Source organism: Trematomus bernacchii, unplaced genomic scaffold (assembly GCF_902827165.1).
Source record: "Trematomus bernacchii unplaced genomic scaffold, fTreBer1.1, whole genome shotgun sequence".
NCBI classification, from domain to species: Eukaryota; Metazoa; Chordata; class Actinopteri; order Perciformes; family Nototheniidae; genus Trematomus; species Trematomus bernacchii.
The window spans coordinates 21,033,349-21,177,527 of NW_022988043.1; the positions used below are offsets into that span (position 1 = coordinate 21,033,349).

The window sequence follows — 144,179 nt, forward strand, 5'->3', positions numbered from 1 at the left end:
CCAGGCGAACGAAGATGCAGTACAATATAAGCAGAAGCTGTTAGCTGAAGAACTGTTCTCACAAAGCCTCAAAATAGAGTCTCTGCAGTCTGAAAACAAGATTCTAAAGGCAACTATTGAAGAAGACAAGGATGTATTAAAAGAGAACCTAGGGTATATTAAGGAACTTCTTTATGAGAAAAAATCTTGGAACAAAAAAGATGGAGATGCAGAGGCAGAGGCAAAAATCAAAAAGCTGCAGCAATCAATTTTCACCAAAGACACCCAATTTGAGGAACATAAAAAAGAACTCATTGCAAAGTATGAGTCTCTCATACGGAGAAACTCAGCAGAGTTTGAAGAAAATGACAGGAGTTTGCTGGCAACGCATGAAAGGCAAATAAGCAGTATTTTGGGAGAGAAGAATGAAAAACAAGATAAAATATTGCAAGAGAAGCTGCAAGAATGTAAAGCCGATGTGTTAAAGGAGACGAACAAAGTAATTCAGAAGGAAAAAGAGCTGGTGAACTTAAAAGATAGAATGGCAGCTGAAATCAAGAACGGTATTTTTCATAAAAGATTAGATGCAAATGTGGAAAATCTTTTGGTCAAGAAACGCCAGGAGGACCTAGTTGAAAGACTGAGGAGCGATGTACTGAGACTACGTGGGCTGCCGGATTTAACTAATGATTTGGCTGAGTCACATAAACAATGCGAGGATCACAAGATGATTATTAAAAGAAAAAATACGGAAATATTAAATTTAAAGAAGGATGAAAAAGCATTGGTAGACGATTTGGCAAAAGAAAAGGACCGCAACCTTATTACAAATCTTAAATTAGAAAAAGAGAAGGAGAAATCCAAGAGTTTGGACCAACAGTTCAGAATCTCTGAGACTGAACACATGAAGAACAAGGCAAGGCTGAGCCAGAACTTGAATGAAAACAAGGTCCTGAAAGGAAGGGTCACAGATCTACACTCTCAACTCAGCTGCTGTAAGCCACTCTTGAGCAAAGGGCGCGTACAAATCCAAGACATGGAGACCTACATCATGCGCTGTAAGGAAGATATACAAGCAGTGGCTGATATCACTGACCCCAAGAAGCTTATTATCGGTGTTGCTCATCTCAAAGCACAGCACGTATGGCGATGACAGAGTGCCAATGGAGGAAAACACGAGGACAGGGTATCGTCATATGGTTGACGGCTTGATGCATCAGGTTAAAGGTTTGGCAAGGGTTCACACAGCCGATGCCAAGCTAGTGGAACGCACCAGGGACGAAGTTAACTGTTTTAATCAAAGAAAGATCAACTTGGATGTAGAAAAAACCAACATCATCAATGAGACAACACACGAGGTCTTGGCACTAAAAGCAAAACTCAGACTCACAGAAAGAAATCTTGAAAAGGCAACAGACACAACACCAAAGAGGGTGGACTCGTGGTTAGATGAAAAGTACCTGAGAAAAACCAGAACTGTTTCAGAGCAAACAATGGTTTCAGAGGAAACATTGGGACACTTCCCCCGAGGGAAAAGGATCAATGTGGGTCTTGAAGACATTCCACAAGCCCACCAGCCACATGAGGATGAAAATGACCTTCCAACTATGTTGTAAGTTGTAACTTGCGTACGGGTTTTCTCCGGGTTTGCTCCGGGTTTCGTCCTGCATCACTATATAGTGCAAAAAAACCTAACAACAGACTGAGTAGATCTGAACTTCAACCCACTCCTCAAAACAGTAATAATAATAACTTTGATTCATATAGCGCCCAAGGACACTTTCCAATTGGAAGGGGGGCCGAGACAAATTTCTCAAAAATGTGTGATTTTGGGCTATATAAATAAACTTTGATGATTGATTGATTGATTGATTGATTGAGTGACTTTGTTCCAGCGATTGATTTGTGTAAGGGACAAAGGTGAAACAGTAAAGTGTACAGTATGTGTTTCTGCAAACATGTCAAGATGAATTTGTTTTATGATTTAGTTGAATAAATACTTAAAAATTGCCTGAAAACTTTGAGCCTTTTCTCATCATTCTGTATTGGTAACAATCATTATCTAAAGGGACGTATTTTGCTTTGAAATACAACGAATAAAATACATACACTACCTGTCAAAAGTTTGGACACACCTTCAAATTTGAAGTTTTTTATTTATTTAAATGTTTTCTACTTTGTAGATTAATACTGAAGACATCAAAGAAGAAGAGAATTGTTTGGGCCAAGAAACACAAGGATTGGACATTAGACTTGGAAATCTGTACTTTGGTCTGATGAGTCCAAATTTGAGATTTTTGGTTCCAACCGCCGTGTCTTTGTGAGACGCAGAGAAGGTGAGCGGATGGTTTCTGCATGTGCATGTTCCCCCCGTGAAGCATGGAGAAGGAAGTGTGATGGTGTGGGGGGGCTTTGCTGGTGACACTGTTGGTGATTTATTCAAAATTCAAAGCACACTTAACCAGCATGGCTAACACAACATTCTGCAGTAGCCAGCATAATATAAATCATATTCTGGATTTTTTAACACTTTTTTGTTTACTAGATAATTCCACATGTGTTCTTTTATAGTTTTGATGTCTTCATTATTAATCTACAAAGTAGAACAAATTAAAATAAATTAAAAACTTCGTATTTGAAGGTGTGTCCAAACTTTTGACTGGAACTGTATATCATTGGACAGCTAATGCTCTCCTCTTTCAAATGGTGTGTATAACTCAAAAAGTGTTTCAGCATTGAAGTGACTGATTTTGATAGAGCAGGTCACATATAATATGCTAGTTTCAGATAAAAGTCATGCATGGCTTACAAAGCAGTAGAAATGCAAATGGGAAAAAGCTAAAATAAAATCTTAGAAACAAAAAATGCTTAATGTAACTTTAATACATAGGCTACAGTTTAGCTCACTCCCACCGATGTATGAATATTTGGCTGAATAAAAGAAAGAATAAATCAACAAAAGAAAGAGAAAAATAAATTCAATTCAGAAAGGCGTATAGATTCAAACCTAATGTATGAACCTAAAGAACAGTATGGCAAACAAAGCAGAAATAAAATCAATGTTTTATTTTTAAATGTATTGTAACATTGTGATCAGCTAGTAAACCGCATTAAAAAATGTACCAGTAATCTTATTACACCTTCTTTATGTAAAGGTAGGGGAATATAGTTACTTTTTTGTAATCTAACCAGGCAATTACGTTACATGTAGGGAGTGGTGCCGGAATTAGTCCAATGAGTCAGCATTTTTCTACTTTCGGTATAGATGAGAGCAAGGCCGTTTCTAGCTTTTTGGGGGCCCTATGCAAAATGCTTTTTGGGGCCCTATTTTGTCAAACTACAATGGGAGGATTACAAAGCCTTTAAGATGATATGTGGAGATGCATTAATCTGTTACACTTTAAGAGGAAAACAGGTTAAATTAACGAAAACCTCTCTCAAATTCAAATTGAACATCTCAAGTTGACCCAAGCAATTGAAACTTACAGAAAATTATATTAAAAGGTAAACAATGAGGCTCCTCTATGTCAATAAATGAAAGAGATGCAGCATTTTCTCAAAAATGTTTATTTTACATTTTTCCTCTTCCTCAAAACTTCTGCTTCCTTGCTTTTTTAGAAGCAAAGTCATCAATAATGTCATCATATGACAGCTGCTTGCCAATCTCATGGTTGATGCTGATTATGGCAAGACCAGTGAGGCGATCCTGTCCCATGCATGACCTCAGGTAGGTTTTGATGAGCTTCAGCTTTGAGAAGCTCCTCTCTGCTGAGGCCACAGTCACAGGAAGAGTGCATGCGATTCGCAGGGCAACCCACAGATTGGGATACAGTTCCTTCAGGTTTTTTTGTGGATGAAAGAGAGGAGCTCCAGTGCAGTCATTTCACATGTAGGCAGGCTCGGCAGATTGGTAATTTCCAGAGCCAGCTCCTTTCCTTCAATGTCACCTCCATCTCCAGTGTTTAATGTGCTGCAGAGCTTGTCACACTGGTTGCACAATTCCACACCATCCAGTTTTTTTAAGTTGAGCAGCACTCCAAATCTGGCTCTCACTTCACCCAGAGTTTTAAATCTATCCTTTAAGGATTCAATAGTTGTGTAAAAACTACATTGAAGAATGTCGTTTCTAGCCTCTTCCTGGCATCTGTAATAGGCTCGTCTGGGGCTTCATAGGCAAAGTGTTTTTTTGTGCTTCTCAGTCTCTTCTCTTTCAGCACAGTCTCCACATTCATTTCCTCACACATGTCTTTAGCAGTAGCCTGAGCTGCAGCAAAGCCAGTGTCTCTATAACTAGTCAGAGACATTTTTGCCTTTGTCAGGAGGGCAACTGCCACATCAAGCTGCATTGTGGCAGACTACAGGAGCTTGCTAACATGGTTCACATGGTGAAGAATGTCATACCATACCACTGTGCAAATGAGGAAGCGGCATGACCCAACCTCTTCTGCCAAACTCTGTGCTTCAACCTTGGTCAGAGGATCTATCTGTCACTTTGTCTCTGACATCCAACATTGCCTCCCTTAAAGGGGACCTATCATGCAAAATGCACTTTTGTACGTCTTTTATAGATGAATATGTAGGGATGGGTACCGAGCCCCGGTATTAAACGGGCCCCGGGGCTGAATTATTAAAGACCGTGGTACCGTTAAGCTCCGACGTTATCGGTCTTTTTATCGGTACTGGGGACATCTAAAAAATATGTCATGTGTATTATTGCTACACAAACATTATATTGCAGTTTTAGTGTCGCCAACTCCGTTTCTAATACGCAAAAAGACTGCAAAATGCGTCATTTTTAGTATTTTCGATCTCTCCAATCCAGACGAGAGATCTCTCTCCCCCGCCTGCTTGCGAGGGGGCGGGGCAGTTTACACACACGCAGCTGCTACATGCAGCAACACACACACACACGGAGGAGATGGCGGAGAGAACGCGCTCCGAAGTGTGGTTAAACTTTACCCGTCTCGCTCGTTGCCTAACATCTTGCAAAAGTGCACCACGTTCAGACGGAGAAATGCACCGGGTTCGACTGTCTCTCTAGTAGCTCTGTAGCTCCATCCACGAGTAACGTTTCCACGTCAGGTGTTATGTATGCTAGCAGCAACACACGGAGCTAACTCAATGATTCAAACATGGGTTAATGATTAGAGGGAACTGAGTTATTTAGTTTGTTAAAGTTTCAGCCATTCTGTTCACAGTTCTGTCATCAGATTATTTAATATGATTTGTTAAAACGTTGTTGTTTCTGTTGATGTGAAATATTATGCATTTCATTTAAATAAAAAGCAATGTTAGTTTTGTTCACAATTTGTTAATTTTCATTTAATCGTTTATTTGAATAGGGACAATGCACATTAATGAACACTTTAGACAAATAATGCTTCAAGTAGGGTGACCAGGTGACAGAAAGCCACAAGTGGGACAGAGAGTATATTTGTGTGGGACAATGTGGGACATGTAAATGTAATGTTGACGCATGAACTGTCAACGGGGGGGGGGGGGGTACACTGTGGACCTCTGTCGCCTGTCAGCGCAACTTACATAATGCCGTTTAAAACATAATCATAATGGCAGAAAAGCGTTTTGGCCAATCAAAATGAAATATGCGGGACATCGTCTCAATTTGCGGGACGCACCAAAAGTCGTGAAAATGCTGTGCAGTCCCGCGCAAAGCGGGACATCTGGTCACCCTAGCTTCAAGTGTAAATATGCCGGATTTTAGCTTTGAGCTAATTTCCATCCGTCGTCCCTGACATACAACATATAGTTAGTTTACCTCATTTTTCTCTCCAAAAGAACCGATAAGAGTACCGTTAAAAGACCGGACCGATAAGCGGTATCGATAAAAGTAGTAGTACCGTTAAAACCTTAACGATACCCATCCCTATGAATATGTGTCCCCGGTGTTCCAGGGAACTCACCAAGTGTCAGAAAACACAACCCTCTCTATATTCCTCCATACCCAAATCTCTAAAAACGGGGCTGCAACGGATCTGATAAAAACTGATCCAGATTTAAACACGTTACTGACGTCAGGACGGTGGCGCTACGGCTATTGGGCCAACTCTGCACCTATCAGGGGAATGTGGGGTTGGGCCACGGCCGGCCATTGCCGCTCGAAAGCGCTGGAGACGCTGTAGTACATATGTCAGGCCTGTAAGTAGCGCTGTAGTCTGCCACAAAAGCAGCGAAGAAGACTTCCCGCGCATGGTTGCCATGGTTTCCCTTCTGTTTATTCTCCGCTGTGGCTTTTTTTCTTCCTCCCCGAGGCAAGCGTTTGCTCCTGCTGCTGTAATTCAATGCAATCCCTCCCCGTCGAGGCAAGCACTGTAATTCTCTCCGGTTAGTCCACCAGCAGATGACAAACACCCACCTCTCCGCCTCTTCCAAGGAACGAGGGGACCGTGCGGCAGAGTTTCAATTAGGTTTTCTTTCACCGGTCAAGATGTCCGTTAAAGTTTAAATCTTCCGGACAAAATTAGAAAAGTGCCGGTCAAAGGTCTTCTTTGTTATTTATTGAGCTTTAAAACAAATGAATAACAACTCTATATAATAATATAATACAACAGGGAGGACGGAGATCTATTTTTCTCCCCCTCTTCTGACTTGATCAGAGCACGCTCCCCTCTCCTGCAGGGGGGCGTGGTCAGCTGCAGCTCACAGAATCAGCCCCCTGCAAAAACAGGGCTGGAGAACAGCAAATAGAGCGAAATGAGGCATGGCTAAAATGCATGATCTGTTTGGTATTTTGAAAACAGAAACGTATAAATATACCTTATATAGGTATGGCCCTACAATATATCATTTAAATATAGCATGATAGGTGTCCTTTAAGTTAGGGGCCTGGTACCGCACTGCCTATATGCTGTTGACACGGCTCTCCCACCGTGTGTCACTCCAAGACTTAAGTGCAATAGTCAGATGTTCCTTTAGGATTGCCCATCTTTGTGGCGCTGCTGAGAAAACGGTGTACAGTTTCTGTACATTACCAAAGTAGCTGATGGCATCTGTCGACGCTTTTGCTGCATCAGCCACCACCAAGTTCAATGAATGTGACCCACATGGAACATAAAGTGCACATGGATTTTTCTGGAGCAGCCTTGCTTGAACCCCTCTGTTCCTCCCCTTCATGTTGGCACCATTATCGTATGATTGACCTCTGCAATCATCAAATGGAATATTAAGCTCCTTAAGCCTGTTCAAAATCAAAGATGACAAACCAAGACCTGTTGTTTCGGAAGCCACAAGAAATCCTAGAAAGTGTTCCTTGATTGTGGGCGCTTCGTCCATTATGACAGTCCTTATGATGACTGACATCTGCTCTTGGTGGCTTACGTCAGGGGTACAATCCAAAATGATTGATTAATATTTGGACTGTTTAATCTCAGTCACCATTGTGTCCAACATTTTCCCACTGATTGAAGCAATCAGTTCATTTTGGATCAGATTTCCAAGATAGCTGGAATGACTGAACTGGCCACTCTCCACACGCTCAATGTGCTGCTTCATGACAGGATCAAATGTTGCTCGAAGCTCCACCTCTTTTAAGAAGTTTCCATTATGTTGCTGGTGTAATGTGTTTGCTGAACCTCTCAATGAAAGATTTCTCTCAGCCAAAGATTGCATTATAGAGATGAGGCGGGTTAGGACATCTCTCCAGCGCCTCTTCTCAGCCTCTAAAAGTGTCCTTTCAGCTTGGTCTATGGTATTTCCGGTTTGTAGACGCAGTTCAAAATCTTGAAGGTTGCCATGAGGGTTGTGTGCTCTGGACTACTTTCGTGACTTTTCAGAAGCATGCCTATGTTTCTCCAGTTTGATAGTCCCTCTGTCATTAATTTGTAGTCCTTCCTTGAAAATAACTTGCAGCAAAAGCAGTAAAGGGCATCGTTTTTTCTTGAGTATAAGCCAGGTCCGCTTTATCTTTTCCCCATTCACTAATGTTCTGTGGAAATAATGATGGTGAAAGCAGAGCCGGCCTGACCCATTAAGCGACATAAGCGGCCGCTTAGGGCCCCGCAGCCACTAAGGGCAAAAAATTAAAAAAATAATAACAATCTCAGTACACCGTCGCCGTGATAAGTATGTTTGGTAAAACTTTATATTAAGGTACACAAATTAACCATCAACTAGTAGTTAATTAACATGCATATTAGCGGTATATTGGCTCTTTATTAGTCATTATAAAACACTTATTAATGCCTTATTCTACATGACCATATTCTACAAGTAATAAGCCATTAGTTGAGAGTTTTTCCTCAATAGCACTCTAATTAGTGCTTATTTGTTACAAGTAAGGAAGTTGTTGTACATGAGTTTTGGTCTTAATATGCTCTGCTCAATATGGGCCTAATAAGGCAGTAGTACCACAAGAATAGTTATTCTCCCATAATAACACTTAAAGGTAGGGTAGGTAAGTTTGAGAAACCGGCTCGAGATACACTTTTTGTTAAATTCCATGGAATGCTCTTAACATCCCGATAGCAATGAATATCTTAAGTGCTTTGACAAAAAATCCATTAAAAAATGTCATCTGTGGAAGCCGTAATAATGTAAAAAGCACGACCAATCATTTTAGCCGGCCCGGCTAAAATAACTGGATGGCCTACCTGCCTGTCAGCCTTCCATCTGTGCACAAACCTATCTCGTGCCCTCATTGGTCATGTGTGCGTTCGTGTGTGTTGGAGGAGGGGCTCTATAAGGAAGTGGCAGATTTTCTCCGGTTGTGTATTTTCAAATTCTAGCGATCTCGAGCCGGTTTCTCAAACTTACCTACCCTACCTTTAACAAATATGATCTCTTCTTATGTAACAAGACATGAAAGTGTTAATTGTGTCTAAATAACTCAAAATGAGGTATTTATATCTCAGAACATGTTCCCTATTTTAAAGTGAAGTCTTGTTCATAACCAATAAGCTATTAGTTTGACTCTAATTGACCTGAACATGTTCCCTATTCTAAAGTTGCCTCCTCTTCACACTTTGTAAATACAATAGCACACAACTACTGAAATTAACCTCAACAGTACATGATCAAAGTAGGCACACGTTGAAATGTCTGTTTTATTAATGAAACACTAAAGAGAGGTTCAGACACATACCAAAACATGTCAAGTTTCTCCAAGGCTGAGAACACATGTAGCCTGTACTTTTTTAATAAAAACAGATTTTATGTATTTGTGATCATACTGTGTGACCTGCTTACATGTACTTACACAATAGGTGTACTGTTCTCTCTATGTGTTGTCCTGTCTCAGTGTGAACATAGATTAAACAGCCAGCCAAACTCTTTTGAGAGCCAGGGAATGAGCAGCCATGCTCCTTTATTGACTTATTTGCAGTCCACTGTAGAGATGGCAAATCCGGATCCTTTTACGGACTCAGGGTCTTCTGAGTCAGTCATTGAAGAGATCCGGATCATACGAGTCATTTGAGTCATATGAGTCAGCATCACCAAGACCGTAGAAATTCTATCGGTGAAACCGAAAAGTTGATGCATTTCACGAGCATATTATTATTCCATATATTTTGAATATATATATATATTTGTATATATATATAATATCTGCATGTATATTTTCTATTTCGACATGTATATTTTATATTTTATATTTTATATTTTATTTTATTTTTCTTTCTATTCTTGTATATTTTGTAGTTTTGTTTTATTGTAACATGCCTTTTATGCTCCTGTAACAACAATTTCCCAATTTGGGATCAATAAAGTACTATCTATCTATCTATCTATTAAACTGACGTTATATTAACCTCCGCTACACAGTGTATTTTGCTTTAATAAAAAATGTTGATCACAAAAAAAAGGGTTATTTTGCGATTTGGCGAATCTGAGTCTGCTGTTGACTCGTGCATGAGGACGAGTCTGCTGGATCTCTGGATCTGCTGCTATATGGTTACGGCTCCGAGTCCGCACGAGTCTGATCCGCTGTGTGTTGCAGCGAGTCAGGATTTGCGAATCTGCGAGTCTGCGAGTCTGCGAGTCTGCTGTTGACTGCGAGTCTGCTGTTGATAACGCGGGAGCCGGGTGCTGGAGGAGGGGCTATGCTCGTGCACATGACGAGTATGGAACTCTGGATCTGCTATGCTATTACGGTTAGGAGCCGTCGGCTCCTCTGAGTCCCCACGAGTCTGCAGGAAGTTTCACTGATCCACGTCCCCTCCCCTGAGCCAAACGAACACTTCTGGCAGGCAGCTATCCTGTATACTTGCTAAAGGGTAGGTAGATGGACTTGGGGTACGTTGTAATGTGTTTTTACATGTTATAAAGAGAGTAGCGAGTGACGCAATTTATAGTTTTAATTTGTACGTCACACCAAGTGTGGGACTCAAGGACTCGGGTTAATGGAGAGGGGAGACTCGTCACGACCAGCTCATTTCTAGGATCCGGGTTAATGATCCGGATGAATCAGGACTCGCCCATCTCTAGTCCACTGACATTCAAACGGAGTGAAACTATACAAAAAGAAGTTACAAGGCACTTAATGATCTCATACATACAAGTGTAACATACACATATTAACACATAGGACCGCTAAGTGTAAACAAGGTAAATATAGCTAATGCTAGCTGTGCAATAAGCATGTGTACAGGCTAGTATGGCTAACGCTAGCATGTATGCTAACGCTAGCGCGAATGCTAGGGCGAATGCTAGCGCGAATGCTAACGCATTTTCTCATTGTGTTTAAACCGTTTAAACATCTCCAAATGTCATCACATAAACACAATACATGTTACTAATCCTTACAGTGTAAGTGTAAGGCTTACACTTACACTTACAGTCATTGCTTTCGGACGGACTTGACCCTTTTACTCTTCAGGTTGCAAAGGGAAAATTAGTAGCAGTCTACTCATGGATGTCTACTGCCATGCTAGTATTCAGTTCACTTTCTCTTACTTCCTGTACCCGGTTTCCTGTCTAACCTTCAGTACACATTTTACAAATATATAAATGTGCAAATATGAAACATACAGCTCAATATCACCTTGCTATTGGTAGCTGAACTGTCAATACCCCCAAACATATTATTAGATATAAATACCTAATTTTGAATTATTTAGACACAATTAACACTTATAGTTTCATGTCTTGTTACATAAGAATAGATCATATTTCTTAAGTGTTATTATGGTAGAATTACTATTCTTGTGGTACTACTGCCTTATTAGGCCCATATTGAGCAGAGCATATTAAGACCAAAACTCATGTACAACAACTTCCTTAAATAGCACTAATTAGAGGGTTATTGAGGAAAACTCTCAACTAATGGCTTATTACTTGTAGAATATGGTCATGCAGAATAAGGCATTAATAAGTGTTTTATAATGACTAATAAAGAGCCAATATACTGCTAATATGTATGTTAATTAACAACTAGTTGATGGTTAATTTGTGTACCTTAATATAAAGTGTTACCGTATGTTTAATTAATTTTGTTAATATGCCTAGATTGCCTACTCTCAAAGTCATGTATTATATTATTGAGTCAATCACATTAACCGTGCTTTACCTGAACCTCATCATGACACTAGAGAGGACGGCAGGATTGTAATTTCCGGTGTTCAGTGAACGCAACAGAGGCAAGACACCAGACCAACCAGAGAGTTGAATGGAAATAAACATCTGTCTTATTGGCTGACAGGTACCTATCCTGTGAGCTGTGACAATGTTTAAAATAAACTGTCAGTCGGACTCAGAGTTTTTGAAGATGGACATAAGCACATTTTTTCTTAAAAAAGACGACAATTCTCAAGTGGTGGCTCACACAACAACCCCAGAGCCACCACTTGAGCCAGGTAAACAAGGTATGTAAATGTCAGTAAACTTCCAAGTTATGCGAACATGTAAGCAAAGCATAAATTACAGCTACGTTGACGTTACTTTGAATCGCGTGGGGTAAGCTACACCGTTAGCAAGTAGCTATAGCTAGCCAGATATATTAAATAAACACTTTGTCATACAATCTAAATGTAATGTTTTTTAGCGTTACCTGGTGATTTCAAAGAAAGCCCTCTGGAAAATGTTGACTTACTGTTCGACATGAAGCTAGAAGCTACCTTACAGTACACAGTTGATCCTGAGTCCTGTCGGATAAAGTGTTTCATAGTTAGCTTAGCTAAGCATCAACCTAGCACTGAAATATATGGATGTTATGTGACAGTATTTCTGAGAAAAAGTCCGCTGAAATGGTGGCATAGTTGCCAATGCTTTACGTGTCGACAGCATGTTTGAACGTATTTGCAGCAGTAAATGTGGCTGTTTGACCACTGACGTTGCCATAACAACACCTGAATTTAAATGTGCAACCTCTTTTTTTGACAGATTTTTGCATGAAATTATAATTCTTCTGAATGATATTCCTATTGACAGCTAGTTTCTATGTGAACATTATGAGATGGACAGCCAGAGAGAATAAATGAAAAACAGTTATGAAATACTATATGACAAAACAAGAATACAGTTTAAAAGGGGAGTGATTTGTAAAATATCCATAAAGAAAAATCTGTTAACAGTTCTCTTTCATATGGGTGTCGAGAGATGTATCCATAGATCTCTTAATTTTGCTCTCAAAGTGCACCAGATTGATGCTTTTAACTTCAATATTTAAAAGAAAATCTTCCCAGGGGAGCATGCCCCCGGACCCCCCTAGAGGAGGTGAGGACCTAAGGATGTTAGGTCCACGGTGTTTACATGCTTATTTATACAATATGTGTGCTTATGCTAACATCATAAGACAAAAGTTGGTTCCGTGTTGTGTGTAGTGAGAATGCGCTAGAGTGAGGGGGGCCCCCTAGCCAAAGCTCGCTTAGGGCCCCCAAAAGTCTAGGGCCGGCCCTGGGTGAAAGCTCCTACCATCTTCTTCTCTTGAAAAAGTGAATTTTTTATCTACCTACTAAATCGGTCCTAAAGGAATCGGGTAGAACTGATGGCCAATCAGCTGGATCTATTGGTGGACCAAAAGCTGGCCGCTCTGCTTGTAAGTCTGCAGGAGGAGCAGATTTACCTGCGGCATGTGTGTGAGGAGGTGATGAGGAGGATGGACCTGCATGTGGCTCAGGACGTGATGAGGAGGATGGACCTGCATGTGGCTCAGGACGTGATGAGGAGGATGGACCTGCAGCATTTGGCTCTGCTTGCACAAAGTACTTGAGAATTGTACCTGCAAAGACAAAACTCCTTAAATTAGCAAGCAAACTTTGTTGTTGTTTATTTTTAAACAGTCATCATACAAACATTAATAATAAACATATCACAATGTAAACTTATACAACAGTGATTAGTGACTGAAAAGGCTTTGGCACAATCTTATATATGAATATCCTATATTCTTATAATTAAATCGAAAACAAAACAAATAAATTATTCACATTTGTATCCCCCAAAAAAGCATTACAAACGATTTTCTTGAAAACCAAAAAAAAGGTACATTTTTAAATGTACATTGGCTTTGTTCCATAATTTAACCCCAACAATAGAGATAAATATTATATTGATTTCTTTATTAGCTTTTTGAAAAATAAACGTACAGTACAGATACCTCTTAAATCCTATTAACTTTCCTCCCTTGAAAAACAGACTGGAAGTGATTTTGAATTAGCCTGCTAGAGAACCACAGTGACGCGTCCTAAAACCCGGATGTAAACTCCTTCCGGTTCCTTCGTCAAAAACCAATGCAATTTCTCCATAGGATTTTGGAAAATAGCTCGAAATAAGGTCTGTGGTTGACACACATTTAAGAAAGGGATCACGTTTTGTTCAGCCGGATAATATCCACATGTCTACACTACTTTTATAATTTTCGAATCATAAATCTAGTCGCCAGAAGCAAAATGCTAACGTTATGGTATAAACGAACTACAACAGGGTCGCTGCTTCAACGTCACGCCAACTTAAGATCCATATTAAAAACTACAGATTCAAAATTGTACAAGTTTAAGCGTTTGTTTTAACAGTTTGCAAGAGCGCAGGTACTTGCTTTCAAGCAGAACAGGGCAAACAAACTTAGCGGGAGTGTTTACGTTTTCGGTGTAATGATGTACAACGGCCTCGACAACTTTAGCCACATGTTAACAACCATCGTTTTTCAGACACGTAAACTCTTCAAAAATCACCAGTGGGGTCACTGCTGATGTATTTAATGTCGTAGAACAAAACGTGATCTGTCTCTTCAATTTGTGTCAAACACAGACCTTATTTCGAGCTATTTTCCAAAATCCTATGGAGAAATTGCATTGCTTTTTGTCAAAGGAACCGGAAGTGGTAAAAATGCTAACTTACTTCCGGGTTTTAGGACACGTCACTGCGGTTCTCTATACTCCAACACAGCAGGTGTCACTTTAGTCATTCACTCATCATGAGAGTAACATCTACGTCACTTTACGGCCCGCCCACTTTTGGGGTAAACCAACGCTGTCATTTGAATGGCGATCAAGCCTGAAGCCACAGAGCTCTTCTTTTACTGTCAGAGGAAGTACAGAAAAACGTCACTTTGGATTTTTTTTTATGTTTGAGGTGTAATAAACGACACAGCAGCTTTTTGGCATGATAAAACAATTATTTTCCACCTCACTCATGACAGTAACAGCTGGCGAAATTACGGCCTCGCCTACTGATTTTAATTTAACCATATATCGCGCCCGATCGTCGATTTCAAATGATTTCATGTAATTGTTTGCCTGACTGGCCATCGTAATCGGGCTCTTTGAAGATCCAAAAATCCACGGTTTTCTTACATTTCTGATCGGATAGGCAAAAACTTCAGAATTTGTATTAACCGCCATTCAAATGACAGCGTTGTTTTCCCCCAAAAGTGGGCGGGGCCGTCATTTTCGCCCGGAAGTGACGTAGGGGTTACTCTCATCTATATTAATATTTTAAATTCATTTTAATAATTCTTACTTAGTTGGTTGTATTTTCCATCTTATGTTAATCATTTATCTAGTTTTTTTATCTTATTTTACCATAATATTCAAGTGTGTTTGAACTCTTATTTTCCATTCATTGTGGCATTCTTTATCCCTTTATAGTCTCATTCTGTCTATTACTACGTAAAGCACAGGGCACTTGGTGCATTTCTTGTATGGATGTTGCTTCACAAAGGTTTTTTAAAGTTATTGTATTCCTTATAATGGCAGATTCTTGCTCCATAGCGTATATTGTTGTCTAAAAGCATTGACTGTATGATTGAATAAGCCCGGCTCTGCGTCTTCATACTTTTCTTGACAGTTCAAATTCAGAGTTTGAGCACAACAGTGTATTACCTTTCAAAATAAAAGTCGTATCAGTTAAATGTAACACCGACGTGACCATTTTGATAATTATTTTGCTCTCACAGTGATACATTAATACCAAACTAAATACATAAGATCATACAATTCATGAACACATGTCACAGACTATTTTCCTCAGCTCTTTATTTAAAAAGTGGACGAAGTTCCCTTCCCAGGGAAACTATTGTGACAGCCGTTTCTCCCTGCTGAACGCTTTTTCCTGTCCGCGGTCAAAAATACCGGAAACACTTCTTGCGGAACCACTTGGTGTCACCTCGCCTGTTGTCCGGACTGAGCCGCCTGTCTTGTCGCTGCTCAGACTCGGAGACTCCGGGGAATGCTGCCGCAGAGATGGAGTTGAATCACAAAAACAACAAAGTGTCGGACAGAGTTTGAGACAAAGGGAGCAAAGCGTCAGTTTTCCGGCTGATGGATATTTGTTGAATACAACCCAGGCGTACCATTTAAACAATTGGTTTGAAAATGAAGCTGCTGAAGCCGAGCTGGGTGAGCCACAACGGTAAGCTTGTGCAGGAATCTGTTGGACCAAGTTGGGCTTTTGTTGTCGGCAGGGGGGTGATAAGGAGGCATGATGGTGGTGGTCGAGACTAGTTGGAATTGTTTGTCACTTAATATTTGCACCCATACTAAACTTAATCCCACAGCTGCAAACACACATTTGGTGTTTTTGACACTATTCGTATCCCTCCTAGCTGTTTTAAATGTATACATGTTTTCTTACATTAGCCATCTAGCTAGCTAGCTAGTTAGCCCCCTGGCTAACTCGGATGCCCAGACGCTAGCTAATTTAACGTTACCTGCCAAATGACCCATGTCAAAGTCTTAAAGTGACTTCTTGTTTAAAAGCTTTGAGGAGATTTTTTTAAACAACCACCAATTATTTTAGTGACAGTGAACAAACTCGACCTGCAGCTTAAAAAGTGATTACCCAAGCTGTCAGTGTTTGAAAGTTAAGCTTTGGGGAATTGGCCTGAATTTAGGGTGCAGCTAACGATTAATGTCATTAGAGTCAAGCTATTAACTTTTAAGATCATTATTTTGTTCTGTAAAACATCCTAAACATTTTGTAAGTGTGTATTACAATATGCCAGAAAACTAATGGGCTAGCGACCTTTATATATATATATATATATATATATATATATATATATATATATATATATATATATATATATATATATATATATATATATATATATATGGTCCTTAGTGCCATGTACATTTTCGAATTCATTTATTTTAAGCTCTAACCACCGGAATTTGTTATGATAGTCAAGAAAACTCTCCTGGTGAATTTTATTCAAATTCTAACAACATTTATCCCTCCCTCATCAAAGCCACGGTGCTGCAACTGAGGCTAAACTTCAAGGTTGATGAGGGAGGGGTACATGTTGTCAGATTGAGGAAAAAATTCACCAGGAGAGTTTTCTTGACTAATAGAATGAATTCTGGGGGTTGGAGCTTAGACTTTACGACTTTCAATTTTCAGGACCACCCTAATATGTGTGTGTGTGTATCTTATCTAACGGCCTACAGCTGACATGGGTTAAAAGATGCAAACGGCAGGACTCTGGATTTTGTTTAGTTGATAATGCATTTCAGTACTGATGTACGTTGACACTCATCAAACTTATTTTAAGGGGGTCCTAAGACACATACAAATACACTTTGATAGATGATAAAGGGAAAAAACACATTTGATATGTGTAGAAAAATTATTTTCTGAATATGACTTAATCTGCTGATGGAACAATAAGGTTTCCACTCAAACTGAAACAATTACTTGACTCATCGATTAATCGTTACACAGATTTTTTTATTATTTTATAATCATGTTCAACAGATACTGAACAATTATGCATTTTAATGTATTGTTTATATCTTTTGGACTAACAAACAATACATTAAAATGCGTAACCTTGGACTTGAGAACACATTGGAGTGACATCTTATAGAATCAATATAAAACTGTCCGTCACTAGTTGCAGCACTACTTGCCACTATTTATTAGACCTTCTTAATGCTCATCTGGTAATTATAGTTCATATAACTTGTAACATGTTTATTTTTAAGGAACATTTAATATATTATCCGAGTAATTTCAGAGGATTACAAAAATCTCAAAGATTCGAAGGTTGTATATAAAATAAATACTGTACAGGAATAAAATACTGCTTAATGTCATAATACATAATTATGTGGAATGCAAACCGATGATGAATGCTTTAAAGTCATAAAAGCACTTCACAGAGTTCAGTCTTGTGGCCTGTGGGATAAAACTGTCCCTCAGCCTGGTGGTTTTCAGAATCAGAAATCCTTTATTTGTCCCAAAGCGGTGAAATGTTCAGTCTTACAGCAAAAGTGGCATAGCAGGTAACAGGGTGCGTACGGGTGCTGGAAATGCTTGAAAATGCTTGAAATTGTACGAGGTGTTTTCAAGGTTTGAAAAGTGCTTGAATTTTGGGAATGGTGCTTGAATTTGGGATAAAGTGCTTGAAATTGTAAATGCTTTACCTCGCTTTTTAGATTAAAAGAAAATAAAGAAGTCGGAGCGCGCTTAATTGCTTCGCTTTTACATAAAACAGCTCCGCTCCGGCCTTCCCGCGCAATGTGCGTGACCGGCAAGTGTTTTTGTTACGTGTGTGACCTGGGCATTCTGATGAGAGTGATAGATGACAGTATGCCAGGAGGTTGCCGTTTCAACGAGCGTTGGCTAGCAGAAGACAAATACAAGCCATGGCTGAGACGAGGGTCAAGGAAGCCCAAGAGTAGCCTCCTGCAAAGTGTGCAACAATAACGATGCGAGAGTCTGCGCTGACGAGCGACACACCACACGAAAGGTACGCCGTAGAGCATTTTAGATTAGGCTAACGTTGCATGTAAAATACATGACACTTTTCTCTGTGCGCGGCAAAACAAGCTCGCCAAAATGGCTTCACTAGTCTGGCAGTATTTTAAGTGTCCGAAAATGACAATAAAATAGCGGTATGCAACGTGTGTGTGAAGCAGAAATCCTGCAGCTCCACCCGCTGTGACGGACCGGTGAGCGGAGCAGAACACACATTAAGAGTTAGACCTAACACACTTAGCTATTTTATCTACCTCTGGAACAAGCTAAACTAGTTATAAATATATTTATTCTTCACTGTCGGGTCGCTTATTACTGGATCAGTGAGCTGCAGGAGATACTGACGGGCTGTCAGGAGAGAGAGAGAGGGGGAGAGAGGAAAAGAGAGCGGTATCGGCCGATACTGATTCCGGCGATCGGCTCCAAAATTGGCGATCGGAGCATCCCTAATAATTGTATATGATATGTTTTATAATGATTGATCATGAAAGTGTTATCAAAGCTGGTAAAGTTGCAGCTAGTTTGAATGACTTTGTATACTACAGAGTAGCTTGTGAATTTACTCCAGGTGGAACTAAAGTCTGATTTAACACTTGATTATATTTCACATCATTCATCCACATCCGTAAAGTAACTAAAGGTATTGAATACATGTAGTGGAGTCAAAGTACACCATTTACCTCTGACTTGTGTTTACTGCCAACCTAAAAGTACCTCAAAAATAGTAATCAATAATATATTGAAAAGTTATTTGGCTGATTGTTTTATATTGGCTCAGCCAGGTTATATGGGATGCCCAGTCTACGTACAGATAGGTGACACATTTTGAAATATTAAACTTAGTTTTCTTTTCTAACATTTTTAATTTTTCATCCTCATGTAGAATGCTATTATGAAACACACATTTGGTTGTTTATAGCATAAAGAACATCTGATTTAATGTGAGGTAGGGAAATAATCATTTGAGTATAAGTATGTGTATATAAATATGTTATTTACAACAGCTGTAAGATGCTTGAAAAGCTTGAAAATGCACCTTGAAAATGCTTGAAAAGTGCTTGAATTTGACTTTGGAAAAGGTGTAAGAACCCTGAGGTAAAAATATGCATGCAATAATAAGGAATAAACTAACTTATTAAATATAGAGAAGAACATAAAGATAAATAAGTACACACTCATGGCCAAAAATGATGAGCAGTAACTTAACCCTTAGATGCACGAGTGACTGGACCCTACAGTCTTCCATAAGTGGGTCTAAAAGGACCCGTATAAGAATAATATGTGTTTTTATGCAATTTGTCATTTTGGTTAAGAAAAATCACTTGTATTATATTTTGGTTCACATTACAAATATTTTATATTTAAAGGGGACATATCATGCTATATTTGAACAATATATTGTAGGGCCATACCTATATAAAGTATATAAATATAGTTTTTTTTTCAAAATACCAAACAGATCCTGCATTTAAGCCATGCCTCATTTCGCTCTATTTGCTCTTTCCAGCCCTGTTTTTGCAGGGGGCTGATTCTGTGAGCTGCAGCTGACCACGCCCCCCTGCAGGAGAGGGGAGCGTGCTTTGAGATCAGCTGCTGGGTTGTCAGAAGAGGGGGAGAAAAAGAGATCTCCGTCCTCCGTGTTTTATTCTTATAGAAGTAAGAAGAGAAGTAACGGGGCAGAAACCCTCCTTTTTACGCAGCGGTCCAGACATAGACATCAAACGGCGACACATATTCAGTTGCCAGTTACTTTGGCATTAGGGCAGGGATATCTAGATACTTTCCAATGTTTGACATAATGAATTGTGCTACTTTTAAAGCAAGCAACGATGTTTTCAAATCTGTAATAAAAAATCTCCTCAAAAACGCTATCGAAGCAGTTCCTGCCGTTGCTACATTAGTTCAAACAGTAACAACGGACTATTTCTTAGCGGATGCATGTCAATTTAAATCAATACATAACTATTTTTTAAATCAATAAAATCATTTTCTAAATCCATAAAAGCATTTCAATTAATATTGGGAGCAGTGGTTGCGTTAGACTTTTTCATTGTCCGTCATTTTTGACGGACAGGATCGTAACATTTCCGTCATAATCCATTATTACCCGTCATTTTATTTTTTTATTTATTCATTTAATAATATTAGCTGCTAATTGTAGCCACCAGAGTATCGCAGCTTCAGGTTTTGGCTATGCGTCACTCTCACTCCTTATTTGGTAACGTGTGTATTTGTGTATGTGTGAAAAAAAAGATGAACAGACACCGACCGTGCGGTCACTTTTCATGTCAACACGAATATGAATGATTTATTTTTTCCTGCACTGACAGCACAGCAGAGGCCACTAAAACACCGCGACCATTGTGCCTAAACAGGCAAATATGAACAATGCCATTGTTTGAAATGAGACAATTACAATTAAAATATGAACAAAACATTTACAAGAACAACTCAATTGACCTGCTGTAGCCTAGCCTGAACTCAGACCTTCCTCCTGGGCCGCATGGATTTAAACTGGGTGCTCGCTTGTGCGTAGTCAAATGCATCAAGGGAGATTGCTGCAGAGGCGATTGTCATTAAGCGTTGGGTCTTTGCCTCGGACAGACGACTTCTCATGGCCGTTTTGATGTTGTTCTGAAGGCTGAACCCGCGCTCTGCTGCTACGCTGGAGACTGGAATTACCAGCGCCACTTCAGCCAACGTTTTGTAGTCGGGGAAACATTTCTCCCAGGGAAGTGATCAGAAGTCGGCAAGACTCTCTGAACGAGGGATTTCCCGATCCTGCAAGCACTCGCTTCACTGGGAGGAAATCCCGCAGCATGCGCTCCTTCTGCACCAGTGGCGCAGCTGCATCCCTTTGTGACCCGTAGTGGTCACAGACGCGCTCCAAGGCCTCCAGTCCGTAGCTCTTTAACGCGCGTCAGCGCCCGGATAGCGAGATGCATTGATCACGGTGTCGAGATCAGCGATGATGCCTACATGCTCCGAAGGAAATCTTTTTTTGATGGATTTAGTAACCTCCGCGATGTAGTCTGTGCGCACACGTGAAAAGGTCTGAGCGTCTGCCTGGGTGAGCGTGATGCCACAGAACTTGCCGTCTTGTAAAGCCTCGTTAAATGTGGTCTCCGCCTCACCTGGCCCATTCATCAAGTCCTCGAGGCTGGCAAGGGTCATGTTCACGACGGGCTGGATGGAGGAGATGTTGACATCTTCTTTTTGGAATGTGAGGTTCATGCGGTTCACCACGGCCAAGATGTCAGTCAGCAGGTGAGTCAAGGCAGGGAACATGAGCGTTTGGAGGCGCTTTCTAATCCCCTTAGCGACCGGACAGTCTTTTGGCGCGTTTCCACTACAGCGCGGAGCACGGTTGAAGAGGGCTGTGACGTCAGCGGCCCGTCTTTGGTTGCGTTTCCACTTGGCCTAGTACCGGCCGGCGGGTCCTAATTCACAGTTTTTCTGGCCTCATAAAATCGTGGGTCCAGGGCCAGAGACAACGAGGCTGAGTCGGGCTGAGTATGCTAAACTAGAGAGAGGATCGCTGGCAAGGGGGCTACAACTACAACAAGATGGACATATTTGACCGTGATTTAATTGTAATACACGTTTCAAAATGATGCCGAAGTAACAACATACTGATACCGGTTAGTAAAAACCATGAATTAATGCTTTGACAAGTCTGCAGACAGACGGCAGGCGAAAAACCTTTTAAAATGCGTGTTTTCTAAATGGAGATTGGCTAAGCTAACGCAGTATATGCTCCGACCGTCCACACTCACAACAACGGCCTATACAGACATAAATAAAGCAGCGACTGTATTCGTCATGACACAGGCAGTCTGTGGTTTGTACTTGTTTAACTTTTGTCTAGTTTCTGAACATATATGAGGAGCTGTGAGCTCTGAGTGCTAACAGCTAACGGCTGTGTTGTTTTTCTGGGGTTGTCATTGAAGATGACGTCACGGCTCCGCCTACACTGTGTTACTATAGATACTACCCCAGTTCCTAAACTGTAATGGAAATGCGCCATAAAGTGAGCCAGTCCTAACGAGGCCTCGCCATACCGAGCGGGGCCGAGCGAGGCCGTGTAGTGGAAACGCGCCATTTGTCAGCTTCCTCCTCCTGCAACTCCAACACCAGAGCAACCCAGTTGGCACGTATGCCCTTAACTGCCCTCTCCAGCGACAGCCAGCGTGTAGCTGATGTTTGTTTTAGGCTCAGCAGGCCGTGTTCCTGCATTTCGTTTTGGAGTTCATTTAGTCGGTGTGTTCGAATGGGGGAATTCTTGTAGTAAGTGTATATGTTATTTATAGTCGTAACATGCACTTATTTCACGCACAGCCTTGGAGGCATCGCGCGCAGCCAGTGCCGTTCTGTGCGCACCACAGTGAATGTTTAGGAGGTAGGGACAGTCATTCAGCCGCATCTTTTGTGCAACTCCGGCCTTTCGACCCACCATCACATTCGCTCCATCACTTCTCAGACCGACGACCCGAGCCACAGCTACACCACGGCCCGATAGCACATCTTTTATTTTTGTTGTGATGCATTCTGCAGTGCCAGAGGGTATTACATAATTGCCAATAAACACGGTTTCAGGCTCCCCTTTATGCTGAAGTGTCAGGTATGTGATCAGCATTTTTTCAACCGTGATATTAGTCGTCTCATCGACTATTACCCCGACGTATTTACTGTTGGCGATGCGGTCATCGATAGTGCTGGATATGGTCATTGCTATCGCCTCCTCCATCTGATTGACTGTCTCATGGTGGGTGTACGTGTGCGCACTGTTGAGGTCTGGACATCCAGCAGATTGTAATAGCTGTATTAGGTTGGGATATAGGTGGCTCGGGGTGTTTGTGTTTGCCATATGCAACACAACCTTCAATTGTGTTTTTAATGCCTCGTTACAGGCAACCTGCGATTTCTCCACATGCTTTACCATTGCCACGCTCTGGTTGACCACCCTTGAAGCTTCGATGTGGCTATGGCTACTTTTGTGATCATTCAGCGCTGATTTCTGCATCGTCGTGCACCCTCGGACAAATCCGTTACTCATCTTAGCTTTTCTACAGATGTCGCAGAACATTTTGCCATCTTCCCTCCTCAGCCACGTAAACTCTTGCTCCCACTGAACCCGGTACTCCCGCTTCAACTCCTTGCCACTTGCTTGTCCCTCTGCTGCTGGCTGAACGTTGTCAGTTTTGGTCTTACTGGCTTGTCCTTCATCCTCCACTGCATCAATCCCTCTTTTTTCACCTCGTTTATCCACACCATCACTGGGCTTATTAAAAAAGCTTCGGACACTCAGCTGCCGTGACATTTTTCGATTGCTAAAGCCGGTTAAACAACGAGGCAGGGGCGGGCGGCCCCTAGCAACGGCGCCTAGCAACCCCATTGTTTTGTTATGAAAATGTATCTATATATATTTATACACATTCTCCCTCAGTCGACCTGGCCACTAAGGATGTAATATAATGTGGGCCGCTGGTGGACATTTTGGCGCTGTTCCGAGTTGTGTTCTAATCTGTCAAAATGACGGACTGCTTTCAGATTTTTCCGTCATTCTTGGAAAAATTCCGTCATAGGCGGAAAATATTCGGTTAACGCGACCTCTGATTGGGAGTCATATCGTTACTTTGTTGAGAATGTGGCCATGTAGTAAGCGGGATAATGTGCAGCGACTTGGTCATTATGGGGAAAATAACATTTTTTTCCCCATAATGACCGCGTCGCTGCACATTATCCCTTACATATGATTATATAGAGTCATTATTCATTTGTTTTAAAGCTCAATAAATAACAAAGAAGACCTTTGACCGGCACTTTTCAATTTTTTTTCGGAAGATTTTTTGCCTCGACAGGGAGGGATTGCATTGAATTACAGCAACAGGAGGCGCAAACGCTTGCCTCGGGGAGGGAGAAAAAGAGCCACAGCGGAGAATAAACAGAAGGGCAACCATGGCAACCATGCAATGGAAGTCTTCTTCACTGCTTTTGTGGCAGACTACAGCGCCACTTACAGGCCTGGCATATGTACTACAGCGTCTCCAGCACTTTCGAGCGGCAATGGCCGGCCGTGGCCCAACCCCACATTCCCCTGATAGGTGGAGAATTGACCACTAAGCGGAGCACCACTTTTGTGACGTAGAAAATAATTCAAATCTGGATCAGTCTATCAGATCCGTTGCAGCCCCGCTTTTAGAGATTTGGGTATAGAGGAAAAGAGAGGGTTGTATTTTCTGACACTTGGTGAATTCCCTGACACACCGGGGACACATATTCATGTATAAAATACGTACAAAAGTGCATTTTGCATGATAGGTCCGCTTTAATTTTTCACAATTTAGAATTTTAGAATTTTTTTTTTACATTTTGAAAAAAAACGTTTTGAACATATTAATGCAAAGATCTCCACTATTCTGAGACCCTCACAGTATTCCAGTCCCTTTTCAAAACTCATCTCTTCTCCTCTTGTCTACTCATAGCATCAATCCATGCCGGTTGATCAAGTTTGATAGTCCTATACCCCCCCCACCCTAACTTTCCCTTATATTGTAAAGCGATTTTGAGTCCTTGAAAAGCCCTATACAAATATAATGTATTATACTGACAGGTATCAGATCTTGCTGTGTAAAATAATCTTCCTGAGAGGTTTCACTTGTGATGTAGTCTGTGTGGTCTACAGTGAATGTATTCCTGACGGCAACAGGTGATAAGAATAAAAGGTTCCCATAGGATTCATGCGGGTCATTTTTGACCCACTTATGGAAGCTTGGGGTAGTAATACCAAAATACAATTTCTTAAAATGTAAATTTAAAATGTGAATGGCATGATATCCAAAACATGTTTTTTGAGGAATAGCTGGAATTTGAAATGATAAAAAAATGTAATTACAAAGATACTTCAAGAAAACCACCTCACCGGGTCCAAAAAGACCCACTTATGCATCTAAGGGTTAAAGAAAGTAGTGACACATATTACAGTTACATCTCAATACATTTGAATATCGTGGGAACATTTATTAATTTCAGTAATTGAAATTATTTCAAATGTTTATTTGTTTTAATCTTGATGATTACGGCTTACAGCTAATGAAAAGCTAATTCAGTATCTCAGATAATTTTAATATTGAAAAAAATACAATATTGTGGGCGCACAGTGTCATTCTAATCAGCTAATGAACACAAAACACCTGCAAAGGTTTCCGGAGCCTTTAAATGGTCTCTCAATCTGGTTCAGTAGGCTACACAATCATGGGGAAGACTGCTGACCTGACAGTTGTCCAGAAGAGAGTCATTGACAGGGTAAGCCTCAAAAGGTCATTGCTAAAGAAGCTGGCTGTTCACAGAGTGCCGCATGGAATACTTTCATTTCTAAGAAATAGGAAATCAATCATGTCATTTAACATCAACAGCAGTAAAACAAATATTGTGTTTATGTGTGCAACAAGTAAAGAGAAGCCGCTGTTAGTTAATAAATATTTGGAATTCAGACAGACTCAAGCAATGCTCATTAAATATATTTGAAAATAAAGGACACAAATAAAATTAAATTCTGAAACTAAGACGTAAAATAGTGGGTCAAATATATACAAACACAATTTAAATTAAATAATATAAATGTGTCAACACTGTATTGCAAATACATAAACTGTTTACAGCAATGCAATAAGTATATATATGCATAATGAGAAGTACTGTATTGCACACAGTTGTGATCGGTTTTTTAAAATTGAAGATAAAAAAATCTTCAATTTTAAGGCTAAAGTGACAGAAGTGATGAGCTCTAGAGTTCTCTGCTGCTGAGACCGGACCGCCATTTATTTTTTAAAAAAGACTCCCTTGTCACGCGCGCTGTGCATCCTGGGATAGGCTTTTGAGAGGGCTTTTAGGGAGGGGCGAAAGCGCACGCGCGGGTAGGATGTATAACGCAAGACAAATTGAGAGGATCATTGCGAAAGGGAATGCAGCAAAATAATCTTTATTTCGATTACGTTGTTTTCGTAATCGTTGCAAGCCAAAATCGTAATCAAGATTCAAATACGATTAATTGCAAAGCCCTACTGTACATTGAAAACCGAGTTTCATCCCTGAAGAGAACACCTCTCCAAAGTGCCAGACACCATCAAAGGTGAGCGTTTGGCCACCCAAGTTGGGTACGACGACCAACTGCAGTCAGGTCAAGACCCGGTGAGGAGCATGCAGATGAGCTTCCCTTGGACGGTTTCTGACAGTTTGTGCAGAAATTCTTTGGTTATGCAAACCGATGGTGGCATCAGCTGTTCGGGTGGCTGGTCTCAGACGATCTTGCAGGTGAAGATGCCGATGTGGAGGTCCCGGGCTGATACACGTCGTCTGCGGTTGTGAGGCCTTGTGGATGTACTGTCAAATTCTCGGAAATGCCTTTTGAGACGGCTTATGGTAGAGAAATGAACAAGAAATGAACGGGCAACAGCTCTGGTGGACATAACTGCAGTCGGCATGCCAATTGCATGCTCCTCAAAACTTGCGACATCATAGAGTGCCACAGTGACGCGTCCTAAAACCCGGAAGTAAGTTAGCATTTTACCACTTCCGGTTCCTTCGACAAAAACCACTGCAATTTCTCCATAGGATTTTGGAAAATAGCTCGAAATAAGGTCTGTGGTTGACACAAATTGAAGAGACAGATCAGATAAATCTAATCGATAGATTTATGATCGATAGATTTATGATTTGAAAATTATAAAAGTAGGGTAGACATGTGGATATTATCCGGCTGAACAAAACGTGATCTGTCTCTTCAATTTGTGTCAACCACAGACCTTATTTCGAGCTATTTTCCAAAATCCTATGGAGAAATTGCAGTGGTTTTTGTCGAAGGAACCGGAAGGAGTTTACTTCCGGGTTTTAGGACGCGTCACTGTGGCACTCTATTGTGCTGTGTCATAAAACTGCTGTATTGTGACCAGCCTAAGGCAAGGCACACCTGTGCAATACAGTGCAGTGGATGGATTATCTCGGCAAAGGAGAAGTGCTCACTCACACAGATTTAAACAAATTTGTGAACAATATTTGAGAGCAATAGACATTTTGTGTACATAGAAAAAGTCTTAGATCTTTGATTTCAGCTCATGAAAAATGGGAGCAAAAAAAAGTGTTGCGTTTTTTTATATTTTTGTTCAATTTATATTGAACTAAGTTCAGTGGTGTAAAGTAACTAAGAACATTTACTCAGGTACTGTACAATTACTTGTACTTTACTTGGGTTTACCATTTTATGCTACTTTGTACTTCTACTTAAGAGGTAAATACTGTACATTTATGTAATACCTTTAGTTACTTTGCCGATTTGGATTAATGATGGGAAATATAATCAACACTTAAAGGGGACCTATCATGCAAAATGCACTTTTGTACATCTTTTCTACATGAATATGTGTCCCCGGTGTTCCAGGGAACTCACCAAGTGTCAGAAAACACAACCCTCTCTATTTTCCTCCATACCCAAATCTCTAAAAAAGGGGCTGCAACGGATCTGATAAAAACTGATCCAGATTTGAACACTGTCCTGACGTCAGTATAGTGGCGCTACGGCTATTGGGCCAACTCCACCAATCAGGAGGAGACAGCCACGGCCATTGCCGTTCGAAAGCGATGGAGACGCTGTAGTACATATGCCAGGCCTGTAGATGGTGCTGTTCTCACAGAATCTGCCCTTGCAAAAACAGAGCTAAAAAATGTCAAATTGAGCAAAATGAGGCATGGCTAAAATGCATGATCTGTTTGGTATTTTGAAGAAAAAAAAAGTATAAATATGCCTTATATAGGTATGGTCCTACACTATATTATTCAAATATAGCATGATAGGTCCACTTTAAATCAGACTTTACTTACACCTGGATTCAATTCACATGTTACCCAGCAGTAAATGAAGCAATTCAAAGTTCCAACATTAACAGCTTCGATAAACACATCCAAACATCAATAATTATCATCAAAACATATAATATAAATGATTGTGAAATGGGCAAATGTGCATAACGAGTTTACTTTATGTACTATAAGTATATTTTGATGCCAATACTTTTGTACTTTTACTTGAGAAATATTCCTACACTTTGGTATGTATGATTATACTTAAGTGCCAGATGTGAGTATTTCATCCACCACTGGTTCCACATCATGGACCCAGTCTGACTTCATTGCTTATCTATCTACAGTTTCAGTCTAAAGTATCTGTTAAACTGTGTCTATGAATCTATACAAAATGTGATAAATATCATTAAATGTAGACATTTGTTGTGTTTTACAGGCAAGCCCATATTTTCTGTTGACATCCACCCTGATGGGACAAAATTTGCAACCGGGGGCCAAGGTAAGACCAGTACCTGTGCACATCCTCTGGCGCTGAAGTTGACTTTTGTCTTTAGATGGTGTCCAATACTTGTTGTAGCACTAAGGCGAAGGAAGTGTACTGTGTTTTTGAATCTATGACTACATACTAAAAGTTCGCCTGCAGACTACAGTCTATAGGATTAAAAAAAATTAAACACAAAGATACATAAAGTCAACAATGTATGGGTTTTCATATTGGATTTGTTTTCAGGAGAGGATTCGGGCAAGGTGATGATCTGGAACATGGCGCCAGTCCTCAGAGAGGAGGATGAGAAGAATGAGAATATTCCCAAAATGCTTTGCCAGATGGACAATCACCTAGGTAACCTAACCAGCCTTACCACTATTCGCTTTCCAGTTGATTCTAATAGAGTGGTGCAGAGTCCTAAAACCCGGAAATAACTTTGTTCTCCGACATAGACGGCATTAATTATTACGCCTCTCGCGAATATCCAAAGCTTTTATGTGTCATTTAAACGGCGGTTGCTAACAAGTGACTAAAGTACAAAACGTCATCATGCAACACAACATCGCCTTTAGCTTAGCGGTGGTGATGCACACCATGCGACCGTGATGTAGTTGGTTTATACCCTAGCTTTATCTTTTTACTTCTGGCAATTGCAATTACGCTTTAAAAATCACATGGTGGCATTAAAATGTAGAATTTATCCCACTGAAGAAAACATTTTAGGCATCATAAACATGTGCTTGCCAAAGAGCTTTTATTCTGCATTATGCTGCAATCCAATCCGGTAATCCCACTGCTTTTTGTCCATAAACTTAAACATACTCATTATTATACTTTGAATGACACTTGTAACCACAAATTTGAAAAACACAGTTACAGCTTCTATAGTGAAAAATATGAACAGCCAAGACCGAGGTATGGTTTTTTAAGATTGCTTTAAGCGCTACCCACCGGTCCGAAAAAGCCAAGCTATACTCCCCCTTTAGATCTGCACTGACGACAGGACAATTTTAAAATACAAATAAATGTTGTTAGAGATGACAACATAACAGGATTCACCGTATGAGTACTACAAGTCACTGTGTTTCTAAGACTCTTTGGATAAAAGCGTCAGTTAAATTACATTTAATGTAATGTAGTGTAGCTTCTGGGTCACACTATAAGGGTTTGAATCTTTTTCTGTTTTTATTCACCACTGACTACTATTGCTGCTCTGAGTGCAGCAGCAGCAGACTGTGTTCATACTTGTGGGGTTGTGTTCCATATAAATGTGCAAGCAGTTAGATTTAATAATAGGAAATTCTTGCAGGCCCTATTAATGCCCACCATAAAGGACTGCCTCGTCAGCACAAATCCCCACAAGTTACATTTACAACCCGAGTGTTTGTGTGTCTCTGCAGCTTGTGTGAACTGTGTGCGCTGGTCCAACAACGGGCTGTACCTGGCATCAGGAGGAGACGACAAGCTGGTCATGGTGTGGAAGAGAGCTGCGTATGTACACACACACACACACACACACACATAGGGATGGGTACCGAGCCCCGGTATTAAACGGGCCCCGGGGCTGAATTATTAAAGACCGTGGTACCGTTAATCTCCGACGTTATCGGTCTTTTTATCGGTACTGGAGACATCTAAAAAATATGTCATGTGTATTATTGCTACACAAACATTATATTGCAGTTTTAGTGTCGCCAACTCCGTTTCTAATATGCAAAAAGACAGCAAAATGCGTCATTTTTAGTATTTTCGATCTCTCCAATCCAGACGAGAGATCTCTCTCCCCCGCCTGCTTGCGAGGGGGCGGGGCAGTTTACACACACGCAGCTGCTACATGCAGCAACACACACACACACGGAGGAGATGGCGGAGAGAACGCGCTCCGAGGTGTGGTTAAACTTTACCCGTCTCGCTCGTTGCCTAAAGTGCAATAAGAGTTTAGCATGTCAGGGCGGTAACACGAGAAATTGGTCTAAACATTTAGCAAAAGTGCTCCACATTCAGACGGAGGAATGCACCGGGTTTGACTGTCTTAGTAGCTCTGTTGCCCCATCCACGAGTAACGTTTCCACGTCAGGTGTTATGTATGCTAGCAGCAACACACGGAGCTAACTCAATGATACAAAAACATGGGTTGATGATTAGAGGTAACTGAGTTATTTAGTTTGTTAAAGTTTCAGCCATTCTGTTCACAGTTCTGTCATCACATTATTTAATACCATTTGTTAAAACGTTGTTTCTTTTGATGTGAAATATTATGTATTTAATTTAAATAAAAAGCAATGTTAGTTTTGTTCACAATTTGTTTATTTTCATTTGTCATTTAATCGTTTATTTGAATAGTGACAATGCACATTAATGAACACTTTAGACAAATAATGCTTCAAGTGTAAATATGCCGGATTTTAGCTTTGAGCTAATTTCCATTCGTAGTCCCTGACATACAACATATAGTTCGTTTACCTCATTTTTCTCTCCAAAAGAACCGATAAGAGTACCGTTAAAAGACCGGACCGATAAGCGGTATCGATAAAAGTAGTAGTACCGTTAAAACCTTAACGATACCCATCCCTACACACACACACACACACACACACACACACACACACACACACACACATACACACACACACACACGTAAATACAGATGTTGTTCTTGCTGTTACAGGTTCAATCTTAGATACGTTTAAAGTATTTTTTAACCACATACCCTTTTTTTTGGGGTAATTAAATGTAAAGAACTGTGCCGTCAGTGTTTTTCAAATCAATAATATTAATAATCTATAAAGAATTGTCAATTGTTTGTTGTATTTATCTAGATAAATACTAGCTTATCCTATAAATTGGAGGGATATATAAAAGGATCTTTAAATTAGATGTAACGAAACGTGTATTATATGTAATGTATTTATCACCTTAAGCGGGTTAGAAAGTGCTTCAGTAATAATACAAAATAACCACAACCCCCACCCCCATTATACAACACAGTTAACACAAGAAAGTGATTTCATAAAAATGTGATTTTAGTAGTGATTTAAAAGAAATCAATGAGGCCATATTGACACTGTGTGTTTTACTATGTAGATTCATTGGTCCGAGCACAGTGTTCGGGTCGAGCAGTAAGCTGGCCAACGTGGAGCAGTGGAGGTGTGTCACCATCCTGAGGAACCACACTGGAGGTAATACACAAAACACAATTAAATATATGTACTCAAACACAATACCTCCAAAAATGCATTAAATAATTGAAGCAAGCAGCGAAAACCCACAGTAACACAAAAGAAACCACATTAAGACACATCACAGACCTTCTGTATTACTCACTGATATCTTAACTGTTGTGCTTCAGCTAGATATCCCCGTCCTCTGTTAGAAGGTGTAGGTGACCGACGGATGATGAAGAATGGCTGTCCATAGTCTGTTACCAACTGTATTAATTCTTCAGTATGAAGAGTAGGAAATGAACATGTAGAATATGTGTGGTAACTGTAATGCAAAGATAAAGCAGGGGGAAAAAAAAATACCTTTTTATAGTAAGGTGATGGCAAGTAGCAATGTTTTGGGTTTTCCACCTCAACACACAGTAAATCAGATGAGTGAAAAGCACAATCAGCTGGCCTATGCTGCCCTCTATTGGCCACAGGCCGATATAGAATAGCGGTGTAAATGTAGGATTACTACCCATTACCAATGGTCATTAACTCACAAGTAATCACACATAATCAAATAAGAACAATGTAGTCTATGGAATGACCAAAATGTGTGAACAAAAATTGGCCCTTAACTTAACTTAGCTGTACATTATGCAAGCAAAATAATATCACTGAACATGTTGAGTCCACTCCCCATGTTGCCTCGTGGTCTGCATGGCTAGCTTAGTGGCTGTTGCTAACTGCCATATGTTGCACAGTAAGTGCTGTATATAGAACATAAATTCACCAACAACTCAACTGAAGTGTCAATATAAAAACATATTTTGCCATGAACGCAAACGCATGTCCACAAGAAAAAAAACAAAGCTAGTGACTCAGTCAACAGTCCGACTGTGCATGTATATGCAATCCAGTACTAAACAGGTGCGGTATGGATGAGTCCATTAATGCTTCTGCAATGGAGATAATGTGGAAAAGTCCAAGTTTCTGGAACAGCGGGGGGTTTATACAGTGTGTGTGTTTTTGTTTATAGATGTGATGGACGTGGCGTGGTCTCCTCATGACGTGTGGCTGGCCTCCTGCAGCGTGGACAACACCATCGTCATCTGGAACGCTCGCAAATTTCCAAGTAGGAGAATTCCCAGAGCTAACCCTGTCTGCAGCCTCAAAGCTGGAAACAATTTCTTTATTTTTAGGATAATAAAAAGAAAACATGTTCCACAGAGCAGGAAGACTTTTCCCTTATTCTTGTCTGTCTTCTGTGTAGCTCCAGAGATGGTGACATGTCTGCGAGGACACACTGGGCTGGTTAAAGGTCTGACGTGGGACCCGGTGGGGAAATACATCGCCTCCCAGGCCGACGACCACAGCCTCAGAGTGTGGAGGACAATGGACTGGCAGATGGAGGCCAACATCACCAAACCCTTCAGCGAGGTACAGAAACTCGTGAGCTGTGTGTGATGGTGTTGTTGGAGCAGGTGGTTGACTATGAAAGGTGTACCTTACAACTTATTAACTTGGTTTTTATTCCTGTTTAATTATACAAATAACTATACCCACTTTTCGCAACAGTTTTTTAAATTTTCATTCGGCTGTATCTACGAACTAATTCATTGGAAGAAAACCTCAAACTTTATTTCCCAAATATAATATTTGATAATATAGATTTATATTTTTTTAACACAAATTAGGACAGAAAGAGAAAGCGAGCGTGAGTGTGTCACTGCCAGTTTGGGAAACCAAAATCCACCCACAGCACAGTCATAATCCCTAGATTGACACCACTTTTATGATAATTGAAGCATAAATGCAATCACACATTCACCGATGGGGTATTTACTGACATATTTAATGTCGTAGGACAAAACGTGAACATTTCTACAGCTTGTGTTAAACACAGATCAGGTATCCCAAAACACACCTAAAAAAAAGAAATACTAACTAATTTCCAGGTTTAAGGACTCATTCCTGCACCACTCTATCACATAGAAACACACTCTATTTTTGTATGTAAGTGTTTACCCAATTTGCCTCGTCTGCATTCATCCACACCCACAGTTCACCAATGAGGGTTTGAATAATTTTATCTGGTCTTTCTCTGTGTGTCAGTGTGGTGGGACGACCCACGTCCTGCGTCTGTCCTGGTCTCCAGACGGTCAGTATCTGGTGTCAGCTCACGCCATGAACAACTCCGGTCCCACCGCTCAGATCGTGGAGAGAGATGGCTGGAAAACGAATATGGACTTCGTCGGCCACCGTAAAGCTGTCACAGTGGTGGTAAGGACGTTTTAGCCATATCAGACTTTTAATTGTAAACAAATCGTATCTGCAACTTGAAAATATTTGGTTTCTTTCTCTGCAGAAATTTAACCCAAAGATCTTTAAGAAGAAGCAGAAGAACGGCAGCGCTCAAAAACCCGGGTGTCCGTACTGCTGCTGCGCCGTCGGCAGCAAAGACCGGTCGCTCTCCGTCTGGGTATGTTCACACTTTGGTTAATGTTATAAAATGGCAATATGTTTAAATCAGTTCCAGGGATGCAGGTTCCTCAGTCAAGCTACAGATATTTCGGCTTGCTTTTGTCTAGAGCTGCACAATCAATAGATGATTTTTTTACCCAATTTGCAGTATGAGCAATATTTGGCAAAGGGAAAATATGATTTTTAAATTACAACTGTGGTGTTGCAGGGAAGTCCCGGTCTAAACACAGCACTCCACAGATCCTCTTAAAAATCACACCATGTCTTTATTAGAATCCATTAGGAGCATTGTCTACTTTTCCTTGGGTCCACACACGTAAAAAAAAAATTAACATTTACACCCTGTTGCCAGATAAACACAACAAACAATAACAAACAAAACAGCTAATGTCATGTTATTAACAGTCAAGTATGGAAGTACGTTGCAAACACGCTAAAACGGCCCAAAAACACTTCCATTAAGAGATACGCACTGCAGTTTCAAAAAATGATGCAGATGGGAAAACACAAATGTGCCGAAACACATGCAAAGCCATCCGTCAACTTGAGGAAAGGTTTGCTAAAAGCGCTGCATAAACAAAACGCTGCAAGAAGCTTAAAACACAAAGAAAAGGGGGGACGCTAAAAAGTGACGCACACAGCTGCGACTGGAGCGCTTGTTGATGATCTGGGATTATATGGTGGGCCCTCTGTCATTGTTGGCAGAGTTAGCTGTTTCGTAATTGTAAGTTTTGTCAGTATATTTAAAATGACTATGTTAGCTACGTTAGCTAGCTAGCTTACAGCAGATCTGCAATAAAATCTAAAGGAATCATGCGATCACATCAAATAAGGCATAAGACAATTAAACTTACGTTTTAGGTACCCTTCAAATGACGGGGTTTAAACAAAATGTATGGACATGCAAGAAAAAAAATCATTAATAATTTCAATATCAATTTAATGAATAAAGCTTCAAACTATTTGGTTCAGCCCTAGTATTTTATTTAAATGATTTTGCAGTATATAGATCCTAAATATGTAAAAGTAACAAGTTAGATTCTAAAGCTTTCTGTCTGTTGCTCTTCCTCAGCTGACCTCTCTGAAGCGCCCTCTGGTGGTCATCCATGATCTGTTTGATAAATCGATTATGGACATATCCTGGTGAGTTTAAGACATAATTCGTGTGGCTTATCACACATTGACAAACATCCCCCCCCGTGTGTGTGTGTGTGTGTTGTGTGTGTGTGGTGTGTGTGTGTGTGTTGTGTGTGTGTGTGTTGTGTGTGTGTGTGTGTTGTGTGTGTGTGTGTGTGTGTGTGTGTGTGTGTGTGTGTGTGTGTGTGTGTGTGTGTGTGTGTGTGTGTGTGTGTGTGTGTGTGTTGTGTGTGTGTGTGTGTGTGTGTGTGTGTGTGTGTGTGTGTGTGTGTGTGTGTGTGTGTGTGTGTGTGTGTGTGTGTGTGTGTGTGTGTGTGTGTGTGTGTGTGTGTGTGTGTGTGTGTCAGAGGATAGCAAGTTTGAGTCCCACTGCAGTCAGCATGTCGTTGTGTTCCTGAGACACTTCACCCCAAATTGCTCCTGTGGGGATTGCCCACAGTATTGAGTATGTAAGTCGCTTTGGATAAAAGTGTCTAACATGTAGTGTGTGTGTCAGGACTCTGACAGGTCTGGGGATGTTGGTGTGTTCGATGGACGGCACTGTGGCCTACCTGGACTTCTCACTGGATGAACTGGGAGACCCGCTAAACGAGGAGGAGAAGGTTAGACACTCATCATGGAATCACATCTGGCTGCAAACACGAACTTAGTTATTTACCTTAACAGAGTGGTGCAGTCATGACGTATTTTTGTAGGCTGGCTCGCAAACTCATTCCCAGGTTTTAGGACTTTTATAAACAAATAACTTCAATTAATCTAGATTTTGTTTGCCCTCAGCATCATCGACCTCAAGCCTTTGTGGAACTTTGCTGTTTTTTTTCTTTTTCCGTTGACTGTTATAAAAATAAAGTTAAACAAGAAAACATCTTGGTTTTGCCTTAAAATGTAAGTTTTTTTCTATCAAGAGAAGCAAGCTACTATAATACAAATGTCAGTTCTAGCAGCAGGTTGTAAAAATGATTTTAAGGGCACCCATAATGCTTTTTGGGGTTTTCCCTTTAACGTATTGTACTGTATAGGTCAGTAAAGGCTCAAATCCCAAAGTTCCCTCCAGAGGGAGTTTCTCTCCCACACACACTAGTTGGCTTTTATTAGGACACCTAAAATCAATCAATATAATTTATCAATATGTTTTCTATGCACCAAACCAAAGACAAATTAACCTGCCCAACCTTGTTACGTCGGCTTTTATTTCCCTTCCTTTCTTTTGTCTCTACTTTGTTCTCTTGTTGGATGCTGTCCTTTCCTCCATCATTCTATCAAGCCCAAATAAGAACAATTTCCTGTCATTTCTCTGACATACAGAACAGCATCCATCAGAACATCTACGGTAAGAGTCTGGCTATAACCAGCACAGAGGCTCAGCTCTCCACCACCATCATCGAGAACCCTGAGATGCTCAAATACCAGCAGGAGCGCCAGAACTCAATCCAGGCCAACTCGGGACCGGGCAGCGCCGGGCCAGAATCCTCGGCCCCTAAACTCAACAGCATGATGAACGGAGAGTCTCTCGAGGACATCAGGAAGGTGGGACACTAGATTGAAACATCCAACAAGCTGCACAAAGTGTTGAGTTGGTTCAGGATAAAAACTAAGATTTTCATTGAATTCATCTTATTTTTTCTTCATTTGTGTCTGATTTTCATACAAATATTTTCGAAAAATATATATTCACAAAATCAAGTTTCAGAATCGGCAAAGATGAATAAAATAAAAAAACACTCAATTTCATCTAAATCATATTTGTATCCAAATCTATTTACAACTTTGGGTTAAAGGGGCCCTATTACATCTTTTGGGGTTTTCTCTTTGTATGTTAATGGTCTGCAAAGACTACAATCCCAACGTTCCCTCCAGACGGAGTTTCTCTCCCAAATGTTTATGTTTATATTTAGATGGACAATACAGAGGGATTAGATAAAGATTATAAAAACGTTTTAGAAATAAAAGATAAATATCAATGACTACTATTTCAGGGCTGTATTTTCAATGGTTGGCAAAATACATATTTTTGGACTTATGTTGTCGTCTTGCAGAACCTCCTGAAGAAACAGGTTGAGACGAGAACTGCAGACGGACGAAGACGAATCACACCGCTCTGCATTGCTCAGCTGGACACCGGGTAGGGAAACATAGATCATGTCAACTTAAAGATATACATATATGTATATTGTTAAGTAAATGTAGAAACCTTAAGTGCAAAATAAACAATTTAACATAATTTCCCATTTATGCAAAAATGCCAAACATTTAATAATTAAAATATATATTATTTGTTTTGAAAACCTTATGATTGAGTACATTTGTTAAAAATACTAATACTATTGTGGAAATACATTGTCCATTTTGTCAAGTTATTATTATTTTTTTAAATCCCATATGGGCTTCCTTACTGAGAGCTCTACACACTGCACATTTAGAAAACATGCAGAGGAGAAAGCCCACCAAACAGTTTCTCTTTCTGTGCAGGGATTTCTCTCCCGCTCTGTTCAACAGCGCTCCCATCCTGCCGTCGGGCTCCTCCATGTCCAACCAGCTCACCTCCCAGCTCAGCTCAGACTCCAGCCCAGGACAGGCCTCTTCTCTGGGGCTTCGGCCCATCCACGACCCCATGCTCACCTCGCCTCCACCCAACAGCGCCACAAAGGGCCTGGAGGACGGGTACAAGCTTTTTTTTCTTTTCTTGTTTCTTTTGATAGGCTTGTACAATTCCTAACTGGAAAGCTCGCTCTTTTGAACACATAAATGCAACAAAACAAAACAAATTATCAGTTTATAATTTGATGCTATTGCACTATTTCTTAATGCTCTTTATGTTTTTCATGTTTGTAAAGAACTTTGAATTTACATATATATATATATATATATATATATATATATATCATTTAACTTGCCTGCATTATATGCTGCTTTGGTTATCTCACACACTTTTTCCTCAAGAACCAAAAGCAGAACACTCTATTCATACTTTTAGAACTGTCAACTTGTAACGCCTATGATGTTTATTATTTCTGGTCAAAAACGACTGCCATAGGAAATGAATTGGTAACCCTAGATGATATTCCTCCATCAGCTATTACACACCCACATTTGACACATTTTCTGTGTATATTCTTTGTAGGTATTCGTGTAAACCTGTACTCTGAGACATTGTTTGCAGCTTATAAGTGTGTTAAATACAATTAGGTGAAGATTAATGTTTTTTGTGTTAATGTAAGAGCAGTTAAAACAGACAAAACCCCAAAGTAAGGAAGGAGAAACAAACATGACAGGAGGGTTAATGTCTGTGTTTCCTTGCATTCCAGTCTGAAGTCCAGTCTGCTGCTCACTTCTGCCTCCAAGATCGAGCCGATGAAAGCTTTGGACTCAAGGTTCACAGAGAGGTCAAAGGCCACAACGGGGGTCACAGCCGTCATCTCCTCCATCTCTGGACTCATGCCGCTGGACAGGTGATTGACTCAGTTTTAACAAGTGGAACAGTGTGAGGTTAAAAGAAAAGCTCAAAGATGACATACAAAACAAAATCTTGACTTATTTTTATCGTCAACCAGCAGGCCCAAAGACGGCCTCTCCGCTCTGAAAGACTTGAAAAACAAAGACGACACCAGCAGCGACAGCGAAGACAAAATGGCCTCGATCAACAAAAACCTGATGTTGGGCAAGAGGAAACCCGAGCTGCTGATAGATGTAGGAGAGGTGGTGGAGAAGAGGAAGAAGGGACGGCCCAGGAAAGACAAGATGGCTGCACCCACCGCCCAACCATTCACTCAGGTAACGAGATGGAGGGAAAGAGTGAAAAGATTGAGATTACAAATGAACTTGTTAATCAATGAGAACTAAGAGAACCATTCATTTTTTTATAAAAAAAACATGATTAAACCTTGGAAAAGAGAGAGAATAAACTGAGAGTTCACTTTTCCTGTCAGATGACTCACACAGCAGAGCGGGAGCCAAGCAGGGTGGCAGCTCCTCCACCTCCTGTAGCTGCTCTCAAACTGCCAACACCCAGTATAAAGAAGACCTTCAGTCTGCAGGTAACATGCTGTTCGCTCTCCATCTCTATCTGTGTGTGTGTGTGTGTGTGTGTGTGTGTGAGACAGACCTGGCTAGATTACCACTATGTTCAGAGTTTAGGTTTGCAATCAGCTGTGAAAGTGCTATTTAATATCTAGTTCCTTTGAAAACAGCGTCACTTTAAACTCAATCGTAAGTCTTTGATCTGTACAAATTCTCCGCTCAGGCAATGCTTTATATATAAACTTCAGTGTTTCCATAAAGCCGGTATATATCGGAATAATCAGTAGAAGTCCGGTAAAAATAATATGCTGTAAGCACCATTCAAAGTGTATTCAAAAAAGTATGAATGGACAAGTTGGCATCAATCAATCTATCAAAGTGTATTTATATATCACAAATGTTACATTTGTCTCGGGGGACTTTACAGTTTCAAGGTTCTTTATTTGTCAAACGGACATAGCTACAGTGTAGTTATGCAGATGAAAATCTTGTGTCACAGGCTTCTCCTACAGTAAAACACAGATAAACAGAAAAATATAGTGCAAATAAATAGTAAATACAAGAAGAAAATAGCTGAAAAAAAGTGAAATAGTGCAATAAGAGTCCATATGCAAGTCATTGAAATTAGGGATCGACCGATATGGCTTTTTCAAGGCCGATACCGATACCGATTATTAGTAATCAAGGAGACAGATAACCGATATACATTTGCAGTAAAATCAGAAAATCTTGGTGTCAAAATGTAGAATAACACAAACTCCAACACAACTTCTTTGAAATGCATTTAAGCATATATTATGTTTAACCTATTAAGCCCGAGAGACCCCGGTACCGGGGCACTGCCGCAACATCTTGCAGGAAACAGTGTCTGAGGGCATGTTCATTTAATAAACTATGAATGTTTTATATCCATGTAACGGGAAGAAACTCATCTAACTGATCTTTTTTTTTTTTTTTTTTAAAGAAAACCCACAATGAGCCTCTGAATTAGCAACGAGCGAAAAATGCTAACTAATTACTGCACCGAAAATCACTCACAAAACCTTATTATTTATCTCTTCTCTACATCCATGACATCGATTCACATCGTGAGGTGACACAGAATCGATGGGTACCCACATTATCACTGAATTATACGAATTTGCGACGCTATAAACAAAAACAGACATCAAAACAGGTGACGCTAGGTAGCTAAAAATGCTAACATTTTTACCTTGGCTCTGTAGTCTCTCCAAAGTGGTCTTCAATGGCATTAAAACGATAAAAACGCTGCTGAAGTTAATCCATAGGTTAATCCAATGTGTCTGTGTCCCTTTGAAATGGTTTCTGATAATCCATGAGAAAACAGACGGATAATCCATGTTTTTACGTTTCTAGATGTCAGAGCTAGAATGTAGCTTCACTCTAATGCAAAATGACATGCGCAAAGCCCCCACCTTTTCTCTTCACAATGAGTGTGTGTGGGGGACTCCCCCTTCGATTCTATTGGCTCTAACGGTCAGAAAGAGGTATCAACCATCAAAATCGAGCAAGGGGGGCCAGAGATATGGAAAATCCACCCAAATGACCCCAGAAGTGGTTTCTTTTGGCTAAACCTCTCTAAAAAGGTCAAATGTCACTTGTTTTGCATCAATCTTGATACAGGGTACTTATTATATGTTGTACTTTGGATTTCTAAAGCTTTTAGTCTACCTTACCATCATCCAAGGGTAGTTTTCACTATAAGTAAAAAAGAATTTTTGGACGGACACTATAATTTACAGTTTTTTACTATGTAAAATCTGAGTTTTCTTTCAAATAAAAAACATCTATATTGATTCTGACTTTTCTACATCCAACTCACAGGTTTATCATTACTTTGAGAATAAAGATTATTAATTTAACCCTTTTAGAAGGGAAGATATGGTCATTTGTTCTGGGAATGTCATTTTCGAGCCTGAGACCTGAAAAACAGGCTCAGGGCTTAACAGGTTAATGAACTTTTAAACATCTTACAACTGGTTTCCTCTCTGTGCCCTTTTCTTTAGTGCAGCCATCTGCAATGAGTTGGAGAGAGACAGAGAGTTAAAAGTGGGGCTGCAGGCTGACATGCTTAACTAACAATAATGCTTAATTTATTATATCAAAACAATGCCTGTCTATCTAGCATACAATCCCAATAAGCTGCTAGCAACTGCAAAACACTAGTGCTAGCTAATGTTTTGCAAAATATTAAAAGTGAGGCTATTACAGTAGACCTAACGTTAGTCTAATCGCCTCACTTCTAATATTTTGCTAAACATTTGCTAGATACATGTTGGCTAGCTAATGAGCTTCACATATCAACCTGAAAAACTGCGAGGCTCCACTCGCAGCCCCCTCCGCACCGCACCACAGTTACTCCGCTGCGAGACGCTTTACGCACCCCCAACTCTGACTGACTTCCCGCGTCCCTGTGTAACTGGGAAACTGATAGAATTGGATCATAAGATCGTGGTGTTTTTGCAACTTCAGCATAGGGGATTGGGATGTTTATTGAACTTCGGCTTTCAACTGATTTTCCTTCGAAACACATATGGCTCTGCCGCTCAGCGCTGCTGCTTGCTTCAGTCTGTGTCTGCGTTCTTTCGCACCTGCCTGTAATCTGAGAAGGTCCCGCCTCTCTGGCTGGCACCCGCCCGGAAAATCTTCAGTGTTGATTGACACTTCAGTAATAGCCTATCAGATAGCGCTGTGGACGGGACATTGCTCGTGTACACAGAGTGGTGACTGCAGCGAGAGAAACGGCCGCATCAGAGCCAACGTTTTATCGGCAATTTGATAAAAAAAAGGCCGATACCGATAATCGGTCAAATGCGGAATATCGGTCCTTTGAAAACAGCGTCACTTTAAACTCAATCGGACCCCTAATTGAAATATGATATATTAGGTAAATAGATAAATCATTTTTAAGTAGCAGCCAGATGAATATCCTTCCTGAGCCTCTGGGAGTAAAGGTCCTCCATGGATGGCAGCTCCGTCCTGGTGATGTGCTGTGCAGTTTTCACCACCCTCTGTAAAGCCTAACGATTGAGGTCGGTGCAACTGCCGTACCAGGCTGTGATGCAGCCAGTCAGGATCCTCTCTATGGTGCACCTGTAGAAGGTCAGGATGCTCTCTATGGTGCACCTGTAGAAGGTCAGGATCCTCTCTATGGTGCACCTGTAGAAGGTCAGGATGCTCTCTATGGTGCACCTGTAGAAGTTGCAGAGTATCCTGGAATCCATTTTGAACCTCCTCAGCCTGCGGAGGAAGAAGAGCCGCTGTCAAGCTTTTTTGGTGATGGTGGTGGTGTGAAGAGTCCATGTCAGGTCCTCAGTGATGTGGACAGCGAGGAACCTGAAGCTGCTGACTCTCTCCACCGTAGAATACGACCCCCTCTGTCCTTAGACCCTGACATGGGACAAGTTGCATATCCTTTCAAACTAGCCATAACTGGTGCCTCATAGGCGCACCTCGGTACAGATAGCACAGCACCAGTCATCAGCAGTTATGCAGGCTTAAATGTCTCAATATAAATATAAATACAATTAATATACATGCCTTGATTATGTCATTCTTTAAAAAGCCCTTTTTATCAATTAAATAACTCAATAACAAACACAGATAACATTTGTCCAGAGTATCTCCCATCTGTCTGGTAAATTGAATTTCTTTTGACAGAAACGCTGAAACTTGTGTGTGTGTAGGTAAGCATGGAGCCATCTATGTTCCTGGAGGTGGAGAACGAGGTGTCTGTAGTTGCGGGTTCAAAGCTCAGCCAGCTGCGATGCTCCAGAGACGGACGGGACTGGAACACACTGCTGCCCAGCTCAGTGGTCACTGCTGCAGGGAGCAGGTACGAGAATCAGCGCGTCACACACACACTCAGCTGTCTTTCATTGTAGTCTACTTGCCAGCATTGTGAACCAGGAAATGTTGAGTAACCCAAAGGTCTTATGTTAGAAATGTATAATACGGGTCCCCAGCACAAATAAACTGCCTAATTTTAACTTGCATATGTTGGCCAATTTGCACAATTGGCATAAATTGCATTAATAAGCATATGCAACTAATAGCTAAAAAATGGCATGGCTGATTTGGAAAATGTTGGTGTGGTTTTGGAGGTTAATGAGGATGTTGGATCAATCTCTGACAATTCCAGGATAAAGAAATGTCCGTGTTAACCAGAAAGTGGCCATATTTGTACTCCCGAGGGGCTGATGTAGATGAATTTTGGTTCGATTTGAAAGTGTTAGGGCACTTTGATCATCATAATGTTAGAAATTGATTGAATGTCCTCAATAACCTCCAAAACAACCACACCAACATTTTCCAAATTGGCCAAGCAATTATTTAGCTATTGTCTGCAAATGGTAATTTATGCAACTTATGCTAATTGTGCAAATTGCCCAACAAGTTAGCATCTGGCAGTTTCTATCTGCTGGGGACCTGTACCAGACATTTCTTACATAAAACTGTGGGGTACTCAACATTTCTGAGTTCACAACAGGACTCTATAGGCTGGCAACTAGACTATTAATTGAATTTGTAAATAAATAAAACGACATCTCTGACTCTGCTCTTCTCTCCCTCAGTGACATCCTCGCCGTTGCCTGTCAGGACAGGATGTTGTCAGTGTTCTCTTCCTGTGGGCGGCGGCTCCTTCCTGCCATTCAGCTGGCCACGCCTGTGTCAGCTCTGCACTGCTCGGGCCACTTTGTCATGGCTCTGACGGCTGGGGCTGCGCTGTCGGTCTGGTGAGCCCGGATACATTCTGTTGGAGATCACATGTGCTAGATTGTTCTAGACATTATGATGATTGTTATCCAGCTGTTCATTTGTTTTCTGTCTGTTTGCAGGGATGTTCATAAACAAAAGGCTCTGGTGAAGAACGAGTCTCTGCTGAGCATTTTACCAGGTAAGACACTGCAGAATGGGATTGACACAGAGCATTCAACATTTTGGGACTCAAGGTTGACTATATCAATCTCATGTCTGTGTGATAAGTGTTGAAAAATAGTTCCAGCACCCTACATTTCTGTCGAGTATTAGTTAATTTACTGTTATAACTGCCAATTAGAGCAAAATAAAGTAGAGGTGTTTCCTTGTATAGAACCAGGCTAACAGATCCCCCTGCTTCCAATCTACATGCTAAGCTAGGCTAACCACATCATGAATCTAGCTCTGTTTAACTCGCATACATGAGATGGATATCAAACTTTTGTATTTATTAAAATGTTAACCTATTCCTATTGAAGTACATTCAATATGTTTTATTGGAATCTTCTTCATGAATGTCAAAAATACGTTCTTTCACATGAAGATGGCTTCAAAACCAAATTTTTATTTATATGATTTAACTTTTATAAAATACAATTTCAGTGAGTATGGAAAATGCAGTCATGCTGTCTACCCTTGAACACATTTTGTTTTGTGTAGGTGCTGACACCACAGTGTCTCAGTCTCTGCTGACCCAGCAGGGCGTTCCAGTCGTTGGACTCTCCAACGGAAAGTCCTACTGCTTCAGCTCCTCACTGGAGACATGGTGAGACACTAAACAGTGGACTGACAGCGCTGATTCCCAACCAGGGTTTGCTGGTAGTAAGGGTAGAAAAAAACCCTTTGCTAAAAGTAAGGCTAGAAAAAGCGTTTGAAATAGCTAGCTACAAGTTATAGACACACTTTTGTAACAGTTGGCTAAAAGTAATTGGTAAACTTTTGAAAAGCCAGCGAAACGTAAAGAAGAACAGTTAAAATAGCTAGCTTCCAGTAATGGATAAACGTTTTAAAAACTAGCTAAAAGCATCAACAGTTCGCAGAGTTGGCTAAATGTAATAAATAAATCATTTTAGCAGTGATGGTTAAACCGTTGAAATGGCTACCGAAACACAATGAAGAACAGTTCAAATAGCTAGCTAAAAGTGATGGATAGCATTTATCATTGGGGAAAAGGTTGTGATATTGGCATCTGCCGATGTTAGCCATATTTTCCGCCATCGGCACATCAGTAAATAAGGTGACATGTGCCAATGGCAGTAGCCAATGTTTATCTGTTTTGCTTAGTATGTGACAGGAAGAGGTTCGTGTCCTGACAAAATCTGAAGGTCATTCGTAATTTTGAATGATTAGACACTGGCTGAGGGCCGTCTGCCATAACTTTATAATCCTCCATAGAGCGTCACAAACACACCACCAAGAACTCCCCAATGCCCCCCTTTCAAAAATACTTTTCCCCCCGAGTGAATGAGTAAACTTAAATAATTATACTGTCTCTCTTACAGGACGTTAATAGCGGATAAAGGAGACTCTATGGTCCAGTGTGCTGACTTCAGGAGCTGCCTACCTACCCAGGATGCACCTGTGTCCTCAGGGCCACTGGCTGTCATGCAGGGACGCAACCTCAAGTATGACAGCAGTATTTAATCCCCCCCTTCTATCTCCAGGTGAAAGGTAATAAATGAGTAAATAAACAACATGTCTGTGGTCCCTGCAGTGCTGGTCGGCTGGCGTCCCGCCTCTCCTCCACCCCTCACCACCTTCAGCAGAGCATGACGTTGGCCTTCCTGGAGAATCAGCTGGCATCTGCTCTGACTTTGCAGTCAGCACAGGAGTATCGCTACTGGCTGCTCATCTACACCCGTTTCCTTGTCAACGAAGGTAGCAAACTATTCCTTTTATAATGATTTCAGACTGATAAGAGTCACTAACAACCCAGTACTGACTGTACAAACCTTATGTAGCCCTGCCACTAATTATGAGTTATTCTTGTTTTAAGACAACATTACAGACAATGAATTATGTTTCGGATGATTCACAGCCACACTTCAGCGATGAAATGGTTTTACAGTTCCACATCCATCCTCTTTTAGTGGCTGGCAGGTTGACATATGAAAATGGCCCAAAATCTCATATGAACACTTTTTTAATGACTTATTAGTGTCTTTTCCCTCTGAGTAACTGCGAAAAGTCACTAATCGGCCAGTTGTACTCTATACTAGAGCTCATGTTGTCGGTTTATGATAACTCACTGCCAGAGGGTAGACAAAGGTCCACAGTGTTAAAATGTATAAAAACAAGTTCATCCAGGAGTGTTGATTGGGTTTCCGTTTCAGTGTTGACAAAACGTTGTGTGTGATCCCTCCAGGTTCAGAGTTTCGTCTCCGAGAACTCTGCAAGGAGCTGCTCGGTCCCGTCCACAAATCAGCAGCGACAGCCTGGGAGCCCACCACTCTGGTACAACTCAACATTTTTCAAAACGTTTACCTTCCACACATACAAATGTATTGTCCTTTTGTTCCTGCTCCCAAAGCTGCTTTGTGTCCCATCTCTTAGTTGTATTGTTGCTAGATGTTGACCAAGGATTAGGCTGTACTCATTCAGCATTAAGCCTTAAGTATATTACATATACATTACGACATAAAGGGATGCCCCAATCCATTTTTCTTTCTAACCTGGACGTTAGAAATCATAGTCACTCAACCAAAAAATCTCACAAAAAGTAGTGCGCAATGTCCTGTCCAGATGTAAAGCAGAGCTGCATCAACAGTTAGTTAATTATTATTTATTAATTACAATGTTGACTGTTTTGTCTATAGAACATGAACAAAAACAGGTTGTGTAATTGTGACTGTCTGGAATAGTTTTTTTGCTCATTTGATTAATCTGTTATGACCTGTGCAAACAAAGCTAATAGCTAATGAGTTAGCTTGCGTTAGCTCTGGCACCACATTAAACGGTGCATGCTAGTTGCTAATGATCTGTTTTCTGTGTTAAGGGTCTACGTAAGCGCGAGTTGTTGCGGGAAGTCTTACCTGTCATCGTTGAAAACCTGCGATTCCAGAGACTGTTCACCGAATACCAGGACCAGCTGGAGCTACTGCGCAACAAATAACACACACTGCTGCCCACACACACACACACACACACACACTGACAACACACATGCCTGGACTCATCATGAAACCAGTTTGGTTCTTCCAGTTCGACTCGGGTGAACTCTGACTGCTTATCGTCAACTGAAGAAGCTTGAAACGCTGTATGGGCTGAAAGCTGCAAAACAGAAAAACTTCCTTCACGGCGAGTCCACAGCTTTCAAAGTTTGGGGACTTTCAGTGCTGTCGCTCACTGGGAAGAAGTGGCGGGTGCTTTGGATTTTTTTTTCTAATCACAATCTTAGTTCCAACTCACGTGTTCTGCGTTTTTTTTTTTTTTTTTTTTTAAACCTATGCACCTCTCTCCTGCGCTCCTTTTCATGGACTCAAAAATATTTAATTAAGAGAGGTTGTTGCTGGTTGGATCCCTGCAGCTCGATAAATCTTTCTCAAGTCTGTTTCTCTCCTGCGAGAGAGTGAGCCGAGGTGAGACACTGAAAAAGAAAATAATATAAATCAAAATGGATGTAAAGGAGCAATATGCTTGTACCAAAGTGATGCCTTCAAGTGTAAAAATAACCACACAACTCTATCTGCAAAGTGAAGGAAATGAAGGGCATCCTTAAAAAAAGGTTGAAATGGGTTTTTAAAGGCTGATGGGTGTGTTTTGGCTGGAAATAATGCCAATGCCAACATTTGAAGTCACAGGTCACCGCGAAGAAGATAATCAAACTTATGACACCACTGGAAATGAAACGGTATATTCAGAGATACAGGATGGACCTCGATTTTTAAGGGATGCCTTTTTTGCAGCTAATCCTAACCCATGAGAGCATTCACTCCAGTCAAAGAGCACTTCAAGCATGTAAGAAAAATGTGCACAAAGAGGAAGAACTGCAATTTTACGGTGGCCAACGACCGCCCAAAACGATGCAATAAAAAAAAAAACACACATGTGCCAAAACAAGCGCAAATTAAAAAACATCTTCACCAAGTTGACGAAACATGCGCAGCATTTACTAAAAGCACTGCATAAACGAAACGCTGCAAATAAAAAAAGTGATGTAAGAAGTTCAAAACACAACAGAAACGGGGACACTAAAAAGTGATGCACACACCAGACCAGAGCATGTGTTGACTTTTGAGGATTATAAAGTTGGCCAACTGTGACTGGAAATTTACCTCAAATGTACATTGTATTAGCTTATTTAAAAAATGCGATCACAGGAATCCTTCTGATATTATTGCAGATCTGCTGTCAGCTAGCTAGCTAACCTAGTTATTTCATTTATACTGACAAAACACTTACAATCGTGAAACAGACTAACTCGGCTAACAGTGACAGTTGGCCAACTTTATAATCCCAGAACATCAACAAGTGCTCAGGTCCCAGCTGTGCGTCACTTTTGAGTGTCCCTGTTTTCGTTGTGTTTTGAGCTTCTTCCCGCATTTAGTTTGAGCAGCTTTTTGAGTAAATACTGCTCATGTCTTGTCAAGTTGATGAAGATGTTTCTTCATTTACATGTGTTTTGGCTCATTTGTGTTTTTATTTGCATGGTTTTTGAGCACCTTTCTCCTAATGGAAGTGTTTTGGGCTGTTGTAGCGTGATTGCACAGGTCGACCACCGTAGCATTTAGACTAAAGAAACAAAACACAAGTAAGGAAATATTAACACAGTCTGAAAAAAAAGTAAGGAATCAATTTTTAGATGTCACATCTTGATCTGCAACAAAGGTAGCCAGAAGTACAAGCTTTGGATGCAAGTTACCATTATTTGAAATAACTAAATGTTTCACACATTGTTATCTTTGCTTTTTACCTCAACTTTATAAGCACCTAATCAAGATTATACATTTTGATTATTTGTCAAAGAAAAAGCATTTAACATGAGTGTGCATAAAAAGTCCCATTTTTATTGTGTTGGATGAATGAATGTAGATCTACAGGCTTAACCATTACTTAACCTCCATCATGAAGTCTCAGAATAAATCATATTTACTGTAGACTTAGAAAAAGAAATTGGCTGAATTGCTCAGCAAGGTGGGAATGATCTTAAGTACACACAGGTTTAACAAAAGCTCGACAATGAATCTAGTAAAGTAAACTCGTGCCACCGTTACATCCGTACATAATTATTGTAAATATCAGCAGCTGCCTGAGGACATTTGCTGATGAGCAGGTAAAACTCATCTTTGCAGATCTTCAAGGTATATCATGTGTATGAAACAGATCTTTGGGGTAATAAAAAAGCTCTCGTGTGTCAGATTCACGACATCTGATTTAGCTTTTGTTCCCCCTCCCCCCCAAAAAAGGCTAATATGATCCACTTTTTGAACGCCTGTGATCAGACATGGTGAACAGATAATGTAATATATATATATTTTGGTCTGTTTCACTTCCTGTATCTTGTAAATACCCCAAGTCTAATTGCTGCACCATTGGTTTACATTTTCTCTCTGTTGCCGGGCAAGAAACACCCCAAAAATGTTTTTCAGGACAGAGGGATTTTCTTTTGTCTCACATGCATTAACTTGACATTTTTACAGGTTTCAAAAGCACAGCGGTCATGAAACCTCATTGGACTTCTCTTGGATAAAAAATACTTGTTTAGCCTTTTTTGTCTACCGCAGCGAAGTGCACTCCTCTGCCAATTCAGTGTGTATATAACTAGAGAGTGAGCTTATGCTTGCTTACTGCTGTATCTGACAGTGTGGAGACACGCAGACCAGAGGAAGAATTCATCTCTATCAATCTGTACAGCATTTATTTTTCCTTCTTTCCTTTTTTTCCCCGCTGTAAGTCATTTTTAAATGTTTGTAAAAGCTATTTTTTTTTTCATTTTCTATAAGAAAAGAAGAAAAAGAATGAGAAGAGCTGAATTGTTGCTTTTGAGGAAAGAACGTGAAAAATAAATGAGGAACAGTTGGGGTTTGGTAATTTCCTGAGTGGTGTTTCTTCACTGTGAATGTGTGGTGAGAGCAATTCTTATACTAGTAAAGTGTATATACCTGGCTCCAAATAGTTTGTTAGTTTTTATCAATTATGTTGTGCAGTTTAAAGAGAAGCTTTTCTTAAAGGGGACCTATCGTGCAAAATGCACTTTTGTACGTCTTTTATACATGAATATGTGTCCCCGGTGTTCCAGGGAACTCACCAAGTGTCAGAAAACACAACCCTCTCTATTTTCCTCCATACCCAAATCTCTAAAAAAGGGGCTGCAACGGATCTGATAAAAACTGATCCAGATTTGAACACTGTCCTGACGTCAGGACAGTGGCGCTACGGCTACGGCTATTGGGCCAACTCCACCAATCAGGAGACAGCCACGGCCATTGCCGTTCGAAAGCGCTGGAGACGCTGTAGTACATATGCCAGGCCTGTAGGCGGTGCTGTTCTCACAGAATCGGCCCTTGCAAAAACAGCTAACATTTTTCAAATTGAGCAAAATGAGGCATGGCTAAAATGCATGATCTGCTTGGTATTTTGAAAAAAAAAAAGTATACATATGCCTTATATAGGTATGGTCCTACACTATATTATTCAAATATAGCATGATAGGTCCACTTTAATAATCATCGGCCTTATTTATAAAACTACGTGGGATTGACGTGAAAAGGCTGTGTACGGATGTAACCTCGGAAAAATGTTATACAATAAAAATATAAATTATGAGTATAGGCACTTCATATATATTATGATCTATAACACAGTGCAATTACAATAATCCTTTATACATCACAATTAACTTGGCACACTTTTTGCAGGCTTCATGTAACGCCTCTCATTAATATTCATGTATATCTTCTGTATGATGAAGATCGGAGGAAACACCCGGAAGAAAAGCTAAAAAAAGGTAATTAGGGTCTGAGACCAGAGGTCGGCGAAGACCCTATTGTAATCGCTCGCACAGAAAATAAAATAAACCTGCAAAACACACACAAAACAGGGAAAACGACCGGCAAAAGCACAGAAAAGGTTCGGAAATCATGACGGCAGATAGTCCGAGCGCGCGCCGACTGCAACTCGCATGATTGATATCCGTAGGATCAATTTAATCGCTTTAAGCGAAGCGAGCGATAACCATGCAAAACCCACACAAAACAGGGAAAACGAAGGGCAAAAGCACTGAAAAAGTGGCCTAAATCATGACATTAGGTAGCCCGCATGATTCTCCTCCTAGGGTCTTTATCCGAACGACTCCAAATTCGTCGGGTAGCATCTCGAGACATGGGCGACAAAACGACATGCAGCATGCAGCTCTCATCTGATTGATTGTGCATTAAGGTCAGCGGTAAACAAGGTCAAAAATCGGAATAGATGGAACTTTGGGTGCAGTGGTCGCAATGATTTCCAACGCTGCGAGACACTGAGTGTAGCGCGTCCAATTAGTCGAGGGCGGAACCGCTATCCCCATAGAAACACAACGGCAACGTCAGCGCAGAGAGCTTTTACGGTGTATCATGTGATTGCAGCTTTACACAAACAGAGTCCCGGGATGGGGTGACACCATACCGCTTTTAACAAAAAATGTGTTTATAAAACAGTGCCTTTATTGAGGTGACAGTGTTGAAGGGGGAGACAGAGGGGATGACACGGGCAAATGGTCAAAGGCCGGATACAACTCTGGGTCCTCTGCAGGGGAACCAAGCCCCAGTACATGGGCTGCCTGCTCTACCAACTGAGCTATACGGCGGCCCACAAATGCATGGCATAATAACATTACAATTGGAATGATATATTGCCATTGACTTGGGTTAGGGTTTGACAATGTCTCCATTCCATAGTTTGTCCACCAGAGAGCAATGCTACTACTACAAATACTAGTTCTGCTGCTAATACTTCGTCTACAACTACTTACACAGACATGAATAAGAATACATTTTATTTGTACAGCAACCTCCATGCATATTATGAGTGTTTATACACTAATACAATATTTACAGTATGTTTTAATTGTTCTGGTGTTCCGGTGCCGTGCAGGTTTATTTACGTAGAAAAGCTGTGATCATTTAACAGGAAATGTAAATTGTAACACACACACACACACACACCCACACACACACACACACACACACACACACACACACACACACACACACACACACACGATGTAATAATGGGTGTAACTTAAAGACATGGAGCAGTTTCCTGATCAACATTACATCTTCCTCACAGCTGTCACACACCAGAGATCTTTTTTTAAAACACGTTCTCTGAAGTCATGTAGTCCTTATACATAGAAAATAACAGGTTTTGAAAGAGGATGGACTTATTTTATGTTTACAATGAGCTAATCTTTTGAATATTTGGTCATTTTTTACCAGCTAAGATGGGCATCTGGTCTCACAAACTGTACATTGCTACGTGCACAGTGATGAGCCTCCTCCTCGGTGTGTTTTCTCATGGTGAGTTCGCCACTATTTCGCTGCTTAATTAAAGGAAAATCGTATTTTTCTGAAACGTGTTGTGGTCAATCTGGATTAGTCTTGGTAATGATATGCACTTTTTTGATGAATGTCATTGTTTCAGTGTTGGAAGTAGTAATCTGATTTACCTAAAGTAACAATACCATGCTGTAAAAAAATAAAAGTCCTACGTTCAATATTATATTTGAGTAAAAGTATAAGCAGCTTAATGTACTTAGGAAGCAGAAGAAAACATCCTCCCTGTGTAAAATGGCTTGTTTCAGAGGGTTTCATGATTAAGCCCTTACAATTCAGTAAATAATCCTGGTTTAACTTGTCTACTAAACTGGCCATTTGAACCCTGGGTGATGCATGAGATACATTTGAGTAAAACTGTTTAGTGATTCAAAACATGTTCTACTTGCAGGGAAGTTACATTACGTTAAGGTGTCCTTTCCTGAATGTAAGTGCATTCTGTGTGTTCTGTGTGTGGCAGAGGTGACGGTGATCGACTCTCAACTGAAGCGCTGTGAGGAGGACCAGCGGGTGTGTGTCACTGACCTTGGACACTGTGGCTCTCCAACACCTTCATCTATACAAAGTGAACAAACACACACACATTCAGCACTCAGTCAACAGTTGTAGAATGTAACGAAGAACATTTACTCAAGTGCTAGAATAGTCTTATGTATAGAACCTTTACAGTCTACATATTGAATTGTTATTACAATACACAGTATCACATCAAATTCTGTGTTCATGTCATCTTATTCTATTTTACACATATATAATTCAATTATTTTTGCATTTGACTTGCACCATTGTGTTCCTTGCACCATGCTCTTGCTTCATTTGCTCATTTTCAGGTTCATATTTGTATTTTGTGTCTCTACTGTGAAATGATTCCATGCTTTAATGTTCAAAAAGCTTTTTATTTTTCTCATACTGCCTGTGCTGCAGCACCTCTTTTCACTCTCTGTCTGAAACCAGAGCCCAGTCTGCAATGAACACACTACAGGAAAGTGAAAACCCCCAAAACACAATAGGGCCCCTCTATTTCTATTTTTCTTGCACTATTATTACCTCTGAAGGATATTCTACTGTGGGTTGCATTGTTGGAGTGGACTAGGACCTTCATAGCCAAAACTATGCTGTTACTATTGTGCATATGACCATACAACCTTTGAATCTTTAAGTGAAGATGGGGAGGACTAAAGCAATGTAACAATGTCAGTTCAGCTTTGCAGTGCATTTAATGTTCATGTCACCACCATAAGCCATCTGTTGTTTTCCTACAGAGACACTGAACATGTCCTGTTACTACCAGATATCACACAGATCTATGACATGTGAGTTGAAGCAAGATTCAGACAGCCACATTGAGTCTGACGTCTCTCTCCTCTTCAGCAGGTAAACACTGATTAAAGAAGGCGGTTTACTAAAAAATAAAAATGTTGGAAGCTGTACTCCAGTTTCAGGCTCTGTATATGTAGCTACCAATATTATTGGAAGTACGTTTACTTAAAGGTGGGGTAGGTCATTTTGAGAAACCAGCTCGAGTGCGCTAGAATTTGAAAATACACAACCGGAAAAAATCTGCCACTTCCTTACAGAGACCCTCCTCCAACACACATGAACGCGCACATGACCAATGAGGGCACGAGATAAGTTTGTGCACAGATGGAAGGCTGACAGGCAGGTAGGCCATCCAGTTATTTTAGCCGGGCCGGCTAAAATGATTGGTCGTACTTTTTACAGTACTACGGCTTCCACAGATGACGTTTTTTGTCAAAGCACTTAAGATATTCATTGCTATCGGGATGTTAAGAGCATTCCATGGAATATAACAAAAAGTGTATCTCGAGCCGGTTTCTCAAACTTACCTACCCCACCTTTAAGTGAAAGTTGCAATTCCAAAGTGTATAAATATTCAGTTAGAAGTATTAGTCCCGCATTCAAAATTGTACTTCATTAAAAGTACAAAATTATTAATCAAAATATACTTAAGGTAAAAAAAGTGCCCATAATGTAATATGGGCAAATTCAGAATTGTTGTATTATGTTATCAATGTATAAATGTGTTCACTATGGTGGCTGACAGGGGGCAGGGGGGGGAGTAACACGCAGCAGTTTCAATAAAGATTAAAAAAACAAAACACTAATGTGCCAAAGCAAATAAAGAAACCTCTTCACAAACTTGACAACACATGCAGCATTTAGAAACACACAGCTGGGACCGGAGCACTTGGTGAGGTTTGGGGATTATGAAGTTGACCAACTATCACTGGAAACCTCAAATGTAATTTTCATTGGCTTATTTTAGCAATGTTATCGCATGATTATTTTATGATCTGCTGTTAACTAGCTAGCTAGCAAAGCTAACCTAGTCATTTCATTTATAATGTTAAACACGTACTTTGCAAGAGTAACAGTTGGCCAACTTTATAATCCCAGCACGCCAACTGGCACTTTTTGTTTATGCAGCACTTTAAGTAAACGCTGCACATGTTCCGCTAAATTGGATACTTTTTTATTAGTGCTGCACGTGTTGTCAGGTTGGTGAAGATGTTTCATAATGTATGTGTTTTGGCGCATTTCTGTTTTTATACTTACATCGTTTTTGAAAGTGAACACTTCCATTCTCCTGATGGAAGTGTTTGGGCTGTTGTAGCGGGCTTGCACAGATTGGCCAACGTAGTTCTGTACTTTAGTATTGCAGCAGGTAGATTTGGGGTTTATTTCTAACTATTTGATATACTATTGGGTATTTTACCTTATGATAATACACATTAATGTATACAATTATTTATATTATGTATTAATTACCTAAATCTGCAATGTAGCTAGTAAAATAAATGTAGAGTCAAAAGCAAATTTTCCTACAAAATGCAGTGACTTAGAAGTTTAATGTGAAAACACAAGTGAAGTACCTCAATTAAGTGTAGTATTTCAGTAAATGTTGTTAGAATTAAGTTTAAGATTACAAATGTGTATTCAAAAACAAGGTCTTATTCTCCATGTATTCCCCTTCTCCCTCTCTTTTTCTTCTTCAGCGTACATACAATCATCTCCTGTCAGGGAATATTCACACCAGCAGCGGTCCTCTCCGTAACCGCCAGGATCAAAAACTACATGCTGATGAAGGAGATCTGGACCCGACCTCTCACTGTGTTTCTTAAAGATTCAAGTGAGTGGCAAAGATATTTCATCACTTCTCAACCCAGTAGCAATGAAGGAAGATGAACTCAAATATTGAATTGAAAGAGGCTCCATTACTGTATGCTTGATGTGGCTTTTCTCTTCCCTGTAGTGTTATATAGGTTTGTGTGCATGTAAATGGTCTGCAAAGGCTAAAATCCCAAAGTTCTCTCCAGAGGGAGTTTCTCTCCCAAACACCTGTAATGCCTTCATTGGACTCCTTTGTTTTCTTCCTGAATAAGTGACATCACTATGTAGCACGCGCTCTTATTGGCTAGCGTTCCTACACATAGTATATTGCTAGGCTAAGGAGGGGGGACATTTCCGACACATCTCTTAGTGGTTGACCAATCCCAACAGAGCAGGACAGTTTACCAATCAGAGCAGACTTGGCTAACATGGCCTGACTCTCGACAGCAAAAGTACCGTATCTGGGCCCATAGAGGATGCTCACTTACGTTTCGCTTAAGCCCTGTCAGAGGCTACCCCATATCAGTCAAATGAATCGCTCCAACACATTGTACATGATAGGCTTAGGGGCAGGACACTTAAGTGGTTGACCAATCACTACAGAGGCGGCCAGCTAACCAATCAGAGCAGACTTGGCTCTGGTTTCAGACAGAGGGTGAAAAGAGGTGCTGCAGCACAGGCATGAGAAAAATAAAGAGCTTTTTGAACATTAAAGCATGGAGACATGTCACAGTAGAGACACTACATACTGATATACACCTGAAATTAACATAATAAGGCCCCTTTAGGTATAAGTAATACCACAGTGTAGAAATACTCTGTCATAAGTCAAGTACTTATTATGCAGATTTGCCATTTCGGAATAATATATTTTGTACTGCTAGATTATAATTAGTGATCCATTAATTTGTTCATTTTCTTATTTTGCAGCTGGTAAAGGTTGAGCTAACTTTAAAAGATGTTTAGACTGCCAGGTATCTTTATCCATAATAATACATCATCATTTATGAGTTTTTGTATTCACAAAATGAAACTTACTAGTGTTACTGGTGTTATCAAATAAATGTAGTGGAATAAGTAAATAGAAATACCACAAAAATGTTACCTAAGTACAGTACTTGAGTAAATGTACTTGTTTTGCTCTCCACCACTACCTAGTTATGACTGTGATACAAGCTAACTTTAATCTTCAACTGCTGTTAAGTCATGTAAATATACTTGTTTTGTTTGTTTGTGTCCTCTCCTCAGTCAAACCCTCTCCGCCTGTATTAACTGTACTTGGCTCCACTGAGGACTCTGTTGATGTGTCATGGAGAAGCAGCAGTTACGGCAGCTGTCAGCTTCGCTACAGAACGAACAATACTCACAAATGGATCCTGGTTAGTTAACACTCTTGTCACTCAATGTATGAGAACATTTCAATAATAATAAAATAATAATAATAATAATAGATTAAATGTGTATAGTGCCTTTCAAGGGACCCAAGGCCACTTTACATGATGAACAAACAAACAAACAAACAAACAAACAAACAAACAAACAAAAAGGGCAAATAATAGGTATGACATTAAATAAATAGCAGTAGAGTGGAAGCAGGGGGACTGTGATGGGTTAGGGGTCAAAGGCCATGGTCAACTGAATTTTACTCAGTACATTAAATAAATTGCCCTATCTAAGTATATAGTCGAGATACTTTAACTTGGGTATTTCAAGTCTATGCACCTTCATTCTTTCATCTCAGATACAAATAATATACTTTTACACCACTCCCTTTGTTAGACATCTTTAGCTGCTTTTCAGATTACAGTTCAGTGAAAACCATTTATTTACAGATGTGTTGATTTTGAATGTGAAGCTGCATTCACATGATACCTGATTTTCTGTTTGCTGACTTTGAGGTTGGGCGCAGAGCCTTATGGTGAAAACAGCCAGTTAGGTTTCGTCTTTATGGTTACATCCTCTGCTAGCTTGCGCCGCTTCATACAGCTGTTATCTGATCGGTAACGCTGATAACATTTTAACTGATCGCAACGCTCCTCGAAGATTCAAGTGGTGCGCAACACTGAGGGTAGCGCTTCCACTTAATCAGGCGGCACCACTCAGTCCATGGTAACACAACGGCAACCCCAGCGCAGAGCCGCTATACTGCGTATCATGTTAATGCAGTTTTAGGGTTAGGGTTAACTATGTGATAACTATGTGAGGATGAGGTGTTGCCCTTTTGTGTTTACAAATTCTCGTACTTGTAAATTAAGGCTTTGATTAGCTATAAAATGCATTGTCACAGATCAGAAAACAGGGTTGTTATTCTGAGAAACTCAGAATAATGAAGTACACCCTTCTAAGAAGGAGCTTGTCCCCAGATGCAGTCAGTCCCCAAAATGTGTTGTTAACAAGCTAAATTCCCTATTAGCAAGAAGTTAAGAACACATGAACAAATTCAAAAGAAACCTGTTAGTACCTTTGAGATGTTGGCCCACTGTTCTTCTAAACCCCTTCTTTTGTCTCAGTGTTGCCCTTTGGTTTTCCTTCTAGGCCATTTTTCCTTGGCTACAGGTGTTATTTACTGCGTTACGATCAAACTGGTTCCAGATCCATTTCTGAGCTAGTACTCGATTGCGAATCAGTTCTACCTGCTTCCACCACAGCGGGGCCTGCTGCGGGCCCACATACTAGTTCGTATTTGTAACCAGAAAACTGCTGGTCAAGAACCAACAACCGAACACGTCTGGCTTACGTCAGGGGAGGGAATATCCTGATCAACAACAACAAAAACCTGCAAGACGTAGATCCATTGATGCTAGCAAACTTAAACAGCAGTGGCGGGCGGAGGAGAAGAGCTACCTCCTTGGTAGCTTGGTGGCTGTAGAGACACAATTGAGAATCACTTTTAATGATATACCATCTTAATTGATGCTGGAAAGCTAGGTATTTTGAGCTGTATAAAGCAGGGACGTAAACGGTTACGTCATGATGCAAGATGACGCAGCTCCACTCGGTAAAAGGGGTAATTGTGTACCCTGACCCTAACAAGCTGAAATCCCCAAAGGCTATGAGCACAGGTACACAAATATTAACAAATTGAAAAGAAAACCTGGAAGAACCTTTGAGATTTTGGCCCATTACTCCTCTGAACCCCTTTATTTTGTCTCAGTGTTGCCCTTTGGTTTGGACTTTTTGGCAAAAGGTGTACTCTAACCCTAAAAACCAAATGCGATAATGGGAAACCCCTACAAATTAGAATACAACTGATAACTCAAAATGTTTAGATACTTTTATTTAGAAAATACCTTCAAAATGCCCTAGATAATCAGCTACCAAATACCACATACAATCAGTTTGTCTTTGCTGTCTGTGTTTTGTTCCAGGCTCCTGATTCTGTCCCGTCACATCAGGATCAGACATTGAACTACAGGATGAAAGACCTCCTGACCTTTACCTTGTACCAGGCTGGCGTGGCCTGCAGAGAGGAACCCGGCTTCTTGAGCGACTGGAGTTCTGACGTCAGCGCGAGGACGCTGGAACGGGGTAACAGTTTACATTCAAACAGAAATTCAATTATAGTCTGAAACTCAGAAGAAGTGTTTCCATAAAATGATTGAAATAGTGTCTCAGCATAACCTGCTATAGAGTGGTGCTAATGCTCGCTAAAGAGTAAGAACATCAGCACTTTTTTTGTCTCGAGGTGTATGTGTTTTTTAGCATGTTTGTGCTTAGTTGCCTGAAATATAGTCTGTGGTTAACATCAAATTGACACATTTTGATATACGACATAAAATCCTTCAGTAAATACCCCACTCAAGAATGTTCAAAGTTTCTATGTGTCATTTAAACAGCAGTTGCTAATGAGACTAAATTAGACTGCTTAACGCCATTGTGTCAATACTAGTCTGCCTCAAGCGTAGAGTTGTTAATGTGCAGCCTTGCAATCATGATGGTGTTGGTTTTTAGCATAAAGATAACTTTTTACTCCTGCCAGGGACATTTATTCTTCAAAAATCACAAAGTGGTGTTAATATGTGGAGATTATCCTGCGGAACAAAATGTGTTAAGTATCTTAAATGTTTGTTTGCCCCAGAGCTTTCTGTCTGCAATATTCCAAAATCCAATGGAACAATCCCATCCCGTCGTAACTGCACGACTATATAGTTTATACCAATTACATAAATATGTTTTTTTACAAGAGCAGTCAAATCAGCTGGGAATGTTTTGCTTTTTCTTTGCCAGCGCTGTCCAGGCCTCCAGAGGTGTGTTATAGAGTGGAGGAAACAGACTCTGATGGATCCTATCTGCTTTATCTCATGTGGAAGGTATTTCAGAATTCCTTTTAAGTCATCTATAAAATGGTTTCCCTTTTCAGCCTAAAAAATAAACAAGTAATATCAAAATATGAAAGACAAACAACTGAATTTATTACTGGTTGAATGCAAAGTCGTATTGAATAACCTGCTTGCATTTGTTTAATAGTAGCTAATTCTGAGTCAACTCGAGCGTCAAATTTGCGTGACGCTTTCTCGCGAAAGACAATCAGAGTAAACAAAACTCAAAGCCGCGGCCCAACTCGCGCGAGTAATTCGATGCGATGCAAATCATTGCGCCATGTCCAGTGGGAACGCACCATTACACAGTATAAGACAGGAGGCATGTATAAAACTTAAAAGTGTAAACAAAAAGTAACCTTTATTAAATAAAGCTGATACAAATTGCGGGGACCAGAGGCCTGTACTACGAAGCTGGTTCAACCTAACCTGGATATGTTTGAGTTAGCCGGTTGGCCCAATCCAAAACATACGCGCTGGCGCTGAACTGTACTACGACGCTGGTTATCAAGTGGATCGCTCAAGCCAGCCGTGTCCTATCTAGTTAGGTGCGCGTTCACATGAAAGGGGTGGTATTTGGAGCATTCGACCAATCTCAAACATGGACAAGCGTACTGACAGCGCAGCGTCATACTTCCTGAATGAAAAGTGAACTTTAATATTAGTCAAATATGAAGAAGTTAAACTTTAAACATCCATGACTTAAACACTTTATCCAGGATAAAAGCCACATAGCTGCACAGCAAGGTGAATACAGCTGGTAACAGAAAAAGCGTTTGAATGCGTACATTAACAGGTTTATGATATCACTGCCCCGTCCAAGACACGAGTGGATCTGACTTTAATTACATTTGACTCAAGTGTTTCGTCAACTTAATGTGTTGCTTAAAATAATACTTCTGCATACAGTATGTGACACTGTGAGTGTTGCACGGCCAGATACGGCTCAAGAAGCTGACTCAGATAAGGAAATATATGATACATTATGATGTGATATGATATGAATGATAATGGGACACATCGACGTCTGCACTCACAGTGCCGCAGACTGTACTTAATGTTACTCTGATCCGGTTACTTATGTCGTGGCAGATATTTAAGTAAGCTTTCTTAACGCTAATGTTATAATAGTCAGATTGCTCTGAAGATGGGAGGGGATATTCTATTAATTTTCACGTTCACACAGTCAGTTGATTTTTGCCGGCCGTCTTTCCTGCAACGGCAGTTTTTCTGTATTTCCTGTATCCTATGCCCTACTGTTCTTAAAACGTTTTCAGCTGCAAGTTAGATTTTTGTATGTTGCCAGAATGTTATTATTTTAGAGAAGGATAACGTGCTTTATGTTTAAAACATTATGCAAATGTTCTGTGGTAACAATTTACTACAATATTTTTACATTATTAGAACATAAAGACATAATATTCCTGTAATTGTTCAACTCAAAATTCCTGGGTAACTGGACTGACCACTGTAACTATTGGAATTTGACTATTAACACATGTAAAAGGATGACTCGGAATCAGCTGCTGAAAGTAACATTTGTTTATTAGAAAAGGGGAGCTGGGAGTGGAGGTTGGTTATGGCAGCAGTGGGAAACAGTTGTTCCAGGGTGGAGAGGCCTGGCTGGTCTTGGGAGTGTGGAAGGCCTTGGATTCCTCTTGGTAGTGATGTTACGTATTGCGCCGAGGCTTCGGAGCGTGTGTCGAGTAATCCCTGAAGCTTTTTGTGAAGCATGTATCGAGGCTTGTATCGTTTTGGGCCAGTGACGTCATCGATGACAAACGAAGCCTCGCTGCCTGTCGATACCACGTGACTGCTTCAGAAAGCGATTCAGATCGGTTGAACCGTTGAACCACAACGCTCATAATACCCATGGATGTATAATAAGAACCATATTACCCCTCCTGTACCCGGGTCCGCTGGTGACACGATGGAATTAAAAGAGCTCAGACCCTCACTTATATAGAGGTCGGAACATGTCATAAGTATAAATAGATACAAGCATAAATAAATGTAGGAACATGAATAAATACAGGAATAAATACGATGGAGTGTTTTCGGGAAGATTCAGCGTGTGTGCTGTGGCTCAGACCGCAGGGTCCCTGGTTCAACGACTGAACAATACGTCTTTTTTGTTGATTATAAAAGCTACAGCTAAATGAGATAATGTAGTTAATAAATGTATTCTTTGATATGGTTTAGCCTTTCTCAGGCTACAACATGGTTACGTTCATGAATATTATTAAGGAATACAAATCCCTCTTTGCAATGTTTACCAGCCTCCTTAGGCTTTTCAATCACAATCATTCAACTGGAATAAAAACAATATTGTTAACATGAAAATATGATTTTATGTTCGTTGTTAAGAGTTATTCTAAGGCTTTACTCATTGGGAACTCGGTATGAGATAGAGCACACTGTTGAGATGTCAAATCTGCCTGTTTTACACACTTTGACCAACAGGGGGGTTTGTGTTCAAATGAAGCCCATGATGAAGCCTCATGAGATGAACCCTTTTGCGAACCAATTGGCTGGAAAGCTTCAAAGCTTCATAAGGCTTCATCTCGCCATCACTACCTCCTGGGAGAGACACAAAAATGAGTGTGAGGCAAAAGCAGGCAAAGTTGTCAAAGAATATGCTGGCAAAAAGCTAGAGCGGCACGCAACAAACCGTTCACGGCAACAATCCGGCAGGGAATGAGTGCAGGCTGCAGACTTTCATAGTGTGGCTGATGAGCAGGTTGCAGGTGTGGTTGATTGGAGATTGCTCCCAGCCGTGTAGAGCAGACCAGCAGGCAGGTGTGGGGAGAGAGAGAGACACACACAGTAGAAACAAACACATACAAACACTCGCATACAAACACTAACAGGGGTTTCAGGGACGGGCAGTGATAGTCGGTCCGTTCTTCTATATGTCTGTCTTTGGTTTTCTAAGTGTTATTCGATCCATATGACAATTGAGATATGTGCATAAACAACAAAAACACTTGGGGTATAATGTTCGAACAATGTTATCACCAAACATTTTAAGAATGTTTTTAGAGAACGTTATCCTACCTTTCAGAAGTACATTCTAGGAACCAAAATAAAACTTCTCGATTAAACCATTCCTAGAACAATGAATGGTAACATTCTCAGAATGTTTTTAGAACCAACAATGTCTAGCTGGGAACTCAGACATGCCTACGCAAACATGCAATATCATGAATTACATGCTTTTTTTAAAAGGAAAATGTGGTGACATCAGATTTTTTTTAAACATCCTTTTCAAACAAATGCAACAAGTTTGTATTTTAAAGTGCACTACAAATAAATCTGACGTTGATCATGACCGTGTTAATATTTCGCATCACAGGAACGTTTTATAAAAAAAGAATAACCTCCTGAAAACATTATCCAAATGTTGCTTTCAAAATGTTCTTCTTTTGTTATCATGTAACATTGAGGGAATGTTTTATAAAGAACATCTTTAATTAGTTACCCAACAACGTCCAAAACACATCCTTAGAATGTTGCAGGCAAAACTTTCACCTTTGTTAACATATCACATTAAAGGAACGTTTTATAAAAAAACTCATCTCAGGCCTCAATAACATCCTCAAAACATCCTCTGAATGTTGCAGTTAAAACGTTATGTCTTAGTTAACCTTAAACCTTATAGGAACATTATTTGAAAAAATAAACATCCTAAAAAGGTTCTTTGAACATCAGATTAAAACATTTCTTTAAAACCTTATTAGAACCAATAGGTAACGTTAGCCAAAGTTGTGAGAACGTTCCCCGCTAGCTGGGAAGACACAGCTGGAGAGTAGATGAATCACAGGGGCAGCAGGTGAACACACATCAGACAATCACACAGGCGGGAAAACACAAAGAAAGGAAGTAAAAACAGACAAGACACAAGGAGGAAATACATATCAAAATAAAACAGTATAGGAGTTTACACCTGAGGCCTGTACTACGAAGCAGGATTTGGAGTCAGTGAGGTAACTTCAGGGTTAACTCAAAGTTCATATTCCTACGACGGTGGTTCACTACGTATGAGTGAACCATACGTAGGATGACTCCTTGGTGTTATGTTGAAAAGTCGGCGACTGTGTGAACATGTAAATTAGTAGAATATCACTGCCCATCTTTAGAACTATCTGACTATTATAACATTTGCTGTAAGCAAGCGTACTGAAATATCTGCCAGAACATAAGTAACCGGAGCAAAGTAACGCACTGTAAGTGCATGTCCCCGACATGTCGCACTTATCAATCGGTGGTGGCAAAGTCCATAGGGGCTTGGCAACTGGAAGGTCACCAGTTCAAGTCCCGGAAAGACCAAGTGCTACCAAGGTGTCCATGAGCAAGGCACCGTTCCCTACACTGCTCCCCGGGCTCCGTACATAATAATGGCAGCCCACTGCTCCTAACATTAGGGTGGGTCAAATGCAGAGAAACCGTTTCGTTACTAGTACCTGTATTATGTAATGACAATAAAGTTCAATCTTCTTCTTCTTTATATCATATCATATAATCATTTATCTGTGTCAGCTTCTGGAGCCGTGCAACACACCAGAGTCGTGCACTCACAGTCACAGCATACTGTGAGAAGTGTTATTTCAAGCAACATGTTGAAAAACACTCAAGTTGAATTAAAGTCAGATCCAGTGGGGCAGTGATATTATGAACCTTTTAGTTTAAGCATTCACACAGTTTGAAACATCTATTCTTTCTGCTCTTTGCAGCTGCCTGTTGCTTTTATCCTGGATTAAGTGTTGAAGTCATGGATGTTTAAAGTTTAACTTTTCATATTTGTCTCATGTGATAGATTACTCTTCATTCATGACGCGAGGTCAGTACATATATCCATGTTTGTATTCCATATCAAATGTTGCTAACCCCGCCCCTGTCACGTGAACGCGCTCTTAGCCGGACAGAGAAACCCTGGGTTCACTTGCCGAGTTGATAACCAGCGTCGTAAGATCGCTTAGTGAGATTGTTTTTGTTAGGGTTAGTTAAGCCATGTAACTCAAAGATATCTAGGGTCTGTTGAACTGGCTTCGTCGTACCACATTACATTACATGTCACTCGTTAGACGCTTTTATCCAAAGCGGCTTAATAATAATACTAATAATAATAACTTAAATGTATATACCGCCTTTCATATACCCAAGGATGCTTTTAAAAAGAGGGGGGGGGGACACTAAAGACACTCTAGGACAGAACACAATGGGACTACAAAGAAAACAGACAAGAAGACAGAAGGCAGTTGAGGCAATGTGTGATGTAGTTTGTGAGGGCAGGGGGATGAGTAACTAAGGTTGGAATGCTATTTCAAACAGACTAGTTTTCAGGGTTCCCTTGAAGATGTCCAGAGAAGGGGCATCACAGATTTCAGCAGGGAGGGAGTTCCAGAGGGTTGGGGCAGCAACACTGAAAGCACGGTCCCCGAAAGTGTTGAGGCGTGAATGGGGAATGGAAAGCAGGCCAGAGTCTGAGGATGGAAGAGTACGGGACGGGATGTATGGGCGGAGAAGATCTATGAGGTACTGAGGGGAAAGGGAATGGAGGGACTGATGGTGATGAGGAGGAGTTTATATTATGTGATGCAGGACTTGACCGGGAGCCAGTGGAGGTGACGTAGGGTAGGGTTACATACATTCAATACTGTGGGCAATCCCCACAGGAGCCAATTTGGGGTGAAGTGTCTTGCCCAGGGACACAACGACATGCTGACTGCAGCGGGACTCAAATTTGCTCTCCCCTGATCCGAGCGCACTATCCCACTGAGCCACAGCATCCCCTGTGTTTGTCAGTATCTGTCAGTAATATTAGCAAATGTTGCTATTTATTGCAAAGAAAAACAGGCAGATTGATTGACTCATTTGAAATGCATGACACAAAATGTCACTAGTGAAAATAAGAAATGTATAAAGTTTGGTTGACTAACAGAAATATAACCCTAACTTACAATATCTAATATGTTGAAGTGTACTTACAATATACTGACTTGTCAAATCTCTAAACAAATGTGGCATAAAATGTCTTATGCTTACGCCCCTTCTCTCTGCAGCATCTCGACCTCCCTGGTACCAGAGTTCGTATCCATGGATACCAGGTGAGCTACAAGCTGGTGAAGAATCAGCAGGCGCAGGACAGATTCACTCAAAATGTCACCGGGTCAATGGCGCTCCTGGTGGTGAAGGAGGGGAACTACAGAGTCACAGTTTCAGCTTTCAACACGGCTGGCTATGGACCTGCTGCTCATCTCAGCATTGACACACAAAGACAAAATGGTGAGCGCCACAAGGGTTATTTCATGTAAATAATTAGTTTTTTTATATAAGGGTCATGTTGAGGTACACAAAGAAGCAAAGGATTCTGTAATATAAGTGAAATCTGCATAAAGTTGCATACACGATCAGATACTGTATAAAGCTTGTGGCTTTCCACTTTTGCAATATCCTGTCAGTGAGTGTATATTTTTGAGTTTTCTTGCAGAGGAAGCAACAGAGCAACATCATGATGTTCAGATAAATCTTATTGCAACACAACACTTATCTAGTCAAATGTTCTCTGTCATAATGAACCTGTGAAGAGATCTTTATTGTTTGTTTCAAATGTGTTTTAAATTCCTGAACTGTGCAAGGCACGAGACTGGATAAGATGCCAGTAAACTCTTATACGCATGGTTACAAATTGAATTTTGAATATTTAATTAGCTAAATATTGAGATTATTGATTTATGGATCAACCTGTCCAGGAATTACTCCGCTGCTCACAGTGAGCGTGCACAAACTCACTTGTACACCAACGCCTAAATGCATTAATGATGATTTGCAACATATCCTACTACAACAGAATCTTGGTTTTCTCCATCACTTATAATCCTTTGGTGGATCTCTGCAGCTCTTCCGCCAGTCAGCAGCTTGTGGGTTTCCAGTTCTCTCCCGGTTATGAAAAGCCTTCTTGTCCAATGGGAGAACCCCAAGGTCCTGCCCTCCGTCCCACCCGTCAGTCATCTTGCCATTCATTGGCGTACCGAGACTCGTCCATCTACTAGCCGTGGGACCACAGTGGGCAACTTCACCACCTCCACTGTCATACAAGGTGCATCACATCCTGATCTTCCTCTGTTCCATGTAAATCTATTGTTGCACAAAAACAGATCAGTGAGCCTCACTGTTACACTAGGTAACACATTCCTTTGTTACCATGAACACACACACTGGAATTTATTATTATTCCTACTGCCACTAAACACTCACAAGAGCACCAAATGTGGATAATCCACCACTGAAAGTAGTCCCCAAGAAAACTACCATTTTGTGTTTGTTTGATAAAAAAACTACAGTCACAAGCTTTTTTAGGATCACCGACATGCATTAAAGGTCCCATGACATGGCCATTTCTACTGATCATAATTCCATTGTTGAGGTCTACTAGAATAGATTTACATTGTTCAATGTTCCAAACTCACATTGGTTTCTCATACAGCATCTCTGTATAGTATGTGTATTCACTCTCTGTCCTAAACGGCTTGTTGGAGCTCCTGCCCCCCCCCACCCTCCCTATGAGCCCACTGTGCTCTGATTGGTCAGCTCGCCCACTCTGTTCTGATTAGTCCACCACCGTTACAGCGGAACATCAGTGATTATGTTTTACAATGGCGTTTGTTAGCAACCAGAAAATGACACCAGTAATGACAAACAGATGAGAATGCTGCGTGGGGTCTGGGTGCCGTGTTGGCGGGACGTTGCGGGGCTCGCTGGTCCGCCCTGTGGGGCTCGAGGAGCGGACAGTGAGAGCTCGATTACTGGTGTCGTTTCCTGGTTGCTGTGTGTGTGTGTGTGTGTGTGTGTGAGCTCCGCGGTGCTGGCTGAGTGAGTGTGTGTGTGCGGATTGGTCCATTTGGAGTCAATTGGTCCATTTGGACTTAGTGACGTCAACCTGCCCCGGAAGAAAAAAATGGAAAAATACAAATCTACAATGAGGCGTTTTGGGGCAGCATAGACACATATTTTCTGTGTTAGAGTTTTACTCGCTACAGGGTGTACTTTAAGGGTTTGTGACTTTGCAGACCGTTTACATGCATAACAAGCTACATAACACACAAGGGGACGGGTAATAACCAGAAAAGCATATGATGGGACCTTTAATGTTTTCGTTTTTTTCGTTTGTGTGCATGTAAATGGTCTGCAAAGGCTAAAATCCCGAAGTACCCTCCAGAGGGAGTTTCTCTCCCACACACTCCCTCCTGCCTGAAACACCTCCATTGGACTCTTTTGTTCACTTATGTAACATAGTGACATCACTACGTAATACTTGCACTTCTATTGGCTAGCGCTCCAACACATTGTACGTGATAGTCTAGGGGTGGGACATCCCTAAGCAGTTGACCAATGACAACAGAGCCGGCCAGCTAACCAATCAGGGCCGACTGGGCTCTGGTTTCAGACAGAGGGTGAAAAGAGGTGCTGCAGCACAGGCAGTATGAGAAAAATAAAGAGCTTTTTGAACATTAAAGCATGGAGACATGTCCCAGTAGAGGCACTAAACCTGGACATGTGCATAATAGGTCCCTTTAAGGTTAAGAATACCATAAACAGTTTGTTCTATGTACAGTATGTAAACTAACAGTGTGTGGTGTGTTTACAGATGTTAACCCTGAGGACTCCTACCTGATTACTGTGTTCCCCGTCTATAACCAGCAGTGTGGATCTCCTCAGTCGCTGCCTGCCAGTCTGCAGCAGGGAGGTGAACATGGTGGTCATGATGATTGCAGCCACTCTTTGGAACAAAGCAACATAATAATAAATGTGTTTTCTCAGCTCTTTTGGAGGCGGTCCAACTGAAGGTGGTGGGCGTGACCAAGACGACAGTAAAGGTGGAGTGGGTGTGGCAAAGGAAGGCTGGAACAGTCACAGAGAACAGATACAGAGTGATGCTGAGGAGAGACTCAGAGAGACAAAGTAGGTGTTCTTCTAAAACAGGGGTATTCAAAGCTATGATGGTGTAATCATGGATGTAGGCAGCCATGTAATGCATTCTGGTAGCGCCATAATGCGATTCTAGACAATGTGCGTCATTTTGTCCAATAGTAGTTGGCATCAAGTTGAGGTATAGGCTACTTTATGCAAATCAGGGGCATCCAGCGCAACTTGCTGCTTCTGGAAACTCCCAAAAAACGTTTTAATTTAAAAGATATTCCATCTGAAATTAAGAAAGATTTCTCCATTGCTTATTTCCCAAATTTTTCAGAAAAAAAAAGATTCCGGGCATGTTTTCGTTACACAAGAGATCATTTTGGTGGTTTACAAGTCCCAGGAGGCGGCAAGAGCCCCTGCGTACAACAGCACCCCCTGAACATGTACAATTACTGTTAGCCCTGTTAGCTGCTAGCATTGTTAGCTGATAGCCACCAGTTGAGAGCTTTGTGGAGGCAAACCTTCTGCTCTGAATTTCAAACTGAAACATTTAAGTACCTTTTTATTAGGAAATCCCATTTTGGTAATTTGCTCAAAACACACATTTTCTAATATAAAACGTAATGATATTATAAGGCGCTCAAAGTAGAAGAAGGTGAATTCAGACAAAGCAATATATTTCCTCACTGCTGTTTGGATGCTAAAAGTGAATCCGTTGGTTCATTATTTTAAAACCTCAACTGTGAATGTTTCTCAAGTCACATTTCCAAGTTGTTTGACGACCCATCAGTAGATAAGAGCATGCTTTCTCCTTTTCAGCTCTGTCTCTGTGGCCGGACCAATGGCAGCTCACCTTCATCAACCTGAAACCCAACACTGAGTATTCTCTTCTCCTATTGGTTGATAATGCAACTAGAAACATCATCCCTGTGAAAACAAACGTTGGTGAGTGTAACTTGTTTTCTAAAAGCAGAATGCCATTTATAAGTCCCAGTGTATTTGAACTGTTGGATATTAAGAAGAAATCTCCTTTCCTAACACAGGAATAAGGATAAGATATGATTTGTTGTTTAGAGGAGGATGTTAGGTCTGACCTTTTTTGCTATATGTGGTAGATTTTCTTTCCATCATGCTCAAAGGGCTGATTTACTATACCATTATTGGGATATAAGACATATATATATATATATCGTCTTAGATTTTGGATATCATAATATGGCATTATGGTTGTCTTTTCCTAGTTTTAAAGCCTGCATTAAGTTAAATTGAATGTGAATATGCCAAACTGTTCTATATTTTCAACTTCAATCAGTCATTATATTATTACATGATTAATTTCCCCAAATCTCATTGGGTAAACATTTTTTTAATATTTTATAAAGCACCAATAGTCAACCCTGCAATTAATTTGATAAAAAAAGATCAGTTACGATACCAGAACAAAATGTTCTCCCTAATAGCAGTCCTACAAGCTTACAGGCAATACTTAAACTGATATCTAAAATGCAACACTTAACATTTGTATTTAACATTCTAGCACCTAAATTAAAATGGACGAATGTATTCTAAGGGCCAAGAAATAATTTCAATAATTTAATTGAGTAAGTAAGATATCATCTAGCACTCAAATAATAAAATCACTTTTTTCTGTGCATTGTTATAATACTTTTAGACTTAAAGAATTGGCACGGCCTGGAAAATAATTTCTGAACACTGAATTTCTACAGTGGCCGACAGGTGCTAAAAAACACTTCCCTTAGGAGAAATGCGCTGCAGTTTCTAACAAACGATGCAAATATAAAAACACACATGGGCCAAAACACATGCAAATAAAGAAACATCTTCACCAACTTGACAACACATGCACAGCATTTAGAAAAAGTTTACAAAAAGCGCTGGATAAACAATGCACTGCAAATGAAAAATGCTGCAAGAACGTCAAAACTAAGACACTAAGAAGGGATGCACACAGCTCAGCGCACTGGTTGACGTTCAGGGATTAGAAAGTTGGCCAACTGTCATTGTCCTTGTCCGTTGTGTTTTGAGCATCTTGCAGCGTTTTGTATTTGCAGGGCTTTAAGTAAACCTTATTCAGGCAAGACATCCAGGATGAAATACATTAATAAAATGACACACAATTTAATAAATATGTGCTACGGTCCAAGCGTTTCTTGTTTACTGTGGTATCTACAGTGTGATGTCATTAGAGGAATACAAACATTTACACATAAGCCCTTTCTCATTTCTCAAATGTTTGCCTCCTTGACACCATGACTCCTCGACTCCACTGTAGTGACCCGGAAATAGATTTCAGCGCGCCATCTTGAAGGACATCTCATTTCTCGAAATGAACATCGAGGATCGAGCATTGATGAGGCTCTCTGGATCACTAAATTATATATGTATATAACAGGCCTAAATTACACTCTTTATTTGTAGGCTTTAGTAGATATATACAAATAAAGAGTAGATATCTTTCATAAAACCATATAGTGCTTCACATAATAAAATATACAACGGCTGTAGCATAATATATATTATATGCTTTAGGAGCTCTCTCCTAGGTTCCCCTCCTCGACTCCTCCGCTCGCATCACCTGTGGGCGGGACTAAGACATGAGGCTAGGAGTCGAGGAGGGGAACATTGAGAAATTAGAAAGGGCTATAGTAATCCTCTGATTCTGACCTTACCATGAATGTTTCATTTCAGATGAGGTGCCAGCGGTGGCTACAGCAACGCCTCTGCTGCTGCTGGCTCTTACTGTATTCATCATTTCAATCCTGTCCAGGACTGTGTAAGTCAACACACACACACGGTCACATCTGAGGGTTCCAATAAATAAAATGTGAATACACTTACTGGGTTGTGGCTGGTGATTGGTTGGATGCATTACTTTTACATCATTCTGTGCGCTTCATCAGCATCTTTATCATTTGGTCTGTCAATCAGTAATGGAACAATTGGTAAACATGCTGATATAACATAGTCAATAATATTATAATAATAGTGTTTACTATGATGACGTGTTTGGATTATTATTATATTCTGCTTTATAAATGTGTACGCTGCATTACACTGCTGTAGATGTTTAATGTGCTTTTATGTTCTGTTGGGTATAAGCTACCGCAATGCATCATATACTTTAACATCATCACATGTTTGGAGCTTTGCCACTATCTTGTGAGAACCATATATCTCAGGAAAGTCAACTTTTCATAAGCTCTGAAATGACGGCAGTTTCAGCTTTGTTACATTGCATTTTCCCACTGATCATAAAAGATTTTAAAGTAGTTTATTACATTTCAAAACTAGGATTATATTTCTCTTCCTCTTTAACCCCTTTACTCTGCAGGTACAAGTCGTATTTCTTTCCGCCCATCCCCAGCCCTCGGGGCAGTACGACAGGCCAGTGGCTGATGGACCCTAATCACCATGTGAGTTATTCAAACTGCTGTGTTAATGTCTTTTTGATCCAAACACGAAAAGGTCACAGAAACAATCCTGTTAAATATGTTTCTCATATTCAGTTTAAAAGTTGTAAAGATATGTTAATTTCCCCCCAATGTTTTTCTGAACATAGAAATAAGACAGATTAATGCAAATGTTTAACATTTGTTTCGAACATTTTTCATTTTTGCGAAGTGTTTATTGTAAAAGTTGATTTTATGTTTTTTTAAATTGACAGACATTATTAAGCTCTTGATTTTCGTTACATTTACAACTCTTCACTGACACTTTATGATGTCCTATTGAAATATTTAACATTATTTAATCATTCGATAAATCAGATAAAAAAACTGAAATACAAGCCTTTTTTTTGGGGAAAAACTATAATGTCTTTCCTGATTAAAATCCAATCAATTATTCCACTCAACAGAAAACTGCAGAGAGAAACATCCTTCATATTGAGGACTTCCAGGTGATGGATGTACTTGGTGAGAATGGTCTCATCACGATTGGACCAAACTTCAAGTCCTCCTATGAAGAGGACCTCAATGAAAACAACTCTCCGCTGTCAATCAGCCAACTCAGCACTAAACCGTCAGCCCTGGAAGTGGACACAGACTATATTCCTGATGCTCCAGTGACAACAGAACACCCACTCATTCCTCTCCAGTCCTATGAAGCTGACTATGGATTGAACTATCGAAGATGTGACAGAGTTTTCACATCTGAGGAGAGTCGAGAGGCCGATGCTGCTCAACTGAGTCCAAAACATGAAGCCAACGTCTGCTTTCCAGAGGTGGAGCACCGACCAGACGACTTTTCTGAGAGAGCCCATCAGACAGAAGCCGCTCTAAAATTAAATTTTCCGGAATTAATGGCAAACAGCTGTGTTAATCAGATAACATGCGAGGCAGATTACATGGTCAAGCCTTCCTTTCTGGGGAAAACGGATGTGTGGCCTGATTATACAGAAAACTGTTGCTTAACTTCAAAAACTGCAGATGAAGACTAAATAAACAACATCAGTGCTGCATGCTGAGTCAAAGGCAAAGAGGACTAGTAATGGCGCATTTCCATTGCAGCGCGTAGCTCGCTTTAAGCGTGCCGTGTCGTGCCGTCCCCTTTTTTGGTTGTGCTTCCACTAGGCCTCGTTCCGGCGCGGCACGGCGCGGGGCCACTTTTTCCCCTCTTTTCTGGCCCTAGAAAATTGTGGTTCTATCGGGGCCAACAAACAGGGCTGAGTCGGGCTGAGTATGCTAAACTAGAGAAAGGAGCGCTGGCAAGAGGGCTAGAACTACAACAAGATGGACATATTTGACCGTGATTTAATTGTAATACACGTTTCAAAATGATGCCGAAGTAACAACATACTGATACCGGTTAGTAAAAACCATGAATGAATGCTTTGGCAAGTCTGCAGACAGACGGCAGGCGAAAAACCTTTTAAAATTCGTGTTTTTCTAGATGGAGATTGGCTAAGCTAACGCAGTATATGCCCCGACCGTCCACACTCACAACAACGGCCTATACAGACATAAATAAAGCAGCGACTGTATTCACCATGACACAGGCAGTCTGTGGTGTGTACTTGTTTAACTTTTGTCGAGTTTCTGAACATATATGAGGAGCTGTGAGCTCTGAGTGCTAACAGCTAACGGCTGTGTTGTGTTTCTGGATTTCTCATTGAAGATGACGTCACGGCTCCGCCTACACTGCGTTACTATAGTAACTACCCCAGTTCCTAAACTGTAATGGAAGCGCAGCATGAAGTGAGTCGGCCCTGTTAAGGCCCAACGCGGCCGAGCCGTACCGAGTGTGGCCGAGGCCGACCGTGTAGTGGAAATGCGCCATAAGAGATGAAGGTTAAACACATGCTGGTGCCTCCTAGTGGCTGTAATTTCCATTACACAGCAAAAGAAAAGCTAACCTTGGAAGTTGATTCGGCAGTACAATCCTAATTTTAAACTACAGAGCAAAGCACAATGGTCCTGTGCGATAAGGACAAGGGTTTGAGTGCATTTGAGGCTCTAGCATGTTAGCTATCTGGGATTTTAAAAAAATGGTATAAGTAGTTGAGACTTCTAGAATTCTCAGCCTTTTTTCTAAAAAAGTAGCTAGCACTGTCTCAAAAGTAGGGCTGCTCGATTATGGCAAAAATCATAATCTCGATTATTTGGGTCAATAATTGATATCACGATTATTAAAAACGATTATCCATTTACTTTGAAAACATCCATTTATTGAAAACAAAATGTGAACAGTATGTTTTTAACAGTGGATTACCCTGAACTTTAAGTATAATTCAACTGAAAAACCAATAAAAAATAAATTGGCAACGTTTGTATGCAATTACACATTTTTACAGATTGCTCAATTAACCCTGTTAAATTAATCGGAATAGTTTTATATCCCAGTATCGCTGTTTTTCTTTTTACTTTCAAGTAAAGGTTTATTGTTGATCATCTTTTCCATCTTGAAAAGTTCTGTCTTCGCCTTTATCTGCAAGTGATGTACAGACTACAGTTCTCCACATAGGAGCGGTGCGTTTCAATGATTTGGACTTAACGGTGAAAACAAACCACATTAACATACCGTGTCCTGAACAGCCCTCAGAATCTGGCTGTTACCTCAGCGGTAGTGTTCCTGGTTTGTCGTAATTACATTACATGTCACTTGTTTGACGCTTTTATCCAAAGCGACTTACATACTCAATACTGTGGGCAATCCCCACAGGAGCAATTTGGGGTGAAGTGTCTTGCCCAGGGACACAACGACATGCTGACTGCAGTGGGGTTTGAACCTGTAACCCCCCTGATCCGAACACCAACTCACAACCCACTGCATCACACGCCTCCACCACAGTAATAGAGTAGCAACAGTTCTGACAGCTGCTGGTTCATAGATCCACCTTATGGTCTGGAGGTTCAGTGCTGGAGGTTAGAGGTTAGAGGTCATGCCGATCCAGTGTCGGACCAGCTGGTGGGCGATGGTCTGCCTGGGAGGAGCAGTGAAGGCTGGACGGGTTCCTCTGAATGAGTCAATCACCTAAGCCAGGAAAAAATTGATTTATAGTCAAACAGCAGTATTTTCAAAAAGAAAATATTTTCTATTCTTTTGCTCAGAAAACAGCAATATTGTTAACTGTAAACCTCTCCTCAGACTCCCCATCATCACTTCTACTCTGCTTTCACACATAAATACTCAACTTCCACCACATTATTCGGCATGACAGTCCAAGAAGAAAGATATATTTTTTCATATTTTCCAAGCAGTGTTGACGATTCAGAAGAAGATTCATTTTGTTTCTATAAACATTTTGTTCACGTTATTCTTTTGTAACTGTGATGCGTGTATTATTATTATTATTAAATATTCTAAATTATTATACAATATTAATATTATCTTTATTTGTATTATGTCCTGTAAATGTAATAAAAATCCATTTCAATTTAAAAGTTTTCTCTAATATGTGCAACACATTTTTTTTTATTACAAATACTATAATTATTATCAGTGACAACAGCTGAACCATCTGACAGTCTGAGCCATAACAATTATTATTATCTCAGTATTGTTATTAGTAGTATCATCAGCAGTGTTTATAAAAGTAGTAGAATTTGTAATGTTTGAACCTGTTGCCGTGGAAACCACCGAGCTTCCTCGATCTCTTTCTCGTCCACTTTGATGTCAGTCGATATGGCAACAGACAGGCAGCCAATCATGAGACTGGAGGGCATCGGCCAGGGCTGGCAGGAGATGTACTGAACGGGCCCGACCTTCACTCCGCTCTCCTCCTCAACCTCCCTCCTCACCGCCTCCTCCAGCGTCTCCCCTGCAGGAAGGGGTCAATGTAAGCTTTTTGTACGGTGGCCGACTGGTGCAAATGCGCTACAACAGCCCAAAACATTTATATTACGGGAAACGCATTGCAGTTAAAAAGATTATGCAAATATAAAAGCACAAAATCAAGAAACAGCTTCACCAACCAGACAAAACATGCACAGTATTTAGAAAAACATTCACCAACTTAGTTAAGTGATGCACTCGGCTGGGACTGGAGCGCTTGTTGACGTTCAGGGATTATAAAATTAGCCAACTGTACCTGAAATGTATGTTGTATTCGCTTATTTTAACAATGTGATAACATGATTCCTTCTGATATTATTGCAGATCTGCTGTAAGCTAGCTAGCTAACGTAGCTAACCTCTCTCTAGTAACCTAGTGATTTAAAATATACTGACAAACACTTACAAGTATGAAACAGACTAACTGCCAACAGTGACTGATGGACAACTTTATGATCCCTGAGCGTCAACAAGCGCTCCGGTCCCAGCTGTGTGCGTCACTTTTTAATGTCCCCTGGTTTCCGTTGTGTTTTGAGCTTATTCCGTTTTTTTTTCAATGCAGCGCTTTTAGTAAACCCTGCACATTTTTTCAAGTTGTTGAATGTTATTCTAAATCAGGGGTGTCAAACTCAATTTCATCGCGGGCCACATTCGCATAAAGGTTGCACTCAAATGGCCGGTTGTAACTATATAAATATAAAATAATGTATTATATTACTTTATTGCCTCTGAATTGGATTATTATCGGATAGGATAATAACTTAGTAATTAACTACGTCTGAAATCAGAAGTCCAGGGCAAATAATTGCAAGTCTCTTCAGTGCGCATGTCACAAAACGAGATGCATTGTGGGACATGTAGTTTATGGGCAACCTGCTTCTGTAAAGTGGCATGTAACCGTATAATAAACGTATTATATTCTTTGCAAGCTTTTGTGGGGCCACATAAAATGAAGTCGCGGGCCGGATTTGGCCCCCGGGCCTTGAGTTTGAGACCCCTGTTCTAAATGCTGTGCCTGTGTTGTCAAGTTGGTGAAGATGTTTCTTCAGTCCCATGTGTTTTGGCACATTTGTGTTTTTTCTATATTTACAATGAGTTTGAAAGTGTTTTGGGTTGTTGGAGCATGTTTGCACGGGTCGGCCACCCGCTGGTTAGTAGCTTTTAGGGTAAGCTTTTAGGGAGTAGATGTTACTGTTAAGGTTTGTGTAAGTCAATGTAATGTGATGTTTACCAGGCTCTATGAATCCAGCCAGACAGGAGAACATGCCCACTGGGAAAATCTTCTTTCTTCCCAGTAAACACTGGTTTCCATCAGGGTGGATCACCAGCATGATGACCACTGGGTCTGAAAACACACACAGTAAAGAGGAGCTCAATTTACATCTAATAATCTATTCAGCAATCTTGTGAAAGCTACTTTGCAAGCTACTAAATGCATTAAAGAAAAAGTGTGCCCATCATTTGACTTATCTATTGTGCACACTGGATTTGCGATGAAACTTGAGAATCTGTACTTTGATTAGTCACTATCAAACAACATGAGACTCTTTCTATTTATAATGCCAAGTAAGTTTTTTGGTTTGAGTAATGCAAAAGTAGAATTATCAGAAATGCATTACTCTACAGACAATAATATTGATTATAATTTACAATCTCCAATTAAAGTTATATGTAACAGATTACATTTTCATATGAACTTGCCAAACACTAACTATATACCTTTACGGGTTTCAGTCATCGCTAATCTTAAAGTATGTAAGCAGGTGTTAGGGCACATTTCTTGTGATGTTAATGTTGATTTTCAGGTAAGATAATTGTACTCAGGTTTAGGTCTTCAACTAACTCAGATAATCTACTAATGGAATGTAGGAACATAGTGAAATATCCCCTTACAAGTTCTCAGAGAGTTTAAATATTTTGTCCCACTTTTTAACCCAAAGTGTTCACTTTACTTTCATAAAGTCCAAGAAATCGAGCAAATATAATTATTTAAGAAGCTATTTTTGTCATGTTTGCTTATATTACTAATTTGATCATTGAAATTGTAATAAATACTGGATTAATTGACTTAACGTTTTGGCTTCGTTCAGGTTTAAACTGCACTCAGATCTGTGATATTAGCTCCCTGACTACAGTCATCACAACATCCTAGAGCAGAAAAGCTTGATTTTTAACCACTTACAAAAAAATCATAAAATATGCAAAATCCTGCATTCATAGGTGAAAGTCTTTTCAACCACACATGACCTGCACATTGTACATGCTCCCTCCTGTACATCAGCCTAAATGCATGTGTCGATGGAATCTAGATGTGTGCCCTACACAACTTAGGTTTTTGCACACAGCTAATAATCTGCAGCCTACACTCAGTTTAAAGCATTAATTAAAGCTGATTAGGTTTGGAGCTCCATACCGACGCGTGGGTAGCAGGTGTTATGAACCCCCTTGAGGCTCCTGCAGTCTGAGTTCAGGCAGCTCCTCTTGTATCCTCCCTCCTCCGACCGGGTGCTGCTGCCACATGTCGGACAGAAGCTGTAGCGGCTGTGCCAGGCCAACACCGATCGAGCTTGAGCCACAACTCCTGCACGACCAAGGGAGGGGACAGGGGTTATTCAGTTAGTTCAGTCATGGTAAGTCTGGGGGGCCAATCTAGGCCTTTGGTCAGAGTTGATATGGTCCACAGATTCCGTTTTATAATATATTATTTATGGCCCGTCAGCGCTGTCAAACAGACTACATATGTAATACATGTTAAAAATGCAATTTCTCTTGTCACAAGGTGACTGTAGCTAAAATAAAGAGAGCTGATAACCGGTTTCAGGAAAGATGGAACTTGAAGCTACCTAACCTCAAAGCCCCGCCAGATGCTTCTCTCCACAACAACAAAGTTCTATTAACTGTTGATGTAAATCGAGTTACCACGTGTACGTCGAGTCCTACACACACACCACTTGAGGTATAAAATAGCATATAATGAACATAGTCAGATAAAGTACAAGTACCCCGAGATAGAAGTACAGTACATGAGTAAATGCACTACAATTTGTGGCTAAAGCTTGCAGGCCGTTTACCTTAAATTAAATTCCCATTTAAAAGGTACATTTAAAACGGATAAAAACCGTGTGATTTTTTTTCAACTAATCGCAAGTGGAAATCATGTGTATATTTGCCATTAGATATTTTAATTGAATGTAAGCCCGAATTTGTATATAGCTTTTATGGTTCAGAAGATATCTTTGGTAAAGAAAAAGAGACTGCATCTTCCTCACCTGCCTCTTCCTCGCTGAACTTCAGCAGGTCTCTGTTGAGTGTCTTTGGGAAGCAGCAGTTCTTTTCTCTGCAGCGTTTTAGAAGTTCAGCAGTGTCTTCGTCAGTGTTGATGGCAAACCAAGCAGGAGGCTCCCGGACACCATCCACTGTCTGAGAGGAGGGCTTCTTCCTCCTCTCCACCCCCAGGAAGATGAGCACAGTGGCAGGTTTCTGGAGAAGATCTTTAACTGTCTCATATCTGAACCGACACAGCTGGTTCTCACCCTGTTGGAATCACAATCATTAGATAGATAGATAGATAGATAGATCGTACTTTATTGATCCCAAATTGGGAAATTGTTTTTGTTACAGCAGCATAAAAGGCATTTTACAATAAAACAAAATATACAAGAATAGAAATAAAATAAAATAAAATATAAAATAAAATATAAAATATACATGTCAAAATACAAAATAGAAAATATACATACAGATATTATATATATATATATATATATACAAATATATATATATTCAAAATATATGGAATTATGGAGTATTAAATATGAAACAGATTATGTGTGAGTAAAATGTACAAGGTGGTTTTATTTCTAGAGAAACTATGGAGCAGAGAGTTCTCTTCCAGCCAGAGGTGATTTGTTGTACAGTGTTATTGCAGTGGGCAGGAATGTTTTCCAGTATCTGTCCTTGTGACAGGGGAGCTGCAGCAGTCTGTTGGAGAAGGAGCTCCGCTGACTGTCCAGCTGCAGGTGGAGAGGATGGGTGGGGTTATCCATGATGGACAACAGCCTGTTCAGTGTCCTCCTCTCCACCACAGCTTCAAAGGGGTCCAGCTTGATGCCGATGACTGACCCAGCTTTCCTGATCAGTTTATTGATCCTGCTGGTGTCACCGTCTCTTATGCTGCCCCCCCAGCAGACCGCAGCAAAGAAGAGTGCACTAGCCACAACAGACTGATAGAAGATCTCCAGCATCTTACTGCATACGTTGAAGGATCTCAGCTTCCTCAGAAAATAGAGTCTGCTCATCCCCTTCTTGTACACAGCGTCAGTGTTGATCCTCCAGTTCAGCCCATTGTCTAAGTGCACTCCCAGGTACTTGTAGACCTCCACAACTGCCACATCCTCTCCCAGAATGCACAGGGGCAGAGGAGGAGATGTCCTCTTCCTCCTGAAATCAATGACCATCTCTCTGGTCTTGGCCACATTCAAAAGCAGATGATTTCTTCCAGTCCACTCAACAAAATCACCCACCAGCGCTCTGTACTCCTCCTCCCGTCCATCCCTTATACACCCTACCACTGCAGAGTCATCCGAAAACTTCTGCAGGTGGCATGACTCTGAGTTGTATAGAAAGTCAGAGGTGTATAAGGTGAACAGGAAAGGAGACAGCACAGTCCCCTGTGGGGCTCCAATACTACCAACCACCACATCAGACAGCACACTGCCCAGCCGGACGTACTGTGGTCTGTCCGTGAGGTAGTTGGTAATCCAGGAGATGGTGGACGAGTTTACCCTCATAGCCTGCAGCTTGTCACTCAGTAGCCGAGGCTGGATCGTGTTGAATGCACTGGAGAAATCAAAAAAGGTGATTCTCACAGTGCAACCCGATCCATTCAGGTATGAGTGAGCACGCTGCAGCAGGTAAATAATGGCATCGTCCACCCCCAGGTGAGGCTGGTAGGCAAATTGCAGAGGGTCAAGGAATGATCTCACCTGCGGTCTGAGATGGGCCAAGACCAGTCTCTCAAGCACCTTCATCACATGAGATGTGAGTGCTACAGGGCGATAGTCATTGAGCCCAGAAGGAGTTGTCTTTTTAGGGACCGGAACAACGCAGGATGTCTTCCACAGCACCGGGATGGTCTCCAAGTGCAGGCTCAGGTTGAATATATACTGGAGAACAGGAGCCAGCTGGCGTGCACAGGTCCTCAGGACCCTGGGGCTGATACCATCAGGGCCAGCAGCCTTGCCTTGGTGGAGTTTTTCCATCTGACTCTGGACCTGTCCTGTGCTCACAGTGAAGCGGGGGGGGGGGGCTTGATGGCCGGGGGGATAGAGGGGGGGGGGGTCTGAGGCAAGATGAGCAGAGGGGGGGGGGGGGGTCAGCGGCAATGTGAGCAGAGGGGGGGTGCAGAAGCCAGGCTGGGTGGTGGAGGAGAGGTGTGAAGTGTAGGTGGTGAGCAGAGGGGGGATGTTGACGCCAGGCTGAGAGGAGGAGGTGAGGTGAGAAGAGGAAGTGGAGGAGACAGCAGCGGGCGGAGAGCTAAACCTATTGAAGAAGGTGTTCAGCTCGTTGGCCCTCTCCAGGGTGCCCACAGTCAGTCTGTCTCTCCCTTTGAAGCCAGTGATAGCCTTCATCCCAGCCCAGACATCCCTGCTATTGTTCTGCTGGAGCTTAGTCTCCAGCTTCTTCCTGTACGAATCTCTGCCCCTCCTCAAATTGTCTCTCAGTTGATGCTGGATACTCTTCAGCATTGATTTGTCCCCAGACTTAAAAGCTTCCTTTTTCTTATTTAAAAGAGTTTTCAGGTCACTAGTAATCCAGGGTTTATTATTGGGGAAACAGTTGACAGTTTTAGCCGGTAATATTGTTTGTTCACAGAAGTTGATGTATTCTGTGATGCAGTCAGTCATATTATTGATGTCCTCTCCATGTGGCACACAAAGCACGTCCCAGTCAGTGGTCTCGAAGCAGTCCTGTAGAGCCTCATTAGCCCCTGGAGTCCATTTCCTCACAGTCCTGGTGGATACAGGCTGCCTCTGCACCAGAGGGACATATTTAGGAGCCAAAAAGACAAGGTTGTGGTCAGATCTGCCCAGGGGGGGGAGGGCAGTGGCACAATATGCATTCTTGGTATTTGCATATAGAAGATCCAGAGTATTATTTCCCCTGGTGGGGCATTTCACATACTGAGTGAATGTAGGCAGAGATTTGTCCAGTTTTGCACGGTTAAAATCCCCAGTTATTGTTATGAATGCATTTGGGTGAAGAGTTTGGAGTTTGGCCACAGAGGAGTGAATGACGTCACCAGCCACCTCCGCGTCCGCGTTCGGTGGAATATAGACAGCAACTACGATGACAGAATAAAGTTCTCTAGGTAGATAAAATGGACGTAATCCGACAGCTAGCAGTTCAATGTCCGGGCTACAGAAACGCTCCTTCACAGTAACATGTCCAGGATTACACCATCGTTCGTTCACATACAGTGCAATCCCTCCTCCTTTCTTTTTACCGCTCAGAATAACGTCCCTGTCCGCCCGAACACTCGTGAAGCCGGGGAGAGCCGTGTTATTATCCGGGATGAGCGAGTGCAACCAAGTCTCGGTAAAACACATGATGCTACACACGGTATTCCCACTGCGTCTTCGTCAGCACGCGGAGCTCGTCCATCTTATTCCCCAAAGACCTCACGTTCCCCATTATGATGGCCGGTACACAGGGTTTGTACCTCATCTTCTTCTTCATCCTCAGCTTGGCCCCAGCTCTGCAGCCCCGCTTGAGCCTCCGAAGCTCCTCCGGGATGTCATGCCTGGCTCCGGGCAGCAGCACGGGTCGGCACAGCGCAATCAGCTGCTCACGCGTGTAAACAATGCCATCACTCCTCTGAGCATGGCTCTCCGACACAAAAAGTGAAAAAAGTAGCAGAAGAATGACCAGAAAACGTTCGAAGTAAAACGTGGCCATAGTTCGCTGCAAAACAAAATAAATATCCAAAGAAAAAAGTACAACTAAGAGAATAAAAGTAAACAAAAAGACAAAGATCAATAAAACACCGGGAGCTGCATGAAACATTTTTTTTAATCTTTGAAAAAGACAAACTGACTAAAACGGCCACGTCATTTACAGTAGCTATTGACTGCATGCAACAAACATAACGCCACTGAAATGACAGGAAAGCGAGGAATGTGTGCATTGAGAAGAGAACAATCAGGATGAATTCAGGAGTCATCCAGGCTGGACTTCTTCAAGGCATCTGAAATATTGGATCCTGACATTATTTTACATGTAAGCATCTTGATTGAAATGTGGGTCTTTTGTCAATAAATTAATTTCTTTATCAACCACAAATACAAGGCTACTTCTTTACAGAGATGCTATGGTATTTTACTGGGCAATCCATTTTCTGAGCTGTCCAAAAACGTAAGTTTGACCATAAGAACTCATACTAAATCCTTCTGAATCTACTCCATTTTAGAAAACCGCAAAGTTGTTTCACTATATAGGGCAAAAACAAATAAACCATGTAGACTGGAAATAGCTTCTTGTAGAGGCATCCTCTACTTCTATGTTAAACTAAAGGAACGTTTTCCTTAATGCTTTAAGGCCTAATCTACTTCTTATTACCTAATAAAGATAGCTTCTGTATTCATAAAAAGGACTTTTTGAACATTAAAGCATGGAGACATGTCATAGTAGAGGCACTAAATACAAATATGAACCTGAAAATGAGCATAATAGGGCCCCTTTAATAAGTCTTTGTGTGATTTGTACTTGGGATACTTAACAACAAACTATGATTGTTTTCAGATGCGTACAGCTGAATGCTTTACCAGCTAAATCTGCATTCACATGAAACACGGTAAAAGCTTAACAGATCACCAGAACTATTTTTCAAACCTGATGGTTCATCAGCTTCAACTAAAACAGATTACCAACATTTGCCTCAGGTAACATACCCCTGCATTGTGGTCCTCCAGTGGGCTGCTGACCATGGGGCTGCAGTTGGAGAACAGGAGGTAGACTGTGTTTGGGTCGCTCTGTTTATCCTCCAGCCATCCCTTGTCGGTCCTCTTGGCACTGAGCCGGTCCAGCGTCTCTCTGCTGAAGTAGTTCTCCTGCTGGTGGAGGTCAGCCCCCGGCAGCACCCGCTGGCACCTGTCATCAGTATGGCCCAGCAGGTTGGAGATGTGTCTGTGGCCCCAGAACTTGGCGATATCGTAAGCAGTCTGTGACGAGCTGTTCACGGATAACTTATCACAGCTTTATGGAACAAAAACAGAGATAGAGATTTTAGGTGAAGTAATGCATCTGTAGTGTTTTGTGTTTTGTGTTCCTAATGGCGCGTTTCCACTACAGCCCGCAGCCCGGTTTAAGAGGGCTGTGACGTCAGCGGCCCGTCTTTGGTTGCGTTTCCACTTGGCCTAGTACCGGCCGGCGGGTCCTAATTCACAGTTTTTCTGGCCTCATAAAATCGTGGGTCTAGGGCCAGAGACAACGAGGCTGAGTCGGGCTGAGTATGCTAAACTAGAGAGAGGATCGCTGGCAAGGGGGATACAACTACAACAAGATGGACATATTTGACCGTGATTTAATTGTAATACACGTTTCAAAATGATGCTGAAGTAACAACATACTGATACCGGTTAGTAAAAACCATGAATTAATGCTTTGTCAAGTCTGAACAGTGAGTGGAACACAAAAGATTTGGAAATGTGCTGCACTTACACGGAAAACAATATGTCATTTAATCAAAACAGATACAGTACATAGGGATGAAGAAAAACGTGTTATTTACTGTTTACTTGAGTATTTCCATTTCCTGTCGAAAGTTCTGTACTTGTTTTGCACCACATTCATAACTTAAACTGCTTTGTAGATTCACATTCATTTAAAAAAATATGACCAACAAAAGAATTCTGATAACCCTAGCCCAAACATTATACACGTTTTTGATCCCTGGTGGAAAATTCAGAAGCTACCCTTCGGTATATAAAGTAATTAAAGTCAGCTCGGGCTTTACCAGCTGCAACATTAGAGGGATTCATCCATTAAAGGTAGGGTAGGTAAGTTTGAGAAACCGGCTCGAGATCGCTAGAATTTGAAAATACACAACCGGAGAAAATCTGCCACTTCCTTATAGAGCCCCATCTCCAACACACACGAACGTGCACATGACCAATGAGGGCACGAGATAAGTTTGTGCACAGATGGAAGGCTGACAGGCAGGTAGGCCATCCAGTTATTTTAGCCAGGCCGGCTAAAATGATTGGTCGTACTTTTTACAGTACTACGGCTTCCACAGATGACATTTTTTTATGGATTTTTTGTCAAAGCACTTAAGATATTCATTGCTATCGGGATGTTAAGAGCATTCAATGGAATATAACAAAAAGTGTATCTCGAGCCGGTTTCTCAAACTTACCTACCCTACCTTTAACGCATCAATAATTATAATTTTAATAATCTAATTTTATTATTCGGAAATTGGCAATTTCTTTATGAGAACTTTTATATTTGATACTTCAAACACTTTTAAATGTCAATCATTATGGGCTTTTTTTTTTAATGCAGGACTTTATTGTTACAGATTATTTCTGCATTTTGGTATTGCTACTTTTAGTTCAATACAAAATCTGAGTATTCTCGTACGGTGGCTGACAGGGGCAAATGCGCTACTGCCCAAAACACTAATAGGCGCTTTCACACCAAGTACTTTTCCCAGGAATAGTTCCCGGGAACTTAGTTCCCCGGAAATCTTCAGTTCCGGAACTATCTAGTAGATCGCGTTCACACCGGAATAAATCCCTGAGGGAGGATTACGCAAATTAAGCCGCTGACGTCACTTCTTCTTCTTCTGCTGCTTTGGGTTTACTGGCAGGCCGCAAACAACTTCACGGCGTATACTGCCACCCGAAGTCCCCGGCCGGAAGTCCCCGGAGTTGAGCTTCGAGCAAATAAAATGGCGACTTCACAAAACTTTTCAGAGTTTTACGGGCCGTGGTTTGCAATCCGCCCAGCCAATCAGAAATTGGAACCTTTTCCTCCCCAGGAAAGTACCACCTCTCTAGCAGGGACTGAAAAGGGGTGAAACGGTTCCAGACTACTCGCGCTTTCACACCGGCGAATTGCAAACCACGCCCCATAAAACTCAGAAAAGTGTTGTGAAGCCGCCATTTTATTTGCTCGCATTAGCATTAGCCCAGCGCATCAACGGAGAGAGACTAACTTATGGCAACACAAAAGAAAACATGGGAGCGGTGGAGTGATGAGGAGGTGTCGGCGCTTCTGGCGATTTATTTTACGGCTTAAGCTGCTGGGAAGACTCCCAGCAGCTTCTACGCGTGTGATATTTCTTAATTTTCAAGTGTTTTGGCACATTTGTTATTTTTTCTTTTGCGCCGTTTTTGAAACGGCATTCAGAACCAAATCACGGTTTCTGTGACCACTGTTTACATTACTAACGCCAAGCCAACAAATAAACTACAATGCAACAATTAAAACGTCCAACTTTTTTTCCCGTCAACAACTTTTAAGTAATTGTATTATTAAAGTACAAAATATTAAGCTTATCTTCATAATTTTGCTTTCAATGTGGCGAAGCAGCATTTGAGTGATATACCCAATATCTTTTTTGGGAGTAAATATTTTCAGTTTTTCTCTTTATCTCAGCTCTGTAGGCCTACCCATGTGACAACAGCGCCTCCACCACAGGGTAATGCCCATTGCGAGCGCCGAGCATCAGCGCTGACCAGCCGCTGTACCCTGTCTGGTTGATGAGCGAGGGGCTCTGGGACAGCATCGTGGACACCTGGATCAGGTCTCCTCTGGCAGCAGCATCCAGAAACCTCTCCACCATCTCCTCCTTCGCACTCAGCTGGAGGTTCGTCATTCCGGCTGCCTGGGTGACTAACAAAAAAACCTCCCTTAAACATGAAATCAGAATTTATTACATGTTATTCAGTTATCTAAACTACAATGTGTAGGATTTAAACGGTGGTTGTACGTTGACAAAAATAAACTTTAAAAAAACAGCAAATCTTGCCAAATAAATGTTCACTGTCAGTGTTTTTACTATACGATGTTTTTGGAATAATATTACTGCTGAATAATCTGTAGATTTGATTAGATTCAATTCAACAACATTTTGACACAACGGGCTCCGGAACACTTGAAAAGGAGTTATATAAACATATACATTTTAATATACTTTTTTGACAAATTTGAAAATGTTGTTTTAGAAAAGCTAAACACATATTGAATGAAGCAAAACGATTTTGTTCACCACTACCTATAATACTTACATTAAAGGTAGGGTAGGTAAGTTTGAGAAACCGGCTCGAGATCGCTAGAATTTGAAAATACACAACCGGATAGAGATGGGCGAGTCCTGATTCATCCGGATCATTAACCCGGATCCTAGAAATGAGCTGGTCGTAACGAGTCTCCCCTCTCCATTAACCCGAGTCCTTGAGTCCCACACTTGGTGTGATGTACAAATTAAAACTATAAATTGTGTCACTCGCTACTTTCTTTATAACATGTAAAATCACATTACAACGTACCCCAGTCCATCTGCCTACCCTTTAGCAAGTAGGATAGCTGCCAGAAGTGATCGTTTGGCTCAGGGGAGGGGACGCGGATCAGTGAAACTTCCTGCAGACTCGTGGGGACTCAGAGGAGCCGACGGCTCCTAACCGTAATAGCATAGCAGATCCAGAGATCCATACTCGTCATGTGCACGAGCATAGCCCCTCCTCCAGCACCCGGCTCCCGCGCTATATTATGCACGAGTCAACAGCAGACTCGCAGATTCGCAGATTCGCAAATCCTGACTCACTGTGCAAAACACAGCAGAGCAGACTCGTGCGGACTCGGAGCCGTAGCCATATAGCAGCAGATCCAGAGATCCAGCAGACTCGTCCTCACGAGTCAACAGCAGACTCAGATTCGCAAATCCTGACTCACTGTGCAACACACAGCAGAGCAGACTCGTACGCACCCTGCGTATATAGCAGCAGATCCAGAGATCCAGCAGACTCGTCCTCATGCACGAGTCAACAGCAGACTCAGATTTGCCAAATCGCAAAATAACCCTTTTTTTTGTGATCAACATTTTTTATTAAAGCAAAATACACTGTGTAGCGGAGGTTAATATAACGTCAGTTTAATAGATAGATAGATAGATAGTACTTTATTGATCCCAAATTGGGAAATTGTTGTTGTTACAGCAGCATAAAAGGCATTTTACAATAAAACAAAACTACAAAATATACAAGAATAGAAAGAAAAATAAATAAAATATAAAATATACATGTCGAAATAGAAAATATACATGCAGATATTATATATATATATAAACAAATATATATATATATATTCAAAATATATGGAATAATAATATGCTCGTGAAATGCAACAACTTTTCGGTTTCACCGATAGGATTTCTACGGTCTTGGTGATGCTGACTCATATGACTCAAATGACTCGTATGATCCGGATCTCTTCAATGACTGACTCAGAAGACCCTGAGTCCGTAAAAGGATCCGGATTTGCCATCTCTACAACCGGAGAAAATCTGCCACTTCCTTATAGAGCCCCTCCTCCAACACACACGAACGTGCACATGACCAATGAGGGCACGAGATAAGTTTGTGCACAGATGGAAGGCTGACAGGCAGGTAGGCCATCCAGTTATTTTAGCCGGGCCGGCTAAAATGATTGGTCGTGCTTTTTACAGTATTACGGCTTCCACAGATGATATTTTTTTAATGGATTTTTTGTCAAAGCACTTAAGATATTCATTGCTATCGGGATGTTAAGAGCATTCCATGGAATATAACAAAAAGTGTATCTCGAGCCGGTTTCTCAAACTTACCTACCCCACCTTTAACAAATGAAAATGTTAACATTAAAATGACTCTGTGCCTTTAAATATTTTTCTCCCTCACCCTTACTGGTGCAAACAGCTGTCAATCAATCTTAGGTTACGCCTATGACATAACATTGTTACAAAATGCATCAAACATGAACAGCTTGCAAAACAGTCTACACGTGTTTCGGCTTTAATATTCACATAATGAATAAGGCGAATCAATGGTTACAGTGTTCACTACAGATTAATGAGTATATCTAAAGCGATACAGCACTCACGACAGGTACATCAGTGTGACTGTAACCGACAGTATGTTACCTGTGAGGACAGTTATGATATAATATTATGTATTTTTCACAGCTGGAAATCACACTGACATCAGCCTGTGTGTTTGATTACCGAAAACTCAAGAGGGCAGATAACGTTAGTTAAAGGTTGCGGTCGAATAGTCCATTTAGCTTAGGAACCTTCCTAACGGAGTGAAATGACCCGGAAGTCCCTCAGTGGCAGCCATGATAAGTGCCGTTCGAATTCTCTAAGGCCCAATCCCAAACCGCCCCCTACACCCTACCCCTACACACTGTCACTACCCGATCCGTCCACCTGCCCGATCGGTACTGCGCATGTGCGAGATGGTCCGCCATATTGGACAACTACATACGGCAACTCTAATAGGACACTTGACACAGTGGCTTTTGGCAAAGCAGAAAAAGAACTGATGGAGATGAGTTATTGTTATTACAACAACGTGACTTCACTATTATTTAACAACTCTTTTTATTGGGTTCTTTTATTTGGGGTTAAGTACATTGTTAGAATAAGTGAGACATGGATTTAACTTCCGTTAGACAGCTGTCATACTGAATAAATATTTACTGTGAATGTATGCAAAAATGTATGGCAACAGAAGTTAAATCCATTTCTCACTTATTCTGACAATGTACTTAACCCCAAATAAAAGAACCCAATAAAAATAGTTGTTAAATAATAGTGAAGTCACGTTGTAATAACAATAACTCATCTCTCTCGGTTTTTTGAGTTTTCTTTGTGTGCTTTGCCAAAAGCCACTGTGTCAAGTGTCCTAGTTGGGTTGCCGTACGGAGTTGTGCAATATGGCGGACCATCTCGCACATGCGCAGTACAGATCGGGCAGGTGGACGGATCGGGTAGTGACACACACTACCCCTCCGTTTGCGCGTTCGCGCGGAGGGTCCGCCACATTAAGTGCTGTTCCAAACCAACGAGTGTGGAGAGGTGTGGAGGGGGAGTGGGCTATCAAGCCCTCAAACAGCGAGTCTGCATCGGTGCTGACTTGAGACCGGTCTCTACCTGACCGGAGTCACGCTGTGTGTGTCCGTCAGGAAACACGCTGTTTACAAACAGTTCCAGCAAACATCCACTGATAAATTGCGATGTTAACAACCTCATGATAACCTCATATTTTTTTTTACTTAGGATCATACCTGTGTTTAGTCTAGAAAAAGGTAAATGTGTGCATTTTATTATAAAGTTGTGTATATTTACAGACTGTTGCAAAAACTAAGAAGCTTATAAACATCAGGTTTAAAACTAAAAGAGCTTTACAAAAAAGTAACACAATGAAAGATGTTTGGAGTTTTATTTGAGTTCTTAATTTACATTTTTTGTCTGAGAGATGCTGATTTGAAACCGTTGTTACATACAGTTACGGCATTTCCTGTTTCTGCCGGAGAGAGGGGAGTTTGTCCCAAAGCTTGCCGCTGTATTTACTCCCTCCATCTGACAGGAGGGAGCCTCGTTGAGCTGCGAGTGTGGCTACAGACGGAGTTCACTCCGCCACGGAGGGGTAGGCTAGAGGGAGTGGTTTGGGATTGGGCCTAAATTAAAAGGAAAGGAGGTTTCAAACTTCCTTTATAACCTCCTTTAGCTTAGGAACCACTGGACCTCCCTAACCGAAAGGAGAGGAGAAAATGCTGCCCCACAATGCCTTGCGGCCGCGGCATTTGCCGTCACACAACAGTCGGCCGTTCACGGAAACAATCGATTATGAACGAGAAATGATATCATGAAAGTTACGGTTCAAAACGTAGCCTATGTGGTAAGTTGCCAAAGTGCTTTGTTTTGAACGTTCATCAGTATTATAATCAAAAAGTCAAATATGAACGTTAGTTTTTACTGAAATGATCAAATAAAGTCAACATTTCACAGTCTTTACCAGTGGCGTCGCCTGGCCTGGGCATCCGGGGCTTTAGCCCCGGATGTTTTTTCTGTAGCCCCGGACAATTCTCCCTCAATAATATAATACATTAACCGTGCTTTACGTGAACCTCATCATGACACAAGAGAGGACGGCAGCACTGTAATTTCCCGTGTTCATTGAATGCAACAGAGGCATGACACCAGACCAATCAGAGAGTTGCATGGAAATAAACGTGTGCTTGTGTCATTCAAGCTCGGCTCTGTGTGTGTGTGTGGCAATAGCGCACAGTGATAGAGAGAGAGAGAGAGAGAGAGAGAGAGAGAGAGAGAGAGAGAGAGAGAGAGAGAGAGAGGGAGGGGTGTTGTTAGCATCTGGTTAGCTAGCTGCACTAACGGACATATGAGCCGCGTTCACACCAAGTACTTTCCTGTACTTAGTTCCGGCACTAAGAGCCCTGGCGCTTTTAACCCCAGGGTACTTAGTACAGATCGCGTTCACACCGGAGTACTTTTCCCTGAGGGAAGATTACAAGTACAGTAGGTGGCGGTAAGCACCTTAAAGTTGTTTGCAACCCGCTACAAAACAAGAGAAGAAGAAAAACTGATACAGGATCTGTTTAATCGCCATGTCGGTTTTCTTTATTGCACTCTCAAGACATAACATTAAATAGAAATATTTTAAATGTAACTAAAGTGTCAGTTGTACATGTCAGTAAACATTGTCAATATAAAATAAAGTGTCAGTTGTACTATATAATAACAGTAATAACAATATAAAATAAACTGTCCCAGGTGTAGGGAGTCTCAGCAGCAAACCCACCTTTATTATATATCTTCCTGAGACCCACTGCATCCGTCTGCCATAAACACTATGCAAACATACATGTTAGTTTTGGCCCATAGTGGACTCCATGTTGTGTTGTGTGAAATGGGGGGGAATTAAAAGTTTAGGTCAAATAATATTTAAAATTATATAAATTATCATATTTGTGTATGTGCCCCTGCCATTCCCCCACAAGGTTGCAACATTGATGATAAATAAATGACAAATAAAGCTTTGCCAGTTTATAACCGATGAAACATGATGGTATCAGAATAATCACTTACATGTGATGTATAGGATGCTACACAGGTCACAAAAGATAAAGTGTCAGGAGAAATAAGCTTAATCGCCATGTCGGTTTTCTTTATTGCACTCTCAAGACATAACATTAAATAGAACAATTTTAAATGTAAATAAAGTGTCAGTTGTACATGTCAGTAAACATTATATATAAAATAAAGTCATAACAGTAATAACAATATAAAATAAACTGTCCCAGGTGTAGGGATATTCTCAGCAGCATGCACACCTTAGTGCAACGTTGTGTGTCGTGTGTCAGTATTTACAAAAACTATACCAAATAAACTGTTATTAAATGCAGTTTGTCGCTCATCCTGCCGCTGCGCCGACGCTTCCTCATGGCGCAGCGCCCACACTTCATCCTGGTGCTGCTGGCGCTCCATCTGCTGCTTGAACACTTCTGCCTGGCGCTCCATCGAGGTGAGCATCTTGTCCTCCGTTTCCTGGGCCTTGGTGAACAGCACCATCTGATCTCCACGCAGCGACTCATTCACCACGGCACGCCGGTCCTCTAACGCCTGGGCGGTGTCAAAGAAATTCGCATCCCGTGTCCGCTTTCCTAAGAGGGGAAAATAAGCAATATACAATATACAAGTTTAGTCGCCATGTAGTTTTACAACATACTAGGAATGTGTTTTTTGTATTTTCACAAATAGAATTAAGGTTTCACAAATCTGAAACTGTGTTATAAAGAATGTTTAGACCCTCTGGGATAATCCAGTCCAAATAAATCGGCTATGCAGCGATTTAAGAGGTTCAAACACGGAGGATTGTTCCTTTTTGAAGAGTGCTTCATGTATGCTTGAACTTTGTTTAATGTTGTTGAGGCAAGTTAAACATAAAATATGATGAATATTATGAAATAAACATGATTGTGAACATCAGTTCGATGCGTAACGTTCTTTCAAGACAAAGTTACAGTGTGTGTGTACTGTGTGCTCGGGGCCGGTGTTAGCCTATTATGGCTAGCATGGCTAGCTTGATCTACTGAGCAAATAAAAGTACATCTGAGACCATTATTGTGCAGATTAAAACCCCAGTGCATGTAGTTGATTTTACCTTCGTCGTGGTCGTCATCGTTGGCCACTGAATCCGCCGTTTGTAGTCCTGCCCGAGTTTCTTTATTTTTAGCCGGTGTGCCGTAGGGCTGTGCACATTCCCAGGTCGAGTGAAAGCTACTGAACTGGCTTCAGTGCATTCCCTGGGTCGCGTCCTCTGCGTAGATCTCCAGAAGCGCCGACACCTCCTCATCATTTCTTGATGCTTGCCATAACTGCTTTCAAAAACAAACACAACGCACGGAGCGTTGTGTTTTTGTAGCGAGGAAAAACAATGGCGGCTCTACACAACATTTTCAGAGTTGTACGGGCGTGGTTTGCAATTCGCCCAGCCAATCAGCACTGGGGCACTTTTGGAGAACTTTTCACCCACAGAAAAGTACGCTCTCTGAGTTGGCTCTAAAAATGGGGGTAAAAGTACCCGAGATTAAGTACGATTTTTGGTGTGAACGCGACTCACGGAACTAAAACGCGAAAAGTACGGTGAAAGTACTCCGGTGTGAACGCGGCTATGGAGCTGTTTGTTCCACAAGAAGCTGGAGGAGAGTCCTCTCCTCTCAGACTGAGAGACTCAGGTGAGCTAAAGGACTCTCTGAGTGTTTAGATACATAACTTTAGTCTAAGTTATCTCAGTGGGTCTCAAACGGTTTGGTCACAAATTATTCAAAAGATTATTTCCGCGGCACATCTTCATATGATCATTATAGTTATAAAAAAAATAAGAGAATAAAGGAAAAACAGTTATGAAATACTATATGGCAGTAAAACAAGAATAGAGTTTAAAAGGGGAGTGATTAGTAAAATATCCATAAAGAAAAAGTACATCTGTTTACAGTTCTGCTTCATATGGGTGTTGAGAGAGGTATCCATAGGTCTCTTCATTTTGCTCTCAAAGTTCACCAGATTGATGCATCTAACTTCAATATTTAAAAAAAAATCTTCCCGGGGGAGCATCCCCCCAGACCCCCCTAGAGGAGGTGAGCCCCCCACTCATAAAAAATACCACTTTACCCCTGCCTATATGCCGTGAGCTGATTATCGAGCCTTCATTGTAACAGTCGCGGGTGTACTGTGTGTGTGCGTGTGGGGAGTGTTGCAGTGAAAAATGCCACTCTAGTGCCGCCGCCACTGTGGGCTAAGCCCCGAATGTTTTCAGGTCCAGGCGACGCCCCTGGTCTTTACTAAGCTGTGTGGGGTTTGTTCAACTTTTAAAAAGATGTTTGAATGGTGATATACTCAGTGATAGATGTTAAGGACTAACGTTTATAATAAATACATTTGTATTGCTTTTAAGATCTTTTCATAGTTCATACAATCATACGTATTGGGATCATTTGTATTAATGTGGACCGGAGGGAGAGGGTGACGAGCATACGTTTCACTTTCCTTTTTTATTTAAATTCCAACTTTGGTCATGGAGAATATGTTTCTCTGTTGTCCCCGTTCATAAAGCATAAAACAACAGCATCAGAGCACGGTGCAGAGTTTACAGTAGTCCCTCGTTCTTATTAAACATCCCTGTTGTAGTCCGCTGTATAGAAAACTGTAGTTTCCATAGTTTCCCCACCGCAGCAGGCGCACATTTATGACCTCCGCTGGCGCATCATAAACACGTCGGATAGTGAAAGTGCAGTCGGATTCTCTAAAGTACCGCAGTCTCTTCTCCTAAATCCTTTTGAATTCTCCTATCCACTATCCCTTAACCCCATGACGTTTCACTCCGAGGTCAAGGAATAGACGATAGGGTTAGAATTTAGGAGCTGTTTTTTTGGAGTATTCGACCGCAACCAAAGTCTTCCGGTCTGTCTGATCCCGTCTATGTCCTGGAAATAACATTACGGTTTATTCCTAACATCAGTGAACACAGCATTTGTAAATATTAATAATAAAATAAGTCTCACCTTCTTTAAGCTCAGCTCCTGTGTATCTTCTGTCCAGAAAGTAGTTTAACTGTTATGTTGAATAAAAGGTCACGAGCTGCGTTCAAGAGCGACACCGACGTTGTACAACTGTGCTGCCTTCAGGTGATCCTTAAACTACCGTATTTATAAAACTTAGAGCGACAATTTGCCACTTTGTTTTTCTAACAAAAACGCTTAAGAGTTAGAATAGACCCATATCTGTACATTTCAAAGAATGTACTGTTTGTTTGCTTGTATGTTTTTATTACCGTTAAGTTATTTTTTTTAAGAGAATAATGTAAAATAAACCTCTAATACTGTATATGAAAGGTGATTTTTATTATTTGTATATGTAATTGTAACTTTTTGAAGCTGTTGTTCATACAATGATATTTTTGGGTAAAAACTTTGAAAGTTGCTCTTTCCAAGGAGTCTCTAAATGCAGCACATGTTGCACTTTGCACCGGCTTTCAGCACTTTTTCTGCTGCATACTCTCATTGCTGTTATTGAACGCAGCTTGCAGGCATTCTGCTTGTACAGCATGGTACAGTGTTGTTGACTGAAACTTTAAATAAGGTTACATTTGAAGGAAGAACAAATATTCTGTTAAAATTAACACATATTTGAACTATGTGATCCGATTAAGCCAATGGTGGAAGAACTCAGATGTTTTACTAATGTAAAAGTACAAATATAGTATAGAAATACTCGCATTGTGTAATACAACACAATTGCTTATGTCATAATAATATATTGGATTACAATTATTGATACCTTAAAGGTGGGGTAGGTCATTCACTTCAGAAACACTTTTTGTTATATTCCATGGAATGCTCTTAAAGGTAGGGTAGGTAAGAATGGAGAAACCAGCTCGAGTGCGCTAGAATTTGAAAGTACACAACCGAAAAAAATCTGCCCCTTCCTTCAGACTTCCTTACAGAGCCCCCTCCTCCTAATTTTCGCCCGGAAGTGACGTAGATGTTACTCTCATATGGACAACGATCGCCTACTGCTAAATGTAACCATATATCGAGCCCGATCGTCGATTTCCAATGGCTTAATGTAATTGTTTGCCTGTCTGGCCATTGTAATCAGGCTCTTTGAAGGTCCAAAAATCCATGGTTTTCTTAAATTTCTGATCGGATTGGCAAAAACTTCAGAATTTGTATTGACCGCCATTCAAATGACAGCTTTGTTTCCCCCCAAAAGTAGGCGGAGCCGTAATTTTTGCCCGGAAGTGACGCATGTGTTACTCTCATCGCGAGAGAAAAGTTATCTTTCGATCCCGTTTGAATTATGCCACGAATTACACGATGTTTGTCAATTTAAAAGATAATTTTGGCCGTAAAACTTCGAAGTAACGGTCCCTACACACGGCGGCGTGCGTTGAAGCTTCAACGCTTCTGCCCATTCACTTTGAATGGGGTGACGTCACGCTGTGCCGAACTGCATAGTGGGAGCAAAGCTTTGCTTTGCTCGCTTCAAAAGTAGAGCAATGTTCTACTTTTGAAGCTTTGACGGAAGCGTCAGCCAATCGAATCATATGCCAGTAATAGCTCTCGCCAATCAAACCGCGTGCTTGTGTGTCCGGGGCGGGAGATTAATGTGATTGGTTGTTGGTCGAGTTTCAGACACGCCCGCCGGCAAGCTTCAACGCACGCCGCCGTGTGTAGGGGCCGTAACACTTTTTTTGTGTGAAACCGCTCAATGAACTACATCTCTGGTCTCGCACAACAACACACGTCACCAAGATGGCCGTCACTACTGTCTTGCCAAACAAGGGATTGACTACCCTCACTATCACCACAATGAAACACGTCCAGAAGAATGTTATGCAAAGCTGCCTCCCTGCCTGCCTTCCTTCGATTCTCCCTGAACTGCCTGATCTTTTTAATGTTCAATGCTAACCATTTGTGCAGATAGCATGAAGTAGAAAAGATCGCCAATGCTAATGTAGACTTAGCGTAAGCATGTCTCCCCCGGGGGCATCCGGGCTTAAACGGTGTATTATAGAATGATCACACCAGTGTGACAGTACTCTTCAAAGGGTTCACGAAATATGACTACTACTCTTACTGTAACATTTTGGGTTACTTCATGTTACTTCATGTTAAGGCTAATAAAAAAGACAAGGCTAAGGCTGTAATGCTAACTAACGTGCTTGCTACTAGCTAGTTAGCTAACTTGATCCAGCCACTCCTTCTCCTTTCATCAGACGGGAAGCGAAAGAACGAGCAAGACCCATTGCTGGTATGATTACAACCTGGTACAAAGCACACAGGCATCTTGTTAAAGTTATCTTATCTTAGCTATCTCTTATATTTAGTGGAGGAAAACAATTATGACATCACTTACTGTACGCGACTCTGGGATTTGTAGTCTTTCTAGTTGTGTATTTTTTATAGTCTTATATTTCAACAGTTTTACGACAAACTGTGACTTTTTTGACATGGAAATGATTTTTTACGATTGACAAACATCATAATGTGTAATTCATGGCACAATTCAAACGGGATTGAAAGATACGTTTTATCTCGCCATTGACTTCAATACATAATTTTTCCGAAATAAGGTCCCATGAGGTCCACTGGAAAGGGAGGGACTTTGCCTCTCTATAGATGAGAGTAACACATGCGTCACTTCCGGGCAAAAAGTACGGCTCCGCCCACTTTTGGGGGAAAACAAAGCTGTAATTTGAATGGCGGTCAATACAAATTATGAAGTTTTTGCCAATCCGGTCAGAAATGTAAGAAAACCGTGGATTTTTGGATCTTCCGAGAGCCCTATTACAATGGCCAGACAGGCAAACAATTACATTAACTCATTGGAAATCGACGAGCAGGCTCGATATATGGTTAAAAATAGCAGCAGGCGATCGATGTCCATAGATGAGAGTAACATCTACGTCACTTTACGGCCCCGCCCACTTTTGGGGGAAACCAATGCTGTCATTTGAATGGCGATGAAGCCTGAAGCCACAGAGCTCTTCTTTTACTGTCCTTTTTTCTTAGAGGAAGTACAGACAAACGTAACTCTGGATTTGTTTTAATGTTTGAGGTGCAATAAATGACACAGCAGCTTTTTGGCATGATAAAACAATTATTTTCCGCCTCACTCATGAGAGTAGCAGCTGGCGAAATTACAGCCTCGTCTACTGATTTTAATTTAACCATATCGAGCCCGATTGTCGATTTCAAATGATTTAATGTAATTGTTTGCCTGACTGGCCATCGTAATCGGGCTCTTTGAAGATCCATAAATCCACGGTTTTCTTACATTTCTGATCGGATTGGCAAAAACTTCAGAATTTGTATTGACCGCCAATCAAATGACAGCGTTGTTTTCCCCAAAAAGTGGGCGGGCCTTAATTTTCGCCGGGAAGTGACGCATGTGTTACTCTTATCTATAATGTTGTGACTGGTAAATCTGGATCTCATTTTAATTGTTTTATGTGCTAAGTAGTTACCAGTTGTTGCAAAACACATGCAAATGTATAAGAGTACATTCATTTGACAACTATACGCAGCATTTAGAAAACCTTCACCAACTTGACGAAACATGCAGTGTTGACTAAAAGTGCTGCAAACACAAAACGCTGCAAGAAGTTCAAAACACAACGGAAACAGGGACACTAAAAATGTATGCACACAGCTGGGACAGGAGCGCTGGTTGGCGTTCGGATAAAAAAGTTTGCCAACCGTCTCTGTTGGCAGAGTTAGTCTATTTCATAATTGTAATTATTTTGTCAGTATGTTTTAAATAAAAAAAGCACAAAATAGAAAACGAATATTACCTCAAAAAAGTACAGCCCTTGAGTAAATGTACTTTTTCAACCCTGCATTAAGTAACACTTTAATATCTCACACTTATTTTATAACAGTTTCTTTTATAACATCCTGTAGTCTAGAAGAGCTGAAATGACCGACAACAAATCCCATAAAGCTGACTTGAAACAAACGTGACAGAAACATGTGGTTTAGTAAATATTTTAATCAAACAGTGTACAAAATAATGTTACCTCAAATACAGTGTCTTGCTACTGGAAACCCTGTGAAAATACAATTTCAAGACACAGGCCACCTGAATACCAGCAAACATTCTGAAACATGACTTAATCAATATAAATAAACAATAAAATAAGTTAATTTGCACTGCAGTTTAAATAAAAACACAGAAGTACGGTGGCCGCCAAGTGCAAATGCCCTACAACGCCCAAAAACATTTCCTTCAGGAGAAATGCGCTCAAAATCAATGTGAATTTGAAGAAATATCTTCACCAACTTGACGAAACATGTGCAGCATTTACTAAAAGCGCTGCATAAACAAAACAATAAAAATACAAAACGCTGCAAGAAGCTCAAAATATGAAATGAGGACACTAAAAAGTGAGGCACAAAACTGGAACCGGAGCGCTGGTTGAGGTCCAGGGATTATAAAATTGCTAAAATGTTGTTGTTATTTGGCTTATTTTAACAATTTCATCGCATGATTCCTTCCAATATATATGCAGATCTGCTGTAAGCTAGCTAGCTAATGTAGCTAACCTAATCATTTCAAATATACTGACAAAACACTTACAATTATGAAACAGACTGTGCCAACAGTGACAGTTGGCCAAATGTACCATCCCTAACATTAACAAGCTCTCCGGTCCCAGCTGTGTCCAACACTTTTTAGTGTCCCCGTTTCTGTTGTGTTTTGAACTTCTTTTCGTTTTGAAAACGTGGCACATTTCTGTTTTTATATTTGCATCGTGTTTGAAACTGGAGCGCGTTTCTCCAAATGTAGGTGTTTTTGGCTGTTGTTGCGCTTTTGCACTTCTCAGCCACCGTACAAGAAGCCACAGAATATACAGCCAGTTATTGGGTTGCACATAAAAAATAATGATTTGGTCGGTACATTTGTTAATGAGACAGACATGTACTGAACTGAAGACAAATGGAAAAACATTAGACTTTTTTTCACAGCAGGAGTGTTTCATAAGTGTGGCACAAAACTTTAAGCATCATAATATCTCTGTTGTTGTGCAGCTGTAGGCGGTGTAATACTGTAACACACACCATGTCAGTGTGTGGACCCTGTGTGTGTGTGTGTGTGTGTGTGTGTGTGTGTGTGTGTGTGTGTGTGTGTGTGTGTGTGTGTGTGTGTGTGTGTGTGTGTGTGTGTGTGTGTGTGTGTGTGTGTGTGTGTGTGTGTGTGTGTGTGTGTGTGTGTGTGTGTGTGTGTGTGTGTGTGTGTGTGTGTGTGTGTGCGCTACGAGTAGAATGTGAGGACACTCTGGTGGTTTCCTCGGACTAGCAGCAGAGGCGGTAGTTCTTTAGACAGAGTTTCCAGCCAGCACATGTAGAGGGCGCTCGACACCGTGCCCTTCCTGGCCAGAGGCATGCTCCTGAGAATGTAAAAAAATGTAAATACAGAAAACAAGTATTATTATTTATCTTGGTTTTTAGCAACCTGAATGTACAAATGCTATTTCAAACCAGTTATGTGTCCTTCAGTGGTGGGAAGAACGTTCACTTAAGAACAAATTTGATTTTTTTTTTGGTTTGCCTACATATTAAACTACACCAACAGTTTATCCAAGTGGGTAATTTCAGCAGCATTTCTTACTTATTTGACTATTTTTTGCTAAACGCAATATCCATTAATGGAGAGATAAAACAGCAGAGAAAATCACAGCGAAAATAATCATTAGTTATAAGCTCAACGTCATCAACTACAACTGACAAATCCTGCTTTAAAATTAATGCATGAGTAATAATAGTCTAATGATATAATAAGTATAGTGTTTCAATTATAATAAAGTTACAGGGAACATTATAATTTGTATTCTGTTACTACATAACCCTGATTAAACTAACATATGTTTTGTTTACTTTTTTCAGTGGAGGACTTAGGCAGAGTATTTTTACATTGGGGTTTTATCACTTTCACAACACTAAAGGCTCTGAATACTTCCTCCTCCACTGGTGTCATGTGACCAATATGATCCACATTCGTCTTTAACTCAAGTTATATAGTAAGTGAGTAAAACCAAACATGAAGTTAAAGTGTAACATTGATAATGAAGAAGCTCTTACATGACGATGAGCTTTGCCATGCTGGAGTGTTCCTTCAGCAGCTCGTTCAGTCGGATCTGCCGGTTGCTCTGAAAGTCACAAATCATCACGTTGACGTTAAAACAGCTGTCACTCACAGTGAACTTCAGCAGGATTTTGATTGGTTGGAGTGGATGTGTGTGCAGTGTGGGGGGGGGGACCTTTGCCCTGTAGAGCTCCAGTTCGTTGTCAGTGATCCTCCAGGGCTCATGGGCCTTCAGCCTCTCTGCAGCTTCCTGCTCCATGTCGTCTTCCTTCAGCCTGTACGGCTCAATCAGCTCCTTAAAGCTCAGCTTACTGCACAACAGACACGTCACTTTATTACCATGAAGCTACCAGATTCTTCAAAAAAACATTGCTCCTACAGTTGGTTCAACTTGCAATCTACTGTACATCCGAACCAAACTATCACCAGCACAGAACTAGAACAGAATAATTTTTAGTGTAAAAAGTGGTAAACCAGCATCTCTAGTTACCTGCGGCCCTTTAAATATCTTCATTTGATGACCTTGTGCTAAAAATATAGTCTTACACCCTTTACATTATAATGCATCAAACTCCGAACAGTGTTCATACCTGTGTTTTTTGGGCTTGGTGTTGATGTCTCCGAGGACATGGATGTCAGAGAAGTCGATCCTGAACCTGCTGAGCAGCGTGGCCATGCTGACGGGACACACACACACACAATCTTCTTCATACAGAATGTAGTGAGTGTACAGTATGAAGTGTAAAAAAAACAAAGCTGCTATGACTCACGCTCTGCGGTCGTGGTCGATGCGGTTGATTTTCCCGCCGATGAAGACGCGGATCCTGCAGTCACCCCACTTGTTCCTATTGGTCAGCAGGAAGGGAATCAGCAGAGTCAGACCTGAAACACAAACACATTCAATACAAGTTAATGGGTAGTTGGAATCCTTCTCTTATATTTCACACAGGCTCCGCCCTCTACTGGACTCTTAGTGACACAAAAAGAGCCATTGTAACACATTCCGCTGTAACGGTGGTGGTTTCATCAGAACAGAGTGGGCGAGCTGACCAATCAGAGCACAGTGGGCTCACAGGGAGGGGGGGGCAGGAGCTCCAACAAGTCGTTTAGGACAGAGAGTGAATACACATACTATACAGAGATGCTGTATGAGAAACCAATGTGAGTTTGGAACATTGAACAATGTAAATCTATTCTAGTAGACCTCAACAATGGAATTATGATCAGTAGAAATGGCCATGTCATGGGACCTTTAAAGCTTGACATGCTATCAGATATGCTTAAAGTTGGTTTAGAGCAGGGGTGTCCAAACTACGGCCCGGGGACCAAATGCGGCCCGCGAGCCATTTTGAATTGGCCCTCAGCAAATTCTAAAAGTATAATCTTATACGGCCCACAAATGAAACTTGAGCTTGTCTTGTATTGTACTTCTTAAATACATCTGTAAACATATATTACTCAGTAGTGTTCATGTGTTAATAAGCCCACTTTCAGTCAATTAAAGTGGAAAATTATGTTCCAACAACTTATTTACATAACAACCTTGAAATGCACCCCTTCATATTTCTCCTTATTATTCAATCTGAGGCTTCTGTTTTAAGGGATGAGCTGCTAACAAAATAAATGAAACCCTCTGGAGAGCTGTGATGTAGGCTGTTTATTTTTCTTAAAGCATATGCAATTATCAAGAATAATTTCCCTACATTTGATTGATTTTGCTGATTTATAACTTAAGAAACCTATGAGGCAATATACCTCACCTCTAGTGAGTGGCCCAGCACTTCGAATATTGTTCTGTATGTGGCCCTCTGTGAAATAAGTTTGGACACCCCTGGTTTAGAGGAATCTGTTCGTGTATATGTATAGTAGGGCTGTGCATCTTCAATGGTCTCACGATTCGATTCGATTACGATTATCCTGTCAACGATTCGATTCAATTCGATATCCCGATGCATCACGATGCATCACGATTCATACCAATGCGTTGCATCCTCAATTTTCTATATTACTGCACATGGCTTATTTTTTATCAATGCATACATGCAGTAAATACATATGAACTCTCTTTTTATTATTTAGAAAGTGCTTCAGAAATCAATAACATAAATGTCTTGACATTAATTTATAAACCAAAATAAATTAATTGTATAGGTCTAGCCTCCCTATATCTGTGTGGGAAGTTGTTCCATCCTCAAAAACAAAAAACTAATGCTTCTGCAGTCTAGCTGCAGCTTCTAGCAACGGTCTTCTGTTAAAAAAAGGACACTGAAGGTCCTGAATGTGGCATCACACACAGGACTTGAGTCTGAACACAGCAGGCAACAGGAGTATTTACAATAGCATATACAAACAAAAATACTGCATGTGGGTGCACACTTACATTCTCTGTCTTACTGTTACATAAATCCCATGAATGTATGAGATTAAGTTAGCTTCATTATATCTCAATCAGTGATTAAGTGAATAATAAAGTTTCTATCGGGTCACTATCAGCCTGTCACTCATTATTTTCAGGGAGGGGGCGGGGTTTGGAGGAACGGAGAGGAGACGGTGATCGCGGAAGCTTTTTTCCTCCTGCCTTCACAAACTTTACACACGTATATAATAATATCATCTGAAAATTGCTAGAGGACATTCATACTCTGCAATCCAAGACTTAATTAAATCCACCAAAAACCTGACATGATTGTAACGCGATTATTTTTGAAAAACATAAATCCCTGTGTCTCTGTCCGTGTCCCTGTGACACGGAGTGATTCAGAGCGGGTCCTTCTGCTGTTGGTTCTGGACTGGTGTTCTTGTGTTGGTGGATAAAGCAGACTGCTCCGTGTTTGGTGCCGCTGTGCCGCTGTCACGTCTGTTCCCTGATCTCTGCGTCACCGACCGATTTGATATTAAAGTGACAGAAAAAAAAACATTATAGTAAAGCCGCGGCCGGAAAATCAGGAAGCAACGTTACTACGCTATAATCGGTTATCTTCCGTCACTGCATCGAAACCGAATCGTCCACGTCCGCATCGCAATGCATCGTAGAAACGATTATTTTCAACACCCCTAATGTATAGTAAGCCTTCTTCCTTGTATTAGACATTAAAAACTGACCTCCATCATCAAACAACCACCAGACATCTATGGTTCCTTTGCCCTGCTTCTTCTTAAACTGCTGGCTGTTCTCCAGCAGACGCTGGTCGGTCAGGCTCAGAGGAGACTTGGAATCTGTAGCAGGTGACAACACAGGAAATTAATCAACACAGGTGAGGTTAAAGAAATACTTTGACAGAAGTGATTAGATGAAAGTCTGTCCAACTGAGATTGTTCAAAGAGAATGTGATGGACCAATCTGGTACATGGAAGCTAAAGATAGACGGAATAAAACTGTTCCATTATCAATAAAAACAGGATGTGAAAGCCAGACAGTAAATAAGTGTTCAGGGGTACCTATCGTGATGAGTGGGCTGCTCTGGTTGCTGGTGATTTTTGAAGGACAGTCAGATTCTGGGTCTTTAGAGAGACTGACGGTAACCACCATCTCCTTACTTTCAACAGGTGGCTTCTCATGGGACGACACCAGCTCATCTACAGGGACAAACAGGGAGATAGAGGACATGCAGTATAGATAGTTAAGACATATATACAGATGGATAATAATAATAATAAACTGTATTTATATAGCACCTTTCATGCAAGATGCAGCCCAAAGTGCTTCACAGAGCAAGACAAGATACATGAAACTAACACTGACTTACAATAAAGTTATAAAAAAGACAATCAGAGAGTTAGATCACAGAACCATCAAACAATAAAACATGAACAGTGATACCACTAAAATGACCCCAAATGAAAAAGATAGGATGTACCTTGTCCCGGGATGTGAGAGATATCCAGTCCGTCCTGTAGCCGAAGGATTGCCACTCCGAACTGCAGGTCAAAGGCATCGCTGCATCATAGAACACATAATACAACTTTACTGTCTTTCAAGGGAAACTGTTTCATAAATCAATGCATTTTACGAAGATAAAAAAATATTTTGTAATTCAGTCAACTCATCAAACATTTCCTTGTTTTGGTGACCTGTGAACTTGAAGCCTATTTGCTAGTATGCTATCACTACATTTGAGGAATTTGCTGTTTATCGGATCACAAATGACACACTAATTTGCTAATTAGCGCTTCCCTTCGCCTCCCAGCAGCGCAAAAAACTAAATATCCACGACAGAGGACACAAATGAACCAGTGTGATGGTGGTGAGGAGAAATAACATATATGTTTACACAGATACAGTATACATGTGGTTATCTTGCCCCCAGTGGCGCTTCTCAGGCTGAACATCCTCTGGCAGTATTAAAAAGTCTCCAGACACCAACCCCAAAAATGTCACAATCCCAAACTTTAACTGTGTTTTGGGCAAATAAAGTACCTCCGATAAATGTTAGTAGCTCTTTTTAGAAGACACTTCAGTCCTTACTGTATGGTGTTGATGTAAATCTCCACTTCTCTCATGTCTCCATCACTCCAGTTGTTTTTGAAACCCATTACCAAAGTGTTGGGCTTCAGACGACCCAAACCAACTGCCTGAACATCAGAGAACATCAGAGAACAAGTTATGTGTTACTTTAATGAGGATAGGTATACAAGTCAATGGGTTTCTGGATCATTCATATCTTTGTAAGGCTTGAATCCTCAAGACAGCTGTAACAAAAGAAGAAAAACAGGAAAATACGAATAATGAAATTAGGTCGCATTCACACCAGCCTTGTTTAGTCCGGTTGAATCGAACCCTGGTGTGTTTAGCCGCTAGGTGCGGTTCATTTGGTTGGTGTGAATGCAGTCCGAGACCTCTGAAGTGAACTAAACAACCGGACTCTGGTCCACTTAAAAGAGGTGGTCTCAGACCACTGAAGTGAACTAAACAACCTAAAACAGGTGGTCTCGGACCACTTGCTAGTGAACTCTGGAGCGGTGTGATGCAGTCCGTACCAGAACACAGGAAGCGTAATATTTACGAGTCACGAGAACGCGGATGTCTTCAAAATCTTTAGCGAAAGAGTGAAGCAGAATTAAGTGTTGAACAGTGTCGTGTAAAGTAAAAACAACTATCACACTAAAAACTATACATAAAAGTCAGAGCCACCTGTCGTCAGTGAAACGAGGGGTTACGTATTGTAACCCTAGTTATATAAGCACAGGCGGAGCCCTCTACTGGACTCTATGGGTACTACCTCTCAACCATACCATGCAAGCATTCACCTACTGAGACTTCTATAAATATAGCAGGCCCCCGGGGCGGGCCTACCTGAATGCGCACGCAATCACACCGTATAAAAGGCGGCCTCGCCTCCTGACCGTCATCGTACACCCTCTTCAGCGAGCGGTATATAAACGCGCTGTCATCCAACAACATCGGCCCCCCCACACTGCCCCTGACCGGCTTTTGGTTAACAGCCACTGCGCCGCCACTCCCTCTCCTCCAGTTGTGACCGTGGAGAAGACGGGGCCGCAGATCACTTGGCTGGTAGAGCACACACAAGAGTGTGCATGAAAAAAAAATAGTGAGGAAGGCTCTCACTCTCCTCGCCTGCCCATAGGCCCATAGGCAGGCGAGGAGAGTCTTCCAGCCCCGCCTGGGGCTTACTGCGCACCATGTTCCCTGGGTCCCCAAGGAGCATGGGAAAAACATAAGTGCATTATGTCCAGGGGAGGGGGGAGTCAGTACTCAGTACTCCAAAGGCTCAAATGGTTCTGTGACCAGAGCCTTGAGCACCAAGGGCAGGTCCCACTGCGGGGAGGAGGCGTGCATCACTGGGCGCTGCCTACTGACCCCCTGCAAAAACCGCGTCATAAGCGGCTGACTGAAGGCTGACCTGCCGCCAAATCCCTCATGACAGGATGAAATGGCTGCTGCATACACTTTAACTGTGGAATGAGCCAGCCCCCTTTCCACCAATAACTGTAAGTAGGACAGAATAGAGCCCAACGAACAAGATAGGGGCTCTAGACTCCGTTCCTCACACCATCGCTGGAATCCCAACCACTTTGGCCTGTAGCAAGCTGTGGTGGATCCCGCTCTTGCTGCCTGGATAGTCTGGATAACCTTGTCAGACAATCCCCCTCGTCTCAGCCTGTCCCTCTCAGGAGCCAAGCCTGGAGAGGTTGGCCCAGAGTGGGTAACGCCCCGATTGCACTTGCTTCCTGAGACATCGCCCCCCAGAACTGAGGAATCGCCCAGGGCTGGCCCACCATCATCTGTGTCAACTCTGTGAACCACGACGCTCCGCGGCGATCTGGGGCCACTAGGATGACTGACAGATGCTCTCGTCTCACTCTCTCCAGGAGGGGGGAGCGGTAGGCCTACACGCTCTGCCGCCATGGTCATCACCGCAGGGAAGTCCTGACGTGCAGACCTGTGTGGCGGACCCTCCTGGACGTCGGAACCGGAAGCACCAGACAACGAGGCGTCCTCGTCGTCTTCCTCCTCGACGAACGGGGCCGCCCGACCCGCCGGAATGGCGAACACGAATGGCACCTCTCCCGCGACATCCTGTTCCTCCATTTCCACCACCTCGAGATCTTGGTCCTCCGCCTCCTCCGGCGAGACATAGTATGCCTGAAAATGCTCCAGACGATGCCGGCGGCTGAGCCGTGGGAGCATGCGGCAGGCATTGCAGGCCGGAGACTGGGTCAGGCCGTCCTCCGCGTGGTCAGGCCACAGACACTCAAAGCAGAGGTGGTGGGGATCAGCACCTGCGATTAAACCAGGGCACGAAGGACAGGGCCGGGGTTCAAGGAGTGGTGAGTCCATCTTCGATATTACTTTCTTTCTTTTCTCTCGTTTAAGTTCTCAGTTGTTATCCTGCTCGCTGAAGAGAAAAGGATGACGGTCAGGAGGCGAGGCCGCCTTTTATACGGTGTGATTGCGCGCGCATTCAGGTAGGCCCGCCCCGGGGGCCGGCTACGTTTATAGAAGTCTCATAGGTGAATACTTGCATGGTATGGTTGAGAGGTAGTACCCATAGAGTCCAGTAGAGGGTGAAGCCTGTGTGAGATATAACCTCCTCCTGACTGCAGAACGTCTCTCATTATGTGTTAAAATGTTTTTTAACGCACATTGTCTGATTATATAATATCAGCTCCCTGGTACACCCCCAAACTCCGCCAAATGAAATCACAAAAACGCCAACTGGAACGTCTTCACAAGAAAACCACTCTAACAGTTCATCTCCATGCCTACACCGACTACCTACAACAGTACAATAACGCACTCAAAGCAGCCCGGTCCAACTACTACTCACAACTGATACACTCTGGCTCCAGCAACCCCAAGGCTCTGTTCTCCACCATCAGCACACTCCTTAAACCCTGTGACAACGCCACCCCATCCTTCACAACCGCACAGTGCAATTCTTTCCTCTCATTCTTTCAATCCAAAATCGACAGCATTTATAGAAACCTGACCTCCTTTCTATCCCCACACGAACCAAGCACCGAACCTGGGGGGACAGAGCCTTCTCCATTGCTGCACCCACCCTCTGGAACTCCCTTCCACAACACATCAGACTGCACCGACCCCCCCACCTTCAAAACACTGACCAAAACACACCTCTTCAGACTGGCTTTTAATTTGTGAATGATGTTGTGTTGCTGTTTTAATATATTTTTTAAATTCTATTATATCTCGTTTTATCACCACTGTAAAGCGTCTTTGAGCACCTGAAAAAGCGCTTGGAAATTAAATGTATTATTATTATTATTATTATTATTATTATTATTATGAAAATAACCTGCCGGGATTTGCGTTTTTACCTCCTTAATGTCTGACCAATTGTTGAACAGCATTTCCGTGCACATGACTTGTGTTTAAAGTTTATAGTCTGTTTGAGTTTTGCCCGTGTGAACGCAAACCGAACCTTCTGAAAAATGAAACAATGTAACAAACTGTCGTACTAGAGAAACAGACTATTAAGGTGTGAATGCGACCTAAGGCTACCACTTACATATTAAGACCTTTTTAATAATGATTGAGATACTCGCTTAACCTAAGAATAACATTTTGATCCAGGTTTCATTACCTGCATAAGGAATTGCGCCCCGTGTCTCAGGTTGTCAGCAAACACATGAGTGTAAAAAGCCTTGATACGTTTTTTATTGAGCCAGCGCTGACATCGGACATGTTCCTGAGATAACTCCTTCAAGTTTGGCCGACGGGTCACCTGAACGGGTAATGACAGGAAAAAGACAGAGGAGAATCATGCAGAAAGTGTTTCAGTGATGTTAAGAATGTAGTGAAGGTAACAGACTGAACTGAATGTGTACATACTGTCCTGACGTGAGCGCAGACCATGAGGCCCACGTTCTTTGTGAAAGAATTCACCAGCTGAATGAGAGCAGGACGGGAGTTTGGATACCCAGTCATCACCAGACACTGCGGCCTGGGAACGGGGAATTCAAACATTTAAAGATGAACTTAAACATCGCATAACATTTTTTTTTAAAAGCACTTTCAGTTTTGATGGAAATCACAGGTTGGTCTTTTTAAATCAAATTCTGTAAAAAAAAAAAAAAAGAGACTGCTTCCACAATCTAGCAAAAAAAACGTTTAAGTTTTTAGGTTTATTCATTCACTTTTGGAAACTAAACAATTACAATTGTCAGTGGACTGCATTTGTGTAACGCTTTTCCTGTGAGGTTCCTTCTCGGCAAGTTTACTTTATGTTATCATTTTGTAATTCCTGTCTTATTTTGTTACTCACCTCTCCTCTCGTTTTAGTTTGATTGAGCTTGATCCAAAATAAGGCTCAACTGTTCCCCATCATCCCTTTCCCTATATATTTATGGCGCGTTTCCACTACAGCGCGGAGCACGGTTTAAGAGGGCTGTGACGTCAGCGGCCCGTCTTTGGTTGCGTTTCCACTTGGCCTAGTACCGGCCGGCGGGTCCTAATTCACAGTTTTTCTGGCCTCATAAAATCGCGGGTCTAGGGCCAGAGACAACGAGGCTGAGTCGGGCTGAGTATGCTAAACTAGAGAGAGCATCGCTGGCAAGGGGGCTACAACTACAACAAGATGGACATATTTGACCGTGATTTAATTGTAATACACGTTTCAAAATGATGCCGAAGTAACAACATACTGATACCGGTTAGTAAAAACCATGAATTAATGCTTTGTCAAGTCTGCAGACAGACGGCAGGGGAAAAACCTTTTAAAATGCTTGTTTTCTAAATGGAGATTGGCTAAGCTAACGCAGTATATGCTCCGACCGTCCACACTCACAACAACGGCCTATACAGACATAAATAAAGCAGCGACTGTATTCGCCATGACACAGGCAGTCTGTGGTTTGTACTTGTTTAACTTTTGTCTAGTTTCTGAACATATATGAGGAGCTGTGAGCTCTGAGTGCTAACAGCTAACGGCTGTGTTGTTTTTCTGGGGTTCTCATTGAAGATGACGTCACGGCTCCGCCTACACTGCGTTACTATAGATACTACCCCAGTTCCTAAACTGTAATGGAAATGCGCCATAAAGTGAGCCAGTCCTAACGAGGCCCAGCCATACCGAGCGGGGCCGAGCGAGGCCGTGTAGTGGAAACGCGCCATTAGTCTGTGTCCCCATTCCAGTCCAGTAGTGTTCCCCCTAGTGTTTAGTGTCTTTTGTGTACCTGATCTTGCTACGTTTCCTGGCCCTGCTTTCATCTACTCCTCATCTGTTGTGGCTCCCTGTCCGAATGATCCGCAGTGTACGGACTTTTTGCAAAGTAAAGACTGTTTCTTCAAACTGAAGCTTTTGTCTCTGAGCCGTGATGTTGCAAGTCAGCATTCACCCGTTGACATTAACACATATTCCGTGCCATTGGGAGCAATTTGGGGTAAAGTATTTTGACAAAGGACACAATGACATGTTAACTGCAGGGCCAGGTCTATCTCCTGAGCTACTGCCGCAACATCTGTATGCTACTTCAGCACAACAGACATCATCATGGATTGAACTGGCACAAACCTCCATCAGATAAACGATGGATGAGTCAGGCAGACCAGACACACATATTCAATTCAACAACCTCTCTTCCAAAGCACTCTCACTGTTTTTTAAGAGGGTGGAGTGCAGGTTTACAAGAAAACAAATATTTTCAATGACATTGCCCCTTGAATTGCACACTACTTGATTTTAAACATATATTAGAAAAGGTTTTCTGAGTTGGTATAAAGCTGTAACTGATTCTGAAACCAGAAACAAAACCCAAATCTGGAACATTGAGCTGACCTGAAGTTTTTAATGTGGTCTTCGACTCCAGTGAGGTTCATACAGTGAGTCAGAGCTTGGTTGTAGATCAGAGCCTGGGTGGACGAACCCCAGTTCACATCTACAGGACACACACACACAACACACACACACACACACACACACACACACACACACACACACACACACACACACACACACACACACACACACACACACACACACACACACACACACACACACACACACACACACACATGATGTTAAGTGTCTGTGAAGTGGACTCAAAAAGGAAGTAGAGTTGGACAGATCACAGTAGGTTGGCAGTTACTAGCATGATTGCGCAACACATTGATGGAAGCAGAATCAAAGTGGTTGGTATTGATCAGATTTAATCTTAGTAATAAGCAAAGAAAATGTGAGATCATCATGTCCTCACCAGGTTTGTGGTAGCTGACATAGATGTATAGAGCGAGGACGATGAGCAGAGTGACCAGAGCCGCCCACCAGTTGATGACAAACATGACCACCACGCACAGCACCGCCCCGGCCAGAGACACCCACATGTTGTAGTACTTGAAACTTGGGCGCCACCCTGTGTTAACAGACGGGAATTAAACCAAAAGAGCCATGCTAGAATAGGCAAATATAAACAGATCATCATACAAGGAAAAATCTGAACTGAAACAAAGAAAGTTTTAGAGCACACTTCTTCACCATATATTTACTTGATATAGCCTAAAACCAGACATGTTTTGCAAACAATCCATGTTTGAACCCTTATCCTAACAATGTTTCTGGTCAAGTGCAGCCCTAGAAATATACTTGTTACCAATATAGTTTTACAATACAACATAAAACTACACATATTGTTGGGAATGTTGTCCAAAAGTTCAAGACCAAAAAAAGTTTTGTTATCCTCTGAAGGCATGGGAAAACAGGCATTAAGTTAACTTTCAGTAATAACGACAATGAGAGCTCTAAACCATTGTCACCTTAGGGGACAGAGTAAGATAAGAAATACCTACTTCAATCGAAAATTGAGGCTTAACTGAGTATTTTATTTTCTTCAGAGTACTTGAACTTGTCCTCAACTTAACTTTCAACGCAAGGCTCTACTCCCAACCCAACGGTGAGCAAAGAGCAAGTCGCGCATCATGTGAAAGCAGCTTAAGTATAAGAGTGCATTCAAATAAGCCAAAAAAAAAGTGTAACAAAGGTGTAAGAAGACTCTTTGATCTCGAATGTATTCAAAAAGTTAGAGACCTTTTCAAGTCAACTCTTATGTCATGGCATGCATCTTATATCATCATCATCTTAGATCGCATCATCTATCGAGACTGAATCAATTCAACTTTGGGTTTACCTGGAGAGTTGGCCAGGGAGGCGTGGAAGACAGAGAAGTTAATGAGAGCATACGACGCCAGGAAGAAGTTCGAGATGATGGGAGCGATGATGTTCAACTCCGCTAACAGGCAACAACAGAAAGCTTTGAATGAATATGAACTGTTCATTCTAGTTTTAATCTTTAGCTGCAACAGCAACAGACAGCAGCTCACCAATGAGGATGAAGGCCAGGCCGATGAAGAAGGTCAGGACGTAACCACGGAGAGGCTCGTTGTTCTTCCCATAACCCTTTGCAAACATACCCAGTCCTGGATAAATGTTGTCCTTACATAGCGCCTAGATAACAAAACATTGAGTTAATTATTTATTACATTTGTTAACACAGTTTTTAAGAGAGAGAGGGATATGACATATGAAACTCTTAGATCGGGCTCATGCTTGGATGGATTGGACTAGGGATGATATTTTAGGCCTCTATCTCTCGAAATCTGTGTTTGACCCAAAAAAAGCTAAATGTATCCAATGATGAGAGAAGGTAAATGCTGTTAAAAGATAATAACAAAAGCTAATAGTTCAGGGGTTTTTTTCCCAGGCCATTTTCTTTTGTCGTTGGCTTTTTTTCGTTCAGCCATTCACAACAAATACCAATAACAACCTTACAAATGTAACTCCTTAAGTCACTATATTTTGGTTGCTGATGATACACATGTTCAATTTTAAACAGTTATTGTCGTTAATTCCTCTATTTATGTCTGTGTAAGAAGATGTTTTTTGTTCATTTGTCTTGTAATAAATCAGATTATGAAGGAGTTTCTGACCTGGAAGACTTTGGGCGCGCTGACCAGCGAGGCCAGAGCCGAGGACAGAGTAGCTGAAAAAATCCCTGCAGAGATCAGAGGACCGAAGCCTGACACCAGACTCATGACCTGTAACACACACACACACACACACACACACACACACACACACACACACACACACACACACACACACACACACACACACACACACACACACACACACACACACACACACACACACACACACACACACACACACACACACACACACACACACACACACACACACACACACACGTGAACATGACTCATGTAGCATAGTGTTATGCTAACATACTGCCAAGTAAGAAGTTATGGGATACTGTTTGTGTCTTATTTATTTCTCTATGATATGCAAAACAAACCACATACTGTAGAGCAGTGGTTAGCAATGACATCTTAAGGCTCCCTCCATAGAACCAGCTGATTTTGGTGTGCAAAAGAACAGTTTGAGGTGCAAAGAAACAACTTTTCCGTTTGCTCAGAAATAGCTTTTTGCGGTACATAGAGACAACATTTATTTGCGTAGAATCTAATTGCAGTGAGTAGAAACTTGGGTTATGTTTTGTAACCCTAGTTCCACATATACCTGGATTCTTGCCGAGCCCAAATAGGTTTGACAACTCAATTTTGACTATGTAGATTATTGTTTGATGTCACCCCTACTAATCTAATATAGTCTGATCTGGAATTGAATCTCGTCTAAGTTGTGTGATCTAAATCAGGCTTGACTCCATAATTTAACAGCGGTTTAAGTGAACAGTTTATAAATGCGAACAAGTGGGGACCCTAAGACATTGTTCCTAAAAAACTAAAAGAAACTCCTTTCATGACATAATATTATGTAATTAAATTACAGACTGAACAGAAGGACAGAAGGCAGCTCCATTGTGAAACATCAACACCTACAAACATTATGTGACGTCTGTTAGCATGTGAGAGGACGAGAACCACACACAGATGTTAGATTTAACTGTTTTTCAGTTGGACAGATTTTAGTGAGACACAGCAAAACGTAATAATATCATTATAGTTAAACCAGAGACAGTGTTTCCGTCCGTAGCAATAGACAACATCAAAACAATGTCAGGGATATCAGTGTCAGAGAGCTGTGTGTGTGTGTGTGTGTGTGTGTGTGTGTGTGTGTGTGTGTGTGTGTGTGTGTGTGTGTGTGTGTGTGTGTGTGTGTGTGTGTGTGTGTGTGTGTGTGTGTGTGTGAGAGTGTGTGTGAGAGTGTAGGTGGATGTTGTCAATGCTCTCATTCAGCTCTAGCTCCAACCAGAAAGAACCTTGTGACTCAAAACAACAGCCACTATTATCACTGCTGCACTGTGGAGAACAGCTCTGTCTTTTACACACACACACACACACACACACACACACACACACACACACACACACACACACACACACACACACACACACACACACACACACACACACACACACACGCATCTACGACGGCGCGCAGAATCACGAGCTGCAGTCTGACACAATTTACACTTTTTAATTTGACAGAGTCTGTTAATGCCGCTAAAGAGTTATAAATGATACATCTGCTTTCCAGTATTATCATTGAAGTCTATGCCAGGCACCAGACGTAGCAAATCAGTATTGGGCTGAAACTAATGTATCCTTTGATAGTCCTAAATACCTTTTTGTATGAATCTCAAATACATACAATAGTTGTACTTGAGGTAATAAAAGTTGTGTATCTTGAGGCTAAATATTGCAGTGTTGGCAATTGTAGCACTAAAACCAAGTGTGTAAAGTGTGTCTTTATTATGGAAAGACAGTCAAGGTCTCATTATTAAGGTAAATGAAAAGTCTCATCATGGTCTGGAAGGCTGCATAAACAGCAACAAACACAAGATCTAAAAGATGAATGGGATCAGATTTCTACTTCGATGGACTGTCAATGTGTGTTGACGGTCTTATCCTGACACGGCATCTCCGTCAATGTGTAGGCTTCCATAGGAAAACAATGGCTGTGGGTGTTTGGATACACGTCACATCTGCTCATGTGTGTTGGCCTTTATGTGACACAAATTCCTGAGCTGGCCTGTTCAGTATTTTGAATAATAAAACAGTATTGTATCTTATTGGTCATCAGATCTTTAGGGTTGGGGTTGGGGTTAGCGTCCGTTACCTGGAAGTCGTTCATCAGGCCGAACTGACAGCCTCCCTCCTTGCAGATGGAGAAGTCGTAGCCCAGCGTGCAGGCGGCGTCGGTGCAGTTCACCGTGTCGGTCACCGTGTCGTTTTGATCGCCAGTGGCATCCCTGACAATGCAGGAGCCTGGAGGATGAGAAAACCGACACACACTCTAACATAAGCCACAAACAGGGAGATTTAGTAAATCGTGCTTTTGGTTTATTAGGTTAAGGCTTTTATTGTCATGTGCACAGTAGCTACAGTGTAGTTATGACAATGGAAATCTTAGGTCACAGGCTCCTCCAACAGTGCAACACAATAAAACAGATAATAGTGCAAATAAATAAAATAAAATAGAATATAATAAAATTGTGCAGAATAGTCTATATACAAGTAATTGGAATATTGATATATATAAGTTACAAACGGATGAATGTTATGTATGTTCTTTCAAAAGTTCAGGTGCTTAACAGTCTTACGGCCTGTGGGATGAAACTGTCCCAGAGTCTGGTGTTTTTTTGGCTTTGCTGCACTATTGAGTATTATCCCCAAAGAACACTGACCACTCATTGATGTATCACACTCCAATTTTATTGTACTTTTCCTTCCTTTTTCATTTATGTGTGGTTAATTTCATATCTTAAGTTTGATTTTTAAAGTAACAACACAAGAGGTGTCGATAACAATTATTTATCAATGTGTACAGCGAGAGTAATATATGTTTCAATATTAATTTTTTTAATCGGACCAAAAAGGGTGCAAAATAGTCATTGTATACATCTCCTTAATATTTGCCAGATATGTGACTTAAACAGCATTGTCATATAATGTATAATAGCTGTAAAGATATTTATAAAATGCATATCATCACAGTTTTACGTGACACAATTTGTGCAACAAATGAACAGCAGTTCTGAAGTAAGCAAGTCTTAATGAGTTTTGGAATAGGAGCTACCAATGAGTGTTAAATACCTGCAGAGATGGCAACGGCAATGTATGTGATTCCTGTGATGAGAATGGCCAGCAGAGTACCTTTAGGGATCGCCGACTGGGGGTCCTGAGGAAAGAGACATGACCACATTCAAGTTTATTTTTTGTCAATTTAAAATGTGGTTTGAGCCTCAAGCTAATGAGTATGTGATACATAGCTAAAATAATATTTTCTCTGACTTCCCCTGGTGAAAGTAATAATTTAAATGTATTTGTAACATCAACCATATAACACATTTCATACAACAAGTATGTGTTCTGAAAAAGACAAAACAAAAAAAAGTAGTCACATCGAAGAGAGTTAAGAAGTCAGAACAATAAATAAATAATACATGACAATTATTACTCTATGTGAGATTACCATTTTGTGAGTTTATCGATGAATACATGATAGGAAAATTAAAGTTTTCTTTTATAAATATCAAGCTGTGTTCACATGCTCAACTCCACATGTAGACTATTTCAGGTTATTTTATGAAACATATCCAACATAAGCATAGACTTAAGTCCTGGAGCAATGTTCCTTCATGTAAAAGAGGCAGAGCAACATAGTGATGAGTTAGTAACCTAAACTGTACAGCCTGAAACTAGGCCTTAAAGTGTTTTTCAAAACGTTGAAAAGGGCAATTTAAGTACCTGGCTGTAGTGTTTAGACAGTCAAGAAAAGTCTAAATAACCCGTGAGAGAAATATGGTGAGCTTTTTCTAGGTGTGACCTTATTCTTGAAATGCAATATGGCCAAAAACATATACATTATTGAGCCATACAATGACTGATTTCTGAAACGCTATATACAAGAGTGTCCACAGGGCTTGGATCATCAGATGAAGCAGAGATATAGATTTGAGTGTCATCTGCGTATCAATGGATGCCAAGCTGTTGACTATTACAACTAAGTGGCAGCTAGTAAAGAAATGCAAGAGTGGGGCTTAAGACAAAATCTTAGGACACACCACAAGACACATATTTACTTTCTGAACAGGACTATATGCCTATATTATATTATGCAAAATGTAAAACTCACTGCGAGGTCTCCGGAGATGTTGGCTCCAGCCAGGATCCCGGTGGCCGCAGGGAAGAAAATGGCGAACACTGAGAAGAATGTCTCCTCATCTCTAAAGTCTGGACCAAAGTTCTCTAAAAGGATAGCAGCTAAAAGAGAAGAGAACCAACACAGAGGAGAATAGTAAGTATTTTTCAGTAATACATTCTCAAACGGCATAGGTTAGGTCAGGGACACTTGAATAGACCAAATGTTTGTATACATCAAAAAAAGTGCAGACTTACAATTGTAGCCAAAGAATCCTTTGGGGTCTTTGCTTTCCATTGACATGAAGCTTCCTATGAAGTAGTTTGCGATGGCTGCCAGAAGGATCACCAGGAGGACGATCTGAGCCTGATAGACAGAGAGAGAAAGACACAGATCGGGAGGATGGTATAATCAATGTGATGTTTTTATTTTAACAAATGATCTCCTTACTGATCACAAGATCTGCTGTTTGTGTTTGAATCTAGGATGCTAGTTTATAACTTGAGACAACCACTGATCACTGATCAAGATTGTAACTAATTGCCCCTTTTTTTGTAACTATAGCTGTACATGACACGTGGCAGTAGTAAATTGCACAATGCAAATTCTTACAACAAGATGGATGATTGGATTATACCAGATAATGTGGCTACGCTAACATGCTAATGTTTAGCAAGTACTGTAAAATGTTCTAGCCTAATAGCATGCCATCGTTCTAAAACTCACTGCTAAACCAAAAGTACAGATGAGGGTAATGGGGAAGGGCATTAGATCTGCAGGTTTTTTGTCATGACCTGAAGATGATAAATAAATAAAGGTATTTCAATTCATCCTGGTGGGACCATGAATATCTAAACCACTCGTTAATGTAATCCAACCACTAGTTGTTTTAATTTGAATACAAACTATTATGTGATCATCATGGTGGTGGTAGATGAAGTCAGGGAATCAACAATGTAGGATTCATCCTCTGGAGACCATGAATACTTGCAAATGGTTTCATTTTTGCCATACAACCAATGTTGAGCTATGTCAGTCAGACCAAAGGCACATGTTTGAGGCTTTAATATTAACAGCAGGGAGCTATAATTTACTATCAGCGTCATGTGTCAGTCTATGAGATGTCCTCTGAGGATGTTCAGTGTTCTGTCCTACCTTGGCTTCCCACTCCATCCCTGCTACAGAGATTCCCAGCAGCAGGATGACAGTCAGAGTCCCGACGATACGAATGTCATTTAGCTCATCGGTCATCAAAGCATCGACATCCTGCAACCAACAGCAGGAACAAGATCAATATGAGGATCTATGCAAAACAATCTGACACAATTCGAATGGTTATACCAAGTTATTTCTTACGTTAAGCATCTCAACGACTGTCTCTGCAAAGCCTACGACGTACATGGCCACAGCCACTGCGTTGGCAAAAGCAAAGATGAGACCGATGGATCCTCCAAACTCCGGTCCCAGACTCCTGGAGATCAGGTAGTACGCTCCGCCTGCACAGCAGTGACTCAGGTATTAGTCATTGTTTCATTATGGGGTACCGTAAATTTGAAAATTACCTTTTATTCTCAGGGACACTCTAGCGCTGATGGTGGTTGCCAACCCAGAGGTCTTTAGGTTGAATTATGCGAGTAAAATCACCACTTCAGTTCTCTTATAACTTCTTGACTAGGGATGGGTATCGTATGAAATGTATCGATTCCGATTCCGATTCTGCTTCTCGATTCCGGTTCTTATCGATTCCCCGTTTAGATTCCAAAATTGTAAAAGAAAGAGGTCTAATGTTTAGAAATATCTTTATTTTTTCAAGCTTTTAACTGACACTTTTATAAATAAAGAAAATACACAATAGCTGTGCTTTATTTCAACTGAGGTAGTAGCAGGAAACCTACTGACATACGTTTTATAACAGTACCTGGCTTTTACTGTTCAAGTACCCTACTATCGTCACATTTTTTTTTAACCTTGCATACCTAAATGACGGCGCTTCGACAACCGAGAAGGGATGTAGCCCTTTGACAACAAATGCTGTTACCGCTCTGTGAAACTCCTCCGTTTTTTCTCTGGTCAGCTTTCCTTTTAATGCCAAAGAGAACGGTGTGTCGCGGCTAGCTGGACCTGGCACTTCTGGACATGCAAGCGGCGGGTCCGGGGTGCTAGTGCTGGCTATTGATGCCATACTCGGGCTCGGAGACCGCAAGCCATTAAAGACTGTACATTCTTTTATCTCAATGCCGTGCTGTCTTAAATGTTTGCTTACATTTGAAGTGCAACCTGACGAACAAGCTATTAGCTTGCCACCGGCATTGCATTGTGCCTTGCCTTTCTCTTTTTGTGTGTAGTGGAGCCACACTTTTGAGCATTTGTAGGCTTTCTTTGCAATACTAAAGGGTTAGTCTACCGCATCTAGGAACCGTTAAGCAGAACCGAAATTGTGTATTTTGTATGGGTACCCGGTACCCGGTACCCGGCATTTTCTTATCGGTTCTCATCTGGAACCGAGTTTCGGTTCCCAACCCTACTCTTGACTGAGCCATCAATCAACTATAGCTATCAGTATTACTTCAAATATGTTCTTTATCCAGTGGTTTTTATGAAAGAAAAAAAAGGTTTCATATGTCTGAAAGTTGGCTGCTAAATGTTAGGGTTTTTGGCTCTCATAATATGTTGCCTTAAAAATAATCTGTATTTCAGGATAACTGGGTGGTAAACTCCACAATAATCAGATTACATTTTCAAAATAAAAGCATGTGTACAGTTGCTGTCATCACCTCCTCGTACGAAGCCGTTGGTTGCTATAGCAGAGGTGGACAGACCGGTGATGGTGGTGACGACACTCGCCATCAGAATGATCGCAATGGTGAGACCTATTAAACATAAAAAAACATAAACAAACTAAGAAACACAGTTCGGATGAATCATATAATTTCCAGAACTGATTAGCTTATTCAAGCAGGCAAACAGGCCCAACATTCTCTAATGATGAACTTACCATACCCGTTAGCTCAAATTGATAAATCAGCTCATTTCAAGCTTTCACAGAACTTTTATCAATGTAATTCAATGGCTCTCATTATATATTCCTGAACATCAATGTTTAGTTCACAATATCAGTTAATTGTTATCAGTTAAAGGAGAGGTGTCATGCTTTTCCAGTTATTACCCGTCCCCTTGTGTGTTATGAAGGTTTTTATGCATGAACTTTTGAATATCTGTTTAACACTGTTCCTTCAGAGGTTCGAAGAACGTTACTGTGTGCGCGGCATTTCACAGATGAAAGCTTCCAAAACATTGCCCAGTTTGAGGCCGGATATGCACAGCATTTGAAACTGAAGGACGATGCTATTCCTAGTTTGTTTGTACCGTTTGGAGCAGGGGAAGATTCGGGTACACAACCTGTAAGTTTGCATTGTTATTTGTGTATTTATCAAACAAGGTATCTACCACGACTGTTTAAATGTGTAAACGTGTTTCGGACTGCTAAGCCATTGACACAGTGCTAACTGGGCTAACTAAGTTGCTAGCGTTTCCCATATATCAACTCCAATATCAGCAGATGGCCTTACATACATGTATCTCATAGCAGGAGAATGTCTGCATTCACACACGAAATACTCATAGACAGTATACTCCGGGTGATTTACCGTACGGTCAGTACATTATAGTTGGCGTTCCTGCCGTGTATGCTACCAAGCTACCGTTCATAGCGTGTATGCTACATAGCTAAACAACAAGGCTACCTAGAGCTAGACATGCTAGGGAAAACATTGTTTTCATGCCAGCTACAATGAATGACCGAACGTAGCAGACTACCCGTATAAGATTGCAATTGTAAACATGTTCTTGCTAGCCTAGACTAGCTGTATAGTAGATTGGCATATTACACTGAACAACTAGCAAACGTAGGTTAGCATATTAGCTGGCAAGCTAACTGTGTTGATTAGATAGATAGATTAGATAGATACACACTCCTACCACAACTACTACTAACGAATCTAAAACAACTAAGTTTCTCTAATATTTTGTGATTTGCATTTGATTTCGTCCAGCCAGATCAGGAAACTCCTGGCGTATCTGGCGGACAACACACACACGGGATGACCCACTCTGATGCCTCGTCCTAAAAAGCCCCGGCAGCCGCTTACAAAGCTGCGATAGGCAAGATGCCGAAAACGCCTATAAGGGGAGGAATGGATGATATACCGCGTATATATGTATATTTACGCATGTTCATTTTGTACATTTCTAAAAATAAAGTTTGATGGAAATACTTAGTAGGCCTATCCTTTCTTCCCTGAATTATTTGCTCCTATAACTTATCATTCATATATAGCAAACCATGATTTGATTTCTCATCAAACAGTAGTAGTTTATTACAGGTAAAAATAACTTACTCTTCTATAACAACAGTTGTAGGTACAGTTCGGTTAGTTAGCGTATAAAATATACGGCTGTACCGAAGCCATTATAAGACTGTTGTTCCGCTGAGAGCGAGCCGAAAAAAGCACTGTTAGACATGGGCGGAGCCTCTCTGGTGGTTGACTAATCAGAACAGAGTGGCCGAGCTGACCAATCGGAGCACACTAGGCTCACAGGGAGGGGGGGGCAAGAGCTCCAACGAGCCGTTTAGTGGAGAGAGTGAATACTGCTGAACACACATACTTTACAGAGATGCTGTATGAGAAACCAATGTGAGTTTGGAAAATTGCACAGCATAAATCTATTTTAGTATACCTCAACAATGGAATTATGATCAGTGGAAATGGCCATGACACCTCTCCTTTAACATATTCCATGAAAAGTCAAAAACCAATACTGTAGTGCGTCTCTCAATTCTTTCTGACTTCCTGTCTGTGGCTCTCAGCTCCATGCCCAATGGTCCCAACTGAAGAAGTCGCATTTTTAAAAAGGGATTAGAAATGTTTATTTTATCCAACATTACACTAACAGTGGGAAAATTGTGAAATTGTTAGGGACATTATTCATTAGCGGATGAATCCACGTTTGGTTATGAGTATTTGTGGCAGCAGGACAATGTACATGGGACACGGCACAGAGGCACATGACCCACAATACTTTTTATTAGATACATTCAGTGTTGGTTTGGGTCTATTAATGGGAATAGTTGATAAGAATAGAACATTAACCTGTAAGTATTGTGGCTGCCAAATAGTACATCTAATGAGACTTTCTGATCTGTTGGCACTTGAAGGAGAATGACCTCATACTTGGATTCTTCTCAAACATTTAAACTCAATGTACCCACCGATTCCAGCGTGGCCAACGATCCAGGTCATTCGGATGAAAAGCATCACACCCCAGATATTCAGCATGCAGCGGACCTGTAATGCACAAACATGTTAGTCTTCTGTGGGCCAGCCTATAACCCCAGATGGGAGATGAGTCTACGCTATAACAATTGCTGTTGAAAACATTGATTTGATCAGATAAGATGAAATATCACAGTGAGAAACAGAGGACTACTCCTTTAAATGTTCCTGTACATAACACTAACCAGGACTCCTTTGACCCAACCAAACTTGATAGTTCCTCCTTTAGCATTCTTTGCCGCCAACGCCGCCGCTGCCTCCTCAGCTGCTGAAGGCTCCTCGCCATTGGCCAGTCCGTCTTCAAACGGATCCTGACAACCAATCACAGCCAAGGGGAAATGGGTGACAGAAAAAAAAAACAGGAGAGTAATCAATTAGTGGATCAATGAAAAAGAAACATATACCTACATCTGAAGAGGCCCTATTGTGCTTTTTGGGCTTTTAACTTGAGTTCTATAGGTTTTTGAGTATGTAAAAGGTCTGCAAAGGCTAAAATCCCTGTGTTCCCTCCAGAGGGAGTTTCTCTCCCACACACTCCCCCTCCCTGCCTGAAACACCTCGATTGGATTCCTTTGTTTACTTTTGTGACATAGTGACCTCACTAGGTAATACTTGCACTTCTATTGGCTGGCGATCCAACACATTGTACGTGATAGGGGTGGGACATCTCTAAGCGGTTGACAAATCCCAAAAGAGGCGGTTGGCTAACCAATCAGAACAGACTGGGCTCTGGTTTGGGTGAAAAGAGGTGCTGCAGCACAGGCAGTATGAGAAAAATAAAGAGCTTTCTGAACATTAAAGCATGGAGACATGTCACAGTAGAGGCACAACATACAAATATGAGCAGCCTAAAATAATTAACATATTGGTATCCCTTTAAAAATAAATGTCTTAGAGGATTTTCATCTAACATCCTGCTGTTAGAATACTATCAGCGTACAATGTACGGCTATGTTGCAGCTACCTAGAGGAGTGGGATGCCTACAGGGTCATGAGATGCAGCATTGTGTGTGTGTGTGTGTGTGTGTGTGTGTGTGTGTGTGTGTGTGTGTGTGTGTGTGTGTGTGTGTGTGTGTGTGTGTGTGTGTGTGTGTGTGTGTGTGTGTGTGTTTGTTTGTTGGGGTCATGCCTCCAGTGATGTCACTAAGCCCACTCGGAGTCTCTGAGATGGAGTGTAGGGAATGTTTTCTGTTTTCAGCTTGCATACCTCTAATTACCGCCCATAACTAAACATTAACTTAAGAAAAAATGGAGGAGCTGCATTTGATTTGGTCTTCAAATGAATGAAAGTTTAGTAGAACTTTCTTACTATTAACTATCATTTATTTTACAACTGCTACTCTGAAGATTCTCATATCAATGAATAATACAGATATTTTCATGTTTTTAGGTTAAGATTAAACTCTATTGATTCCTTGCAGAAATTCACAAGTATAAATACTTCAAACATACTATATATATTAGGAATGTGATGATGTGCAGAATGAGTACCTTTACACTTTGAGTACATTTTAAGACTACTTGTGTACTTTTACTCAAATACAATTTGGAATTTAATGTAACTTGTTATTCTACGCTGTTGTAGTGCTGCTTTTACTTCACAGTTACTTTAGAGTATTCGAGAACTTCGCCATCCTCTGTTTAAAAGTGCGGTATTGGCAGAGGTGGGAGAAGTACTCAGATGATCGTGTACTTAAGTAAAAGTAGAAGTACCGGAATGTAGGAATACTCTGTTACAAGTAAAAGTCCTGCATTCAACAGAATAATACATGTGATTTTTTAAATAATGATTGATCATTAAAGTGTTCTCAAAGCTGGTAAAGGTGCAGCTAGATTGAATGACTTTGTATAATGCAGGGTAGCTTGTGAATTTACTCCAGGTGGAACTCAAGTCTGATTTAAGAGTTGATTATATTTCACATCATTCATCCAAATTTGTAAAGTAACTAAAGGTATGAAATACATGTAGAGGCGTAGAAGTACATGATTTACCTCTGAATTGTAATGGAGTAGAAGTTCAAAGTATACAAGAAATATAAATACTTAAGTAAAGTAAGTATCTCAAATTATACTTAAGTGAGGTACTTGAGTAAATGCACTTAGTTAGTTCCCATCTCTGGGTATTTGTACTTTAACTTTAGGTAAAAAAGTCTTCCACCACAAACGTGCGTGATAATTTCCGCAATGTAGGCTATGATGTTTAATGCTATTAGGGGAATGAAAACACATTTTATTTGTACTTTATCGAGTTCATCGTGCAGCTCCGACAGCGACGGTCTGCCCCACTTCTCCCCGAAAGGCGCAGCGGTCTGCCGGTAGAAGTCGATGTTGGGCACGGCGTCTATGGTGTTGTGTCCAAAGGTCCTCATGTAGTAGGTGTTGGAGTGGGAGTCGGAGATGTGCGTATGTCCCGTGCCCGTTGAATGGAGGCTGACCGAGTCGCTCCGCGCCGTGTCCGGCTCGTGGAAGACATCCGGCGGGAGCCCGATGTCCATGGCGCTGCCCAGGGCGCCTGCATCCAGGAAGCCCACCACCCTGAACCGGCCTTTGGACTCCTCGGGCGGCTTGGATGCATCTGTGGAGGCCGGGGCGGCTGCTGCTTCTGTCACCGTGTCCACCTGGAAGCGGCTCTGAGGGGAGCCGCCGCTCTTCAAGGCCGGCTTCTGTCCCGACATGTCCTCCCGGATTAGACGCTCGAAACCTGTCCAAAGAGTCACTTCTAACGAACGGTTAACGTGTCAAAAACACCTGCTCTAAAGCCGAGGGGAGGTCGGGGCAGCAGCTCCGCAGCATGTAGTACCGAACAGTCCCAGCAGACACACACAACCGCAGGCTGGCAGAAGAAGAAGTCATTAAAGTGTCCAAAAGAAACATTTACAAACTAAAGTTAAACACAGACTGTCATCACCTCCTCTGCGAACTCTGGGTAATGGAGCGGCCAGGACGTGACGTGCGTAAAGGACACCAACTCTCTCTCTTTGACTCAGTGTCTCTCTCCACCTATCAATCTGTGTCTCTCCCTCTCCATCAGTCCATCTGTCCATCCATCCACGTGTTGACGTGCGTGTCGTCCCTTCAGATGGCGACTCAAACGGTTTATTGTCATCCGTCTTGTTCCCTCTCTCCTCCTCTCTCTGGACTCTCGAGACATCTCAGCATGACGGGAACCCGGCGGAGAGGAGGAGGAGGGGGTTGAGGAGGAAGGGGAAGGAATGATGGATCGGTGTCCGTTACGCACCAAACTTTGGCACGCGCCGTGGCGCATCCATGTCGGGAGGAAAAGAGAGGAAGAGACAGAAAGGACATGATGAGAGGGGGACATGAGACCTTGCCTCATGTAGTTCAGATCACACTGGAGCGTGGGTCAGGTTATATTAACTGCAAGTGCCCTGACTGACGGCATAACTGACGTGGAAACCAAACCAAAGAAATTAAAACAAAAAGTTAAAAAAACATAAAAAATATAAAAACGTCAAATGAATATCTTGAATATGTGTGTGTGTTGTGTGTGTGTGTGTGTGTGTGTGTGTGGGTGTGGGTGTGTGTGTGTGTGTGTGGGTGTGTGTTAGGGTAAAACAAAGACATTTGTCATCACTGCTGGTGACACAATGAGACATTCACATGGAGGCACGCAAGGAGACTAAGGGCGTGCGTGTGCGTGCGTGTGTGTATTTGTGTGTGTGTGTGTGTGTGTGTGTGTGTGTGTGTGTGTGTGTGTGTGTGTGTGTGTGTGTGTGTGTGTGTGTGTGTGTGTGTGTGCATCGTTTGCATAGGGAACAACAGCTGCTTTCTCTGACAAAGTGCTTGATGCTGGAGCCAAACACTGGACAATACAAGGACAGAATAAAGGGGACCAGTTCGACCAATTTCACTTTATTAAACGTATCTAAGATTACATTTGTGAGTTATAAGCTCACATGTCATCATCATTATGTCACACGTTTGCGGTTCTTTTACTGCAAACATATGTTCCTTAAGTTTTCCCCAATGAAATGAAAAAATAATATTATAGTTGAAACATTAGTCACTTATATTCGTCATAGTAACAAATGATATACTGTAGAGTAGAACAGTTCTTAATTTTTCAACAGAAAGCTTTAGGTTTTCATTTCTTACAATTATGAGTTATTGAATTTCTAAGTATTAACTATCTTGCTCTTATAACCTTTAAAAAAAGGCAAAGAAATCTTAGAATATTACAGGAACATTATTGACGAAATTCATTATTGTTTTACAATTAGGCCAAAGGTAAAGAGAGACATTGATGACCTTGTGTCCCTGTTGTTAGTACGTGGTTCCATTTTGTCTATGGCCATGGACGGCTTCACTAAAAGTCACCCAGTTCTGCCCTGCTGCAGTCCGGCTGAGTGCAGTCACAGAGATGCTATGGCTGCTCTACATGACATTAATGGTCTGGTCCGAGAATGGACACCATTTCCTGCTCCCAGAGAGAATGACACTCCTCAAACTGAACATTACAGCCGTTGATACTGTCTCACATGGGTCTGCTCCCCCCCACTGAGCCATGAACTGAAAGTATGACATCTGCTTTGAACACTTGGAAGCCTCCCTGTCACACCAGCACCAACCCTTGGGTCAGTCAGATGAGACTAACGGCTTCACTTAGGGCATTTGGTTCAGATACATGACTCTCGTTACCGCAGAGTGGGTTGTTTTTAAGGCTATTCATACTGCTATGCAGAGGATGCCTGTAAGTTGGCGAGCTGGTAAAAGCCCCTACTATTGTTCAAATAGGCCTAATGTCAGGGGTCTCTTAATGTCTAGTTCTACATGTATTCACATTATATAGACAATGTTTCCACCTGGTAAAACTAAAGGCTGCACAAAACTCAGGCTACAATACAACCATTCTGTTCTGCTCTAACGATTCAATATATAGATTCTACATCAAAACAATTAGCTTTTATTGTTTCCAATGATAACGTCACCTTAAGTGGAGGAATGCAAACCTGTTTTCAAATGTAAGGTTTTGATTTTGTTTGACATTTCTCAGTAATGACACCCTCAGACACCCAATATCATTCATGCTATGCCATCAGTAATAACTCAGATGTTAAAGGGATGAAACTTTTCCTCCCAAATCAGATATGCTTTGTTTTTCAACAAATGTATCCATTTCCTGCATAATATATGTTTCTCACAATGGTTTTTGTAAGCTGCACACAGGTGATACTGAGTCTTCTCGATTAATAGATTATAAACTATACCATGCTTAAATAGACTCCTAAGTTATTATTTCATATGTACCATATGTAAGAAAAGGGAGGGAAGAGTCAATTATATTGAGTAATTTATTTTATATTGGGTAATTTATTTCTCAAACCTATGTTTTATGGAAGAGACAAAATATTTCTGATAAACTAATATTTTATCAAAAGGTAAATGGTGAATTAATATACATTTAGAATCATTGAGAAGGGGTTATATCCACAGGAACTAGCTCACTTTTAACTTACAATAACATTTCTCTGCTATGGACTGATGAGTATATGATTCTTGCATGTTCAATGACTAACACAAACCTTCAAAATGATAATGTGCATGTGTCAGGAAGGCTCCCAAATAATTCTGAGGGGCCTATCCTATTTTTGTAATTAAATGATAATGTGCTAATCCATTACTTTGAGTTGTCTTCACTCAGAAAAACATCCCTATCAGGTGTTAACCCAATAACTAGGACAGCTCTCAAGGCCAAGGGTCAGAGAGAGAGGGTCACACTCTCCGGGTGCAGAGAGCACCCCCAGCCACGTGCAAGGAAGCATGAGGTCGTTCGAGATGGGATGCCTCTCTTCACCTTTCTGATAAGATGGGATGCTTCTCTTCACCTTTCTGATAAGAGGAGGTTCTTCTCTTCATCTTTCTGCTCGGTGGGCTCTAGCAGACAACCCTGCAGGACGAGCGAGGGCTTCAGAGGTTTCTATAATACAAGGTTCCATGTTTCTTGGAGGAGTTTGATGTTTTCCTAACCTCTCCCATCACGGGGGGGACACCTGGATGCATCAGGAATACGCAGTTGCTCTCAAGCAGATAGCAGAAGGAATACAGGCAGATGAGCCTCCGTCTCACTGGGGGGTCAGCTACAGTGCTCACTGAATGAGCCACACAAAAGCAGAGCAATTGGGGGGGGTTGAAATATGGCGCTCTGATGAAGAAGAGTTTGAGCCAATCAGCACCTCAGTGCTAATCTACAGTATCAGGATGCCTTTACACACCAGACACTCAGTGTCATAAAGGGAGGAGGAGACTGAAGACTGACGGACATGTTCTTCCAGCTCTCGTACAAAGATGAACTTTGAATTGAATGACCAGATGTTTAAAGATGTACAATTAATGATTGGTCTTTATATTTCCAATGACCAGACATGTGTTAAATAGTGGTGATAAATATATTTAGTCAGATCAGATTACACTTTCACACTAAACAAAATTAATAAATAAATATTTTCAGATTACAAGGTATTGAATAATAAGATATTTCTAATATTATCACAGATAATGTTAATATCCTTAATCATCCAGCAATCAGACTTTACAACACTACTCTTTAATGTATTACCCATGCACAGACAGACCTAACATGATGCTTCAAGTACTGGATTAATTTCAGTTTTGGCCCAAAACAAATATTTATAATAATTCATATAACAATTATGTAGCATATTTGATCCTCAAATTAGAGAAGTATAATTTATAGAAATTGATATTCTATATTCAACATTAGATAAACACAGAAGAACCCTTTCCAAGTACCATCAGTAGATGATCAGGTAAGTATGGCTAATAAGAATAATTGATAGACTTCATTTGGTACAGATCAGTTGTAGCATTTACAAATGTATGAATTAAAGTTTTAAGAATGTTTAATCTTTCCTTTCCAGGTTTTTACAAAAGTCTTTGAATATTTGCCTAACTTTTCCTTTTCAGATTTTGAACAATGTACTTGACTAAAATGAATGTATTGATTTTACTAAGACTAAGTGCCTTACTCTTGGCTAAAGCTGTAATGAAGTAAACGTAAAGTAATCCTAAAATTGAGGACACTGCAATTTTGCAGATTACAGATTGATCAAATCACCACTGTGAATGTATGCCTTAGCTGGATCTCTTATGATCCTAAGTTTTAAATGCTTTTGACTAGTGATTGCCTTAAAGCAAATCTTTAAGCTGCTGCTGGTTTTGATTTTATAGTTTGATAAATGACATTAACTAATGGTTTAAATGATAAAAGATATTAGTTTAAAACAAATATGTTTGCTATTATGTATCTGTGTTTTATGTGTGTTCATTATTGTGCTTATTGACAAAAGATGCTCCAAACACTGATGAGAGATAATTTTTCCTATTATGATTGGCTGTATCAATCATTGTGATTGAATGTTTCAATCTTATTCTACTTTGTGATGTAATTGAATGTAAGGTGAGACCACACTCGAATCTGAAGACGCCTATTGATTTAAGTATTGACCAAAATTATTCTTAGACTAATGTTTTAAGGTTATCAAGAATGATAAAAAGAGAGGAACTGTTAAGGAATAATTCTTCTAGATATCTAACCTTTTGCTCTGTGACGTTTTATGATCTACTCTGACGTCTGTTATCTCCTTTAAGGAAAGGCCTTGGTGCCATATGTGTTGTTGTCATCAGTTTGTGACCGGTCAACTTGTCTGGCACGAAGGGTACTTGTTGTGAGAACGCTGAGGCACTTCTTTATCGGTGTTTGTGGACTCTAAGATGTGAAATATTTGAGGCCATGAGTGTAGGACGCAGGTGGCTCAGTGTTCCCAGCTGTTTAGTCTACTCCTTCAGAGATGTTGATTTCTCTCTGTGAACCAGTTAAAAGGGCTAGCATAGAGAGAGGCTCTTCAGAATTGACGTGGCAACTCTACCGTGTAGTCAGAACCTCTGACTCTTTGACTTGTGATGTGAATCCTCCGGCCGATACTCTGAAATAAACCCATCAGTGTTTGACATCAAAGCTCCAACTCTCACCGTGTCTCCTTCCTGAGTCGCTGACTCCATGCATTGCTACACAGAAGTTTCCCCCACAAATTGGCGTTGTCTGCAGGATTTGTGGAGGAAACTGGGCAGAACTGGGTGACTTTTAGTGAAGCCGTCCAAGGCCATAGACAAAATGGAACCACGTACTAACAAAAGGGACACAAGGTCATCAATGTCTCTCTTTACCTTTAGCCTAATTGTAAAACAAATTAGTGGAAGAAATGTGGAACCCTAATCCATCATCATGTGAAATTTAGAGTTAATTTAAATAATTACTTATGGGTTGAAGTCAAATTAACATTAACATTAGAACTAAAGTCAGTCAAAATTGGACGTGCACGGATCAGAATCTAATCAATACGCCATTTTCCCAGCTCTGTAATGAAAAGGATATCAAGATTAGGTACATTACAGCAGTGTTAAAACATCCAAACATGCACACTTATCTTATTCTAGTAGAGATTAGAGGACAGGTCTAATGTTGTGAACAAAATGATCAAGTCAAAGTTATTTTATTTATTTTATCTTATGTACCACATTTAATTCAATAATTAATCTTAAATTACTAATAACTTTAAAGAAGGCAACAATTTACAATGTGGATAAGGTGAATACTTATCCAAAGTGTGTGTGTGTGTGTGTGTGTGTGTGTGTGTGTGTGTGTGTGTGTGTGTGTGTGTGTGTGTGTGTGTGTGTGTGTGTGTGTGTGTGTGTGTATGTGTGTGTGTGTGTGTGTGGGTGTGTGGGTGTGTGTGGGTGTGTGAACAGCTTGTCTGCCCAAGGTTAAAACATTTGGGACAGCAGTGAGAATGTTATGAGAAACAATTTGTTGCTTAGACTGAACTCGAAAGAAGCTGAGATTAGAACATTTTAAATAAATCAAAACACTTGCACCTTAATTAAATACATTTGACATTTAGCTTGAGCTGGGTTCAATACTTTCTTTATGGTATTTAAATTGGGCTACAGTAGAACCTTTACATGGATTTGGCTTGCAACACAAAGTGATACCGATCTCTGTCTGTTATGATTTGAAAGTCTCATGATTTAAAGTGTAGGGCTATGAAGGAGAGGCCCTTGGAAAACAACATCTATTTTTTTTTAACTGTAATTACTTATTGTAAAGAGATTGCAACATTATACTTTTTAAAGAATTGCTCAATTCATTTAACACATTTATTATGCACACTGTAATGAAAACGTCAACAAATATATTGATCCTGGCTTAACCAGCGACCTTTACTCTTTTGTTCATAAGCTCGGTTTCAGAAAACTTGTCAGTAGTTTAACAACTATTATAATTGTAGTAATGTCTATGGAGACCAATTGGTTGATACGAGAAATCATTTGAAGCAGTTTAATAAAGAATGTTAAACTATATTTAAAACTGTAATTAAACTTCAACTTATATTAATTATCTGAATCCAGTGGCCAGTTGGAACAGATAATCAACAAAGTTTCCATTTTGCAGCAACAGCGCAAAATGTTTCAACAATAATTTATATTATGTCTGAGTCTAGTTCTGTCTTATCAGCTTTGTTTCGGAATGTGTTCAATACATTACGTTTTTTTCATTATTACCATACAATACATAGATTTAAGAATAAATGAAACAAATAATACAAATAATACAACATTGACCTAAAACAGCAGACAGATTTTGCCACCCTGATCTCCTCAGGCAGGTTGTTTACGACTAGCAGTGATGCCTCTCAGGGTCTCAGGGTGCAGGACGGGGTATAGGGTTTATAAAAGGTCACAAACATATCTTAACATAACAGCAATACAATTTAAAATGTATTCTTAAAATAATATAATCTTATTTTCTTCTTACACCTACAGCGCACACCCTGAACAGTGTGCTTCTTGTTTACATTTCCTCTGCACACTCAGATGCAGGACATAAAACACTCTTTTGCTATTTATTTTCATTTTGCAGCACATCTATACTACCAGAATTTTGCTTTAACACTATATATTATTTATCTTTCTCAAGTCATTTACTTTTGGTGAGTTAACTAAAGCTTAGTTTATTTTACCCTGGCTATGGACTGATTCATTATTAGTTGTTACAAAACATGCACAAGACGGCGGTTAGACAAACCAATATAGACCCCTGATACAAACAATCAGACAAACGAACATGATGAACTCATAATAAACACCAGTGCGACAGCAAAGTTCATCCAGCTCAATTTAGTCCGGATTAAAGAGGTTTCAGAGGGGGTAGGGAATTATCTCTCCCTCAATGGGGAACCCAGTGGGGCACCTTGACTCGCGCTCCCACCCTTGTATACAAGTCCTAGATCGGTGCCTGAAGACCGTCCAAGAGCAATAACTAGCTTATCCTCTTGCGACCCCACTACCCTGTTCTAGTGGTGCTATGCCCCCCCGATCTGGAGCGCATAGACTTTTTTCTCCGCTACCCTTTCTATCCGAAACTACACAGTTAACTGTAGTCCTACTCGACCAGCCTATACACACGCCATCATGTTCATCACAATGATGAAACACAGTTTTGGTCTACACTTGCATGCCACTGCCCACCCATGATCAATTAGCCTATAATTTTATGTATGCACCCCGGACCGGCACCAGTTCCTCCAGCAATGTAGGGAACTGTGGCGCATCAGGTAATGCACGCACCTCGCACTTGCCAGCACGTCGTAAACGGCCACAAGCCACGAGAGTGCTTTTAAACCGTCTCGTTTTTAATAGAGACGGCGGTGGTGTGAGTTAAAGCTATAGACAAAAGCTGTGACTTTCTCCCTCTGAGTTCACTTCACCAGCCCATGCAGATACGGGGAGGTATTTTACACACATCCCCCGGAGCCGCAGCTGGAGCCGTGTTTTTTTTATAGAGGCGCTGGGGGTAATATGTGGGGGGGCTGCTTGTGTTAACTGCTAGTGTTGGCCGCTGAAACCCCAGGAATCTCGGCGATTTGTTCATTACAAATCTCTATTTTGATTTCACACAGAAGTTCCACTTTACTGCTGCCCTCATTAAGGTCTTTTTAAACATCTCCGTGTGTGCCTGCACGGCACATACGTCCCGAGCAGCACACACAGAGGGAACCAGCCAGGACAGAGTCCCTGGATGATCCCCAGGGGTTGCTAGCCCCAAATGTTCATTAACCAAAACAAATCGCAGCCGCTTAGCTTCACAGATAATTTTAGGATACCGTCAATCACAGATTCTGGTAAGGAAATGTCCAAATGTAGATTTGAAATCACACTTACCAGTTCTGAAGATCTGTTGGTATCCTGCCGACAACGCCAATTTGTGGAGGAAACTTCTGTGTAGCAATGCATGGAGTCACCGACTCAGGAAGGAGACACGGTGAGAGTTGGAGCTTTGATGTCAAACACTGATGGGTTTATTCAGAGTATTCGGCCGGAGGATTCACATCACAAATCAAAGAGTCAGAGGTTCTGACTACACGGTAGAGTTGCCACGTCAATTCTGAAGAGCCTCTCTCTATGCTAGACCTTTTAACTGGTTCACAGAGAGAAATCAACATCTCTGAAGGAGTAGACTAAACAGCTGGGAACACTGAGCCACCTGCGTCCGACACTCATGGCCTCAAGGATTTCACATCTTAGAGTCCACAAACACCGATAAAGAAGTGCCTCAGCGTTCTCACAACAATTACGCTTCGTGCCAGACAAGTTGACCGGTCACAAACTGATGACAACAACACATATGGCACCAAGGCCTTTCCTTAAAGGAGATAACAGACGTCAGAGTAGATCATAAAACGTCACAGAGCAAAAGGTTAGATATCTAGAAGAATTATTCCTTAACAATTATTATTATTATTATTATTATTATTGTTCTTGTTATTCTTACTATTTATATTATTATTTATTATTAACATTTTAACCTTTTTAAATTATATTCAAAATAAGTATTAATTTAAAATATATATTTGTCTTTCATTGCTATGTTTGATTTTATTTTCGTCAATTATATTTTCTATACCTATTGTTGTTTTTAGCTCCTCTGCATTGTATGGTACATATTTGTGCCTGACCTGAGGCCTGAGGCCTGAGGCCTGTACTACGAAGCCGGTTCAACCTAACCTGGATATGTTTGAGTTACCCGGTTTACCTAATCCAAAACAAACGCCCTCTCGCTAAACTGTCCTACGACGCTGGTTATTTTCACATGAAAGGGGTGGTATTTGGAGCATTCGATCAATCACAAACATGGACAAGCGTACTGACAGCGCAGCGCGTCATACTTCCTGAATGAAAAGTCAATTATAATTAGACAAATATGAAGACGTTAAACTTTAAACATCCATGACTTAAACACTTTGTCCAGGATAAAAGCCACAGAGCTGCACCTGCAAGGTGAATACAGCTGGTAAAAGAAAAAGCGTTTGAATGCGTACATTAACAGGTTTATGATATCACTGCCCCGTTTAAGACACGAGTGGATCTGACTTTAATTACATTTGACTCGAGTGTTTCGTCAACTTAATGTGTTGCTTAAAATAATACTTCTGCATACAGTAGGCTATGTGACTCTGTAATGGCGCATTTCCACCGCAGGCCTCGCTCGACTTTTGTTAGGCCTTGTTAGGCCTTGTTAGGCCCGGCTCACTTTAATGCTGCGCTTCCATTACAGTTTAGGAACTGGGGTAGCATCTATAGTAACGCAGTGTAGGCGGAGCCGTGACGCCATCTTCAATGAGCACCCCAGAAAAACAACATCAGCCGTTAGCTGTTAGCACTCAAGCTCACAGCTCCTCATATCTGTTCAGAAACTAGACAAAAATTAAACAAGTACAGACTGTCTTTGTCATGGCGAATACAGTCGCTGGTTTATTTATGTCTGTATAGGCCGTTGTTGTGAGTCTGGACGGTCGGAGCATATATTGCGTTAGCTTAGCCGATCTCCATTTAGACAACACGCATTTTAAAAGGTTTTTCGCCTGCCGTCTGTCTGCAGACTTGTCAAAGCATTAATTCATGGTTTTTACTAACCGGTATCAGTATGTTGTTACTTCGGCATCATTTTGAAACGTGTATTACAATTAAATCACGGTCAAATATGTTCATCTTGTTGTTGTTGTAGCCCTCCTGCCAGCGATTCTCTCTCTAGTTTAGCAAACTCAGCCCGACTCAGCCCTGTTTGTTGGCCCCGATAGAACCACGATTTTGTCGGGCCAGAAAAAAGGTGAAAAAGTAGCCCCGGGCCGGAACTAGGCATAGTGGAAACGCAAACAAAAACGGGCCCGGCACGGCACGCTTAAACCGCGCTACGCGCCATGGTGGAAATGCGCCATAAGTGTTGCACGGCCAGATACGGCTCAAGAAGCTGACTCAGATAAGGAAATATATGATACATTATGATGCGATATGATGTGATATGAATGATAATGGGGTGTTGCAACGGGACACATCGACGTCTGCACTCACAGTGCCGCGGACTATACGTAATGTTACTTTGATCCGGTTACTTATGTTGTGGCAGATATTTAAGTAAGCTTTCTTAACGCCATGTTATAATAGTCAGATTGCTCTGAAGATGGGAGGGGATATTCTATTAATGTTCACGTTCACACAGTCGGTCATTTTTGCCGGCCGTCTTTCGGCAGTCTAAACTGTATTTCCTTTCTCCTGTAATATGACTTGATCGCTTTAAACTCCGCACACGGAGCTCTGATTGGTCGGCAGGCGGTGCTTTCACTGAGTTGATCTCTTATCCTGGAACTTAACCTGCTCCGGACCAGGCTAGCCGTTCAGCATAAGTTACCATGGAGATCTAGCCCGCTAAGAGGTGAACCAGCGTCGTAGGACCGGAAACCCAGAGTTTTCCCTGAAGTTAGCTCGCTAAGCGAAAATCCGGCTTCGTAGTACAGAGGCCTGAGGCCTGTACTACGAAGCCGGTTCAACCTAACCTGGATATGTTTGAGTTAGCCGGTTGGCCTAATCCAAAACATACGCGCTCTCGCTAAACTGTCCTACGACGCGGGTTATCAAGTGGATCGCTCAAGCCAGCCGTGTCCTATCTAGTTAGGTGCGCGTTCACATAAAAGAGGTGGTATTTGGAGCGATCGACCAATCGGAATCATGGAGAAACCTTGAGCGAATAATTTCATGGCCGAGGAGCAGACAATGATCATGAGCCGCTACGAAGATGTGAAGCACATCATAAAAGCCAAAAGCAGTACCCTTGTGGCTGCCAAACGTCGCCAACAATGTTGGCAGGAGATTGCAGACTCCGTGAATGCGTAAGTAAAATATGTATATATATATATGCAACAGCGTGCAGAGCTGCACATCTTTAAAAAGTGTATTGGATGCACGGCAGTCATGTACAAAAATAAATCAGGCGCCTCCAGATTATTATTTTTTATTAAAATACCAAATTGATCATTGAGTGGCAGCCTTTTTTCCATTATAATATCATCGACCGAGGGTCACAAGTGGACTTTAAGCCTAATATTTTTGTAATCCTTTTAATTTATAGATTTTTTTTAAATTCAAGCTGTACATGACGTTTTTTTTTCGTTTTTCAGATGTAACCCCGGCGGGTCTAAAAGGACTTGGGAGCAAATGCGAGTGAAACACAAAAACATCATTCAATCTGGTAAGTTTCCCTCTTTTGAGATCTTAAAAATAGAACTACACGTTTTGTATTGCTTCAATTAGGCGCCGTTTACACGAGGACAAAACGGCTTGTATCTGCATAGTTTCGCTTGCGTATAGCCCTATTATTTACATGAGGCCGATAGAAACTGACCTCACAAACGATAACGGGTCCCAAGGTGGATAGATTTGCAAACGAAACTCTCTGGGGGGTCAAGCGAGTCCGTGTAATCGCCTCTATACGAATATTTCCTGAAAAACGAATGCATGTGAACGGAAGACTTTTTTGAAAACGCATACTGTGCATAAACGCAAACGTTCCCGTGTGCACAACGCCTTAGTCTGTGTTTCTTAACTGTATAGGAAAGCGGTCACATTTGTTCACAATTCTTGCAGCCAACAGGAAAAGAAATTAGCATACTGTATGCAGGGGCCCTCCTCCAGCAGATTTCACCCCTGCTGAGGAGCTGGCCCTCAGCAAAAATGTGGGTCGGCCCTTGATGGTAGGGGTGGAAGGGGGGGTCTCTACAGACCCTGGTGGCAGCAGCTCCCACCACCTTTTTATACAGGGTGAGTCAGGGAGCTTTAAACAGCTGGGATGCTATAAAACACAATTATATATCTATTTTTGTGGGAGTAAGTAACATGTAGGCCTATTTTATTGTTCTGCAGATGATGGGGAGAACGTGGTGTTGCTGCCCCCCCCAAATCACCCACTACCTCATACAGAGGTAACGTAACCTTTGGTACGTCGCCCTATATGGTCGCTGAATATGGATAACATAGACCATTTACATTTCTTCTTTTTTTCAGGAGTGCCTGGATGATGATGAGACGCTGTCTGTCTACTCAGAGAGCGCTCTGGCGTTACACTTTAGTATTTTGTTACCAATGATATGAAGTTTTCAATTTGCCCTAACACAGACAGAGAGGGTGTGGACACGTTGCTTTAATTGATTCTTTCTGATTTCTTGCACATGGTGGTGGTCTGCACATGGGACAAATAACTACTCTCTATTGAAAAGATATTTGCTTTGCTCAATTTGCAGGAAGAAGGAACTCTTCCTACCCCACAGCCTGGGCCCTCCACATCTAGGCCCTCCACATCTAGGCCCTCATCACGACAAGTAATTAATTAAACTAAATTTAAAAGTATAGTCAACTTTAAAATTGTCAGCTTTCTTGCTGTGAGCCATGCTTGAATGTTAAAGCAACATATATGTGTTTCATGTGTTTCAGGCTGAAGCAGACTCTGTGAGGGCCCTTTACAAACGGACCCTAGTCCAAAATATACAAATAAATGCCCAAACGATACAACTAAATGCCCTACTCATCAAAAAATCGAAGTTGGAGGTGGACAAATTGGAAAGAGAAAGACAGGTAATTTTGTAACATTCGGTCATTTATTTTCAAGTCAAATGAAAGGTGCATAAGGTGACCTTTATCTTTTAGGATACCTAAAAGAGAAATCCCTTTTTTCTTTACAGAAAAAGTAAACCAAAATTATGTTTTTTTCCTCTTTTTCCTTCAGGAATGGCTGAGAAAATAAAAACCTACATAAATCACCCAAGGCCTCTCTCTCTGTGTGTTATTTTTTTTATTATGCAAATAATAATGCGATTGCATCTCTGACAGCCCTGCCAGTAGGGTAGTCCAGGGTGATGGGGTCTACCAAATCAGGAGGTTGGGGGTTTGCAGGAGGGGCCCTCTCCTTCCTCATGGTGGCGATGTGCAGCACAACACAGGCCGTTATAATGCGGCATGCTCTTTCAGGGGCCACTCTGAGCCCCCGCAGGCAGGTGAATCTGGCCTTCAGTATCCCAAAGGTAATTTCGATCCTGACCCTGGTTTTGGCATGGGCCACATGGGTTTGTGGCCCTTCACCAGGGTTAGGATACAGGGTCATTAGGAATGGCTGGCAGGCATAACCCCTGTCCCCGAGCAGCACTCCACTGAAGAGCCCTGAAGATAAAGGAATATTTCCATAATAAGTACCACAAAAGGCAGTTTAAGCACAAAACAATAAGAATGTACAGTTGCCATACCTTGCTCGAGTTTGTGACACAGTGAAGACTCTGAGAAGATCCTTGAGTCATGGACTGACCCAGGCCACTTTGCCTCAAGGCTGGTGATGACACACCTGGTCACATGTGGCCTGCAAAAGCATTTGGGGTTAACAAGCCTACTTCCACAATAAGAGCATCATAGTCAGTGTAGCATCAATGTTCATTTGCAATGAGTCCATGTTATAGATAAAGATAGTCCAAGTGTGAAACATTATACTGTGTGAATATGTAAATGTGTGAGTTCCTTTAATCACCCAGACTTCAATGTGTGTTCTAGTGAATGTGCAAGATTTACCTGAATGTTGAGGCTGTGGAAGGATTTGCGATTGACATAGTCGCCTTCATTATCTCCCAGGGACGCAGAGATCGGTATGTGTGTGCAGTCGATACAGCCAAGCACCCTGGGAAACCCTATGAAATAGTAGGCTGCATTTATTATACAACAGTGTACGTCATAGGAACTGTGAACAACATTCACTGTAAAGATATAATCACATATCAATACCTGCCATGCTGTAAAATCCCTCTTTGATCGTCTGCGTGGGACATGTGCCAGGAAACACAATAAAGGTCTGTGCGAGCCCTGTCAGAGCATGTGCGACCTTATGAATAGCACTGCAGACTGTATTCTAGAGATGGGCGAGTCCTGATTCATCCGGACCATTAACCCGGATCCTAGAAATGAGCTGGTCGTGACGAGTCTCCCCTCTCCATTAACCAGAGTCCTTGAGTCCCACACTTGGTGTGACGTACAAATTAAAACTATAAATTGCGTCACTCGCTACTCTCTTTATAACATGTAAAATCACATTACAACGTACCCCAGTCCATCTACCTACCCTTTAGCAAGTATACAGGATAGCTGCCTGCAAGAAGTGATCGTTTGGCTCAGGGGAGGGGACGCGGATCAGTGAAACTTCCTGCAGACTCGTGGGGACTCAGAGGAGCCGACGGCTCCTAACATAATAGCATAGCAGATCCAGAGATCCATACTCGTCATGTGCACAAGCATAGCCCCTCCTCCAGCACCCAGCTCCCGCGGCTATATTATGCACGAGTCAACAGCAGACTCGCAGATTCGCAAATTCGCAGATTCGCAAATCCTGACTCACTGTGCAAAACACAGCAGACTCGTGCGGACTCAGAGCCGTAGCCATATAGCAGCAGATCCAGAGATCCAGCAGACTCGTCCTCATGCACGAGTCAACAGCAGACTCAGATTTGCCAAATCGCAAAATAACCCTTTTTTGTGATCAACATTTTTTATTAAAGCAAAATACACTGTGTAGCGGAGGTTAATATAACGTCAGTTTAATATGCTCGTGAAATGCAACAACTTTTCGGTTTCACCGATAGGATTTCTACCCTCTTGGTGATGCTGACTCATATGACTCAAATGACTCGTATGATCCGGATCTCTTCAATGACTGACTCAGAAGACCCTGAGTCCGTAAAAGGATCCGGATATGCCATCTCTACTGTATTCTTGCTGAGGTTCTCTGCATCACCCACAGCATAGAGAAAACTGCAAGGTGAATACAGCTGGTAAAAGATAAAGTGTTTGAAGGTTCAAGGTTCAAGGTTCTTTATTGTCAATCTGACATAGCTACAGAGTAATTATGCAGTTGAAAATCTTATGTCACAGGCTTCTCCAACAATGCAACATAATAACATAACATAATAACAATAAGAGCAAGAGCAATACAAAAATAATAATAGTTATAAAAATGAAATAAAGTTATGATGTGGAATAGTGCAGTATGAGTCTATATACAAGTTATTGGAGTGATATATATATATATATTAGGTATTAGATACATACTACTGAGTAGCAGTTGAATGTTTGAAGTTGTTTCAACAGTTCAATTTTTTAACAGTCTCACTGCCCGCGGGAAGAAACTGTCTCCGAATCTTCTTGTCCTTGCCAGGATGCTGCGGTAACGTCTGCCAGACGGCAACAGAAAGAACAGTTTGTGGCTGGGGTGATGGGGGTCTTTGATAATCCGTAGTGATTTCTTCCTGAGCCGCTGGGAGTAAAGGTCCTCCATGGATGGCAGCTCCGTCCTGGTGATGTGCTGTGCAGTTTTCACCACCCTCTGTAAAGCCTTACGATCGAGGTCGGTGCAGCTGCCGTACCAGGCCGCCATGCTGCCAGTGAGGATACTCTCTATCGTGCACCTGTAGAAGTTGCAGAGTATCCTGGAATCCATTTTGAACCTCCTCAACCTGCGGAGGAAGAAGAGCCGCTGTCGAGCTTTCTTGGTGATGGTGGTGGTGTGAAGAGACCATGTCAGGTCCTCAGTGATGTGGACCCCAAGGAACCTGAAGCTTTTGACTCTCTCCACCGTAGTCCCATTGATGGCGATGGGGGCGTGTCCCTCTCCCTGCTGCTTCCTGTAATCCACAATCAGCTCCTTTGTTTTGCTGATGTTGAGATGGAGGTTGTTCTCCTGGCACCAAGATGTCAGGTTTTCGACCTCCTCTCTGTACGCCGTCTCGTCATCGTCTGTGATCTGGCCGATGACGGTCGTGTCATCAGCAAACTTCACGATGGTGTTGGAGCTGTGTGTGGCCACGCAGTCGTGGGTGAACAGGGAGTAGAGGAGAGGGCTGAGCACGCAGCCTTGAGGGGCACCGGTGTTGAGAATCAGGGTGGAGGATGTGATATTTCCCACCCGCACTGCCTGGGGTCTGCCCGTCAGGAAGTTCAGGATCCAGTCACAGAGGGCGCTGTTGAGCCCGAGGTCTCTGAGCTTGATGGCCAGCTTGGAGGGCACAATGGTGTTGAATGCTGAACTGTAGTCAATGAACAGCATTCTCACATATGTGTTCCTGTTCTTCGGGTCCAGGTGTGAGAGGGCAGTGTGGAGGGTGAGGGCTATGGCGTCGTCTGTGGACCTGTTTGCTCTGTAGGCAAACTGCAGGGGGTCCAGAGATTCAGGGAGGGAGGAGGTGATGAATAATTTGACTAACCGCTCAAAGCACTTCATTATGATGGAGGTGAGTGCTACTGGGCGGTAGTCGTTGGGGCAGGTGATGATTGTCTTTTTGGGGACAGGAATGATGGTGGAGTGTTTAAGACATGCGTACATTAACAGGTTTATGATATCACTGCCCCCGTTTAAGACAAGAGTGCATCTGACTTTAATTACATTTGACTCGAGTGTTTCGTCAACTTAATGTGTTGCTTAAAATAATACTTCTGCATACAGTATGTGACACTGTAAGTGTTGCACGGCCAGATACGGCTCAAGAAGCTGACTCAGATAAGGAAATATATGATACATTATGATGTGATATGAACAGGGGCGGACTGGGACTAAAAATCAGCCCGGGAAACTCGACCGGCCGGCCGAACTCGGTACCGCTAGTCAATTGTCAACGATAATTGCCGGTAAATGAATTGTCCGACCGGCTAATTTCGGTACCGGCCCACCGGGAAAACTCCCGGTATTCCCAATGGCCAGTCCGCCCCTGGATATGAATGATAATGGGACACACATCGACATCTGCACTCACAGTGCGGCGGACTGTAGGCTACGTAATGTTACTTTGATCCGGTTACTTATGTTGTGGCAGATATTTAAGTAGGGTTTCTTAACGGTAATGTTATAATAGTCAGATTGCTCTGAAGATGGGAGGTGATATTCTATTCATTTTCACGTTCACACAGTCAGTTGATTTTTGCCGGCCGTCTTTCCTGCAACGGCGGTCTAAACTGTATTTCCTTTCTCCTGTAATATGACTTGATCGCTTTAAACTCCGCACACTGAGCTCTGATTGGTCAGCAGGCGGTGCTTTCACTGAGCAGGTTAGGTTCCAGGATAAGAGATCAACTCAGTGAAAGCACCGCCTGCTGACCAATCAGAGCTCAGTGTGCGGAGTTTAAAGCGATCAAATCATATTACAGGATAAAGGAAATACCATAGACTGTATATATAAATGGACGTAGGGTCCGTGACGTCACCCATAGGATTCTGCAGTTGCCGAGAAGCCCTTAGTAGGCGGAGTCGGCCACTAACGGCTCGACAGTGGCGTCAGAGTTCCACTCCCGCCTGCTCCAAATAAGGGCAAAGAGGCGGAGCCGAGGCGGGACCTGCTGCCACCGGGCTGGAAGTTCCAG

The 144,179-nt window shown here is 41.3% G+C and overlaps 4 protein-coding genes across 6 annotated transcripts; 2 read left to right on the top strand and 2 right to left on the bottom strand.

Annotated features, from left to right (window-relative positions):
- The first annotated feature begins 15,540 nt into the window (after positions 1-15,540).
- LOC117472836 (protein HIRA) lies at positions 15,541-48,077 on the top strand. Of its 2 annotated transcripts, none has more exons than XM_034118258.1 (25): positions 15,541-15,780; positions 28,424-28,486; positions 28,718-28,828; positions 29,875-29,965; positions 31,559-31,653; positions 32,660-32,755; positions 32,894-33,060; positions 33,736-33,903; positions 33,989-34,102; positions 35,177-35,247; positions 35,738-35,843; positions 36,547-36,768; positions 37,278-37,363; positions 37,711-37,902; positions 38,547-38,690; positions 38,793-39,012; positions 39,168-39,275; positions 42,966-43,114; positions 43,854-44,015; positions 44,118-44,176; positions 44,698-44,803; positions 45,540-45,662; positions 45,752-45,915; positions 46,403-46,491; positions 47,033-48,077. In XM_034118258.1, the coding sequence occupies exons 1-25, from the start codon at positions 15,744-15,746 to the stop codon at positions 47,147-47,149; spliced, it is 3,060 nt and encodes a 1,019-aa protein (XP_033974149.1). In that variant the 5' UTR covers positions 15,541-15,743; the 3' UTR covers positions 47,150-48,077. The 2 variants fall into 2 exon arrangements, with proteins under 2 accessions (XP_033974149.1, XP_033974150.1); XM_034118259.1 differs by having other exon boundaries at positions 15,699-15,780; positions 38,796-39,012.
- Positions 48,078-52,304: 4,227 nt separating this feature from the next.
- LOC117473070 (interleukin-6 receptor subunit beta) lies at positions 52,305-74,636 on the top strand. Its single transcript, XM_034118547.1, has 16 exons — positions 52,305-52,535; positions 53,032-53,136; positions 53,834-53,945; positions 55,589-55,722; positions 56,952-57,082; positions 59,072-59,231; positions 59,931-60,013; positions 66,085-66,307; positions 66,921-67,121; positions 68,670-68,768; positions 68,843-68,983; positions 69,758-69,883; positions 71,648-71,732; positions 72,291-72,372; positions 72,816-73,445; positions 74,236-74,636. The coding sequence occupies exons 1-15, from the start codon at positions 52,460-52,462 to the stop codon at positions 73,395-73,397; spliced, it is 2,340 nt and encodes a 779-aa protein (XP_033974438.1). The 5' UTR covers positions 52,305-52,459; the 3' UTR covers positions 73,398-73,445; positions 74,236-74,636.
- A 16-nt stretch (positions 74,637-74,652) lies between these two features.
- On the bottom strand, positions 74,653-95,449 carry nudt12 (nudix (nucleoside diphosphate linked moiety X)-type motif 12). 2 transcript variants are annotated; one of them, XM_034118548.1, is made up of 8 exons: positions 95,356-95,449; positions 86,907-87,129; positions 84,180-84,483; positions 79,500-79,764; positions 78,644-78,811; positions 77,462-77,575; positions 76,018-76,217; positions 74,653-75,430 (listed from the first exon to the last, which is right to left on the bottom strand). In XM_034118548.1, exons 2-8 carry the CDS (start codon positions 87,110-87,112, stop codon positions 75,323-75,325), a joined length of 1,365 nt encoding a protein of 454 aa, XP_033974439.1. In that variant the 5' UTR covers positions 87,113-87,129; positions 95,356-95,449; the 3' UTR covers positions 74,653-75,322. The 2 variants fall into 2 exon arrangements, with proteins under 2 accessions (XP_033974439.1, XP_033974440.1); XM_034118549.1 differs by having other exon boundaries at positions 86,907-87,146; positions 95,356-95,443.
- A 5,103-nt stretch (positions 95,450-100,552) lies between these two features.
- Positions 100,553-126,488, bottom strand: LOC117473209 (solute carrier family 12 member 2-like). Its single transcript, XM_034118727.1, has 26 exons — positions 125,612-126,488; positions 123,557-123,682; positions 123,308-123,383; positions 120,813-120,908; positions 119,395-119,534; positions 119,194-119,304; positions 118,296-118,404; positions 118,033-118,160; positions 116,991-117,075; positions 116,014-116,162; positions 113,844-113,951; positions 113,238-113,361; positions 113,045-113,146; positions 112,118-112,273; positions 111,700-111,799; positions 109,755-109,866; positions 109,507-109,647; positions 105,906-106,012; positions 105,298-105,377; positions 104,879-105,016; positions 104,543-104,656; positions 102,211-102,322; positions 102,031-102,117; positions 101,616-101,751; positions 101,437-101,504; positions 100,553-100,745 (listed from the first exon to the last, which is right to left on the bottom strand). Exons 1-26 carry the CDS (start codon positions 126,044-126,046, stop codon positions 100,610-100,612), a joined length of 3,276 nt encoding a protein of 1,091 aa, XP_033974618.1. The 5' UTR covers positions 126,047-126,488; the 3' UTR covers positions 100,553-100,609.
- Positions 126,489-144,179: the final 17,691 nt, after the last annotated feature.

What these genes read in the sequence shown, in the direction of transcription:
- LOC117472836 (XM_034118258.1), top strand. Translation starts at nt 15,744, where the DNA reads ATGAAGCTGCTGAAGCCGAGCTGGGTGAGCCACAACG. An exon ending in ATTTGCAACCGGGGGCCAAG is followed by an intron (nt 28,487 to 28,717) that starts GTAAGACCAGTA and finishes ATTTGTTTTCAG; the next exon opens with GAGAGGATTCGGGCAAGGTG. An exon ending in GTAAAGCTGTCACAGTGGTG is followed by an intron (nt 33,904 to 33,988) that starts GTAAGGACGTTT and finishes CTTTCTCTGCAG; the next exon opens with AAATTTAACCCAAAGATCTT.
- LOC117473209 (XM_034118727.1), bottom strand. Translation starts at nt 126,046, where the DNA reads ATGTCGGGACAGAAGCCGGCCTTGAAGAGCGGCGGCTCCCCTCAGAGC. An exon ending in GCCTGATGAACGACTTCCAG is followed by an intron (nt 113,952 to 116,013) that starts GTAACGGACGCT and finishes TGTGTGTTACAG; the next exon opens with GTCATGAGTCTGGTGTCAGG. An exon ending in ACCAAGCCCAAAAAACACAG is followed by an intron (nt 101,752 to 102,030) that starts GTATGAACACTG and finishes TCTGTTGTGCAG; the next exon opens with TAAGCTGAGCTTTAAGGAGC.
- nudt12 (XM_034118548.1), bottom strand. Translation starts at nt 87,112, where the DNA reads ATGACGAACCTCCAGCTGAGTGCGAAGGAGGAGATGGTGGAGAGGTTT. An exon ending in GTTCAGCGAGGAAGAGGCAG is followed by an intron (nt 78,812 to 79,499) that starts GTGAGGAAGATG and finishes TTGGTCGTGCAG; the next exon opens with GAGTTGTGGCTCAAGCTCGA. An exon ending in GGCTGGATTCATAGAGCCTG is followed by an intron (nt 76,218 to 77,461) that starts GTAAACATCACA and finishes CCCTTCCTGCAG; the next exon opens with GGGAGACGCTGGAGGAGGCG.
- LOC117473070 (XM_034118547.1), top strand. Translation starts at nt 52,460, where the DNA reads ATGGGCATCTGGTCTCACAAACTGTACATTGCTACGTGCACAGTGATG. An exon ending in AACACCTTCATCTATACAAA is followed by an intron (nt 53,137 to 53,833) that starts GTGAACAAACAC and finishes GTTTTCCTACAG; the next exon opens with AGACACTGAACATGTCCTGT. An exon ending in TGCCAGTCTGCAGCAGGGAG is followed by an intron (nt 68,769 to 68,842) that starts GTGAACATGGTG and finishes GTGTTTTCTCAG; the next exon opens with CTCTTTTGGAGGCGGTCCAA.